This window comes from Lynx rufus, unplaced genomic scaffold (genome assembly GCF_022079265.1).
Source record: "Lynx rufus isolate CCGP_SWC_20201006 ecotype Redwood Valley unplaced genomic scaffold, mLynRuf1.p SCAF_48, whole genome shotgun sequence".
In the NCBI taxonomy this organism is placed as follows: Eukaryota; Metazoa; Chordata; class Mammalia; order Carnivora; family Felidae; genus Lynx; species Lynx rufus.
Window position 1 is genome coordinate 308,112 of NW_025814865.1, and position 111,031 is coordinate 419,142.

The following is a 111,031-nucleotide window of genomic DNA, read 5'->3' on the forward strand; positions in this document are numbered from 1 at the left end:
AGATCCAGCGTGAGTTCCTGCGAGTGTGTGTGGGCGTCTGTGGCACACTGGGCCTGAGATCCGTGGTGGTGCCGGCAGTGTGTGCGTGCATATGTTCGTGCAATTGCGTAGCCGTGTGTCTCTGTGTGTGCGGGAGTGTGTGTGTAGGCCGCTGGCGAGACAAGAGGAGACACAGGGGTCTCTGTGGATGAGGTGCTTATGTGGGACGGTCAGGTGCCACAATACAAGAGTGCAGTCCCTTCCCTCCTGAATCCTGATGGTAATCGCTGGGACGGTGCAACCGTTGCTCTGCCAGGGGGCTCAAGTCAGGTGCAAAAGGGAAATTGGTGCAAGGTCAAGACGGGGACCGAGGGGAGGAAAGCCTGTGCCCAGCGGCCAGTGGACCACTTGTGAGTGAGTGTGCTTGTGTGTGTGTTAGTGTGTGCCTATGTGAGTGAGTGAGTGAGTGAGTGTGTGTGTGTGTGTGTGTGTGTGTGTGTTGAGTTGCCCTGGTGGGCCTACAGTAGCAAATACGGAGGGGCTACAAGGTTGTGCCCAGACTTTGTGCACAGAGTAGCTAAAGAACCCAAGCTGTCAGGCTACGTTGTGTGCAGAGGGCGTAGGTAATTCGCTGGAGGGAGGCGTCCAGCAAGAATCTCTGCTCTAGGCGACGTGCCATGTGTTGTCACCAGTCAGCTCTTCCTCGGGGCTCTCCTCTCTGCTTCCTGTGCACCAGGCCCAGGGAAAGGGAGGAGCTTGGACCCTAGCCCTCAGGTGACTTGCGTCCCCCTGGAGTGCCGCAGCAGTGTGGTGTGTGGGGATCCGAGTGTGGATGGGCAGGTGAGCAGCCTGCCAGCTGCTCTCTTAGGGGACAGTTCGTTGCCTGCAACACCTCTCCCCGCCACACTAGATCACCACTGCCGCTGCAGCTGGGCTCGGGACATGTCAAGGTGTGTCCCAGAACTCTGTTCCCCTTGCACGTAAGTGGTGCCAGCATGAGCCTCTCAGCCCCTGTGCGGGCGTCCCTGATTAGCCTCAGGCTTTGTCGACTCCTGGCCTCATGTAACATGGGGAACTGGGTTCCTTTCTCAGTGTCTCAGCGGTTGCATGTCGACGGAGAATGCTGTGGGCATTGGAGTCAGGAATCCCGACCGTGCTCCCCCCGCCCCGCCCCAAACTGCAGCGGGCAGCACGTGGCCCACTGTGTGTGCGCTTTGGGGAGTCTAAAGCCTTACAGCCCACCCCCCATATTCTTCTCAGGTGGTGGAGGGTCAAGGGGGCCTACGGAGGAACACTGGTCCCAGTCTGCTGCCGGCTCTGCCCACAGGTGTGTGTGCCCAGCTCCCTGACGCTGAAGCTGCAAGCCTGAAGCCGCACTGCCCCCAAAGCCCCATCCCTAGCATTTGCGTGTGGGCCAGATGGATTGAAGTCCCAGTGACCCTGCGGGATCACAGCGGGTGGTCTCATCTGTGCCTGGCTACCCGCCTACCTGCCTTCCCCACAGCCCTTTGCCCCCTTACAGGGCTTTCGGTAAAGACGCGGCCACCGTCCGGCATGAGAGGAAAGGCTGGACAGTGTCCCAGTACCGCTGGTCATGTGTTGGCTGCTGCCAGCTGGACAGCATGGAGACCCCATGGCCCAGTGGAGGAAGTCCGACCTGTCCTACAAGGAATTGGGGACGACTGTAGGGATGCATCAGGTCCCATGGAGTAACCTAGCCCTGGCCTTATCTGCCTAGGGGGTGATCGGAGCGCCTTGGGGTCCCAGGCATGGCATGTGTGTCGGTGAGCTTCCTCCTGGATGGCGCTGCCGACACAGGGCTGGCTGGTCAGGGGCCGCATGTGAGGCCCGTTGGGGCCTGGCCTCTAGATCCGATACCGCTTATAGGTGTTGTTGAAAAGACAGAGCACGATACGATCGTCCCTTGGGTGTCGCTGCACCGGGGACCCTGTCGCTGTCCCAGGTTCCCACTACCAGGTCTCCCCGGGAGGTTGCCAGGCTCCTTTTGCAGGGACACGATGGCTTGTGAGGGCCCATGCCCCAGGGTCCGGTGCTCACTGCGGATGGCTTGGGGGCAGTGCGAGAGCTTTTGCTCCCATTCTTAGAGGAGATTGTGGTGGTCTTAAGGGACAAAGATGTGCCTGGGGAAGAGAAGGATGACCAGAGGAAGCATTGGAGGAGGAGGAGGACGAGGACGAGGAGGAGAAGGAGGATGAGGAGGAGTTGGAGGAAGAGGATTGGGAGGCGTTAGAGCAGGAGGAGAAGGAGTGAATGATTGGGTGCAGGAGAGGGAACAAGTGGAGGAGGAGGATGTCCAGGATGAGGAGGAGCACGAGCCAAAGGAGGAGGAGCAGCTGGGGGAGGAAGTTGAGGAGGACGAGAGTAGAGGGAAGAGGATGAGGAGAAAAGGTAGAGCCAGGGTTGGAATGGCGTGAGCAGAAGTGTAGGAGCAGAAGGAGGAAGAGACCGAGGAGGAAGAGGAGGAGCGGGAGGAGCTGGAGGAAGAGGATTGGGAGGGGTTAGAAGAAGAAGTGGAGGAGGAGGAGGGGGAGTGAATGACTGGGTACAGGAGAAGGACAAATGGAAGAGGATGATGTGCAGCACGAGGAAGAGGAGGATCACGAGCCAAAGGAGCAGGGGCAGCTGGAGGAGGGAGTTGAGGAGGACGAGAGCAGAGGGAAGAAGAGGAGGTCAAAAGTCAGAGGTAGGGCAGGAAGGGCAGTAGCAGGAGAGGACCTGGGGAAGGAGGAAGATGCCTAGGAGGAAGAGTTGGAGGAGGAGGTGGAGGATCAGATGGAGGAAGACGACAGGGAGGAGTTACAGGAGGAGGAGGAGGAAGAGTGAATGATGGGGTGCAGGCGAGGGAAGAAGTGGAGGAGGAGTAAGTCCAGGACGAGCAAGAGGAGGAGCACGAGTCAAAGAGCAGGAGCAGCTGGGGGAGGAAATTGAGGAGGACGTGAGCAGAGGGAGAAGAAGAGGAGGAGAAAAGGTAGAGCCAGGGCTGGAAGAGCAGTAGCTGAAGAGGGGGAGCAGAAGGGTGAAGAGGCCGAGGCTCAGACTTCCAATACTATGTTGAATAACAGTGGAGAGGGTGGACATTCCTGTCTCGTTCGTGACTTGAGCTGAGAGCTTTTGCTCACTGAGATGATAGTAACGTCGGGTCGTCCATACATGGCTTTATGATCTCGATGGGTGCTCCTTCCATCCCTGCTCTCTTGAGGGTTTTTACCAGGAAAGGATGCTGTATTTTGTCAAACACTCTGTCTGCATCGATTGAGAGGATCCTGTGGTTCTCGTCCTTTCTTTTATTGATGTGATGAATCCCGTTAATTGTTTCGTGGATGTTGAACCAGCCCTGCATCCCAGGTACAAATCCCACTGGGTCGTGGTGAATAACATTTTAATGTGTTGTTGGATCCGAGTGTCTCATATCTGGTTGAGGAGTTTTGCATCCATGTGCATCAGGGAAATTGGTCTATACTTCTCCTTTTTAGTGGGGTCTCTTTCTGGTTTTGGCATCAAGGTAACGCTGGCTTCATAGAAAGAGTTTGGAAGTTTTCCTTCCATTTCTATTTTGGGAACAGCTGCAAGAGAATAAGTGTTACCTCTTCCTGAAATGTTTGCTGGCACTCCCCTGGAAAGCCATCTGGCCCTGCAGTCTTCTTCCTTCGGCAGGTCTTTGATTAGCAGTTTGATTTCTTTACTGGCTATGGGTCTGTTCAAATTTGGCTCTTCTTCCTCTTTCAGCTTTGGTAGTGTGTATGTTTCTAGGAATTTGTCCATTTCTCCCACATTGCCCATTGTATTGGCAAATAATTGCTCCTAAAGTTCTCTTATTATTATTTTTTTTTATTTTTTAAATTTTTTTTTCAACGTTTATTTATTTTTGGGACAGAGAGAGACAGAGCATGAACAGGGGAGGGGCAGAGAGAGAGGGAGACACAGAATCAGAAACAGGCTCCAGGCTCTGAGCCATCAGCCCAGAGCCTGACGCGGGGCTCGAACTCACGCACCGCGAGATCGTGACCTGGCTGAAGTCGGACGCTTAACCGACTGCGCCACCCAGGCGCCCCAAGTTCTCTTATTATTGTTTGCCTTTCTGCTGTGTTTCTTGTGATCGCTCCTCTTTCATTCTTGAGTTTATTAATTTGGGCCCTTTCCTTTTCCTCTTTCACCAAACTGATGACTGGCTTATCAATTTTGTTAATTCCTTCAAAGAAGCAGCTTCTGGGCTCATTGATCTGTTCTCCTATTTTGGTTTGTTTGTTTGTTTGTTTGTTTGTTTGTTTGTTTGTTTGAGGTTGTGTGTGTTTTTGTTTTGTTTGACTTTTGGTTTCAATAGCATTAATTTCCGCTCTAATCATTGTTAATTCCTGTCTTCTGAATGTTTTCGGTTTCCTATGGTGTTCTTTTTACAGCCTCCTAAGGCGTCAGGTGAGGTTGTGTCTCTGAGATCTTTCTTTCTTCTTTAGGAAGACCTGACTTGCTAGATAGGTCCTCTTATTCCCGACTCTGGTGCGTCCCAGAGGTTTTGGGTTGTGGTGTTATCCCTGACTCGCATATACTTTTTCATTGACTCCCATATACTTTTTATATCCTCTTTAAGGATATAAAGGTGTTATCATTTCCATATACTTTCTAATTGACTTCCATATACTTTTCATGTCCTCTTTAAACCCCTGGTTAGCCCATTCATTCTTTAGTAGGCTGTCCTTCAGTCTCCCAGTATTTGTTACCTTTCCAAATTGTTTCTTGCAGTTGATTTCGAGTCTCGTCGTGTTGTGGTCTGAAAATATGCACGGTGTGACCTCGATCTCTTTGAACTTCCTTAGGGTTGACTTTTTTCCCCAGGATATGATCTGTAGAGGAGAATGTTCCATGAGCACTGGAGAAGAACGTATATTCTGCTGCTTTATTATGACATGTTCTGAAGATATCTGTGAAGCCCATCTTGTCCAGTGTGTCATTCAAAGCCCCCGTTTGCTTGTTGATTTTTTTGTTTAGATGATCTGTCTATTGCAGCGAGGGGGTGTTGAAGTCTCCTCCTATGATGGCATTACTAAGAATGAGGTTCCTTATGTTTGTGATTAATTGATTTGTGTATTTGGTTGCTCTCAAATACGCCACATAAATGTTTTCAATTGCTAGGTCTTCTTGGTGGATAGACCCCTTGATTATGACATCATGCCCTTGTGCATCACTTGACACAGTCTTTACATTAAAGTCTAGATTGTCTCATAGAAGTATGGCTGCTTTGGCTTTGTTTTGCTGACCGTTAGCATGACAGATGATTCTCCATCCTCTTATTTTCACTCTGAAGTTGTGTTTACAACTAAAGTGGGTCTCTTGTAAACAGCATATCGATGGAGCTTGTTCTCTCATCCATTCTGTTCCCCTATGTCTTTTGATTGGAGCATTGAGTCCACTGACATTTAAAGTGAGTACTGAAAGGGGCGCCTGGGTGGCGCAGTCGGTTAAGCGTCCGACTTCAGCCAGGTCACGATCTCGCGGTCCGTGAGTTCGAGCCCCGCGTCGGGCTCTGGGCTGATGGCTCAGAGCCTGGAGCCTGTTTCCGATTCTGTGTCTCCCTCTCTCTCTGCCCCTCCCCCGTTCATGCTCTGTCTCTCTCTGTCCAAAAAATAAATAAACGTTGAAAAAAAAATAAACTGAGTACTGAAATTTATGAATTTATGGCCATTATCTTCTTTGAAGAGGTGGAGAAAAAAAATCTATATATCTTTATATCTATATCTACATCTACATCTATATATCTATATATCTCTATATATCTAATTATATTTCTACCTATAAATATAAATAAATATAAATAAATAAAAATAGAATTATAAGTATACATATACATATACATATACATAGAGAGATGATAGATGATGATAGATAGATAGATAGATAGATAGATAGATAGATAGATAGATAGATAGATAGATAGATAATCATTTCTCCCCTCTGAGTGTCCCCCCTTAAAATTGCATGCAGGTGTGATTCAGTGGTCACAAACTCCTTTAAGTTTTGTTTGTCTGGGAACCTTTTTGTCTCTCCTAAGTTGAATGACAGCCTTGCTGGATAAAGAATTCTTGGCTGCGTAAGTTTCTAATTCAGCACTGTGAACAAATCCTACCCCCCCCCCCTTTCAGGCCTGCCAAGTTTCTCTGGGTAGGTCTGCTGCAAACCTGATCTATCTTCTCTTGTAGTTTAGGGACTTGTTTCCCCTTGCTGCCTTCATGATTCTCTTTGCCTGAGTACTTTGTGAGCTTGAATATGATATGCCTTGCTGCCTTGCTGAGGGTCAGTTTTTGTAGAATCTAATGGGGGTCCTCGGTGCTTCCTGGATTTCAATGGCTGTGTCTTTCCCCAGGTTAGCAAAATTTTCCACTATGATTTGCTCACATAACCCTGCTGCCCCTATTTCTCTCTCTTCCTCTTCGGGACCCCTGTGATTCTGATGTTGTTCCCTCTGCATGAGTCACTGATTTCTCTAATTGTTCAACCGTGCTCTTTTCCTTAATCTCCCTCGATTTTCCTGCTTCCATATTCTCCATCAGTTTGTCCTCCATATCGCTGATTCTCTGTTCTGTCTCCTCCATGCTTGACACCGCTGCATCCATCCGTCATTGCAGCTCAGTTATATCATTTTTAATTTCATTCTGGCCAGTTTTTACTTCATGGTTTCTCTACACAAAGGGACTCTAATCTACATTGGACCGCAGCTAGTGTTCTTATCATCGTGCTTCTAAATGCTGCTTCAGACATCTAAATGCTGCTTCAGACATCTTGCTTGTATCTGTGTTGGTTGAATCCCTGGCTCTCGTTGCTTCATGCTCTTTCTTTCTGGGTGAATTCCTTCCTTTTGTCATTTTGAAGGGAGAAAAGGAACTCATGAGGTAGAAAATTCAAATGAAATATTCAAATTATAAAATGTTAAAAGTAAAGAAATTAAAAACACACACGTAAAAAAGGGAATGAATGATGGTAGATTCTAGGCATGTTTCATCTGGGTGTTGAAAGGGTTTGACACGAGAGAAAAAAAGTGGGAGTGGAGAAAAATTTAGAAAATAACAAATATTACAAAGGGAAATGTTGCGAGAATTTGAAAAATCAAAACACTGAAATAGACTAGAAGGAGAATATGGGAGTAAAACAGAATTTGTGAATATAGACACGAAAGGAAAGAATAATGTAGAAGAATATTAAAGAAAATTGGTAAAATTTCCACCTGCCCAGTCTCCTTCGCCTCTCCGGGCACAGAAGCACCTCCCTTCCTGAGCCTCCTCGCTCTCCAAGTTCACTCCTCCATGCCACGTACCTGTTGAAGTCTGTGGTTCAGGATATGCAGATTGCTGTGCTAATCCTCCCGTCAGTTTCCTGGGTGGGTAGGATGGTTTAGTGTTGGTCTGGCTGTATTTCATGCACACGAGACACTTAAGAAACTTCCATGCTGTCTACCATCTTGGCTCCTCCCCAAAGAGGTGAGATCTGTAGCACCAGTTCTCCGATATGAGCTATCCCACAGGACAGTTGTGGTCGATGACAAAGCGGAAAAGGACATGCACCAAACAGGGAGGCCACCCTGGAGGGGGAGGCAGAGCACTGGCTCCAGACCCGGGAAGGGGAGGAAGGGGCTCAAATGCTGGAGCCACGCCCACTTCCCTTCCTGCTGATTGTTCCTGAACAGCAGCCAACTGTCTGGGTCTGGTCTGGAGATCCTTCTCCCCAAGGACCCACGGTCAAAGAGTTCAGTGCCCTGCCTCTGCCCCACCTCCACCACAGCCACCGCCACAGCCACAGCCCCAGCCACAGCCACAACTACTGCAGTGTCCGAAGGGCCACGGGGCCATGGGCGTGCTTCCCAAATGCTGGTGGGCTCCAGAAGGAGGCAGCAGGCATTTAAACACCTTGGGCCTCGACGCTCCACCTGCTGGGCCTAGTCTGGAGCCTCATGTCTCATGTTCCCACTCCGTGTGCTCTATGGCCCCAGCCTGAGGATGGGCTAGGGCCCCAAAGCGAATGAGTCGTGTTCCGGAAAACGCTGAGACTCCTGAGAATACCGGGCCTCCGTTCTGCTGGAAGAGGGCGTTCGAGAGTCCAGGAATCGTGGCAACACCCGTGTCTCAGTCCCAGACAATTTCACCCATTCATACGCATGCACACGCACACGCACAGGCACTGGCACACACACACACACACACACACACACACACACACACACACTCCCCCTCTGTGGCTATCTCTAGTCATGACTTACTCTCCTTCCTCTGCCTCCTTCCATGTCCCTCTGGTGTCTGTCTGTCTCTGAGTCCCTGTGATCATTTTCTTTAGGGAACGCTTTCTCCCTCCCCCACCTCCATCTCTCTTTCTCTGTCTCTGTCCTGTCCCTGGACAGTATCAGTGCATCTGGGTTTCCGTGTGCTGTGCATGTCCTTATGGACATAGTAGGCTGCTGATGGCACAGGGCTGCAAGGGAACACACAAAGGAACGCGTAAGTAACGGGGTCAGAGCACATCCAGACCTCCTAAGCCGTGACTGCCTCCAGGCAGCCCACACAAGCTGGGTATACATGTGAACTGTGAAAGGTCAGTCCCTTGGCCCTTGCCCTGTAGGTTGCAGCCAGCTGGGAGGTACTGACACCCAAGGGAGTCCCCAGTGTTTAGAGGGTGTGAAGAAAGGGCAGGAGCCGAGGAGGCTGGGAACCTAGTCGTGGCTGCTGTTTCTCCACATGCCAAGTCCCAATGCCATTGGTACTGTAAGGTTGGTATCAGTTGTGGCTCCCTTTCCTTGGCATCTCAATGCCAGCTTCCGTGACCCAATGGAAGTCCTGAATCTGCCCTAGTTTTCAGCCGGGTTTGGGCCCCAGGACAAATGCATGTGTTGTGTGAGGGGGGGAAGCAAGTGTGGGTCGTGGGGAGGCGCTAGCCTCGTGAGTGGGATGTGGCAGAGGGCATGAGTGAGTGCAGAGGTCCAGTAGAGTGTCTGTGAGTGTATTGTGGCTGGCGCCTGTGAGTACTTTTGCCTGAGACCTAGCGTTTGTGCTGGCAGCGCGTGCGTGTGTGTGTCCACGTGCCGCGTGGCCGTGCATCTTTGTGCCTGAGTGAGTGTGTGTAGGCCGTTGGCTAGCGAAGGAGAGAGACTGGGGGCTTTCCTGACTTGGTGGGTAAGGGGGAGGCTCAAGTGCCAAAGTCCAGCGAGTGCAGTCCCTTCGCTCCTGGGATCGACACGGAGCTAGCTGATCACCTTTCGTGACGGGAGGAAAGCCTGGACTTTGCCTGGGCCCGCTCGTCCTGTGTTGCCTTGGCCAGGGGCAAGCTGGGGTTGGGCCTTGCATGGCCCAGTGGAGGAGGACCAAAGTTCCCTGCGAGGAAGTGGGGATTAGTGGAGGGAGGCAGCAGATAGCCTGAGTAAGTCCGGTCCTGCTCCTGGACCGGCCTAGGGGGATCATCGCAAGGCCTTGTGTACCCAGCCAGGGTGTGGGTCTCGGTGAACATCCTCCCGGATGACCCTGCAGAGACAGGCCTGGCTGGTCTAGGGTCCCTTGCGAAGTTGGGGCCCGGCCCCTGGGCCCCAATATTGTGGTAGGTGTTGTTCAAACTGAAAGGCATTGCCTGCTTGTCCCAGGCAGTCCCTGCACCTGGGACCCACACTTGCTCCCACGTTCCTGCCACGGGGTCTTCCAGCGATGCATGGGCGTTTGACCGGCCCCATTTCTCTGGAGGGAGTGAGTTGCATAGGCCAGGTGCACCAGGGTCTGGGCCTGCTTTCCTGTCTTGCCCACCCCCTACATCCTCTGCTGAGGGCAGCTTGAGGGCTCACCACTGGACCTGTTCCTCTCCCTTTCGGGGTAAATGTTTGCCTCTCTGTCTGTCACAGTGGCCACCCCCTCTCAGCCCCCTACCACCTGTTCAGCCTCTCCCCATCCACCTGCGTTTCTATGCATTGCTGTCCCCTGAAGCTGTGGTGTGCTGCCTCGTATATCACAGCCACCCCGGAGCATTTCGGTACCCCCGTACGTCTCCTGACGTGGCCCAGCGAGTCTGGAGGAACCTCTTCTGTGTCACGGAAGCAACATGTTGGCCACAGGGCCCGGCACACCAATTTGGCAATCCTAGAAGCCCCCGCCTGCCTGGCAGCCTCCTGGTCCCATGAAGAGGGAGGGGAGCGCTGCATTCCACCAAAGGGAAAAGGCAGCGCATGAGTGTGGTGCCTGGCCAGGCAATGCATCTCGAGCCTCCAATCCTGCAGTGGCTCTGTGTGGGGTGTGTGTGTGTGTAGCTGCTGCTGTCTGAAGGAGACAGGCAGGGAGTCCACATCACCAGTGCCCTGACAGGGAGGGAGACCACATCATTGCCCTCACTTCACACCCTCTGCAGCTCATTGGTTCCCCAAAGTGGTAATGTGGCTTCGTGTAGACCCTGGGGCGTGTCCCTCACTTGCCTCCCAGAGCTACATCCCCCAGCCCCCTGACACCTTTCGGAGGCCCTTGAAATCATGCTGTCTGTGGCACAGGGGGACAGTGTTTGGAGTCAGCGCCCACGCTCATGGCAGCCTGCCGCCTAAGTGAGTGGTAAAGGAAATGGGACCAGGATGAACAGACATACGGCCAACGAAGGCCTGGGGAGGCTCCCTGTGAGAAGATGGCCAAGCACTGTGGGCGGAAGGGGACCGCTGTCCGTGAGACAGACACAAGCCCCAGGAGTCCCAGGGCCCATGGTCACGGGTCTTTCCTGTGCACTGCCACACACGGGAGGGATGGGCAGCCGATCATGAGGGGGGCGGTGTGTGCTTGCCAGTGTGTCACTTTGCAGGCAACGGGGACAAACGGCAAGAGCAGCGCGCATGCTCCGCAGCCTCCCCTAGTGTGGCGTCCTCCCCACGTCACACACCTCTTGTCACCGACCTACCCTAGCCGGTGCACTGCTAGACTGCTGTCATGACATACATGTCTTCTTGGAGCAAGGATGGACGTAGAGAGTATGCAAAGGAGGCTGAGCAGATGGAAAACCAGGGGGCACAGACAGCAGGCGCACAGCTGCAGTGCGTCTCGCGGACAGCCAAGGTGATCCGCTCAGTGGATTGGTCGGACTCGGGGCACAATGAACAAAGGTGGCGGTGTAAGTGGGAAAAGCGTGGAGGTCCCCCTTTACCCGTGTGTGTAGATAGCCGCGTGCCCAGCGCACCGTGGAATGCAAAGGTCGCTTTCGCGTGGCCAGAAGCCAAACAGGACACCCAGAGGGCACAGAGGGCCGGCTGCAAGTCCCCGGGAGGAGTTGCACTGCGTGGGGCCCAGAGCCTTCCCGCCTAGGCAACAGACGCGCCCCAGTTTCCGGGTGACCTAGGGGGCGGGACCGCCGAAGCCACGCACACCACCCTCCCTATGATTGGTCCTGAAGGCAGTGAAGCAGCCTGGGCGTGGCTTGGAGCTCCCTCAGCCTCAAAGCCGCAGGCGCACCCCTCTCACCACAAAGGCCTCTGAGGCAGCGGCAGCAGAGCGATAGCCACCGCCAAGGCATCCTGGGTACAGCACCGTGCGCATGCGCCCCGTCGACGTTTGGGCTCTGGGAGGAAGGGGGAGCGAGTTGCCAGCCATTGCCCTCCGGGCTCCCCCGACTGGGTCTGGGGAGGGGGGCCGTGCTCTCACCTCCCGCTTCGTCGTCGGTAGGAGCCACCGTTCGTGTCTCGGGCCGGGGCCGCATGTTGCGCGACTCGTGTTTTCGAAACACTGGGGATGCCCGGAGGCCCCATGCCGCCTTCGACCGGGAAGGGGGCGGTCGAGAGACGAGGGCCCATGGGGACACTGGGTCTCCGGCAGGGCCGGAGGTGGCGCAGGCCGAAGGCTTGCAGGCCACCAGCGAACAGCCTGTGCAGCAAGGCCAGGCCCGACCCGAGGGGCAGGTGGGCGGCCCCAGCGAGATATCCGTGCCGCTGGGGCATGACATAGTGGCGGTGGAGGCGCTGTGGGGCCTGGTGGAGCACGAGGTTGAGGTGGCGGCCGCGGAAGAGGACGCGCCTGGGGAAGAGGGGCATGACCAGAGGAAGAAGGGGGAGGAGGACGAGGAGCAGGAGCCGGGGAAGGAGAAGGTCCAGGTTCACGAGGAGGAGGACCTGAAGGACGAGGGGGAGCAGCAGGAACAGAAGAGCAGAAGGAGGAGGAGGAGGAGGAAGCGGGGGAGAGGCAGCAGGAGTAAAAGATTAGAAGGAGGAGGAGAAGCAGAAGCCCAAGCAGAAGGAGGAAGAGCGGAAGGAGGAGGAGTTGGCGGAAATGAAAGGGGAGGAGCAGGAGCACCAGGGTATCCAAGCGGGGGCGGGGGCGGCAGCGGGGGGGGGGGCGGCGGCGGCGGCGGCGGGGACCGGGGCCTGGATGGGGGCGGCGGGGGCGGGGGCGGCGGCGGCGGTGGGGGCGGCGGCGGCGGCAGCAGTGGCAGGGGAAGAGGACCAGGGGGAGGAGCAGGAGGAGGCAGGGAAGGCGTGGGAGCCATTAAAGGGAGAGCAGAATTGCAAACCGAGGAGGAAGAGGAGCAGGAGAAGGGAGCGCTGGAGGAGCAGCAGCAGGGCGAGGAGGAGGTGGAAGGAAAGGAGGACAAGGAGGAGCGGGAGGAGGAGGAACGGAAGCCGCGTGAGCAGGAAGGCCGATGGGTGGAAGAAGCCCTGGAGCTGCAGGTGAAGCAGGATAAGAAGGAGCAGTTCGAGACAGGCCTCCGTCCTTGCCCTTCCCCGCTGGAGGCTCTGGAGGCCCTTCAGATAGAGCTACAGCCCGTGAATAAACAAGCCAGCCGGGAGCACGCTCGACTCAAACTCAGGATGTGGCAGAGGCGGCGGCATCATCTGGAACGGAGAAGTGCCCTCATCCAGGGCATCCGTGGTTTCTGGGCCAAGGCTGTATCCTTCCTGCTGCTGGGGGAGGGTCCAGAGGGGGCTGGGCTTGCACAAGAGGAAGGAAAGGGAGGTGACATTTAGAGGAACCCGGGACAGGGACTGGAGCTAAGCCACGCTCCAGTGGCCGGGAAGGTGCAAACGTGATCCCATCCAGTGGTCCTGGCTCTGCAATGAGTGTGGGAGGAGGGCAGTGCTGGGGTGGTGGAGGCACGTGTGCTGTCCGTGGCACCTGGCACGGAAACAGCGCTGCGAGAGTGGGGAGTGGCGGTGGAGGTCCAGGCCAGGACGGGGAAATGACCGAGGGCTTCTTCCCACGCAAAGCCGCGTGGGGGCACGTGTCTGGGTCCCGCTAAGCCTCCTGCTGCGGGTTAGGCGATGCGAATGCCCTCCGGTCCGGTCGGCGCGAGACCGGATGTGTGCTGTGTGGCTGTGTGGAAGTAAGCGTCCTCAGTGTCCTCATGAGCACACAAGGCTAGGCGTGGATGCGGGCGTCTGGGCGTGCACAGCCTCCTGTGCGTGTGTAGCAGAGCCCTGCGGAATGCGGAGACCCCGTGGGCCTGGATGCAGCCCGTGGGGAGGGCGTGAGGCCCTGGGGGAGGACGCCAGTCCCTGGGGGAGGACGCCAGGATGCTGTCCACACTGGTCCTCTGGGTCGAGCTCTCTCATGCCCAGCACCTGAAGGCTCTTTGACCTGCAGCAGTTTGTGAACCACCCTCAGATGTCAGCCCTGATTAGCAAGCACGATGAAAGCATGCTTCGCCACATGACCAATCTGAAGGTGGGCCTGGGAGTGGGAGGCGGTGTGGGTGGGTGGCTGTGTGGGCAGGGGAGGTGGTGGGGAGAAGTGGTGTGTTCCTTCCTCAGGGGAGGGCGGGTCTCCTGGAACAAGATTTCACATTTCTGCCCCACATTTCTACCACGGCAGGTGGAGGAACACAAGTTTCCCAGGGAATGCCGGAAGATCCTGCTGTTTTTTGGCAAGAACCCCTACTTCCAGAATGAAGTCGTCACGAAGGAGTATGTCCTTGGCCTTGCTGGTAAGTGTCCACTGAATGCATGGGCGGCAGTGGGTGGAGGGTTGAATGTGATTAGTTCTCTGGCGCCTTCTCACATACTCGTCTTCCTGCAGGGTATAGGGCGTCTCATTCCAGTCCCATCCAGTGGTACCCAAGGTACAGACAGGAGGCCTACAGACGCAGGCATGACAACAGCAGCCTCAACTTCTTCAACTGGTTCTCTGACCACAGCGTTGCCGGCTCTAGCAGGATTGCTGAGGTGGGGCCCTGTAACGAGGAAGGGAGGTGATTTTCATGGGTTCCCCCACTGCGTGGGATAGCTACCTGAGGCCTGGCCTGTCTCCCCTACCAGATAATCATAGAGGATCTTTGGCGCAATCCCCTGCCGTATTTCAAGGTGGAGGAGGCCCCAGGAGAGAGCACTGAGAGGGAAAGAGGTGAGCAGCCAAGGGTGTGGGCACTGAAATGTGTGCCGTGGGGCCCATGGCACAATTCTCTTCTGCACGGAGGCACCGAGACTCACAGTGGCACAGGAGGTGACGCCAGGTCAAAAGGGCATCGGCCTGAGACAGGGAGTCTTAAGACGTAACGTGTCAAAGAGGCTTTGCCCCTTTGGGGAGGCTGAAGGTGGGCAGTGGGCTAGACAACAAGAATGAGCAGAGCGGGACATCCCAAGCTGGCTCATCAGATAGCACGGTGACAACTGTCATTCCAGGACCATGAGCCCCACCCTCAGGCCTCCTGCCACCAACTGACATGTTGTCTGGCTTCTGGAGCCACTTGTCAGCTTTGGCACAGCTTATCACACCCTCCCATTCTACCTTCCGTTTGGAAACATTCAAGCAACCTTAAACAGGGCCCAGATGAGACTCTCACCTGTCCTGTGTGTGTGTGTGTGTGTGTGTGTGTGTGTGTGTGTGTGTGTGTGTGTGTGTATCGATGTGGGTGTGGGTGTGTCTGTGTGCCTCTGTCTGTGTGTACCCGTATATCCCAGGGATATGCACGATCTTGAGAAGACTATGAAGGAGCATCGCACTTCACGGACCCCAGTGGAAACCCTTCCGATGCTCACCGATGGTCCACAAGATTCTCCTGCCCGTGAAAGAAGGACAAGGCTGGTGGTGACACGTGGCGCAGGGTTTTGAAGAAAGACATTGGAAGAAGTACATTTGAAGAATATACATTTGAAGAAATATAGAATGGGAGATACACAGCATGAAGTGTTTGTGTGTGTTTTCTGCTCAGGTACGCTCTGGGGCGTGTCCATGTATACATGCGGCTGTCCAGAGGTGTAAGTGTTCTGTGCCTGCACATTGCAGTTCCCAGGAAGGGCGGGACGTAGGACATTGTCCGTAGGGATGGGTCACACATTGGGATTGCGTGTGAGGTCAGTAAGATTGAACCAATGGGGAGTTGAGTGAGGGAGGACAGGGCACAAACCTGAGAGAAAGGCCAGCGCCCAGGTTCATATCTTTCCTGTGAAAATGAGGAAGTTCAAGGAAATGCAGAGGCCAGCACAGGCCAGGGATGTCCAATACTCAGGGTTTGGGGATGTCCATGATGGTGCCCCCAGAATCCCGCATGGTGACATCCTCAGTCATGTTGACTGAACCGCCACACAGGGAGGAATTCCCAGGGTTGAATACCCTCTGGTTTTCAGATGTCTACGAATGCAGACTGTCTCGTGGACAAGGTCAGGATCTCAGGAGCAGCCATACATATTTGAGGGATTGTGAGCAGGCTGTCGGATTGGTGGTGTCCAGGGGAGGGAACCGAGGGACCAGAGGGAGAGTGGGTGGGTAAGACCGATGAAGTTCTGCTTCAGGCAGAGTTGACAGGGAGAACGTACACACTGCAGAGGAAACAGCCCACTACAGTCTCACGCAACTCCAAAATCACAGCCAACTTTCCTGGTTCCACTTCCTGAAGCTGAGCCTCCCACCCACTGCTTCACTTACTCTCACATATTGACACACACACACACACACACACACACACACACACCCACAAGACTCCTGAAGGAGTCCTAGTACGGATGCCCTTGTGTGACCTTTGCTGTTTCTGAAATGACCTCAGGTTACGAATGGGGGGCCCAGATTGCAAGCCAACAGAGGGGAGGGTCGCGGGGAGGTGGAGCTCTTAAAGGCCACGGACACGCCATCCTCTCCCGTGTGCCCTCTGCCCTCTCATCGTCAGCCGTGATGAGTCGGGTGCTGCTCTTCCTCTGAGTCCACAGGCTTAAGCCGTGTGTCCAACACGCCATGTGAGACTTGTGAGAAGACTCCCAAGGGCAAACACCAGCAGGCGCTCAGAGAGGTCGCCTCGTCCCAGGCAGCCTGCGTTCCTTGGCCCGAGTGCCTGGACAAAGGCTGCCTCGGCCACATAGGGAACGATGGACTTGTGCAGCCTTAGCATTCTGTGCAGAGGTCCCGGGCAGGCCTGGGGCTTAGAAAGGACTGGGACGAGCCTCACCTGGGAAGAGGCGAGTGCTGGGGTACTCCTTACACAGCAGATGGCTGCTTGCCAGAGATGTCTGTGCTAGGGATGGGGCAAAGGCTCCACCGTGCTAGCAGGGCAATAGACAGAGTTCAGCCCTGTCCATCGCAGGCTCTTCTCTATCCCCAAGTTGCACGGCCCCCAGCACAGCGTGCCTGAGACTGACATCCCCACACTAATCTTCCCGTCTCCCAAGCTGCCCAAGCCCCCCAGGATCCCCACTGCACAGCTCTGCAGTACAAGAGCCTTCTCTGCAGTGGCTCTATTCCGGAGAAGGCGTTGGCAGTCCCAATGCATGGAGGCTTCTTGCCCCTACCAGTATGCAGACAACATGGTCAGCGGGGTGTCAGCACGCTGTGGAGTTGGGGATCTGTACGCCCAAGCCTTACCTCTTCCAGGGCGGAGGCTGTCGCACTCTCTAGAAGGGAAGGCAGGTCTTTCTCTCGCTGCTGTCTGCACACTGGCTGGAGAAGCACGTCTTCTCAGCTGCTTGATGTGTAAACGTCGGGGTACCCTGGAAAAGCTCCCTGTGCTGGCCCGTGTCTTTGGGTGTGAACATCCAAAGAAAGTATGGCCCATGATTCTGCAGTGGGAACACGGCCTCAGTGGTCACGGGGCGGGGCCCTTTGGGGCATCCTTCTGCACAAGCAGGCCGTTACTTGATAGGTCTTGCCCAGCAGGAACACTTTACGGGACAGGGGAACACAGGGTCCCCCACATGTTCATATCTGCCGCCAATACCTGCTGAGGGGCCAGGGTGACTTTTCCGCCCGGCCTGTCCCAAAGAGAAGGTACGGGCAAGGTGTGGGTGTGGAATGCGCTCACGGCCCCCAGAGCCGAACCCTCAAGTGTGGACACTTGTGTCCAGGGACCGTGGTCAGAGGCCTGGGTGCTCTGTGTCCGACGGATTACAGCCCTCATGCCGCACACCCTGCAGCCCCGGGTGTCCTCCCGTCGCCGCAGCACTCCCTGGGGAGCCCCAGGGTCCAGGAGCTGCTAAACCCCCTGCACAACTCTATGTGCTGCCTAGCGGCCTCTTCCACCACAACACCAGCGTGTGTGGGCTCCAGAGTGCTGTCCCTCGACAGGGGACACCCTCGGCAATTCAGGAGCCTTCTGACTTCCATGTCTCTGAACCACACGTGTCTCTCATTGGCCTGTCGGGATCGTCCTGTTGTTCTCTGTGTCCAGGAAATGTCTTGCCTTGCCTGTGCTCCTCTGTCTCCCTGAGTGAGCCCTGGCGTGTCTGGGTCCTTCCCTGGCTTTGCCTGTGCCAACGCCTCTCTGGTGATGCCTCCTTGCCTGGCCCAAGTGGGCACAGCTGTACCCGTGTAACCGCCTTCGTCTCTGCACACCTGTGTGTTGTGTCAGCTGCGCCTCTGCTGGCCTGTCTTGTCTTTGGTGTATGCTCCTGCGCTTGAGTGGGTTTCCCTCTGAATTCAACCCCTTTCTTCCACTGACAGATCCAATTGCTGTCCTGCTGTCAGGGGGAGGGGCTTCTGCGTGGTCTCTGATATGTTCCCGGAGCCAGAAATCCTTCCGTGCCCGTAGGACCTTCGTCAGAGGATTGGCCATGCACTCACTGCCAGCCAGGTAATGTCCCCGAACGCAGGTGCCTTGCTGTGAGCATTAAGTCGCGCCTCTATTTTCCGTCCTTCTGTTTCCAAACCCTTTGGACCCTCGGGGCTCAAACGTCACTGGCTTGCACGTTGCAGGTGCAGGCGTGAAGTGTGAAAAGCGGTCTAGCAACGTTTTCCCACTTACTCTTTTGCCATGTGGCATGTTCCTGGCTGGGAGAGACTTCCCCCTGCCAGCGTGTGTCTCGTTTCCGTGTGCCTCCTGTGTGTTCTGGTCCCTCATTGGTCCCTTACTTCCTACCTGGGAGTCTGATTCATGTTTGCGGGAACCGTGCAGACACCTTTGACTGCAGGGTACTGAGCTCAGCTTAGTCCACCAGGACTAGTGCGTGACTGAGGTACACAACGGGCAGTCACGGAGGTGCCCGTATCCTTCACGTGCAAGCGCCCCGTCCAGCCCCCTTCACCGGGACATTTCTCAGCAAACCCTCTATGTTTGTGGTGAGAGCACTTAGCTCTGAGAAACCTGACGAGGCGGTGAAGCGTTGCTTACGGCTGCCCTGTGCAAGTGAGATCTCCAGAACTCATGCACATGGCATGACCGCCTCTTCACACCCTAGGCCCGACACCTCCTCATCGCACCCTCCCCTGCTTAACACCACTCCACTCTCTGGTGGACTGCATGCCTTTAACTCCTTTTAGTCTCCTCAGGAGCCCATCAAGCAGGGGTCAGCACCACTGTGTTTCTGTCAGGCGTTGGCCTCTTTCAGGGAGCCCAGTGCTTTCTGCACTGATGCTCAATGCACCCGCTGAAGGGTGAGCCACACTAAGCCCGACGGCAGACCCTTTGGCCCTACGTTTCCCACATATGTGCCCGGTGGCAGAGGTGCACAAGGAGCCCGCCTGCATGCGTCTCCCGGGTCCTCCACAGGGTACAAAGTACCGCCCCAGGGGGCTGAGCCGCATCACATGGGCATAGCTCTGCTTGCACGTGTTAGCCTTTCATATCATACGGGCAGCCCAGACTCAGAAATCCAGCTACCTGCTTACAAGTATCCAGCCCTCGTGCCTGTGCAGACCCTCGGTGTCTGTACAGACATTTGAGTCACGGTCTCGTGACCCGTCAATACAGCTGGACGGTCTGTCCTTACCTTACAGCCTGGGATGCGGTTCTCACTCATTGTCCTCCCCTCGGGTGCGAGTTTCCTCCATCACTGTGGTGGAATGTAACCTTTATCACCATACGTTGGCTTGAAATTACTGGGCGGATCACCTGTCTGCGTCCGGGGATGCGAAGGAGACCTTGGCTCTTTTGCTCACGGTGCACCCTTTCTCTGTGATGAGTCGCTCTGGATGAGAAGCTTGCCAGAGGCGAGGGGCCTCAGAGTGGAGCACATTTCCTGGGCATCTGTGAGAACCTCGTTGGTTCCACTCGGAAAGCATTGACTTTCACGGATGTGCAGCCTCTGCTTTTCCCTGAATTTGCCGAGCTTGGGGACGTGATTTCTTCCCGCACGTGCTGTCCCTAGGTCTCTGCGGTCTCTTTCCGGCAGTCCCGTTTCCTGTCTGCTGCTGGTCAGTACAGGGCCTCCAGCAGCCCTGTGGGGATCGGGTCCTTGCTTTCCTCCCTGCGGTGGCCTCTTCCCCACCCAGAATGGCCTCACTGCAGCTTCCTTCTAGTTCAGGGATCGTTTCAGACTGCCCTTAAGGTCCAGGTGGGAACGGTGCCGTTTGTGCTGAGGGCTGACCACTGTACAGCATTCGTCTCTGTGGAAATTGCACAGGTGAACTTCACCAGGTGAATGTGCACACTGCAGTTGCCCTGTCGTCAGAGTCAGCCCACCTGTCTCCGCCTCGCCTGCCCCTGCTCTCCTTCCTCCTACCCTCCCCTTGCCTCCCCCTCCCTTGTCTTCTTCCTGTCCCTCCCTCCCACTTTCCTTCCAGCTCTCTTTGTCTTCGTCTCCCTCCTCTCCCTCACTAATGCCTCCCCCTGTCTCCGCCTGTCTTCCTTGTAATAGGTGCCCCTCTGTCTCTTCTTGTCTTGCTCCTCCTCCCTGTCTCTCCCGCCAGTCTCCCTGTGACTCTCCCTCTCCAGGCCGGTCTTCCCCCCCACTCGTCCTTCCTTCATCTGCTTGCATGTGTGTCTCTCTCTCTCCCTCTATATCTCTGTCTCCCTGCGTGTCTGTTTCTCGCTGTCTCTCTCAGTGGACATTCTGTGTCTGGGTGCACGCTTCTTCAGAATTCTCGTTGGCACCTGGGAAGCGTGGAGGGAACTCGTCTGCTTTCGTGTGTACTAGTGACAGCAGGCACGGGGCTTTCTCAGAGACAGACACAGACAAGTTTGTAATTCTCGGTGAGGGGCCCCTAAGCGCCCTGCTTGGAGTCGTCCTCCTTTTAGTGGAAGGTTAGATTTCCGGACCGGAGGAAACTGCTAAATCCTACTACCCCATCTCCCTGGTGCTCTGTACGGAGATCAGCAGGGCACCAGTGGCAGATGGGGCTCTGGGGGTTGTTGTTTGCTCTGAATTGCAGTGCAGTGAATTCTGCTGAGCTGCTTTCTTGCAAGGACACGGCCGTGGGGTATGTCTAGGGTGGGTGTCACTGGTTCTGGGTGGGCGCCCACCTTACCGCCGCCCTCAGCCTGATGGCCAAGGAGGAGAAACCGTGCGGACGGGCATGTGGCGCCGGTAGGCGCGACACCTAAGGACTTCTCCAGGCCTTGCCCCAGCTTCATGAAACAGGGGCAAGGGGACGGAGCAGACAGTGGCTCACGCTGCGGACGTTCCTGTGCTGAGTGCTCTGGTGCCCGTAGTGAGGCCTCTGGGGAAAGGGTGTACAAGCGAACACAGACTGTGTGACACCGGGGACCTCGCGAGTCAGGCCTGGAAGGTGACAGCGCTGAAGAGGACATGCGGCAAAACGGGGTCCACGCTGGCGGCTGGGCCCTTGCTCCAGAGCCCGGACCGGCCGCTGGCGTGCGCTAGCCGGCGGCCAACACCCTGCCCTGCTGTCGTGCAACTGATTGCTCCGCCAACCTGGCCAGCGGGCCTGACCTGCCCTGGAACCACTTCGCCCGCAGGCCGCATGCGCACACTCCTCACTGCCTCTGTCTAGGCCCCGCCTCCACGGCAGCCGCGGCCAATGCGGAGTCGTCAAATCCCAGAGCCTGTGCGCCTGCGCCCAACTTGGGCGGGCTGAGGCGGGAGGCAACAGGGAGCCAACCGCCTTGAGGGCAAGGCTCTCTCCACCTGCTGCCATTTCCCTGTCCTTGTCCTGAGGCTGCCCTAGCTACACTGGGGCCGGGGCCGAGCGTCATGGCCAGCGTGTCGCGGTCCGGAAAAAGCGGTGATTCCCGTCGACCCAGGGCCCTGATCGTCCTGGATGAGAAAGGTCGAGAGTCCCGGGCCCGTGGGAATGCAGGGGCGCTGGAGGGCGTGGGCTGGCCGCAGTCCCCAGGTTCAGGGGTGCAGGAAGCCCAGGCCGGGTGTGAGATACAGGGGGCAAGCCCAGCGGAGGAATTGGTGGTGATATTGGATGACGGAATGGTGGCGGCTGAGGTGGTGATCGGGGTGGAGGAAGAGGACGGGGAGGCGACCGAGGAAGAGGTGGCTGGAGAGGAGAATTCTGAGGGAGCCAAGCCAGAAGCAGAGGACATGCGCGAGCAGGAGGAGGTGGAGGAGGGGAGACAGCAGCTGGAGGAGATTCCGGAGCAAGAGGAGAAGCCCGAGGCAGATGCAGAGGCGGAGGAGGGGCCCCAGCTCTCACAGGAGCCGCAGCAGCAGGAGCCAGTGCTGTGTCCTGCCTCAGCCCAGGACCCGCTGGCAGCGCTGGAGCGTCTTCAGCTGGAGATCAGCGCTGGGAATGCCCAAGATTCCAGGGCCTTATGGCGGCTGAAGCGCAGGATTCTTCGGAGGCGGATTTCTTACCTGGATCAGAGAAGGGCCATCATCGAGCACATCCCTGGCTTCTGGGCCCAGGCGGTATCCTTCCTTGTGCTGGTGGGTGATGGCGGGGGTGTTGTGCAGGAGGGCTGGGCCCTGAGAGCAGGGTGCCTCAGGGCGATGGCCCCCAGGGAGGAGAGCTGGGCAGTGGTCCCTGGCCCTGGGTTGGTGCGGTCTGGGATCCAATGTAAGGCCTTGGACAGGGGCGGTTGTTGGGGATGGGGGGACTTGGGGACTTGGACCTGCTTCCTCTAGGTGTCCGCCAGCGTTGGCCTGCAGGCTGCTCTCACACGTTATTTGTGGACGTGAGGCATGTGTCCCCATGCTACCAGAGCTAGGGTAGCACAGAGCAGCCTTCACTCAGAGCAGATAAGGCAAGGAAACGTTTCGCTGCCAAATGGGAGAGTGACACAGGCCGCACACCCACCTTCACATTCACAGGCTGTGCACGTTTTCTAGCAGTTCCGTCAAAAGAGAGCATTTCAGACACACACTCATGGCCTTTAGTGGAACCATGCCACCCCCCTGATCCAGACAGGAGGACGACTCAGACCTACTCCGAGCGGGGTACAATCTGCCTCCACAGACCCACCCACCCACCCACACACACCCACACACACACACCCACACACACACACACACACACACACACACACACACACAGGACTCTCTCCTGGTATCTCCACCCCTGCTTCCCTCTCTGTCCTCAGGCTCCGGCTGGGTCCCACCCATGTCTTTCTCTCCTGGCTGGCTGTGTCACTGTGTCTACTTTCTTTTCCCTCCTCTGCCCTCCTTGTCCGTGCTTCTCGATCTCTTTCTCCCTCCCACACCCTCCGTTTGCATCGTTAGTGTGCAGTCGGTTTCTTGTAAGCCGTGTTATTCCTTCTGGACTCAGAAGGCCGGTGACAACATTGGTCTTCACGGGAATATGCCAAAACACCCAGCCGTGAGGAGGGGTCAGAGCACATGCCGACATCACAAGCTATGATGGGCTGCTGGCAACCCACACAGGTCAGGGATATGAAGGAACTGTGAGGAGTCCAGGCAGCGGAGTCTCTCCCTGCTGTGTGCAGACAGCGTGGGAGGTACAGGAAGCCAACGGACAGCGCAGTGTCGATGGGGTCTGATGCATTTGCAGAGGCTGAGGAGTGTGGGGGCTAGTGTTTCCTGGTCTTTCTGCACATGCCATGATCTAGTCCCTTGCTCTTAGCCTGGGAGGGTTGTGGTTGTGGGCCGTGTCTGATTCCACAGCATCTGAAGGCACAGCTCCTTGACCCAGCACAGATTCTGAATCACCCCCAGTTGTCGGCCTTGAACGGTGCCCAGGACAAAGACGTGCTCAGCTACGTGGTCAACTTAGAGGTCAGACCGGGGAGGCTGTGGCTGGGGGCCGTCCCGTCGGGTGTGGGATTTGGGCAGGAGAGGGTGAGGCAAAGGTGCTCACCCTCACAGCCAGGCAAGGAGGTCAGGACCCCGAGGGAGGACACTTGCCCTTCCTGTCCCGTTGCTCACGGCAGGTGGAGGAAGTGGGCCATCCCAAGTACCGCTGCAGAGTGATGTTTTTCTTTGGGGACAACCCGTACTTCTGGAACCCAGTGATCATTAAGGAGTATCAGCTTAGCTTTGCTGGTAGAGTGTGGGTCCCATGGTGGTGCTGGGCAGGGGGATGATGAGCATGAATCAGGGGCAGGAGGGAGGGGTGGGTGGAGAGGAGGCCGTCTGGTTGCTCCTCAAATCCTCTCTTCCTTTAGGCTACAGGGCAATTCGTTCCACTCCAGTCCAGTGGTTTTGGGATTATGAACGTGGAGCTCCCAGTCGCAGGCATGACCCCACCAGGCTTAACTTGTTGAATTGGCTGTGTGAGCATAGCTGCCCAGGGACGAACAGGTTTGCCGAGGTGGGGCCCCTGAGGCCTTCGTCAGCAGTGGGATGTGGGTGGCCCCCGGCCAGAGAGGAGAGTGGGCTATGCCCAATGTGGCGCCGGCCTGTGTCCCCTACCAGATCATCATCGAGGACCTGTGGCCCAATCCCCTGCAGTACTACCTGTGGGAGGAAGGGACCAGAGGACAATGACCTGACGTGCGCACGTGTCGGTGAGAACCCCAGTATGCAGTGTGTTGACACATGTGTTGTATGGGCAAGGAACGTGGGCCAGACATTGGCTTGGAAATGGAAGGTCCGCCGAGACTGGGACCCAGGTAGCATGGGGAGCGGGTGGGAGGATGACAAGGGACCTGCAGGGACTCAGCTGCAAACACACAGTGGGTCGATGCCTGCAAACCAAATGCAGTTGTGCTGTGGGCTGGGGCTTTGGAGGGCCACTCGGGAGGAGCAATGCTTCTCCACCACAGATGCTCCCCGTGGATGTCCGCCCTCTCCCGGGCTTCCCCCTGCTCCTTCAGTCTGGATTTGCCTGCCAGTCTTTGGGACTGGAGCTGCCGTGTCCCCAGGCGCCACTGTGGTGAGAATCTCGCACTTCCTTCCATGTGCCCCACCACGCCATGTCCTCCCGCAACCTGACAGCCATTCTTAGAACTAGCCCAAGGCCATTGGGGGCTGGAAAGGAATCCCTGGGTGACAAAGCAAGAGGGATCCCAAAAGGGCGAGGCAAAAGAGTGGCACCATCTGGGATGTATTTGAAAATATCCCATATCACTCTTGGTGTCTGTTGTGTGGGGGTGCGTGTGTGTGCATGTACGCGAATGTGTCTGCGTGTGCCCATATGCATCAGGGGCTCTGCATCTGTGTGGACGTGAAAGGCACAGAACTTCTATGTTTGCCCATCAGGAACAATGGAGGACGCGACCAGTGCTGGAAGAGATGGGTGGATGCGTCTCCTGTCTTCTACGAGCCCCGGAGACAATTGGGGAAGTGATCACATGTGGCAGCCTTGAAGAGTTGCCACGATGTTTATGCGGACACATACAGGAAGCTAAAAACCCTTCTGTTTCTGTGTGTGTGTGTGTGTGTGTGTGTGTGTGTGTGTGTGTGTCTGTGTGTGTGTGTGTGTGTGTCTGTGTGTCTGTGTGTGTGTGTGTGTGTGTGTGTGTGTGTGTGTGTGTGTGTGTGTGTGTTTATGGGGGACCCGAGGAGGGACGACGAGGACGGAACCTGAGTGTGACTGTCCTAGCCGCTGCCAGGGTGATTCTGTGTGTGCAGGAGAGGTGCAGTACCAGTGTGGGGCAGGTGTTGCCATGTGCACAGAGGCCTGCCTTCCTGGGCAGGCAGAGTCTGCAAGGAGGAGGAGGAAGAGACAGACCTGTTATGTGGAGACTTGTTGTATAGGCCAGAGCCGAAAGGCAGGGAAGGGGATTGCACAGCGGGAGCAAATTGGTCCATTGGGTCCTGGTACAGTGTGGCCAGGACTTGGGGAATTTCAGCCAGGACCCTTGCTCCCAGAGGGGTGTCGTCTCCTTGGTGAGAGAGAATCCAGTGAGCAACGCCTCCAGTGAGGATCAGAGCTAAGGCCCCGTGTCCCCGGAGAACTCAGGAGTAGGCAGGCTTCTCACAGTCGATGCCAGTATACCTTGCTGCTGCCTCCCACACCCGGGGTCCCTTTGACCCCGAGCCCTGTCCTGAGACAGTGGCTCAGGATGGGAGATGTGTGAGGGGAAGAGGCAGGTGTGGGTTGTGGGCAGCACAGAGGCTTATGAGTGGGATTTCATGGAGAGAGTACGCGCGAGGGCGGAGATCCAGCGTGAGTTCCTGCGAGTGTGTGTGGGCGTCTGTGGCACACTGGGCCTGAGATCCGTGGTGGTGCCGGCAGTGTGTGCGTGCATATGTTCGTGCAATTGCGTAGCCGTGTGTCTCTGTGTGTGCGGGAGTGTGTGTGTAGGCCGCTGGCGAGACAAGAGGAGACACAGGGGTCTCTGTGGATGAGGTGCTTATGTGGGACGGTCAGGTGCCACAATACAAGAGTGCAGTCCCTTCCCTCCTGAATCCTGATGGTAATCGCTGGGACGGTGCAACCGTTGCTCTGCCAGGGGGCTCAAGTCAGGTGCAAAAGGGAAATTGGTGCAAGGTCAAGACGGGGACCGAGGGGAGGAAAGCCTGTGCCCAGCGGCCAGTGGACCACTTGTGAGTGAGTGTGCTTGTGTGTGTGTTAGTGTGTGCCTATGTGAGTGAGTGAGTGAGTGAGTGTGTGTGTGTGTGTGTGTGTGTGTGTTGAGTTGCCCTGGTGGGCCTACAGTAGCAAATACGGAGGGGCTACAAGGTTGTGCCCAGACTTTGTGCACAGAGTAGCTAAAGAACCCAAGCTGTCAGGCTACGTTGTGTGCAGAGGGCGTAGGTAATTCGCTGGAGGGAGGCGTCCAGCAAGAATCTCTGCTCTAGGCGACGTGCCATGTGTTGTCACCAGTCAGCTCTTCCTCGGGGCTCTCCTCTCTGCTTCCTGTGCACCAGGCCCAGGGAAAGGGAGGAGCTTGGACCCTAGCCCTCAGGTGACTTGCGTCCCCCTGGAGTGCCGCAGCAGTGTGGTGTGTGGGGATCCGAGTGTGGATGGGCAGGTGAGCAGCCTGCCAGCTGCTCTCTTAGGGGACAGTTCGTTGCCTGCAACACCTCTCCCCGCCACACTAGATCACCACTGCCGCTGCAGCTGGGCTCGGGACATGTCAAGGTGTGTCCCAGAACTCTGTTCCCCTTGCACGTAAGTGGTGCCAGCATGAGCCTCTCAGCCCCTGTGCGGGCGTCCCTGATTAGCCTCAGGCTTTGTCGACTCCTGGCCTCATGTAACATGGGGAACTGGGTTCCTTTCTCAGTGTCTCAGCGGTTGCATGTCGACGGAGAATGCTGTGGGCATTGGAGTCAGGAATCCCGACCGTGCTCCCCCCGCCCCGCCCCAAACTGCAGCGGGCAGCACGTGGCCCACTGTGTGTGCGCTTTGGGGAGTCTAAAGCCTTACAGCCCACCCCCCATATTCTTCTCAGGTGGTGGAGGGTCAAGGGGGCCTACGGAGGAACACTGGTCCCAGTCTGCTGCCGGCTCTGCCCACAGGTGTGTGTGCCCAGCTCCCTGACGCTGAAGCTGCAAGCCTGAAGCCGCACTGCCCCCAAAGCCCCATCCCTAGCATTTGCGTGTGGGCCAGATGGATTGAAGTCCCAGTGACCCTGCGGGATCACAGCGGGTGGTCTCATCTGTGCCTGGCTACCCGCCTACCTGCCTTCCCCACAGCCCTTTGCCCCCTTACAGGGCTTTCGGTAAAGACGCGGCCACCGTCCGGCATGAGAGGAAAGGCTGGACAGTGTCCCAGTACCGCTGGTCATGTGTTGGCTGCTGCCAGCTGGACAGCATGGAGACCCCATGGCCCAGTGGAGGAAGTCCGACCTGTCCTACAAGGAATTGGGGACGACTGTAGGGATGCATCAGGTCCCATGGAGTAACCTAGCCCTGGCCTTATCTGCCTAGGGGGTGATCGGAGCGCCTTGGGGTCCCAGGCATGGCATGTGTGTCGGTGAGCTTCCTCCTGGATGGCGCTGCCGACACAGGGCTGGCTGGTCAGGGGCCGCATGTGAGGCCCGTTGGGGCCTGGCCTCTAGATCCGATACCGCTTATAGGTGTTGTTGAAAAGACAGAGCACGATACGATCGTCCCTTGGGTGTCGCTGCACCGGGGACCCTGTCGCTGTCCCAGGTTCCCACTACCAGGTCTCCCCGGGAGGTTGCCAGGCTCCTTTTGCAGGGACACGATGGCTTGTGAGGGCCCATGCCCCAGGGTCCGGTGCTCACTGCGGATGGCTTGGGGGCAGTGCGAGAGCTTTTGCTCCCATTCTTAGAGGAGATTGTGGTGGTCTTAAGGGACAAAGATGTGCCTGGGGAAGAGAAGGATGACCAGAGGAAGCATTGGAGGAGGAGGAGGACGAGGACGAGGAGGAGAAGGAGGATGAGGAGGAGTTGGAGGAAGAGGACTGGGAGGCGTTAGAGCAGGAGGAGAAGGAGTGAATGATTGGGTGCAGGAGAGGGAACAAGCGGAGGAGGAGGATGTCCAGGATGAGGAGGAGCACGAGCCAAAGGAGGAGGAGCAGCTGGGGGAGGAAGTTGAGGAGGACGAGAGTAGAGGGAAGAGGATGAGGAGAAAAGGTAGAGCCAGGGTTGGAATGGCGTGAGCAGAAGTGTAGGAGCAGAAGGAGGAAGAGACCGAGGAGGAAGAGGAGGAGCGGGAGGAGCTGGAGGAAGAGGATTGGGAGGGGTTAGAAGAAGAAGTGGAGGAGGAGGAGGGGGAGTGAATGACTGGGTACAGGAGAAGGACAAATGGAAGAGGATGATGTGCAGCACGAGGAAGAGGAGGATCACGAGCCAAAGGAGCAGGGGCAGCTGGAGGAGGGAGTTGAGGAGGACGAGAGCAGAGGGAAGAAGAGGAGGTCAAAAGTCAGAGGTAGGGCAGGAAGGGCAGTAGCAGGAGAGGACCTGGGGAAGGAGGAAGATGCCTAGGAGGAAGAGTTGGAGGAGGAGGTGGAGGATCAGATGGAGGAAGACGACTGGGAGGAGTTACAGGAGGAGGAGGAGGAAGAGTGAATGATGGGGTGCAGGCGAGGGAAGAAGTGGAGGAGGAGTAAGTCCAGGACGAGCAAGAGGAGGAGCACGAGTCAAAGAGCAGGAGCAGCTGGGGGAGGAAATTGAGGAGGACGTGAGCAGAGGGAGAAGAAGAGGAGGAGAAAAGGTAGAGCCAGGGCTGGAAGAGCAGTAGCTGAAGAGGGGGAGCAGAAGGGTGAAGAGGCCGAGGCTCAGACTTCCAATACTATGTTGAATAACAGTGGAGAGGGTGGACATTCCTGTCTCGTTCGTGACTTGAGCTGAGAGCTTTTGCTCACTGAGATGATAGTAACGTCGGGTCGTCCATACATGGCTTTATGATCTCGATGGGTGCTCCTTCCATCCCTGCTCTCTTGAGGGTTTTTACCAGGAAAGGATGCTGTATTTTGTCAAACACTCTGTCTGCATCGATTGAGAGGATCCTGTGGTTCTCGTCCTTTCTTTTATTGATGTGATGAATCCCGTTAATTGTTTCGTGGATGTTGAACCAGCCCTGCATCCCAGGTACAAATCCCACTGGGTCGTGGTGAATAACATTTTAATGTGTTGTTGGATCCGAGTGTCTCATATCTGGTTGAGGAGTTTTGCATCCATGTGCATCAGGGAAATTGGTCTATACTTCTCCTTTTTAGTGGGGTCTCTTTCTGGTTTTGGCATCAAGGTAACGCTGGCTTCATAGAAAGAGTTTGGAAGTTTTCCTTCCATTTCTATTTTGGGAACAGCTGCAAGAGAATAAGTGTTACCTCTTCCTGAAATGTTTGCTGGCACTCCCCTGGAAAGCCATCTGGCCCTGCAGTCTTCTTCCTTCGGCAGGTCTTTGATTAGCAGTTTGATTTCTTTACTGGCTATGGGTCTGTTCAAATTTGGCTCTTCTTCCTCTTTCAGCTTTGGTAGTGTGTATGTTTCTAGGAATTTGTCCATTTCTCCCACATTGCCCATTGTATTGGCAAATAATTGCTCCTGAAGTTCTCTTATTATTTTTTTTTTATTTTTTAAATTTTTTTTTCAACGTGTATTTATTTTTGGGACAGAGAGAGACAGAGCATGAACAGGGGAGGGGCAGAGAGAGAGGGAGACACAGAATCAGAAACAGGCTCCAGGCTCTGAGCCATCAGCCCAGAGCCTGACGCGGGGCTCGAACTCACGCACCGCGAGATCGTGACCTGGCTGAAGTCGGACGCTTAACCGACTGCGCCACCCAGGCGCCCCAAGTTCTCTTATTATTGTTTGCCTTTCTGCTGTGTTTCTTGTGATCGCTCCTCTTTCATTCTTGAGTTTATTAATTTGGGCCCTTTCCTTTTCCTCTTTCACCAAACTGATGACTGGCTTATCAATTTTGTTAATTCCTTCAAAGAAGCAGCTTCTGGGCTCATTGATCTGTTCTCCTATTTTGGTTTGTTTGTTTGTTTGTTTGTTTGTTTGTTTGTTTGAGGTTGTGTGTGTTTTTGTTTTGTTTGACTTTTGGTTTCAATAGCATTAATTTCCGCTCTAATCATTGTTAATTCCTGTCTTCTGAATGTTTTGGGTTTCCTATGGTGTTCTTTTTACAGCCTCCTAAGGCGTCAGGTGAGGTTGTGTCTCTGAGATCTTTCTTTCTTCTTTAGGAAGACCTGACTTGCTAGATAGGTCCTCTTATTCCCGACTCTGGTGCGTCCCAGAGGTTTTGGGTTGTGGTGTTATCCCTGACTCGCATATACTTTTTCATTGACTCCCATATACTTTTTATATCCTCTTTAAGGATATAAAGGTGTTATCATTTCCATATACTTTCTAATTGACTTCCGTATACTTTTCATGTCCTCTTTAAACCCCTGGTTAGCCCATTCATTCTTTAGTAGGCTGTCCTTCAGTCTCCCAGTATTTGTTACCTTTCCAAATTGTTTCTTGCAGTTGATTTCGAGTCTCGTCGTGTTGTGGTCTGAAAATATGCACGGTGTGACCTCGATCTCTTTGAACTTCCTTAGGGTTGACTTTTTTCCCCAGGATATGATCTGTAGAGGAGAATGTTCCATGAGCACTGGAGAAGAACGTATATTCTGCTGCTTTATTATGACATGTTCTGAAGATATCTGTGAAGCCCATCTTGTCCAGTGTGTCATTCAAAGCCCCCGTTTGCTTGTTGATTTTTTTGTTTAGATGATCTGTCTATTGCAGCGAGGGGGGTGTTGAAGTCTCCTCCTATGATGGCATTACTAAGAATGAGGTTCCTTATGTTTGTGATTAATTGATTTGTGTATTTGGTTGCTCTCAAATACGCCACATAAATGTTTTCAATTGCTAGGTCTTCTTGGTGGATAGACCCCTTGATTATGACATCATGCCCTTGTGCATCACTTGACACAGTCTTTACATTAAAGTCTAGATTGTCTCATAGAAGTATGGCTGCTTTGGCTTTGTTTTGCTGACCGTTAGCATGACAGATGATTCTCCATCCTCTTATTTTCACTCTGAAGTTGTGTTTACAACTAAAGTGGGTCTCTTGTAAACAGCATATCGATGGAGCTTGTTCTCTCATCCATTCTGTTCCCCTATGTCTTTTGATTGGAGCATTGAGTCCACTGACATTTAAAGTGAGTACTGAAAGGGGCGCCTGGGTGGCGCAGTCGGTTAAGCGTCCGACTTCAGCCAGGTCACGATCTCGCGGTCCGTGAGTTCGAGCCCCGCGTCGGGCTCTGGGCTGATGGCTCAGAGCCTGGAGCCTGTTTCTGATTCTGTGTCTCCCTCTCTCTCTGCCCCTCCCCCGTTCATGCTCTGTCTCTCTCTGTCCAAAAAATAAATAAACGTTGAAAAAAAAATAAACTGAGTACTGAAATTTATGAATTTATGGCCATTATCTTCTTTGAAGAGTTGGAGAAAAAAAATCTATATATCTTTATATCTATATCTACATCTACATCTATATATCTATATATCTCTATATATCTAATTATATTTCTACCTATAAATATAAATAAATATAAATAAATAAAAATAGAATTATAAGTATACTTATATATATACATATACATAGAGAGATGATAGATGATGATAGATAGATAGATAGATAGATAGATAGATAGATAGATAGATAGATAGATAGATAGATAGATAATCATTTCTCCCCTCTGAGTGTCCCCCCTTAAAATTGCATGCAGGTGTGATTCAGTGGTCACAAACTCCTTTAAGTTTTGTTTGTCTGGGAACCTTTTTGTCTCTCCTAAGTTGAATGACAGCCTTGCTGGATAAAGAATTCTTGGCTGCGTAAGTTTCTAATTCAGCACTGTGAACAAATCCTACCCCCCCCCCTTTCAGGCCTGCCAAGTTTCTCTGGGTAGGTCTGCTGCAAACCTGATCTATCTTCTCTTGTAGTTTAGGGACTTGTTTCCCCTTGCTGCCTTCATGATTCTCTTTGCCTGAGTACTTTGTGAGCTTGAATATGATATGCCTTGCTGCCTTGCTGAGGGTCAGTTTTTGTTGAATCTAATGGGGGTCCTCGGTGCTTCCTGGATTTCAATGGCTGTGTCTTTCCCCAGGTTAGCAAAATTTTCCACTATGATTTGCTCACATAACCCTGCTGCCCCTATTTCTCTCTCTTCCTCTTCGGGACCCCTGTGATTCTGATGTTGTTCCCTCTGCATGAGTCACTGATTTCTCTAATTGTTCAACCGTGCTCTTTTCCTTAATCTCCCTCGATTTTCCTGCTTCCATATTCTCCATCAGTTTGTCCTCCATATCGCTGATTCTCTGTTCTGTCTCCTCCATGCTTGACACCGCTGCATCCATCCGTCATTGCAGCTCAGTTATATCATTTTTAATTTCATTCTGGCCAGTTTTTACTTCATGGTTTCTCTGCACAAAGGGACTCTAATCTACATTGGACCGCAGCTAGTGTTCTTATCATCGTGGTTCTAAATGCTGCTTCAGACATCTAAATGCTGCTTCAGACATCTTGCTTGTATCTGTGTTGGTTGAATCCCTGGCTCTCGTTGCTTCATGCTCTTTCTTTCTGGGTGAATTCCTTCCTTTTGTCATTTTGAAGGGAGAAAAGGAACTCATGAGGTAGAAAATTCAAATGAAATATTCAAATTATAAAATGTTAAAAGTAAAGAAATTAAAAACACACACGTAAAAAAGGGAATGAATGATGGTAGATTCTAGGCATGTTTCATCTGGGTGTTGAAAGGGGTTTGACACGAGAGAAAAAAAGTGGGAGTGGAGAAAAATTTAGAAAATAACAAATATTACAAAGGGAAATGTTGCGAGAATTTGAAAAATCAAAACACTGAAATAGACTAGAAGGAGAATATGGGAGTAAAACAGAATTTGTGAATATAGACACGAAAGGAAAGAATAATGTAGAAGAATATTAAAGAAAATTGGTAAAATTTCCACCTGCCCAGTCTCCTTCGCCTCTCCGGGCACAGAAGCACCTCCCTTCCTGAGCCTCCTCGCTCTCCAAGTTCACTCCTCCATGCCACGTACCTGTTGAAGTCTGTGGTTCAGGATATGCAGATTGCTGTGCTAATCCTCCCGTCAGTTTCCTGGGTGGGTAGGATGGTTTAGTGTTGGTCTGGCTGTATTTCATGCACACGAGACACTTAAGAAACTTCCATGCTGTCTGCCATCTTGGCTCCTCCCCAAAGAGGTGAGATCTGTAGCACCAGTTCTCCGATATGAGCTATCCCACAGGACAGTTGTGGTCGATGACAAAGCGGAAAAGGACATGCACCAAACAGGGAGGCCACCCTGGAGGGGGAGGCAGAGCACTGGCTCCAGACCCGGGAAGGGGAGGAAGGGGCTCAAATGCTGGAGCCACGCCCACTTCCCTTCCTGCTGATTGTTCCTGAACAGCAGCCAACTGTCTGGGTCTGGTCTGGAGATCCTTCTCCCCAAGGACCCACGGTCAAAGAGTTCAGTGCCCTGCCTCTGCCCCACCTCCACCACAGCCACCGCCAGAGCCACAGCCCCAGCCACAGCCACAACTACTGCAGTGTCCGAAGGGCCACGGGGCCATGGGCGTGCTTCCCAAATGCTGGTGGGCTCCAGAAGGAGGCAGCAGGCATTTAAACACCTTGGGCCTCGACGCTCCACCTGCTGGGCCTAGTCTGGAGCCTCATGTCTCATGTTCCCACTCCGTGTGCTCTATGGCCCCAGCCTGAGGATGGGCTAGGGCCCCAAAGCGAATGAGTCGTGTTCCGGAAAACGCTGAGACTCCTGAGAATACCGGGCCTCCGTTCTGCTGGAAGAGGGCGTTCGAGAGTCCAGGAATCGTGGCAACACCCCTGTCTCAGTCCCAGACAATTTCACCCATTCATACGCATGCACACGCACACGCACAGGCACTGGCACACACACACACACACACACACACACACACACACACACACACACACACACTCCCCCTCTGTGGCTATCTATAGTCATGACTTACTCTCCTTCCTCTGCCTCCTTCCATGTCCCTCTGGTGTCTGTCTGTCTCTGAGTCCCTGTGATCATTTTCTTTAGGGAACGCTTTCTCCCTCCCCCACCTCCGTCTCTCTTTCTCTGTCTCTGTCCTGTCCCTGGACAGTATCAGTGCATCTGGGTTTCCGTGTGCTGTGCATGTCCTTATGGACATAGTAGGCTGCTGATGGCACAGGGCTGCAAGGGAACACACAAAGGAACGCGTAAGTAACGGGGTCAGAGCACATCCAGACCTCCTAAGCCGTGAGTGCCTCCAGGCAGCCCACACAAGCTGGGTATACATGTGAACTGTGAAAGGTCAGTCCCTTGGCCCTTGCCCTGTAGGTTGCAGCCAGCTGGGAGGTACTGACACCCAAGGGAGTCCCCAGTGTTTAGAGGGTGTGAAGAAAGGGCAGGAGCCGAGGAGGCTGGGAACCTAGTCGTGGCTGCTGTTTCTCCACATGCCATGTTCCAATGCCATTGGTACTGTAAGGTTGGTATCAGTTGTGGCTCCCTTTCCTTGGCATCTCAATGCCAGCTTCCGTGACCCAATGGAAGTCCTGAATCTGCCCTAGTTTTCAGCCGGGTTTGGGCCCCAGGACAAATGCATGTGTTGTGTGAGGGGGAGAAGCAAGTGTGGGTCGTGGGGAGGCGCTAGCCTCGTGAGTGGGATGTGGCAGAGGGCATGAGTGAGTGCAGAGGTCCAGTAGAGTGTCTGTGAGTGTATTGTGGCTGGCGCCTGTGAGTACTTTTGCCTGAGACCTAGCGTTTGTGCTGGCAGCGCGTGCGTGTGTGTGTCCACGTGCCGCGTGGCCGTGCATCTTTGTGCCCGAGTGAGTGTGTGTAGGCCGTTGGCTAGCGAAGGAGAGAGACTGGGGGCTTTCCTGACTTGGTGGGTAAGGGGGAGGCTCAAGTGCCAAAGTCCAGCGAGTGCAGTCCCTTCGCTCCTGGGATCGACACGGAGCTAGCTGATCACCTTTCGTGACGGGAGGAAAGCCTGGACTTTGCCTGGGCCCGCTCGTCCTGTGTTGCCTTGGCCAGGGGCAAGCTGGGGTTGGGCCTTGCATGGCCCAGTGGAGGAGGACCAAAGTTCCCTGCGAGGAAGTGGGGATTAGTGGAGGGAGGCAGCAGATAGCCTGAGTAAGTCCGGTCCTGCTCCTGGACCGGCCTAGGGGGATCATCGCAAGGCCTTGTGTACCCAGCCAGGGTGTGGGTCTCGGTGAACATCCTCCCGGATGACCCTGCAGAGACAGGCCTGGCTGGTCTAGGGTCCCTTGCGAAGTTGGGGCCCGGCCCCTGGGCCCCAATATTGTGGTAGGTGTTGTTCAAACTGAAAGGCATTGCCTGCTTGTCCCAGGCAGTCCCTGCACCTGGGACCCACACTTGCTCCCACGTTCCTGCCACGGGGTCTTCCAGCGATGCATGGGCGTTTGACCGGCCCCATTTCTCTGGAGGGAGTGAGTTGCATAGGCCAGGTGCACCAGGGTCTGGGCCTGCTTTCCTGTCTTGCCCACCCCCTACATCCTCTGCTGAGGGCAGCTTGAGGGCTCACCACTGGACCTGTTCCTCTCCCTTTCGGGGTAAATGTTTGCCTCTCTGTCTGTCACAGTGGCCACCCCCTCTCAGCCCCCTACCACCTGTTCAGCCTCTCCCCATCCACCTGCGTTTCTATGCATTGCTGTCCCCTGAAGCTGTGGTGTGCTGCCTCGTATATCACAGCCACCCCGGAGCATTTCGGTACCCCGTACGTCTCCTGACGTGGCCCAGCGAGTCTGGAGGAACCTCTTCTGTGTCACGGAAGCAACATGTTGGCCACAGGGCCCGGCACACCAATTTGGCAATCCTAGAAGCCCCCGCCTGCCTGGCAGCCTCCTGGTCCCATGAAGAGGGAGGGGAGCGCTGCATTCCACCAAAGGGAAAAGGCAGCGCATGAGTGTGGTGCCTGGCCAGGCAATGCATCTCGAGCCTCCAATCCTGCAGTGGCTCTGTGTGGGGTGTGTGTGTGTGTGTGTAGCTGCTGCTGTCTGAAGGAGACAGGCAGGGAGTCCACATCACCAGTGCCCTGACAGGGAGGGAGACCACATCATTGCCCTCACTTCACACCCTCTGCAGCTCATTGGTTCCCCAAAGTGGTAATGTGGCTTCGTGTAGACCCTGGGGCGTGTCCCTCACTTGCCTCCCAGAGCTACATCCCCCAGCCCCCTGACACCTTTCGGAGGCCCTTGAAATCATGCTGTCTGTGGCACAGGGGGACAGTGTTTGGAGTCAGCGCCCACGCTCATGGCAGCCTGCCGCCTAAGTGAGTGGTAAAGGAAATGGGACCAGGATGAACAGACATACGGCCAACGAAGGCCTGGGGAGGCTCCCTGTGAGAAGATGGCCAAGCACTGTGGGCGGAAGGGGACCGCTGTCCGTGAGACAGACACAAGCCCCAGGAGTCCCAGGGCCCATGGTCACGGGTCTTTCCTGTGCACTGCCACACACGGGAGGGATGGGCAGCCGATCATGAGGGGGGCGGTGTGTGCTTGCCAGTGTGTCACTTTGCAGGCAACGGGGACAAACGGCAAGAGCAGCGCGCATGCTACGCAGCCTCCCCTAGTGTGGCGTCCTCCCCACGTCACACACCTCTTGTCACCGACCTTCCCTAGCCGGTGCACTGCTAGACTGCTGTCATGACATACATGTCTTCTTGGAGCAAGGATGGACGTAGAGAGTATGCAAAGGAGGCTGAGCAGATGGAAAACCAGGGGGCACAGACAGCAGGCGCACAGCTGAAGTGCGTCTCGCGGACAGCCAAGGTGATCCGCTCAGTGGATTGGTCGGACTCGGGGCACAATGAACAAAGGTGGCGGTGTAAGTGGGAAAAGCGTGGAGGTCCCCCTTTACCCGTGTGTGTAGATAGCCGCGTGCCCAGCGCACCGTGGAATGCAAAGGTCGCTTTCGCGTGGCCAGAAGCCAAACAGGACACCCAGAGGGCACAGAGGGCCGGCTGCAAGCCCCCGGGAGGAGTTGCACTGCGTGGGGCCCAGAGCCTTCCCGCCTAGGCAACAGACGCGCCCCAGTTTCCGGGTGACCTAGGGGGCGGGACCGCCGAAGCCACGCACACCACCCTCCCTATGATTGGTCCTGAAGGCAGTGAAGCAGCCTGGGCGTGGCTTGGAGCTCCCTCAGCCTCAAAGCCGCAGGCGCACCCCTCTCACCACAAAGGCCTCCGAGGCAGGGGCAGCAGAGCGATAGCCACCGCCGAGGCATCCTGGGTACAGCACCGTGCGCATGCGCCCCGTCGACGTTTGGGCTCTGGGAGGAAGGGGGAGCGAGTTGCCAGCCATTGCCCTCCGGGCTCCCCCGACTGGGTCTGGGGAGGGGGGCCGTGCTCTCACCTCCCGCTTCGTCGTCGGTAGGAGCCACCGTTCGTGTCTCGGGCCGGGGCCGCATGTTGCGCGACTCGTGTTTCCGAAACACTGGGGATGCCCGGAGGCCCCATGCCGCCTTCGACCGGGAAGGGGGCGGTCGAGAGACGAGGGCCCATGGGGACACTGGGTCTCCGGCAGGGCCGGAGGTGGCGCAGGCCGAAGGCTTGCAGGCCACCAGCGAACAGCCTGTGCAGCAAGGCCAGGCCCGACCCGAGGGGCAGGTGGGCGGCCCCAGCGAGATATCCGTGCCGCTGGGGCATGACATAGTGGCGGTGGAGGCGCTGTGGGGCCTGGTGGAGCACGAGGTTGAGGTGGCGGCCGCGGAAGAGGACGCGCCTGGGGAAGAGGGGCATGACCAGAGGAAGAAGGGGGAGGAGGACGAGGAGCAGGAGCCGGGGAAGGAGAAGGTCCAGGTTCACGAGGAGGAGGACCTGAAGGACGAGGGGGAGCAGCAGGAACAGAAGAGCAGAAGGAGGAGGAGGAGGAGGAAGCGGGGGAGAGGCAGCAGGAGTAAAAGATTAGAAGGAGGAGGAGAAGCAGAAGCCCAAGCAGAAGGAGGAAGAGCGGAAGGAGGAGGAGTTGGCGGAAATGAAAGGGGAGGAGCAGGAGCACCAGGGTATCCAAGCGGGGGCGGGGGCGGCAGCGGGGGGGGCAGCGGCGGCGGCGGCGGGGACCTGGGCCGGGACGGGGGCGGCGGGGGCGGGGGCGGCGGCGGCAGCAGTGGCAGGGGAAGAGGACCAGGGGGAGGAGCAGGAGGAGGCAGGGAAGGCGTGGGAGCCATTAAAGGGAGAGCAGAATTGCAAACCGAGGAGGAAGAGGAGCAGGAGAAGGGAGCGCTGGAGGAGCAGCAGCAGGGCGAGGAGGAGGTGGAAGGAAAGGAGGACAAGGAGGAGCGGGAGGAGGAGGAACGGAAGCCGCGTGAGCAGGAAGGCCGATGGGTGGAAGAAGCCCTGGAGCTGCAGGTGAAGCAGGATAAGAAGGAGCAGTTCGAGACAGGCCTCCGTCCTTGCCCTTCCCCGCTGGAGGCTCTGGAGGCCCTTCAGATAGAGCTACAGCCCGTGAATAAACAAGCCAGCCGGGAGCACGCTCGACTCAAACTCAGGATGTGGCAGAGGCGGCGGCATCATCTGGAACGGAGAAGTGCCCTCATCCAGGGCATCCGTGGTTTCTGGGCCAAGGCTGTATCCTTCCTGCTGCTGGGGGAGGGTCCAGAGGGGGCTGGGCTTGCACAAGAGGAAGGAAAGGGAGGTGACATTTAGAGGAACCCGGGACAGGGACTGGAGCTAAGCCACGCTCCAGTGGCCGGGAAGGTGCAAACGTGATCCCATCCAGTGGTCCTGGCTCTGCAATGAGTGTGGGAGGAGGGCAGTGCTGGGGTGGTGGAGGCACGTGTGCTGTCCGTGGCACCTGGCACGGAAACAGCGCTGCGAGAGTGGGGAGTGGCGGTGGAGGTCCAGGCCAGGACGGGGAAATGACCGAGGGCTTCTTCCCACGCAAAGCCGCGTGGGGGCACGTGTCTGGGTCCCGCTAAGCCTCCTGCTGCGGGTTAGGCGATGCGAATGCCCTCCGGTCCGGTCGGCGCGAGACCGGATGTGTGCTGTGTGGCTGTGTGGAAGTAAGCGTCCTCAGTGTCCTCATGAGCACACAAGGCTAGGCGTGGATGCGGGCGTCTGGGCGTGCACAGCCTCCTGTGCGTGTGTAGCAGAGCCCTGCGGAATGCGGAGACCCCGTGGGCCTGGATGCAGCCCGTGGGGAGGGCGTGAGGCCCTGGGGGAGGACGCCAGTCCCTGGGGGAGGACGCCAGGATGCTGTCCACACTGGTTCTCTGGGTCGAGCTCTCTCATGCCCAGCACCTGAAGGCTCTTTGACCTGCAGCAGTTTGTGAACCACCCTCAGATGTCAGCCCTGATTAGCAAGCACGATGAAAGCATGCTTCGCCACATGACCAATCTGAAGGTGGGCCTGGGAGTGGGAGGCGGTGTGGGTGGGTGGCTGTGTGGGCAGGGGAGGTGGTGGGGAGAAGTGGTGTGTTCCTTCCTCAGGGGAGGGCGGGTCTCCTGGAACAAGATTTCACATTTCTGCCCCACATTTCTACCACGGCAGGTGGAGGAACACAAGTTTCCCAGGGAATGCCGGACGATCCTGCTGTTTTTTGGCAAGAACCCCTACTTCCAGAATGAAGTCGTCACGAAGGAGTATGTCCTTGGCCTTGCTGGTAAGTGTCCACTGAATGCATGGGCGGCAGTGGGTGGAGGGTTGAATGTGATTAGTTCTCTGGCGCCTTCTCACATACTCGTCTTCCTGCAGGGTATAGGGCGTCTCATTCCAGTCCCATCCAGTGGTACCCAAGGTACAGACAGGAGGCCTACAGACGCAGGCATGACAACAGCAGCCTCAACTTCTTCAACTGGTTCTCTGACCACAGCGTTGCCGGCTCTAGCAGGATTGCTGAGGTGGGGCCCTGTAACGAGGAAGGGAGGTGATTTTCATGGGTTCCCCCACTGCGTGGGATAGCTACCTGAGGCCTGGCCTGTCTCCCCTACCAGATAATCATAGAGGATCTTTGGCGCAATCCCCTGCCGTATTTCAAGGTGGAGGAGGCCCCAGGAGAGAGCACTGAGAGGGAAAGAGGTGAGCAGCCAAGGGTGTGGGCACTGAAATGTGTGCCGTGGGGCCCATGGCACAATTCTCTTCTGCACGGAGGCACCGAGACTCACAGTGGCACAGGAGGTGACGCCAGGTCAAAAGGGCATCGGCCTGAGACAGGGAGTCTTAAGACGTAACGTGTCAAAGAGGCTTTGCCCCTTTGGGGAGGCTGAAGGTGGGCAGTGGGCTAGACAACAAGAATGAGCAGAGCGGGACATCCCAAGCTGGCTCATCAGATAGCACGGTGACAACTGTCATTCCAGGACCATGAGCCCCACCCTCAGGCCTCCTGCCACCAACTGACATGTTGTCTGGCTTCTGGAGCCACTTGTCAGCTTTGGCACAGCTTATCACACCCTCCCATTCTACCTTCCGTTTGGAAACATTCAAGCAACCTTAAACAGGGCCCAGATGAGACTCTCACCTGTCCTGTGTGTGTGTGTGTGTGTGTGTGTGTGTGTGTGTGTGTGTGTATCGATGTGGGTGTGGGTGTGTCTGTGTGCCTCTGTCTGTGTGTACCCGTATATCCCAGGGATATGCACGATCTTGAGAAGACTATGAAGGAGCATCGCACTTCACGGACCCCAGTGGAAACCCTTCCGATGCTCACCGATGGTCCACAAGATTCTCCTGCCCGTGAAAGAAGGACAAGGCTGGTGGTGACACGTGGCACAGGGTTTTGAAGAAAGACATTGGAAGAAGTACATTTGAAGAATATACATTTGAAGAAATATAGAATGGGAGATACACAGCATGAAGTGTTTGTGTGTGTTTTCTGCTCAGGTACGCTCTGGGGCGTGTCCATGTATACATGCGGCTGTCCAGAGGTGTAAGTGTTCTGTGCCTGCACATTGCAGTTCCCAGGAAGGGCGGGACGTAGGACATTGTCCGTAGGGATGGGTCACACATTGGGATTGCGTGTGAGGTCAGTAAGATTGAACCAATGGGGAGTTGAGTGAGGGAGGACAGGGCACAAACCTGAGAGAAAGGCCAGCGCCCAGGTTCATATCTTTCCTGTGAAAATGAGGAAGTTCAAGGAAATGCAGAGGCCAGCACAGGCCAGGGATGTCCAATACTCAGGGTTTGGGGATGTCCATGATGGTGCCCCCAGAATCCCGCATGGTGACATCCTCAGTCATGTTGACTGAACCGCCACACAGGGAGGAATTCCCAGGGTTGAATACCCTCTGGTTTTCAGATGTCTACGAATGCAGACTGTCTCGTGGACAAGGTCAGGATCTCAGGAGCAGCCATACATATTTGAGGGATTGTGAGCAGGCTGTCGGATTGGTGGTGTCCAGGGGAGGGAACCGAGGGACCAGAGGGAGAGTGGGTGGGTAAGACCGATGAAGTTCTGCTTCAGGCAGAGTTGGCAGGGAGAACGTACACACTGCAGAGGAAACAGCCCACTACAGTCTCACGCAACTCCAAAATCACAGCCAACTTTCCTGGTTCCACTTCCTGAAGCTGAGCCTCCCACCCTCTGCTTCACTTACTCTCACATATTGACACACACACACACACACACACACACACCCACAAGACTCCTGAAGGAGTCCTAGTACGGATGCCCTTGTGTGACCTTTGCTGTTTCTGAAATGACCTCAGGTTACGACTGGGGGGCCCAGATTGCAAGCCAACAGAGGGGAGGGTCGCGGGGAGGTGGGGCTCTTAAAGGCCACGGACACGCCATCCTCTCCCTTGTGCCCGCTTCCCTCTCATCATCAGCCGTGATGAGTCTGGTGCTGCTCTTCCTCTGGGTCCACAGTCTTCTGCCGTGTGCCCAACACGCCATGTGAGACTTGTGAGAAGACTCCCAAGGGCAAACACCAGCAGGCGCTCAGAGAGGTCGCCTCGTCCCAGGCAGCCTGCGTTCCTTGGCCCGAGTGCCTGGACAAAGGCTGCCTCGGCCACATAGGGAACGATGGACTTGTGCAGCCTTAGCATTCTGTGCAGAGGTCCCGGGCAGGCCTGGAGCTTAGAAAGGACTGGGACGAGCCTCACCTGGGAAGAGGCGAGTGCTGGGGTACTCCTTACACAGCAGATGGCTGCTTGCCAGAGATGTCTGTGCTAGGGATGGGGCAAAGGCTCCACCGTGCTAGCAGGGCAATAGACAGAGTTCAGCCCTGTCCATCGCAGGCTCTTCTCTATCCCCAAGTTGCACGGCCCCCAGCACAGCGTGCCTGAGACTGACATCCCCACACTAATCTTCCCGTCTCCCAAGCTGCCCAAGCCCCCCAGGATCCCCACTGCACAGCTCTGCAGTACAAGAGCCTTCTCTGCAGTGGCTCTATTCCGGAGAAGGCGTTGGCAGTCCCAATGCATGGAGGCTTCTTGCCCCTACCAGTATGCAGACAACATGGTCAGCGGGGTGTCAGCACGCTGTGGAGTTGGGGATCTGTACGCCCAAGCCTTACCTCTTCCAGGGCGGAGGCTGTCGCACTCTCTAGAAGGGAAGGCAGGTCTTTCTCTCGCTGCTGTCTGCACACTGGCTGGAGAAGCACGTCTTCTCAGCTGCTTGATGTGTAAACGTCGGGGTACCCTGGAAAAGCTCCCTGTGCTGGCCCGTGTCTTTGGGTGTGAACATCCAAAGAAAGTATGGCCCATGATTCTGCAGTGGGAACACGGCCTCAGTGGTCACGGGGCCGGGCCCTTTGGGGCATCGTTCTGCACAAGCAGGCCGTTACTTGATAGGTCTTGCCCAACAGGAACACTTTACGGGACAGGGGAACACAGGGTCCCCCACACGTTCATATCTGCCGCCAATACCTGCTGAGGGGCCAGGGTGACTTTTCCGCCCGGCCTGTCCCAAAGAGAAGGTACGGGCAAGGTGTGGGTGTGGAATGCGCTCACGGCCCCCAGAGCCGAACCCTCAAGTGTGGACACTTGTGTCCAGGGACCGTGGTCAGAGGCCTGGGTGCTCTGTGTCCGACGGATTACAGCCCTCATGCCGCACACCCTGCAGCCCCGGGTGTCCTCCCGTCGCCGCAGCACTCCCTGGGGAGCCCCAGGGTCCAGGAGCTGCTAAACCCCCTGCACAACTCTATGTGCTGCCTAGCGGCCTCTTCCACCACAACACCAGCGTGTGTGGGCTCCAGAGTGCTGTCCCTCGACAGGGGACACCCTCGGCAATTCAGGAGCCTTCTGACTTCCATGTCTCTGAACCACACGTGTCTCTCATTGGCCTGTCGGGATCGTCCTGTTGTTCTCTGTGTCCAGGAAATGTCTTGCCTTGCCTGTGCTCCTCTGTCTCCCTGAGTGAGCCCTGGCGTGTCTGGGTCCTTCCCTGGCTTTGCCTGTGCCAACGCCTCTCTGGTGATGCCTCCTTGCCTGGCCCAAGTGGGCACAGCTGTACCCGTGTAACCGCCTTCGTCTCTGCACACCTGCGTGTTGTGTCAGCTGCGGCTCTGCTGGCCTGTCTTGTCTTTGGTGTATGCTCCTGCGCTTGAGTGGGTTTCCCTCTGAATTCAACCCCTTTCTTCCACTGACAGATCCAATTGCTGTCCTGCTGTCAGGGGGAGGGGCTTCTGCGTGGTCTCTGATATGTTCCCGGAGCCAGAAATCCTTCCGTGCCCGTAGGACCTTCGTCAGAGGATTGGCCATGCACTCACTGCCAGCCAGGTAATGTCCCCAAACGCAGCTGCCTTGCTGTGAGCATTAAGTCGCGCCTCTATTTTCCGTCCTTCTGTTTCCAAACCCTTTGGACCCTAGGGGCTCAAACGTCACTGGCTTGCACGTTGCAGGTGCAGGCGTGAAGTGTGAAAAGCGGTCTAGCAACGTTTTCCCACTTACTCTTTTGCCATGTGGCATGTTCCTGGCTGGGAGAGACTTCCCCCTGCCAGCGTGTGTCTCGTTTCCGTGTGCCTCCTGTGTGTTCTGGTCCCTCATTGGTCCCTTACTTCCTACCTGGGAGTCTGATTCATGTTTGTGGGAACCGTGCAGACACCTTTGACTGCAGGGTACTGAGCTCAGCTTAGTCCACCAGGACTAGTGCGTGACTGAGGTACACAACGGGCAGTCACGGAGGTGCCCGTATCCTTCACGTGCAAGCGCCCCGTCCAGCCCCCTTCACCGGGACATTTCTCAGCAAACCCTCTATGTTTGTGGTGAGAGCACTTAGCTCTGAGAAACCTGACGAGGCGGTGAAGCGTTGCTTACGGCTGCCCTGTGCAAGTGAGATCTCCAGAACTCATGCACATGGCATGACCGCCTCTTCACACCCTAGGCCCGACACCTCCTCATCGCACCCTCCCCTGCTTAACACCACTCCACTCTCTGGTGGACTGCATGCCTTTAACTCCTTTTAGTCTCCTCAGGAGCCCATCAAGCAGGGGTCAGCACCACTGTGTTTCTGTCAGGCGTTGGCCTCTTTCAGGGAGCCCAGTGCTTTCTGCACTGATGCTCAATGCACCCGCTGAAGGGTGAGCCACACTAAGCCCGACGGCGGACCCTTTGGCCCTACGTTTCCCACATATGTGCCCGGTGGCAGAGGTGCACAAGGAGCCCGCCTGCATGCGTCTCCCGGGTCCTCCACAGGGTACAAAGTACCGCCCCAGGGGGCTGAGCCGCATCACATGGGCATAGCTCTGCTTGCACGTGTTAGCCTTTCATATCATACGGGCAGCCCAGACTCAGAAATCCAGCTACCTGCTTACAAGTATCCAGCCCTCGTGCTTGTGCAGACCCTCGGTGTCTGTACAGACATTTGAGTCACGGTCTCGTGACCCGTCAATACAGCTGGACGGTCTGTCCTTACCTTACAGCCTGGGATGCGGTTCTCACTCATTGTCCTCCCCTCGGGTGCGAGTTTCCTCCATCACTGTGGTGGAATGTAACCTTTATCACCATACGTTGGCTTGAAATTACTGGGCGGATCACCTGTCTGCGTCCGGGGATGCGAAGGAGACCTTGGCTCTTTTGCTCACGGTGCACCCTTTCTCTGTGATGAGTCGCTCTGGATGAGAAGCTTGCCAGAGGCGAGGGGCCTCAGAGTGGAGCACATTTCCTGGGCATCTGTGAGAACCTCGTTGGTTCCACTCGGAAAGCATTGACTTTCACGGATGTGCAGCCTCTGCTTTTCCCTGCATTTGCCGAGCTTGGGGACGTGATTTCTTCCCGCACGTGCTGTCCCTAGGTCTCTGCGGTCTCTTTCCGGCAGTCCCGTTTCCTGTCTGCTGCTGGTCAGTACAGGGCCTCCAGCAGCCCTGTGGGGATCGGGTCCTTGCTTTCCTCCCTGCGGTGGCCTCTTCCCCACCCAGAATGGCCTCACTGCAGCTTCCTTCTAGTTCAGGGATCGTTTCAGACTGCCCTTAAGGTCCAGGTGGGAACGGTGCCGTTTGTGCTGAGGGCTGACCACTGTACAGCATTCGTCTCTGTGGAAATTGCACAGGTGAACTTCACCAGGTGAATGTGCACACTGCAGTTGCCCTGTCATCAGAGTCAGCCCACCTGTCTCCGCCTCGGCTGCCCCTGCTCTCCTTCCTCCTACCCTCCCCTTGCCTCCCCCTCCCTTGTCTTCTTCCTGTCCCTCCCTCCCACTTTCCTTCCAGCTCTCTTTGTCTTCGTCTCCCTCCTCTCCCTCACTAATGCCTCCCCCTGTCTCCGCCTGTCTTCCTTGTAATAGGTGCCCCTCTGTCTCTTCTTGTCTTGCTCCTCCTCCCTGTCTCTCCCGCCAGTCTCCCTGTGACTCTCCCTCTCCAGGCCGGTCTTCCCCCCCACTCGTCCTTCCTTCATCTGCTTGCATGTGTGTCTCTCTCTCTCCCTCTATATCTCTGTCTCCCTGCGTGTCTGTTTCTCGCTGTCTCTCTCAGTGGACATTCTGTGTCTGGGTGCACGCTTCTTCAGAATTCTCGTTGGCACCTGGGAAACGTGGAGGGAACTCGTCTGCTTTCGTGTGTACTAGTGACAGCAGGCATGGGGCTTTCTCAGAGACAGACACAGACAAGTTTGTAATTCTCGGTGAGGGGCCCCTAAGCGCCCTGCTTGGAGTCGTCCTCCTTTTAGTGGAAGGTTAGATTTCCGGACCGGAGGAAACTGCTAAATCCTACTACCCCATCTCCCTGGTGCTCTGTACGGAGATCAGCAGGGCACCAGTGGCAGATGGGGCTCTGGGGGTTGTTGTTTGCTCTGAATTGCAGTGCAGTGAATTCTGCTGAGCTGCTTTCTTGCAAGGACACGGCCGTGGGGTATGTCTAGGGTGGGTGTCACTGGTTCTGGGTGGGCGCCCACCTTACCGCCGCCCTCAGCCTGATGGCCAAGGAGGAGAAACCGTGCGGACGGGCATGTGGCGCCGGTAGGCGCGACACCTAAGGACTTCTCCAGGCCTTGCCCCAGCTTCATGAAACAGGGGCAAGGGGACGGAGCAGACAGTGGCTCACGCTGCGGACGTTCCTGTGCTGAGTGCTCTGGTGCCCGTAGTGAGGCCTCTGGGGAAAGGGTGTACAAGCGAACACAGACTGTGTGACACCGGGGACCTCGCGAGTCAGGCCTGGAAGGTGACAGCGCTGAAGAGGACATGCGGCAAAACGGGGTCCACGCTGGCGGCTGGGCCCTTGCTCCAGAGCCCGGACCGGCCGCTGGCGTGCGCTAGCCGGCGGCCAACACCCTGCCCTGCTGTCGTGCAACTGATTGCTCCGCCAACCTGGCCAGCGGGCCTGACCTGCCCTGGAACCACTTCGCCCGCAGGCCGCATGCGCACACTCCTCACTGCCTCTGTCTAGGCCCCGCCTCCACGGCAGCCGCGGCCAATGCGGAGTCGTCAAATCCCAGAGCCTGTGCGCCTGCGCCCAACTTGGGCGGGCTGAGGCGGGAGGCAACAGGGAGCCAACCGTCTTGAGGGCAAGGCTCTCTCCACCTGCTGCCATTTCCCTGTCCTTGTCCTGAGGCTGCCCTAGCTACACTGGGGCCGGGGCCGAGCGTCATGGCCAGCGTGTCGCGGTCCGGAAAAAGCGGTGATTCCCGTCGACCCAGGGCCCTGATCGTCCTGGATGAGAAAGGTCGAGAGTCCCGGGCCCGCGGGAATGCAGGGGCGCTGGAGGGCGTGGGCTGGCCGCAGTCCCCAGGTTCAGGGGTGCAGGAAGCCCAGGCCGGGTGTGAGATACAGGGGGCAAGCCCAGCGGAGGAATTGGTGGTGATATTGGATGACGGAATGGTGGCGGCTGAGGTGGTGATCGGGGTGGAGGAAGAGGACGGGGAGGCGACCGAGGAAGAGGTGGCTGGAGAGGAGAATTCTGAGGGAGCCAAGCCAGAAGCAGAGGACATGCGCGAGCAGGAGGAGGTGGAGGAGGGGAGACAGCAGCTGAAGGAGATTCCGGAGCAAGAGGAGAAGCCCGAGGCAGATGCAGAGGCGGAGGAGGGGCCCCAGCTCTCACAGGAGCCGCAGCAGCAGGAGCCAGTGCTGTGTCCTGCCTCAGCCCAGGACCCGCTGGCAGCGCTGGAGCGTCTTCAGCTGGAGATCAGCGCTGGGAATGCCCAAGATTCCAGGGCCTTATGGCGGCTGAAGCGCAGGATTCTTCGGAGGCGGATTTCTTACCTGGATCAGAGAAGGGCCATCATCGAGCACATCCCTGGCTTCTGGGCCCAGGCGGTATCCTTCCTTGTGCTGGTGGGTGATGGCGGGGGTGTTGTGCAGGAGGGCTGGGCCCTGAGAGCAGGGTGCCTCAGGGCGATGGCCCCCAGGGAGGAGAGCTGGGCAGTGGTCCCTGGCCCTGGGTTGGTGCGGTCTGGGATCCAATGTAAGGCCTTGGACAGGGGCGGTTGTTGGGGATGGGGGGACTTGGGGACTTGGACCTGCTTCCTCTAGGTGTCCGCCAGCGTTGGCCTGCAGGCTGCTCTCACACGTTATTTGTGGACGTGAGGCATGTGTCCCCATGCTACCAGAGCTAGGGTAGCACAGAGCAGCCTTCACTCAGAGCAGATAAGGCAAGGAAACGTTTCGCTGCCAAATGGGAGAGTGACACAGGCCGCACACCCACCTTCACATTCACAGGCTGTGCACGTTTTCTAGCAGTTCCGTCAAAAGAGAGCATTTCAGACACACACTCATGGCCTTTAGTGGAACCATGCCACCCCCCTGATCCAGACAGGAGGACGACTCAGACCTACTCCGAGCGGGGTACAATCTGCCTCCACAGACCCACCCACCCACCCACACACACCACACACACACACACACACACACACACACACACACACACACACACACACACACACAGGACTCTCTCCTGGTATCTCCACCCCTGCTTCCCTCTCTGTCCTCAGGCTCCGGCTGGGTCCCACCCATGTCTTTCTCTCCTGACTGGCTGTGTCACTGTGTCTACTTTCTTTTCCCTCCTCTGCCCTCCTTGTCCGTGCTTCTCGATCTCTTTCTCCCTCCCACACCCTCCGTTTGCATCGTTAGTGTGCAGTCGGTTTCTTGTAAGCCGTGTTATTCCTTCTGGACTCAGAAGGCCGGTGACAACATTGGTCTTCACGGGAATATGCCAAAACACCCAGCCGTGAGGAGGGGTCAGAGCACATGCCGACATCACAAGCTATGATGGGCTGCTGGCAACCCACACAGGTCAGGGATATGAAGGAACTGTGAGGAGTCCAGGCAGCGGAGTCTCTCCCTGCTGTGTGCAGACAGCGTGGGAGGTACAGGAAGCCAACGGACAGCGCAGTGTCGATGGGGTCTGATGCATTTGCAGAGGCTGAGGAGTGTGGGGGCTAGTGTTTCCTGGTCTTTCTGCACATGCCATGATCTAGTCCCTTGCTCTTAGCCTGGGAGGGTTGTGGTTGTGGGCCGTGTCTGATTCCACAGCATCTGAAGGCACAGCTCCTTGACCCAGCACAGATTCTGAATCACCCCCAGTTGTCGGCCTTGAACGGTGCCCAGGACAAAGACGTGCTCAGCTACGTGGTCAACTTAGAGGTCAGACCGGGGAGGCTGTGGCTGGGGGCCGTCCCGTCGGGTGTGGGATTTGGCAGGAGAGGGTGAGGCAAAGGTGCTCACCCTCACAGCCAGGCAAGGAGGTCAGGACCCCGAGGGAGGACACTTGCCCTTCCTGTCCCGTTGCTCACGGCAGGTGGAGGAAGTGGGCCATCCCAAGTACCGCTGCAGAGTGATGTTTTTCTTTGGGGACAACCCGTACTTCTGGAACCCAGTGATCATTAAGGAGTATCAGCTTAGCTTTGCTGGTAGAGTGTGGGTCCCATGGTGGTGCTGGGCAGGGGGATGATGAGCATGAATCAGGGGCAGGAGGGAGGGGTGGGTGGAGAGGAGGCCGTCTGGTTGCTCCTCAAATCCTCTCTTCCTTTAGGCTACAGGGCAATTCGTTCCACTCCAGTCCAGTGGTTTTGGGATTATGAACGTGGAGCTCCCAGTCGCAGGCATGACCCCACCAGGCTTAACTTGTTGAATTGGCTGTGTGAGCATAGCTGCCCAGGGACGAACAGGTTTGCCGAGGTGGGGCCCCTGAGGCCTTCGTCAGCAGTGGGATGTGGGTGGCCCCCGGCCAGAGAGGAGAGTGGGCTATGCCCAATGTGGCGCCGGCCTGTGTCCCCTACCAGATCATCATCGAGGACCTGTGGCCCAATCCCCTGCAGTACTACCTGTGGGAGGAAGGGACCAGAGGACAATGACCTGACGTGCGCACGTGTCGGTGAGAACCCCAGTATGCAGTGTGTTGACACATGTGTTGTATGGGCAAGGAACGTGGGCCAGACATTGGCTTGGAAATGGAAGGTCCGCCGAGACTGGGACCCAGGTAGCATGGGGAGCGGGTGGGAGGATGACAAGGGACCTGCAGGGACTCAGCTGCAAACACACAGTGGGTCGATGCCTGCAAACCAAATGCAGTTGTGCTGTGGGCTGGGGCTTTGGAGGGCCACTCGGGAGGAGCAATGCTTCTCCACCACAGATGCTCCCCGTGGATGTCCGCCCTCTCCCGGGCTTCCCCCTGCTCCTTCAGTCTGGATTTGCCTGCCAGTCTTTGGGACTGGAGCTGCCGTGTCCCCAGGCGCCACTGTGGTGAGAATCTCGCACTTCCTTCCATGTGCCCCACCACGCCATGTCCTCCCGCAACCTGACAGCCATTCTTAGAACTAGCCCAAGGCCATTGGGGGCTGGAAAGGAATCCCTGGGTGACAAAGCAAGAGGGATCCCAAAAGGGCGAGGCAAAAGAGTGGCACCATCTGGGATGTATTTGAAAATATCCCATATCACTCTTGGTGTCTGTTGTGTGGGGGTGCGTGTGTGTGCATGTACGCGAATGTGTCTGCGTGTGCCCATATGCATCAGGGGCTCTGCATCTGTGTGGACGTGAAAGGCACAGAACTTCTATGTTTGCCCATCAGGAACAATGGAGGACGCGACCAGTGCTGGAAGAGATGGGTGGATGCGTCTCCTGTCTTCTACGAGCCCCGGAGACAATTGGGGAAGTGATCACATGTGGCAGCCTTGAAGAGTTGCCACGATGTTTATGCGGACACATACAGGAAGCTAAAAACCCTTCTGTTTCTGTGTGTGTGTGTGTGTGTGTGTGTCTGTGTGTGTGTGTGTGTCTGTGTGTGTGTGTGTGTGTGTGTCTGTGTGTCTGTGTGTGTGTGTGTGTGTGTGTGTGTGTGTGTGTGTGTGTGTGTGTTTATGGGGGACCCGAGGAGGGACGACGAGGACGGAACCTGAGTGTGACTGTCCTAGCCGCTGCCAGGGTGATTCTGTGTGTGCAGGAGAGGTGCAGTACCAGTGTGGGGCAGGTGTTGCCATGTGCACAGAGGCCTGCCTTCCTGGGCAGGCAGAGTCTGCAAGGAGGAGGAGGAAGAGACAGACCTGTTATGTGGAGACTTGTTGTATAGGCCAGAGCCGAAAGGCAGGGAAGGGGATTGCACAGCGGGAGCAAATTGGTCCATTGGGTCCTGGTACAGTGTGGCCAGGACTTGGGGAATTTCAGCCAGGACCCTTGCTCCCAGAGGGGTGTCGTCTCCTTGGTGAGAGAGAATCCAGTGAGCAACGCCTCCAGTGAGGATCAGAGCTAAGGCCCCGTGTCCCCGGAGAACTCAGGAGTAGGCAGGCTTCTCACAGTCGATGCCAGTATACCTTGCTGCTGCCTCCCACACCCGGGGTCCCTTTGACCCCGAGCCCTGTCCTGAGACAGTGGCTCAGGATGGGAGATGTGTGAGGGGAAGAGGCAGGTGTGGGTTGTGGGCAGCACAGAGGCTTATGAGTGGGATTTCATGGAGAGAGTACGCGCGAGGGCGGAGATCCAGCGTGAGTTCCTGCGAGTGTGTGTGGGCGTCTGTGGCACACTGGGCCTGAGATCCGTGGTGGTGCCGGCAGTGTGTGCGTGCATATGTTCGTGCAATTGCGTAGCCGTGTGTCTCTGTGTGTGCGGGAGTGTGTGTGTAGGCCGCTGGCGAGACAAGAGGAGACACAGGGGTCTCTGTGGATGAGGTGCTTATGTGGGACGGTCAGGTGCCACAATACAAGAGTGCAGTCCCTTCCCTCCTGAATCCTGATGGTAATCGCTGGGACGGTGCAACCGTTGCTCTGCCAGGGGGCTCAAGTCAGGTGCAAAAGGGAAATTGGTGCAAGGTCAAGACGGGGACCGAGGGGAGGAAAGCCTGTGCCCAGCGGCCAGTGGACCACTTGTGAGTGAGTGTGCTTGTGTGTGTGTTAGTGTGTGCCTATGTGAGTGAGTGAGTGAGTGAGTGTGTGTGTGTGTGTGTGTGTGTGTGTTGAGTTGCCCTGGTGGGCCTACAGTAGCAAATACGGAGGGGCTACAAGGTTGTGCCCAGACTTTGTGCACAGAGTAGCTAAAGAACCCAAGCTGTCAGGCTACGTTGTGTGCAGAGGGCGTAGGTAATTCGCTGGAGGGAGGCGTCCAGCAAGAATCTCTGCTCTAGGCGACGTGCCATGTGTTGTCACCAGTCAGCTCTTCCTCGGGGCTCTCCTCTCTGCTTCCTGTGCACCAGGCCCAGGGAAAGGGAGGAGCTTGGACCCTAGCCCTCAGGTGACTTGCGTCCCCCTGGAGTGCCGCAGCAGTGTGGTGTGTGGGGATCCGAGTGTGGATGGGCAGGTGAGCAGCCTGCCAGCTGCTCTCTTAGGGGACAGTTCGTTGCCTGCAACACCTCTCCCCGCCACACTAGATCACCACTGCCGCTGCAGCTGGGCTCGGGACATGTCAAGGTGTGTCCCAGAACTCTGTTCCCCTTGCACGTAAGTGGTGCCAGCATGAGCCTCTCAGCCCCTGTGCGGGCGTCCCTGATTAGCCTCAGGCTTTGTCGACTCCTGGCCTCATGTAACATGGGGAACTGGGTTCCTTTCTCAGTGTCTCAGCGGTTGCATGTCGACGGAGAATGCTGTGGGCATTGGAGTCAGGAATCCCGACCGTGCTCCCCCCGCCCCGCCCCAAACTGCAGCGGGCAGCACGTGGCCCACTGTGTGTGCGCTTTGGGGAGTCTAAAGCCTTACAGCCCACCCCCCATATTCTTCTCAGGTGGTGGAGGGTCAAGGGGGCCTACGGAGGAACACTGGTCCCAGTCTGCTGCCGGCTCTGCCCACAGGTGTGTGTGCCCAGCTCCCTGACGCTGAAGCTGCAAGCCTGAAGCCGCACTGCCCCCAAAGCCCCATCCCTAGCATTTGCGTGTGGGCCAGATGGATTGAAGTCCCAGTGACCCTGCGGGATCACAGCGGGTGGTCTCATCTGTGCCTGGCTACCCGCCTACCTGCCTTCCCCACAGCCCTTTGCCCCCTTACAGGGCTTTCGGTAAAGACGCGGCCACCGTCCGGCATGAGAGGAAAGGCTGGACAGTGTCCCAGTACCGCTGGTCATGTGTTGGCTGCTGCCAGCTGGACAGCATGGAGACCCCATGGCCCAGTGGAGGAAGTCCGACCTGTCCTACAAGGAATTGGGGACGACTGTAGGGATGCATCAGGTCCCATGGAGTAACCTAGCCCTGGCCTTATCTGCCTAGGGGGTGATCGGAGCGCCTTGGGGTCCCAGGCATGGCATGTGTGTCGGTGAGCTTCCTCCTGGATGGCGCTGCCGACACAGGGCTGGCTGGTCAGGGGCCGCATGTGAGGCCCGTTGGGGCCTGGCCTCTAGATCCGATACCGCTTATAGGTGTTGTTGAAAAGACAGAGCACGATACGATCGTCCCTTGGGTGTCGCTGCACCGGGGACCCTGTCGCTGTCCCAGGTTCCCACTACCAGGTCTCCCCGGGAGGTTGCCAGGCTCCTTTTGCAGGGACACGATGGCTTGTGAGGGCCCATGCCCCAGGGTCCGGTGCTCACTGCGGATGGCTTGGGGGCAGTGCGAGAGCTTTTGCTCCCATTCTTAGAGGAGATTGTGGTGGTCTTAAGGGACAAAGATGTGCCTGGGGAAGAGAAGGATGACCAGAGGAAGCATTGGAGGAGGAGGAGGACGAGGACGAGGAGGAGAAGGAGGATGAGGAGGAGTTGGAGGAAGAGGACTGGGAGGCGTTAGAGCAGGAGGAGAAGGAGTGAATGATTGGGTGCAGGAGAGGGAACAAGCGGAGGAGGAGGATGTCCAGGATGAGGAGGAGCACGAGCCAAAGGAGGAGGAGCAGCTGGGGGAGGAAGTTGAGGAGGACGAGAGTAGAGGGAAGAGGATGAGGAGAAAAGGTAGAGCCAGGGTTGGAATGGCGTGAGCAGAAGTGTAGGAGCAGAAGGAGGAAGAGACCGAGGAGGAAGAGGAGGAGCGGGAGGAGCTGGAGGAAGAGGATTGGGAGGGGTTAGAAGAAGAAGTGGAGGAGGAGGAGGGGGAGTGAATGACTGGGTACAGGAGAAGGACAAATGGAAGAGGATGATGTGCAGCACGAGGAAGAGGAGGATCACGAGCCAAAGGAGCAGGGGCAGCTGGAGGAGGGAGTTGAGGAGGACGAGAGCAGAGGGAAGAAGAGGAGGTCAAAAGTCAGAGGTAGGGCAGGAAGGGCAGTAGCAGGAGAGGACCTGGGGAAGGAGGAAGATGCCTAGGAGGAAGAGTTGGAGGAGGAGGTGGAGGATCAGATGGAGGAAGACGACTGGGAGGAGTTACAGGAGGAGGAGGAGGAAGAGTGAATGATGGGGTGCAGGCGAGGGAAGAAGTGGAGGAGGAGTAAGTCCAGGACGAGCAAGAGGAGGAGCACGAGTCAAAGAGCAGGAGCAGCTGGGGGAGGAAATTGAGGAGGACGTGAGCAGAGGGAGAAGAAGAGGAGGAGAAAAGGTAGAGCCAGGGCTGGAAGAGCAGTAGCTGAAGAGGGGGAGCAGAAGGGTGAAGAGGCCGAGGCTCAGACTTCCAATACTATGTTGAATAACAGTGGAGAGGGTGGACATTCCTGTCTCGTTCGTGACTTGAGCTGAGAGCTTTTGCTCACTGAGATGATAGTAACGTCGGGTCGTCCATACATGGCTTTATGATCTCGATGGGTGCTCCTTCCATCCCTGCTCTCTTGAGGGTTTTTACCAGGAAAGGATGCTGTATTTTGTCAAACACTCTGTCTGCATCGATTGAGAGGATCCTGTGGTTCTCGTCCTTTCTTTTATTGATGTGATGAATCCCGTTAATTGTTTCGTGGATGTTGAACCAGCCCTGCATCCCAGGTACAAATCCCACTGGGTCGTGGTGAATAACATTTTAATGTGTTGTTGGATCCGAGTGTCTCATATCTGGTTGAGGAGTTTTGCATCCATGTGCATCAGGGAAATTGGTCTATACTTCTCCTTTTTAGTGGGGTCTCTTTCTGGTTTTGGCATCAAGGTAACGCTGGCTTCATAGAAAGAGTTTGGAAGTTTTCCTTCCATTTCTATTTTGGGAACAGCTGCAAGAGAATAAGTGTTACCTCTTCCTGAAATGTTTGCTGGCACTCCCCTGGAAAGCCATCTGGCCCTGCAGTCTTCTTCCTTCGGCAGGTCTTTGATTAGCAGTTTGATTTCTTTACTGGCTATGGGTCTGTTCAAATTTGGCTCTTCTTCCTCTTTCAGCTTTGGTAGTGTGTATGTTTCTAGGAATTTGTCCATTTCTCCCACATTGCCCATTGTATTGGCAAATAATTGCTCCTGAAGTTCTCTTATTATTTTTTTTTTATTTTTTAAATTTTTTTTTCAACGTGTATTTATTTTTGGGACAGAGAGAGACAGAGCATGAACAGGGGAGGGGCAGAGAGAGAGGGAGACACAGAATCAGAAACAGGCTCCAGGCTCTGAGCCATCAGCCCAGAGCCTGACGCGGGGCTCGAACTCACGCACCGCGAGATCGTGACCTGGCTGAAGTCGGACGCTTAACCGACTGCGCCACCCAGGCGCCCCAAGTTCTCTTATTATTGTTTGCCTTTCTGCTGTGTTTCTTGTGATCGCTCCTCTTTCATTCTTGAGTTTATTAATTTGGGCCCTTTCCTTTTCCTCTTTCACCAAACTGATGACTGGCTTATCAATTTTGTTAATTCCTTCAAAGAAGCAGCTTCTGGGCTCATTGATCTGTTCTCCTATTTTGGTTTGTTTGTTTGTTTGTTTGTTTGTTTGAGGTTGTGTGTGTTTTTGTTTTGTTTGACTTTTGGTTTCAATAGCATTAATTTCCGCTCTAATCATTGTTAATTCCTGTCTTCTGAATGTTTTGGGTTTCCTATGGTGTTCTTTTTACAGCCTCCTAAGGCGTCAGGTGAGGTTGTGTCTCTGAGATCTTTCTTTCTTCTTTAGGAAGACCTGACTTGCTAGATAGGTCCTCTTATTCCCGACTCTGGTGCGTCCCAGAGGTTTTGGGTTGTGGTGTTATCCCTGACTCGCATATACTTTTTCATTGACTCCCATATACTTTTTATATCCTCTTTAAGGATATAAAGGTGTTATCATTTCCATATACTTTCTAATTGACTTCCGTATACTTTTCATGTCCTCTTTAAACCCCTGGTTAGCCCATTCATTCTTTAGTAGGCTGTCCTTCAGTCTCCCAGTATTTGTTACCTTTCCAAATTGTTTCTTGCAGTTGATTTCGAGTCTCGTCGTGTTGTGGTCTGAAAATATGCACGGTGTGACCTCGATCTCTTTGAACTTCCTTAGGGTTGACTTTTTTCCCCAGGATATGATCTGTAGAGGAGAATGTTCCATGAGCACTGGAGAAGAACGTATATTCTGCTGCTTTATTATGACATGTTCTGAAGATATCTGTGAAGCCCATCTTGTCCAGTGTGTCATTCAAAGCCCCCGTTTGCTTGTTGATTTTTTTGTTTAGATGATCTGTCTATTGCAGCGAGGGGGGTGTTGAAGTCTCCTCCTATGATGGCATTACTAAGAATGAGGTTCCTTATGTTTGTGATTAATTGATTTGTGTATTTGGTTGCTCTCAAATACGCCACATAAATGTTTTCAATTGCTAGGTCTTCTTGGTGGATAGACCCCTTGATTATGACATCATGCCCTTGTGCATCACTTGACACAGTCTTTACATTAAAGTCTAGATTGTCTCATAGAAGTATGGCTGCTTTGGCTTTGTTTTGCTGACCGTTAGCATGACAGATGATTCTCCATCCTCTTATTTTCACTCTGAAGTTGTGTTTACAACTAAAGTGGGTCTCTTGTAAACAGCATATCGATGGAGCTTGTTCTCTCATCCATTCTGTTCCCCTATGTCTTTTGATTGGAGCATTGAGTCCACTGACATTTAAAGTGAGTACTGAAAGGGGCGCCTGGGTGGCGCAGTCGGTTAAGCGTCCGACTTCAGCCAGGTCACGATCTCGCGGTCCGTGAGTTCGAGCCCCGCGTCGGGCTCTGGGCTGATGGCTCAGAGCCTGGAGCCTGTTTCTGATTCTGTGTCTCCCTCTCTCTCTGCCCCTCCCCCGTTCATGCTCTGTCTCTCTCTGTCCAAAAAATAAATAAACGTTGAAAAAAAAATAAACTGAGTACTGAAATTTATGAATTTATGGCCATTATCTTCTTTGAAGAGTTGGAGAAAAAAAATCTATATATCTTTATATCTATATCTACATCTACATCTATATATCTATATATCTCTATATATCTAATTATATTTCTACCTATAAATATAAATAAATATAAATAAATAAAAATAGAATTATAAGTATACTTATACATATACATATACATAGAGAGATGATAGATGATGATAGATAGATAGATAGATAGATAGATAGATAGATAGATAGATAGATAGATAGATAGATAGATAATCATTTCTCCCCTCTGAGTGTCCCCCCTTAAAATTGCATGCAGGTGTGATTCAGTGGTCACAAACTCCTTTAAGTTTTGTTTGTCTGGGAACCTTTTTGTCTCTCCTAAGTTGAATGACAGCCTTGCTGGATAAAGAATTCTTGGCTGCGTAAGTTTCTAATTCAGCACTGTGAACAAATCCTACCCCCCCCCCCCTTTCAGGCCTGCCAAGTTTCTCTGGGTAGGTCTGCTGCAAACCTGATCTATCTTCTCTTGTAGTTTAGGGACTTGTTTCCCCTTGCTGCCTTCATGATTCTCTTTGCCTGAGTACTTTGTGAGCTTGAATATGATATGCCTTGCTGCCTTGCTGAGGGTCAGTTTTTGTTGAATCTAATGGGGGTCCTCGGTGCTTCCTGGATTTCAATGGCTGTGTCTTTCCCCAGGTTAGCAAAATTTTCCACTATGATTTGCTCACATAACCCTGCTGCCCCTATTTCTCTCTCTTCCTCTTCGGGACCCCTGTGATTCTGATGTTGTTCCCTCTGCATGAGTCACTGATTTCTCTAATTGTTCAACCGTGCTCTTTTCCTTAATCTCCCTCGATTTTCCTGCTTCCATATTCTCCATCAGTTTGTCCTCCATATCGCTGATTCTCTGTTCTGTCTCCTCCATGCTTGACACCGCTGCATCCATCCGTCATTGCAGCTCAGTTATATCATTTTTAATTTCATTCTGGCCAGTTTTTACTTCATGGTTTCTCTGCACAAAGGGACTCTAATCTACATTGGACCGCAGCTAGTGTTCTTATCATCGTGGTTCTAAATGCTGCTTCAGACATCTAAATGCTGCTTCAGACATCTTGCTTGTATCTGTGTTGGTTGAATCCCTGGCTCTCGTTGCTTCATGCTCTTTCTTTCTGGGTGAATTCCTTCCTTTTGTCATTTTGAAGGGAGAAAAGGAACTCATGAGGTAGAAAATTCAAATGAAATATTCAAATTATAAAATGTTAAAAGTAAAGAAATTAAAAACACACACGTAAAAAAGGGAATGAATGATGGTAGATTCTAGGCATGTTTCATCTGGGTGTTGAAAGGGGTTTGACACGAGAGAAAAAAAGTGGGAGTGGAGAAAAATTTAGAAAATAACAAATATTACAAAGGGAAATGTTGCGAGAATTTGAAAAATCAAAACACTGAAATAGACTAGAAGGAGAATATGGGAGTAAAACAGAATTTGTGAATATAGACACGAAAGGAAAGAATAATGTAGAAGAATATTAAAGAAAATTGGTAAAATTTCCACCTGCCCAGTCTCCTTCGCCTCTCCGGGCACAGAAGCACCTCCCTTCCTGAGCCTCCTCGCTCTCCAAGTTCACTCCTCCATGCCACGTACCTGTTGAAGTCTGTGGTTCAGGATATGCAGATTGCTGTGCTAATCCTCCCGTCAGTTTCCTGGGTGGGTAGGATGGTTTAGTGTTGGTCTGGCTGTATTTCATGCACACGAGACACTTAAGAAACTTCCATGCTGTCTGCCATCTTGGCTCCTCCCCAAAGAGGTGAGATCTGTAGCACCAGTTCTCCGATATGAGCTATCCCACAGGACAGTTGTGGTCGATGACAAAGCGGAAAAGGACATGCACCAAACAGGGAGGCCACCCTGGAGGGGGAGGCAGAGCACTGGCTCCAGACCCGGGAAGGGGAGGAAGGGGCTCAAATGCTGGAGCCACGCCCACTTCCCTTCCTGCTGATTGTTCCTGAACAGCAGCCAACTGTCTGGGTCTGGTCTGGAGATCCTTCTCCCCAAGGACCCACGGTCAAAGAGTTCAGTGCCCTGCCTCTGCCCCACCTCCACCACAGCCACCGCCAGAGCCACAGCCCCAGCCACAGCCACAACTACTGCAGTGTCCGAAGGGCCACGGGGCCATGGGCGTGCTTCCCAAATGCTGGTGGGCTCCAGAAGGAGGCAGCAGGCATTTAAACACCTTGGGCCTCGACGCTCCACCTGCTGGGCCTAGTCTGGAGCCTCATGTCTCATGTTCCCACTCCGTGTGCTCTATGGCCCCAGCCTGAGGATGGGCTAGGGCCCCAAAGCGAATGAGTCGTGTTCCGGAAAACGCTGAGACTCCTGAGAATACCGGGCCTCCGTTCTGCTGGAAGAGGGCGTTCGAGAGTCCAGGAATCGTGGCAACACCCCTGTCTCAGTCCCAGACAATTTCACCCATTCATACGCATGCACACGCACACGCACAGGCACTGGCACACACACACACACACACACACACACACACACACACACACTCCCCCTCTGTGGCTATCTATAGTCATGACTTACTCTCCTTCCTCTGCCTCCTTCCATGTCCCTCTGGTGTCTGTCTGTCTCTGAGTCCCTGTGATCATTTTCTTTAGGGAACGCTTTCTCCCTCCCCCACCTCCGTCTCTCTTTCTCTGTCTCTGTCCTGTCCCTGGACAGTATCAGTGCATCTGGGTTTCCGTGTGCTGTGCATGTCCTTATGGACATAGTAGGCTGCTGATGGCACAGGGCTGCAAGGGAACACACAAAGGAACGCGTAAGTAACGGGGTCAGAGCACATCCAGACCTCCTAAGCCGTGAGTGCCTCCAGGCAGCCCACACAAGCTGGGTATACATGTGAACTGTGAAAGGTCAGTCCCTTGGCCCTTGCCCTGTAGGTTGCAGCCAGCTGGGAGGTACTGACACCCAAGGGAGTCCCCAGTGTTTAGAGGGTGTGAAGAAAGGGCAGGAGCCGAGGAGGCTGGGAACCTAGTCGTGGCTGCTGTTTCTCCACATGCCATGTTCCAATGCCATTGGTACTGTAAGGTTGGTATCAGTTGTGGCTCCCTTTCCTTGGCATCTCAATGCCAGCTTCCGTGACCCAATGGAAGTCCTGAATCTGCCCTAGTTTTCAGCCGGGTTTGGGCCCCAGGACAAATGCATGTGTTGTGTGAGGGGGGGAAGCAAGTGTGGGTCGTGGGGAGGCGCTAGCCTCGTGAGTGGGATGTGGCAGAGGGCATGAGTGAGTGCAGAGGTCCAGTAGAGTGTCTGTGAGTGTATTGTGGCTGGCGCCTGTGAGTACTTTTGCCTGAGACCTAGCGTTTGTGCTGGCAGCGCGTGCGTGTGTGTGTCCACGTGCCGTGTGGCCGTGCATCTTTGTGCCCGAGTGAGTGTGTGTAGGCCGTTGGCTAGCGAAGGAGAGAGACTGGGGGCTTTCCTGACTTGGTGGGTAAGGGGGAGGCTCAAGTGCCAAAGTCCAGCGAGTGCAGTCCCTTCGCTCCTGGGATCGACACGGAGCTAGCTGATCACCTTTCGTGACGGGAGGAAAGCCTGGACTTTGCCTGGGCCCGCTCGTCCTGTGTTGCCTTGGCCAGGGGCAAGCTGGGGTTGGGCCTTGCATGGCCCAGTGGAGGAGGACCAAAGTTCCCTGCGAGGAAGTGGGGATTAGTGGAGGGAGGCAGCAGATAGCCTGAGTAAGTCCGGTCCTGCTCCTGGACCGGCCTAGGGGGATCATCGCAAGGCCTTGTGTACCCAGCCAGGGTGTGGGTCTCGGTGAACATCCTCCCGGATGACCCTGCAGAGACAGGCCTGGCTGGTCTAGGGTCCCTTGCGAAGTTGGGGCCCGGCCCCTGGGCCCCAATATTGTGGTAGGTGTTGTTCAAACTGAAAGGCATTGCCTGCTTGTCCCAGGCAGTCCCTGCACCTGGGACCCACACTTGCTCCCACGTTCCTGCCACGGGGTCTTCCAGCGATGCATGGGCGTTTGACCGGCCCCATTTCTCTGGAGGGAGTGAGTTGCATAGGCCAGGTGCACCAGGGTCTGGGCCTGCTTTCCTGTCTTGCCCACCCCCTACATCCTCTGCTGAGGGCAGCTTGAGGGCTCACCACTGGACCTGTTCCTCTCCCTTTCGGGGTAAATGTTTGCCTCTCTGTCTGTCACAGTGGCCACCCCCTCTCAGCCCCCTACCACCTGTTCAGCCTCTCCCCATCCACCTGCGTTTCTATGCATTGCTGTCCCCTGAAGCTGTGGTGTGCTGCCTCGTATATCACAGCCACCCCGGAGCATTTCGGTACCCCGTACGTCTCCTGACGTGGCCCAGCGAGTCTGGAGGAACCTCTTCTGTGTCACGGAAGCAACATGTTGGCCACAGGGCCCGGCACACCAATTTGGCAATCCTAGAAGGCCCCGCCTGCCTGGCAGCCTCCTGGTCCCATGAAGAGGGAGGGGAGCGCTGCATTCCACCAAAGGGAAAAGGCAGCGCATGAGTGTGGTGCCTGGCCAGGCAATGCATCTCGAGCCTCCAATCCTGCAGTGGCTCTGTGTGGGGTGTGTGTGTGTGTGTGTAGCTGCTGCTGTCTGAAGGAGACAGGCAGGGAGTCCACATCACCAGTGCCCTGACAGGGAGGGAGACCACATCATTGCCCTCACTTCACACCCTCTGCAGCTCATTGGTTCCCCAAAGTGGTAATGTGGCTTCGTGTAGACCCTGGGGCGTGTCCCTCACTTGCCTCCCAGAGCTACATCCCCCAGCCCCCTGACACCTTTCGGAGGCCCTTGAAATCATGCTGTCTGTGGCACAGGGGGACAGTGTTTGGAGTCAGCGCCCACGCTCATGGCAGCCTGCCGCCTAAGTGAGTGGTAAAGGAAATGGGACCAGGATGAACAGACATACGGCCAACGAAGGCCTGGGGAGGCTCCCTGTGAGAAGATGGCCAAGCACTGTGGGCGGAAGGGGACCGCTGTCCGTGAGACAGACACAAGCCCCAGGAGTCCCAGGGCCCATGGTCACGGGTCTTTCCTGTGCACTGCCACACACGGGAGGGATGGGCAGCCGATCATGAGGGGGGCGGTGTGTGCTTGCCAGTGTGTCACTTTGCAGGCAACGGGGACAAACGGCAAGAGCAGCGCGCATGCTACGCAGCCTCCCCTAGTGTGGCGTCCTCCCCACGTCACACACCTCTTGTCACCGACCTTCCCTAGCCGGTGCACTGCTAGACTGCTGTCATGACATACATGTCTTCTTGGAGCAAGGATGGACGTAGAGAGTATGCAAAGGAGGCTGAGCAGATGGAAAACCAGGGGGCACAGACAGCAGGCGCACAGCTGAAGTGCGTCTCGCGGACAGCCAAGGTGATCCGCTCAGTGGATTGGTCGGACTCGGGGCACAATGAACAAAGGTGGCGGTGTAAGTGGGAAAAGCGTGGAGGTCCCCCTTTACCCGTGTGTGTAGATAGCCGCGTGCCCAGCGCACCGTGGAATGCAAAGGTCGCTTTCGCGTGGCCAGAAGCCAAACAGGACACCCAGAGGGCACAGAGGGCCGGCTGCAAGCCCCCGGGAGGAGTTGCACTGCGTGGGGCCCAGAGCCTTCCCGCCTAGGCAACAGACGCGCCCCAGTTTCCGGGTGACCTAGGGGGCGGGACCGCCGAAGCCACGCACACCACCCTCCCTATGATTGGTCCTGAAGGCAGTGAAGCAGCCTGGGCGTGGCTTGGAGCTCCCTCAGCCTCAAAGCCGCAGGCGCACCCCTCTCACCACAAAGGCCTCCGAGGCAGGGGCAGCAGAGCGATAGCCACCGCCGAGGCATCCTGGGTACAGCACCGTGCGCATGCGCCCCGTCGACGTTTGGGCTCTGGGAGGAAGGGGGAGCGAGTTGCCAGCCATTGCCCTCCGGGCTCCCCCGACTGGGTCTGGGGAGGGGGGCCGTGCTCTCACCTCCCGCTTCGTCGTCGGTAGGAGCCACCGTTCGTGTCTCGGGCCGGGGCCGCATGATGCGCGACTCGTGTTTCCGAAACACTGGGGATGCCCGGAGGCCCCATGCCGCCTTCGACCGGGAAGGGGGCGGTCGAGAGACGAGGGCCCATGGGGACACTGGGTCTCCGGCAGGGCCGGAGGTGGCGCAGGCCGAAGGCTTGCAGGCCACCAGCGAACAGCCTGTGCAGCAAGGCCAGGCCCGACCCGAGGGGCAGGTGGGCGGCCCCAGCGAGATATCCGTGCCGCTGGGGCATGACATAGTGGCGGTGGAGGCGCTGTGGGGCCTGGTGGAGCACGAGGTTGAGGTGGCGGCCGCGGAAGAGGACGCGCCTGGGGAAGAGGGGCATGACCAGAGGAAGAAGGGGGAAGAGGACGAGGAGCAGGAGCCGGGGAAGGAGAAGGTCCAGGTTCACGAGGAGGAGGACCTGAAGGACGAGGGGGAGCAGCAGGAACAGAAGAGCAGAAGGAGGAGGAGGAGGAGGAAGCGGGGGAGAGGCAGCAGGAGTAAAAGATTAGAAGGAGGAGGAGAAGCAGAAGCCCAAGCAGAAGGAGGAAGAGCGGAAGGAGGAGGAGTTGGCGGAAATGAAAGGGGAGGAGCAGGAGCACCAGGGTATCCAAGCGGGGGCGGGGGCGGCAGCGGGGGGGGCGGCGGCGCCGGCGGCGGGGACCGGGGCCTGGACCGGGGCGGCGGGGGGCGGGGGGCGGCGGCGGCGGTGGGGGCGGCGGCGGCGGCAGCAGTGGCAGGGGAAGAGGACCAGGGGGAGGAGCAGGAGGAGGCAGGGAAGGCGTGGGAGCCATTAAAGGGAGAGCAGAATTGCAAACCGAGGAGGAAGAGGAGCAGGAGAAGGGAGCGCTGGAGGAGCAGCAGCAGGGCGAGGAGGAGGTGGAAGGAAAGGAGGACAAGGAGGAGCGGGAGGAGGAGGAACGGAAGCCGCGTGAGCAGGAAGGCCGATGGGTGGAAGAAGCCCTGGAGCTGCAGGTGAAGCAGGATAAGAAGGAGCAGTTCGAGACAGGCCTCCGTCCTTGCCCTTCCCCGCTGGAGGCTCTGGAGGCCCTTCAGATAGAGCTACAGCCCGTGAATAAACAAGCCAGCCGGGAGCACGCTCGACTCAAACTCAGGATGTGGCAGAGGCGGCGGCATCATCTGGAACGGAGAAGTGCCCTCATCCAGGGCATCCGTGGTTTCTGGGCCAAGGCTGTATCCTTCCTGCTGCTGGGGGAGGGTCCAGAGGGGACTGGGCTTGCACAAGAGGAAGGAAAGGGAGGTGACATTTAGAGGAACCCGGGACAGGGACTGGAGCTAAGCCACGCTCCAGTGGCCGGGAAGGTGCAAACGTGATCCCATCCAGTGGTCCTGGCTCTGCAATGAGTGTGGGAGGAGGGCAGTGCTGGGGTGGTGGAGGCACGTGTGCTGTCCGTGGCACCTGGCACGGAAACAGCGCTGCGAGAGTGGGGAGTGGCGGTGGAGGTCCAGGCCAGGACGGGGAAATGACCGAGGGCTTCTTCCCACGCAAAGCCGCGTGGGGGCACGTGTCTGGGTCCCGCTAAGCCTCCTGCTGCGGGTTAGGCGATGCGAATGCCCTCCGGTCCGGTCGGCGCGAGACCGGATGTGTGCTGTGTGGCTGTGTGGAAGTAAGCGTCCTCAGTGTCCTCATGAGCACACAAGGCTAGGCGTGGATGCGGGCGTCTGGGCGTGCACAGCCTCCTGTGCGTGTGTAGCAGAGCCCTGCGGAATGCGGAGACCCCGTGGGCCTGGATGCAGCCCGTGGGGAGGGCGTGAGGCCCTGGGGGAGGACGCCAGTCCCTGAGGGAGGACGCCAGGATGCTGTCCACACTGGTTCTCTGGGTCGAGCTCTCTCATGCCCAGCACCTGAAGGCTCTTTGACCTGCAGCAGTTTGTGAACCACCCTCAGATGTCAGCCCTGATTAGCAAGCACGATGAAAGCATGCTTCGCCACATGACCAATCTGAAGGTGGGCCTGGGAGTGGGAGGCGGTGTGGGTGGGTGGCTGTGTGGGCAGGGGAGGTGGTGGGGAGAAGTGGTGTGTTCCTTCCTCAGGGGAGGGCGGGTCTCCTGGAACAAGATTTCACATTTCTGCCCCACATTTCTACCACGGCAGGTGGAGGAACACAAGTTTCCCAGGGAATGCCGGACGATCCTGCTGTTTTTTGGCAAGAACCCCTACTTCCAGAATGAAGTCGTCACGAAGGAGTATGTCCTTGGCCTTGCTGGTAAGTGTCCACTGAATGCATGGGCGGCAGTGGGTGGAGGGTTGAATGTGATTAGTTCTCTGGCGCCTTCTCACATACTCGTCTTCCTGCAGGGTATAGGGCGTCTCATTCCAGTCCCATCCAGTGGTACCCAAGGTACAGACAGGAGGCCTACAGACGCAGGCATGACAACAGCAGCCTCAACTTCTTCAACTGGTTCTCTGACCACAGCGTTGCCGGCTCTAGCAGGATTGCTGAGGTGGGGCCCTGTAACGAGGAAGGGAGGTGATTTTCATGGGTTCCCCCACTGCGTGGGATAGCTACCTGAGGCCTGGCCTGTCTCCCCTACCAGATAATCATAGAGGATCTTTGGCGCAATCCCCTGCCGTATTTCAAGGTGGAGGAGGCCCCAGGAGAGAGCACTGAGAGGGAAAGAGGTGAGCAGCCAAGGGTGTGGGCACTGAAATGTGTGCCGTGGGGCCCATGGCACAATTCTCTTCTGCACGGAGGCACCGAGACTCACAGTGGCACAGGAGGTGACGCCAGGTCAAAAGGGCATCGGCCTGAGACAGGGAGTCTTAAGACGTAACGTGTCAAAGAGGCTTTGCCCCTTTGGGGAGGCTGAAGGTGGGCAGTGGGCTAGACAACAAGAATGAGCAGAGCGGGACATCCCAAGCTGGCTCATCAGATAGCACGGTGACAACTGTCATTCCAGGACCATGAGCCCCACCCTCAGGCCTCCTGCCACCAACTGACATGTTGTCTGGCTTCTGGAGCCACTTGTCAGCTTTGGCACAGCTTATCACACCCTCCCATTCTACCTTCCGTTTGGAAACATTCAAGCAACCTTAAACAGGGCCCAGATGAGACTCTCACCTGTCGTGTGTGTGTGTGTGTGTGTGTGTGTGTGTGTGTGTGTGTGTGTGTGTGTGTGTGTGTATCGATGTGGGTGTGGGTGTGTCTGTGTGCCTCTGTCTGTGTGTACCCGTATATCCCAGGGATATGCACGATCTTGAGAAGACTATGAAGGAGCATCGCACTTCACGGACCCCAGTGGAAACCCTTCCGATGCTCACCGATGGTCCACAAGATTCTCCTGCCCGTGAAAGAAGGACAAGGCTGGTGGTGACACGTGGCACAGGGTTTTGAAGAAAGACATTGGAAGAAGTACATTTGAAGAATATACATTTGAAGAAATATAGAATGGGAGATACACAGCATGAAGTGTTTGTGTGTGTTTTCTGCTCAGGTACGCTCTGGGGCGTGTCCATGTATACATGCGGCTGTCCAGAGGTGTAAGTGTTCTGTGCCTGCACATTGCAGTTCCCAGGAAGGGCGGGACGTAGGACATTGTCCGTAGGGATGGGTCACACATTGGGATTGCGTGTGAGGTCAGTAAGATTGAACCAATGGGGAGTTGAGTGAGGGAGGACAGGGCACAAACCTGAGAGAAAGGCCAGCGCCCAGGTTCATATCTTTCCTGTGAAAATGAGGAAGTTCAAGGAAATGCAGAGGCCAGCACAGGCCAGGGATGTCCAATACTCAGGGTTTGGGGATGTCCATGATGGTGCCCCCAGAATCCCGCATGGTGACATCCTCAGTCATGTTGACTGAACCGCCACACAGGGAGGAATTCCCAGGGTTGAATACCCTCTGGTTTTCAGATGTCTACGAATGCAGACTGTCTCGTGGACAAGGTCAGGATCTCAGGAGCAGCCATACATATTTGAGGGATTGTGAGCAGGCTGTCGGATTGGTGGTGTCCAGGGGAGGGAACCGAGGGACCAGAGGGAGAGTGGGTGGGTAAGACCGATGAAGTTCTGCTTCAGGCAGAGTTGACAGGGAGAACGTACACACTGCAGAGGAAACAGCCCACTACAGTCTCACGCAACTCCAAAATCACAGCCAACTTTCCTGGTTCCACTTCCTGAAGCTGAGCCTCCCACCCACTGCTTCACTTACTCTCACATATTGACACACACACACACACACACACACACACACACACCCACAAGACTCCTGAAGGAGTCCTAGTACGGATGCCCTTGTGTGACCTTTGCTGTTTCTGAAATGACCTCAGGTTACGAATGGGGGGCCCAGATTGCAAGCCAACAGAGGGGAGGGTCGCGGGGAGGTGGAGCTCTTAAAGGCCACGGACACGCCATCCTCTCCCGTGTGCCCTCTGCCCTCTCATCGTCAGCCGTGATGAGTCGGGTGCTGCTCTTCCTCTGAGTCCACAGGCTTAAGCCGTGTGTCCAACACGCCATGTGAGACTTGTGAGAAGACTCCCAAGGGCAAACACCAGCAGGCGCTCAGAGAGGTCGCCTCGTCCCAGGCAGCCTGCGTTCCTGGTGGACTAAGCTGAGCTCAGTACCCTGCAGTCAAAGGTGTCTGCACGGTTCCCGCAAACATGAATCAGACTCCCAGGTAGGAAGTAAGGGACCAATGAGGGACCAGAACACACAGGAGGCACACGGAAACGAGACACACGCTGGCAGGGGGAAGTCTCTCCCAGCCAGGAACATGCCACATGGCAAAAGAGTAAGTGGGAAAACGTTGCTAGACCGCTTTTCACACTTCACGCCTGCACCTGCAACGTGCAAGCCAGTGACGTTTGAGCCCCTAGGGTCCAAAGGGTTTGGAAACAGAAGGACGGAAAATAGAGGCGCGACTTAATGCTCACAGCAAGGCAGCTGCGTTTGGGGACATTACCTGGCTGGCAGTGAGTACATGGCCAATCCTCTGACGAAGGTCCTACGGGCACGGAAGGATTTCTGGCTCCGGGAACATATCAGAGACCACGCAGAAGCCCCTCCCCCTGACAGCAGGACAGCAATTGGATCTGTCAGTGGAAGAAAGGGGTTGAATTCAGAGGGAAACCCACTCAAGCGCAGGAGCATACACCAAAGACAAGACAGGCCAGCAGAGGCGCAGCTGACACAACACGCAGGTGTGCAGAGACGAAGGCGGTTACACGGGTACAGCTGTGCCCACTTGGGCCAGGCAAGGAGGCATCACCAGAGAGGCGTTGGCACAGGCAAAGCCAGGGAAGGACCCAGACACGCCAGGGCTCACTCAGGGAGACAGAGGAGCACAGGCAAGGCAAAACATTTCCCGGACACAGAGAACAACAGGACGATCCCGACAGGCCAATGAGAGACACGTGTGGTTCAGAGACATGGAAGTCAGAAGGCTCCTGAATTGCCGAGGGTGTCCCGTCGAGGGACAGCACTCTGGAGCCCACACACGCTGGTGTTGTGGTGGAAGAGGCCGCTAGGCAGCACATAGAGTTGTGCAGGGGGTTTAGCAGCTCCTGGACCCTGGGGCTCCCCAGGGAGTGCTGCGGCGACGGGAGGACACCCGGGGCTGCAGGGTGTGCGGCATGAGGGCTGTAATCCGTCGGACACAGAGCACCCAGGCCTCTGACCACGGTCCCTGGACACAAGTGTCCACACTTGAGGGTTCGGCTCTGGGGGCCGTGAGCGCATTCCACACCCACACCTTGCCCGTACCTTCTCTTTGGGACAGGCCGGGCGGAAAAGTCACCCTGGCCCCTCAGCAGGTATTGGCGGCAGATATGAACATGTGGGGGACCCTGTGTTCCCCTGTCCCGTAAAGTGTTCCTGCTGGGCAAGACCTATCAAGTAACGGCCTGCTTGTGCAGAACGATGCCCCAAAGGGCCCGGCCCCGTGACCACTGAGGCCGTGTTCCCACTGCAGAATCATGGGCCATACTTTCTTTGGATGTTCACACCCAAAGACACGGGCCAGCACAGGGAGCTTTTCCAGGGTACCCCGACGTTTACACATCAAGCAGCTGAGAAGACGTGCTTCTCCAGCCAGTGTGCAGACAGCAGCGAGAGAAAGACCTGCCTTCCCTTCTAGAGAGTGCGACAGCCTCCGCCCTGGAAGAGGTAAGGCTTGGGCGTACAGATCCCCAACTCCACAGCGTGCTGACACCCCGCTGACCATGTTGTCTGCATACTGGTAGGGGCAAGAAGCCTCCATGCATTGGGACTGCCAACGCCTTCTCCGGAATAGAGCCACTGCAGAGAAGGCTCTTGTACTGCAGAGCTGTGCAGTGGGGATCCTGGGGGGCTTGGGCAGCTTGGGAGACGGGAAGATTAGTGTGGGGATGTCAGTCTCAGGCACGCTGTGCTGGGGGCCGTGCAACTTGGGGATAGAGAAGAGCCTGCGATGGACAGGGCTGAACTCTGTCTATTGCCCTGCTAGCACGGTGGAGCCTTTGCCCCATCCCTAGCACAGACATCTCTGGCAAGCAGCCATCTGCTGTGTAAGGAGTACCCCAGCACTCGCCTCTTCCCAGGTGAGGCTCGTCCCAGTCCTTTCTAAGCTCCAGGCCTGCCCGGGACCTCTGCACAGAATGCTAAGGCTGCACAAGTCCATCGTTCCCTATGTGGCCGAGGCAGCCTTTGTCCAGGCACTCGGGCCAAGGAACGCAGGCTGCCTGGGACGAGGCGACCTCTCTGAGCGCCTGCTGGTGTTTGCCCTTGGGAGTCTTCTCACAAGTCTCACATGGCGTGTTGGACACACGGCAGAAGACTGTGGACCCAGAGGAAGAGCAGCACCAGACTCATCACGGCTGATGATGAGAGGGAAGCGGGCACACGGGAGAGGATGGCGTGTCCGTGGCCTTTAAGAGCCCCACCTCCCCGCGACCCTCCCCTCTGTTGGCTTGCAATCTGGGCCCCCCAGTCGTAACCTGAGGTCATTTCAGAAACAGCAAAGGTCACACAAGGGCATCCGTACTAGGACTCCTTCAGGAGTCTTGTGGGTGTGTGTGTGTGTGTGTGTGTGTGTCAATATGTGAGAGTAAGTGAAGCAGTGGGTGGGAGGCTCAGCTTCAGGAAGTGGAACCAGGAAAGTTGGCTGTGATTTTGGAGTTGCGTGAGACTGTAGTGGGCTGTTTCCTCTGCAGTGTGTACGTTCTCCCTGTCAACTCTGCCTGAAGCAGAACTTCATCGGTCTTACCCACCCACTCTCCCTCTGGTCCCTCGGTTCCCTCCCCTGGACACCACCAATCCGACAGCCTGCTCACAATCCCTCAAATATGTATGGCTGCTCCTGAGATCCTGACCTTGTCCACGAGACAGTCTGCATTCGTAGACATCTGAAAACCAGAGGGTATTCAACCCTGGGAATTCCTCCCTGTGTGGCGGTTCAGTCAACATGACTGAGGATGTCACCATGCGGGATTCTGGGGGCACCATCATGGACATCCCCAAACCCTGAGTATTGGACATCCCTGGCCTGTGCTGGCCTCTGCATTTCCTTGAACTTCCTCATTTTCACAGGAAAGATATGAACCTGGGCGCTGGCCTTTCTCTCAGGTTTGTGCCCTGTCCTCCCTCACTCAACTCCCCATTGGTTCAATCTTACTGACCTCACACGCAATCCCAATGTGTGACCCATCCCTACGGACAATGTCCTACGTCCCGCCCTTCCTGGGAACTGCAATGTGCAGGCACAGAACACTTACACCTCTGGACAGCCGCATGTATACATGGACACGCCCCAGAGCGTACCTGAGCAGAAAACACACACAAACACTTCATGCTGTGTATCTCCCATTCTATATTTCTTCAAATGTATATTCTTCAAATGTACTTCTTCCAATGTCTTTCTTCAAAACCCTGCGCCACGTGTCACCACCAGCCTTGTCCTTCTTTCACGGGCAGGAGAATCTTGTGGACCATCGGTGAGCATCGGAAGGGTTTCCACTGGGGTCCGTGAAGTGCGATGCTCCTTCATAGTCTTCTCAAGATCGTGCATATCCCTGGGATATACGGGTACACACAGACAGAGGCACACAGACACACCCACACCCACATCGATACACACACACACACACACACACACACACACACACACACACACACACAGGACAGGTGAGAGTCTCATCTGGGCCCTGTTTAAGGTTGCTTGAATGTTTCCAAACGGAAGGTAGAATGGGAGGGTGTGATAAGCTGTGCCAAAGCTGACAAGTGGCTCCAGAAGCCAGACAACATGTCAGTTGGTGGCAGGAGGCCTGAGGGTGGGGCTCATGGTCCTGGAATGACAGTTGTCACCGTGCTATCTGATGAGCCAGCTTGGGATGTCCCGCTCTGCTCATTCTTGTTGTCTAGCCCACTGCCCACCTTCAGCCTCCCCAAAGGGGCAAAGCCTCTTTGACACGTTACGTCTTAAGACTCCCTGTCTCAGGCCGATGCCCTTTTGACCTGGCGTCACCTCCTGTGCCACTGTGAGTCTCGGTGCCTCCGTGCAGAAGAGAATTGTGCCATGGGCCCCACGGCACACATTTCAGTGCCCACACCCTTGGCTGCTCACCTCTTTCCCTCTCAGTGCTCTCTCCTGGGGCTTCCTTCACCTTGAAATACGGCAGGGGATTGCGCCAAAGATCCTCTATGATTATCTGGTAGGGGAGACAGGCCAGGCCTCAGGTAGCTATCCCACGCAGTGGGGGAACCCATGAAAATCACCTCCCTTCCTCGTTACAGGGCCCCACCTCAGCAATCCTGCTAGAGCCGGCAACGCTGTGGTCAGAGAACCAGTTGAAGAAGTTGAGGCTGCTGTTGTCATGCCTGCGTCTGTAGGCCTCCTGTCTGTACCTTGGGTACCACTGGATGGGACTGGAATGAGACGCCCTATACCCTGCAGGAAGACGAGTATGTGAGAAGGCGCCAGAGAACTAATCACATTCAACCCTCCACCCACTGCCGCCCATGCATTCAGTGGACACTTACCAGCAAGGCCAAGGACATACTCCTTCGTGACGACTTCATTCTGGAAGTAGGGGTTCTTGCCAAAAAACAGCAGGATCGTCCGGCATTCCCTGGGAAACTTGTGTTCCTCCACCTGCCGTGGTAGAAATGTGGGGCAGAAATGTGAAATCTTGTTCCAGGAGACCCGCCCTCCCCTGAGGAAGGAACACACCACTTCTCCCCACCACCTCCCCTGCCCACACAGCCACCCACCCACACCGCCTCCCACTCCCAGGCCCACCTTCAGATTGGTCATGTGGCGAAGCATGCTTTCATCGTGCTTGCTAATCAGGGCTGACATCTGAGGGTGGTTCACAAACTGCTGCAGGTCAAAGAGCCTTCAGGTGCTGGGCATGAGAGAGCTCGACCCAGAGAACCAGTGTGGACAGCATCCTGGCGTCCTCCCCCAGGGACTGGCGTCCTCCCCCAGGGCCTCACGCCCTCCCCACGGGCTGCATCCAGGCCCACGGGGTCTCCGCATTCCGCAGGGCTCTGCTACACACGCACAGGAGGCTGTGCACGCCCAGACGCCCGCATCCACGCCTAGCCTTGTGTGCTCATGAGGACACTGAGGACGCTTACTTCCACACAGCCACACAGCACACATCCGGTCTCGCGCCGACCGGACCGGAGGGCATTCGCATCGCCTAACCCGCAGCAGGAGGCTTAGCGGGACCCAGACACGTGCCCCCACGCGGCTTTGCGTGGGAAGAAGCCCTCGGTCATTTCCCCGTCCTGGCCTGGACCTCCACCGCCACTCCCCACTCTCGCAGCGCTGTTTCCGTGCCAGGTGCCACGGACAGCACACGTGCCTCCACCACCCCAGCACTGCCCTCCTCCCACACTCATTGCAGAGCCAGGACCACTGGATGGGATCACGTTTGCACCTTCCCGGCCACTGGAGCGTGGCTTAGCTCCAGTCCCTGTCCCGGGTTCCTCTAAATGTCACCTCCCTTTCCTTCCTCTTGTGCAAGCCCAGCCCCCTCTGGACCCTCCCCCAGCAGCAGGAAGGATACAGCCTTGGCCCAGAAACCACGGATGCCCTGGATGAGGGCACTTCTCCGTTCCAGATGATGCCGCCGCCTCTGCCACATCCTGAGTTTGAGTCGAGCGTGCTCCCGGCTGGCTTGTTTATTCACGGGCTGTAGCTCTATCTGAAGGGCCTCCAGAGCCTCCAGCGGGGAAGGGCAAGGACGGAGGCCTGTCTCGAACTGCTCCTTCTTATCCTGCTTCACCTGCAGCTCCAGGGCTTCTTCCACCCATCGGCCTTCCTGCTCACGCGGCTTCCGTTCCTCCTCCTCCCGCTCCTCCTTGTCCTCCTTTCCTTCCACCTCCTCCTCGCCCTGCTGCTGCTCCTCCAGCGCTCCCTTCTCCTGCTCCTCTTCCTCCTCGGTTTGCAATTCTGCTCTCCCTTTAATGGCTCCCACGCCTTCCCTGCCTCCTCCTGCTCCTCCCCCTGGTCCTCTTCCCCTGCCACTGCTGCCGCCGCCGCCCCCGCCCCCGCCGCCCCCGTCCCGGCCCAGGTCCCCGCCGCCGCCGCCGCTGCCCCCCCCCGCTGCCGCCCCCCGCCCCCGCTTGGATACCCTGGTGCTCCTGCTCCTCCCCTTTCATTTCCGCCAACTCCTCCTCCTTCCGCTCTTCCTCCTTCTGCTTGGGCTTCTGCTTCTCCTCCTCCTTCTAATCTTTTACTCCTGCTGCCTCTCCCCCGCTTCCTCCTCCTCCTCCTCCTTCTGCTCTTCTGTTCCTGCTGCTCCCCCTCGTCCTTCAGGTCCTCCTCCTCGTGAACCTGGACCTTCTCCTTCCCCGGCTCCTGCTCCTCGTCCTCCTCCCCCTTCTTCCTCTGGTCATGCCCCTCTTCCCCAGGCGCGTCCTCTTCCGCGGCCGCCACCTCAACCTCGTGCTCCACCAGGCCCCACAGCGCCTCCACCGCCACTATGTCATGCCCCAGCGGCACGGATATCTCGCTGGGGCCGCCCACCTGCCCCTCGGGTCGGGCCTGGCCTTGCTGCACAGGCTGTTCGCTGGTGGCCTGCAAGCCTTCGGCCTGCGCCACCTCCGGCCCTGCCGGAGACCCAGTGTCCCCATGGGCCCTCGTCTCTCGACCGCCCCCTTCCCGGTCGAAGGCGGCATGGGGCCTCCGGGCATCCCCAGTGTTTCGGAAACACGAGTCGCGCAACATGCGGCCCCGGCCCGAGACACGAACGGTGGCTCCTACCGACGACGAAGCGGGAGGTGAGAGCACGGCCCCCCTCCCCAGACCCAGTCGGGGGAGCCCGGAGGGCAATGGCTGGCAACTCGCTCCCCCTTCCTCCCAGAGCCCAAACGTCGACGGGGCGCATGCGCACGGTGCTGTACCCAGGATGCCTTGGCGGTGGCTATCGCTCTGCTGCCGCTGCCTCAGAGGCCTTTGTGGTGAGAGGGGTGCGCCTGCGGCTTTGAGGCTGAGGGAGCTCCAAGCCACGCCCAGGCTGCTTCACTGCCTTCAGGACCAATCATAGGGAGGGTGGTGTGCGTGGCTTCGGCGGTCCCGCCCCCTAGGTCACCCGGAAACTGGGGCGCGTCTGTTGCCTAGGCGGGAAGGCTCTGGGCCCCACGCAGTGCAACTCCTCCCGGGGGCTTGCAGCCGGCCCTCTGTGCCCTCTGGGTGTCCTGTTTGGCTTCTGGCCACGCGAAAGCGACCTTTGCATTCCACGGTGCGCTGGGCACGCGGCTATCTACACACACGGGTAAAGGGGGACCTCCACGCTTTTCCCACTTACACCGCCACCTTTGTTCATTGTGCCCCGAGTCCGACCAATCCACTGAGCGGATCACCTTGGCTGTCCGCGAGACGCACTTCAGCTGTGCGCCTGCTGTCTGTGCCCCCTGGTTTTCCATCTGCTCAGCCTCCTTTGCATACTCTCTACGTCCATCCTTGCTCCAAGAAGACATGTATGTCATGACAGCAGTCTAGCAGTGCACCGGCTAGGGAAGGTCGGTGACAAGAGGTGTGTGACGTGGGGAGGACGCCACACTAGGGGAGGCTGCGTAGCATGCGCGCTGCTCTTGCCGTTTGTCCCCGTTGCCTGCAAAGTGACACACTGGCAAGCACACACCGCCCCCCTCATGATCGGCTGCCCATCCCTCCCGTGTGTGGCAGTGCACAGGAAAGACCCGTGACCATGGGCCCTGGGACTCCTGGGGCTTGTGTCTGTCTCACGGACAGCGGTCCCCTTCCGCCCACAGTGCTTGGCCATCTTCTCACAGGGAGCCTCCCCAGGCCTTCGTTGGCCGTATGTCTGTTCATCCTGGTCCCATTTCCTTTACCACTCACTTAGGCGGCAGGCTGCCATGAGCGTGGGCGCTGACTCCAAACACTGTCCCCCTGTGCCACAGACAGCATGATTTCAAGGGCCTCCGAAAGGTGTCAGGGGGCTGGGGGATGTAGCTCTGGGAGGCAAGTGAGGGACACGCCCCAGGGTCTACACGAAGCCACATTACCACTTTGGGGAACCAATGAGCTGCAGAGGGTGTGAAGTGAGGGCAATGATGTGGTCTCCCTCCCTGTCAGGGCACTGGTGATGTGGACTCCCTGCCTGTCTCCTTCAGACAGCAGCAGCTACACACACACACACACACCCCACACAGAGCCACTGCAGGATTGGAGGCTCGAGATGCATTGCCTGGCCAGGCACCACACTCATGCGCTGCCTTTTCCCTTTGGTGGAATGCAGCGCTCCCCTCCCTCTTCATGGGACCAGGAGGCTGCCAGGCAGGCGGGGGCTTCTAGGATTGCCAAATTGGTGTGCCGGGCCCTGTGGCCAACATGTTGCTTCCGTGACACAGAAGAGGTTCCTCCAGACTCGCTGGGCCACGTCAGGAGACGTACGGGGTACCGAAATGCTCCGGGGTGGCTGTGATATACGAGGCAGCACACCACAGCTTCAGGGGACAGCAATGCATAGAAACGCAGGTGGATGGGGAGAGGCTGAACAGGTGGTAGGGGGCTGAGAGGGGGTGGCCACTGTGACAGACAGAGAGGCAAACATTTACCCCGAAAGGGAGAGGAACAGGTCCAGTGGTGAGCCCTCAAGCTGCCCTCAGCAGAGGATGTAGGGGGTGGGCAAGACAGGAAAGCAGGCCCAGACCCTGGTGCACCTGGCCTATGCAACTCACTCCCTCCAGAGAAATGGGGCCGGTCAAACGCCCATGCATCGCTGGAAGACCCCGTGGCAGGAACGTGGGAGCAAGTGTGGGTCCCAGGTGCAGGGACTGCCTGGGACAAGCAGGCAATGCCTTTCAGTTTGAACAACACCTACCACAATATTGGGGCCCAGGGGCCGGGCCCCAACTTCGCAAGGGACCCTAGACCAGCCAGGCCTGTCTCTGCAGGGTCATCCGGGAGGATGTTCACCGAGACCCACACCCTGGCTGGGTACACAAGGCCTTGCGATGATCCCCCTAGGCCGGTCCAGGAGCAGGACCGGACTTACTCAGGCTATCTGCTGCCTCCCTCCACTAATCCCCACTTCCTCGCAGGGAACTTTGGTCCTCCTCCACTGGGCCATGCAAGGCCCAACCCCAGCTTGCCCCTGGCCAAGGCAACACAGGACGAGCGGGCCCAGGCAAAGTCCAGGCTTTCCTCCCGTCACGAAAGGTGATCAGCTAGCTCCGTGTCGATCCCAGGAGCGAAGGGACTGCACTCGCTGGACTTTGGCACTTGAGCCTCCCCCTTACCCACCAAGTCAGGAAAGCCCCCAGTCTCTCTCCTTCGCTAGCCAACGGCCTACACACACTCACTCGGGCACAAAGATGCACGGCCACGCGGCACGTGGACACACACACGCACGCGCTGCCAGCACAAACGCTAGGTCTCAGGCAAAAGTACTCACAGGCGCCAGCCACAATACACTCACAGACACTCTACTGGACCTCTGCACTCACTCATGCCCTCTGCCACATCCCACTCACGAGGCTAGCGCCTCCCCACGACCCACACTTGCTTCCCCCCCTCACACAACACATGCATTTGTCCTGGGGCCCAAACCCGGCTGAAAACTAGGGCAGATTCAGGACTTCCATTGGGTCACGGAAGCTGGCATTGAGATGCCAAGGAAAGGGAGCCACAACTGATACCAACCTTACAGTACCAATGGCATTGGAACATGGCATGTGGAGAAACAGCAGCCACGACTAGGTTCCCAGCCTCCTCGGCTCCTGCCCTTTCTTCACACCCTCTAAACACTGGGGACTCCCTTGGGTGTCAGTACCTCCCAGCTGGCTGCAACCTACAGGGCAAGGGCCAAGGGACTGACCTTTCACAGTTCACATGTATACCCAGCTTGTGTGGGCTGCCTGGAGGCACTCACGGCTTAGGAGGTCTGGATGTGCTCTGACCCCGTTACTTACGCGTTCCTTTGTGTGTTCCCTTGCAGCCCTGTGCCATCAGCAGCCTACTATGTCCATAAGGACATGCACAGCACACGGAAACCCAGATGCACTGATACTGTCCAGGGACAGGACAGAGACAGAGAAAGAGAGACGGAGGTGGGGGAGGGAGAAAGCGTTCCCTAAAGAAAATGATCACAGGGACTCAGAGACAGACAGACACCAGAGGGACATGGAAGGAGGCAGAGGAAGGAGAGTAAGTCATGACTATAGATAGCCACAGAGGGGGAGTGTGTGTGTGTGTGTGTGTGTGTGTGTGTGTGTGTGTGTGTGTGTGTGCCAGTGCCTGTGCGTGTGCGTGTGCATGCGTATGAATGGGTGAAATTGTCTGGGACTGAGACAGGGGTGTTGCCACGATTCCTGGACTCTCGAACGCCCTCTTCCAGCAGAACGGAGGCCCGGTATTCTCAGGAGTCTCAGCGTTTTCCGGAACACGACTCATTCGCTTTGGGGCCCTAGCCCATCCTCAGGCTGGGGCCATAGAGCACACGGAGTGGGAACATGAGACATGAGGCTCCAGACTAGGCCCAGCAGGTGGAGCGTCGAGGCCCAAGGTGTTTAAATGCCTGCTGCCTCCTTCTGGAGCCCACCAGCATTTGGGAAGCACGCCCATGGCCCCGTGGCCCTTCGGACACTGCAGTAGTTGTGGCTGTGGCTGGGGCTGTGGCTCTGGCGGTGGCTGTGGTGGAGGTGGGGCAGAGGCAGGGCACTGAACTCTTTGACCGTGGGTCCTTGGGGAGAAGGATCTCCAGACCAGACCCAGACAGTTGGCTGCTGTTCAGGAACAATCAGCAGGAAGGGAAGTGGGCGTGGCTCCAGCATTTGAGCCCCTTCCTCCCCTTCCCGGGTCTGGAGCCAGTGCTCTGCCTCCCCCTCCAGGGTGGCCTCCCTGTTTGGTGCATGTCCTTTTCCGCTTTGTCATCGACCACAACTGTCCTGTGGGATAGCTCATATCGGAGAACTGGTGCTACAGATCTCACCTCTTTGGGGAGGAGCCAAGATGGCAGACAGCATGGAAGTTTCTTAAGTGTCTCGTGTGCATGAAATACAGCCAGACCAACACTAAACCATCCTACCCACCCAGGAAACTGACGGGAGGATTAGCACAGCAATCTGCATATCCTGAACCACAGACTTCAACAGGTACGTGGCATGGAGGAGTGAACTTGGAGAGCGAGGAGGCTCAGGAAGGGAGGTGCTTCTGTGCCCGGAGAGGCGAAGGAGACTGGGCAGGTGGAAATTTTACCAATTTTCTTTAATATTCTTCTACATTATTCTTTCCTTTCGTGTCTATATTCACAAATTCTGTTTTACTCCCATATTCTCCTTCTAGTCTATTTCAGTGTTTTGATTTTTCAAATTCTCGCAACATTTCCCTTTGTAATATTTGTTATTTTCTAAATTTTTCTCCACTCCCACTTTTTTTCTCTCGTGTCAAACCCCTTTCAACACCCAGATGAAACATGCCTAGAATCTACCATCATTCATTCCCTTTTTTACGTGTGTGTTTTTAATTTCTTTACTTTTAACATTTTATAATTTGAATATTTCATTTGAATTTTCTACCTCATGAGTTCCTTTTCTCCCTTCAAAATGACAAAAGGAAGGAATTCACCCAGAAAGAAAGAGCATGAAGCAACGAGAGCCAGGGATTCAACCAACACAGATACAAGCAAGATGTCTGAAGCAGCATTTAGATGTCTGAAGCAGCATTTAGAACCACGATGATAAGAACACTAGCTGCGGTCCAATGTAGATTAGAGTCCCTTTGTGCAGAGAAACCATGAAGTAAAAACTGGCCAGAATGAAATTAACAATGATATAACTGAGCTGCAATGACGGATGGATGCAGCGGTGTCAAGCATGGAGGAGACAGAACAGAGAATCAGCGATATGGAGGACAAACTGATGGAGAATATGGAAGCAGGAAAATCGAGGGAGATTAAGGAAAAGAGCACGGTTGAACAATTAGAGAAATCAGTGACTCATGCAGAGGGAACAACATCAGAATCACAGGGGTCCCGAAGAGGAAGAGAGAGAAATAGGGGCAGCAGGGTTATGTGAGCAAATCATAGTGGAAAATTTTGCTAACCTGGGGAAAGACACAGCCATTGAAATCCAGGAAGCACCGAGGACCCCCATTAGATTCAACAAAAACTGACCCTCAGCAAGGCAGCAAGGCATATCATATTCAAGCTCACAAAGTACTCAGGCAAAGAGAATCATGAAGGCAGCAAGGGGAAACAAGTCCCTAAACTACAAGAGAAGATAGATCAGGTTTGCAGCAGACCTACCCAGAGAAACTTGGCAGGCCTGAAAGGGGGGGGGGGTAGGATTTGTTCACAGTGCTGAATTAGAAACTTACGCAGCCAAGAATTCTTTATCCAGCAAGGCTGTCATTCAACTTAGGAGAGAGAAAAAGGTTCCCAGACAAACAAAACTTAAAGGAGTTTGTGACCACTGAATCACACCTGCATGCAATTTTAAGGGGGGACACTCAGAGGGGAGAAATGATTATCTATCTATCTATCTATCTATCTATCTATCTATCTATCTATCTATCTATCTATCTATCATCATCTATCATCTCTCTATGTATATGTATATGTATATGTATACTTATAATTCTATTTATATTTATTTATATTTATTTATATTTATAGGTAGAAATATAATTAGATATATAGAGATATATAGATATATAGATGTAGATGTAGATATAGATATAAAGATATATAGATTTTTTTTCTCCAACTCTTCAAAGAAGATAATGGCCATAAATTCATAAATTTCAGTACTCAGTTTATTTTTTTTTCAACGTTTATTTATTTTTTGGACAGAGAGAGACAGAGCATGAACGGGGGAGGGGCAGAGAGAGAGGGAGACACAGAATCGGAAACAGGCTCCAGGCTCTGAGCCATCAGCCCAGAGCCCGATGCGGGGCTCGAACTCACGGACCGCGAGATCGTGACCTGGCTGAAGTCGGACGCTTAACCGACTGCGCCACCCAGGCGCCCCTTTCAGTACTCACTTTAAATGTCAGTGGACTCAATGCTCCAATCAAAAGACATAGGGGAACAGAATGGATGAGAGAACAAGCTCCATCGATATGCTGTTTACAAGAGACCCACTTTAGTTGTAAACACAACTTCAGAGTGAAAATAAGAGGATGGAGAATCATCTGTCATGCTAACGGTCAGCAAAACAAAGCCAAAGCAGCCATACTTCTATGAGACAATCTAGACTTTAATGTAAAGACTGTGTCAAGTGATGCACAAGGGCATGATGTCATAATCAAGGGGTCTATCCACCAAGAAGACCTAGCAATTGAAAACATTTATGTGGCGTATTTGAGAGCAACCAAATACACAAATCAATTAATCACAAACATAAGGAACCTCATTCTTAGTAATGCCATCATAGGAGGAGACTTCAACACCCCCCTCGCTGCAATAGACAGATCATCTAAACAAAAAAATCAACAAGCAAACGGGGGCTTTGAATGACACACTGGACAAGATGGGCTTCACAGATATCTTCAGAACATGTCATAATAAAGCAGCAGAATATACGTTCTTCTCCAGTGCTCATGGAACATTCTCCTCTACAGATCATATCCTGGGGAAAAAAGTCAACCCTAAGGAAGTTCAAAGAGATCGAGGTCACACCGTGCATATTTTCAGACCACAACACGACGAGACTCGAAATCAACTGCAAGAAACAATTTGGAAAGGTAACAAATACTGGGAGACTGAAGGACAGCCTACTAAAGAATGAATGGGCTAACCAGGGGTTTAAAGAGGACATGAAAAGTATACGGAAGTCAATTAGAAAGTATATGGAAATGATAACACCTTTATATCCTTAAAGAGGATATAAAAAGTATATGGGAGTCAATGAAAAAGTATATGCGAGTCAGGGATAACACCACAACCCAAAACCTCTGGGACGCACCAGAGTCGGGAATAAGAGGACCTATCTAGCAAGTCAGGTCTTCCTAAAGAAGAAAGAAAGATCTCAGAGACACAACCTCACCTGACGCCTTAGGAGGCTGTAAAAAGAACACCATAGGAAACCCAAAACATTCAGAAGACAGGAATTAACAATGATTAGAGCGGAAATTAATGCTATTGAAACCAAAAGTCAAACAAAACAAAAACACACACAACCTCAAACAAACAAACAAACAAACAAACAAACAAACAAACCAAAATAGGAGAACAGATCAATGAGCCCAGAAGCTGCTTCTTTGAAGGAATTAACAAAATTGATAAGCCAGTCATCAGTTTGGTGAAAGAGGAAAAGGAAAGGGCCCAAATTAATAAACTCAAGAATGAAAGAGGAGCGATCACAAGAAACACAGCAGAAAGGCAAACAATAATAAGAGAACTTGGGGCGCCTGGGTGGCGCAGTCGGTTAAGCGTCCGACTTCAGCCAGGTCACGATCTCGCGGTGCGTGAGTTCGAGCCCCGCGTCAGGCTCTGGGCTGATGGCTCAGAGCCTGGAGCCTGTTTCTGATTCTGTGTCTCCCTCTCTCTCTGCCCCTCCCCTGTTCATGCTCTGTCTCTCTCTGTCCCAAAAATAAATACACGTTGAAAAAAAAATTTAAAAAATAAAAAAAAAATAATAAGAGAACTTCAGGAGCAATTATTTGCCAATACAATGGGCAATGTGGGAGAAATGGACAAATTCCTAGAAACATACACACTACCAAAGCTGAAAGAGGAAGAAGAGCCAAATTTGAACAGACCCATAGCCAGTAAAGAAATCAAACTGCTAATCAAAGACCTGCCGAAGGAAGAAGACTGCAGGGCCAGATGGCTTTCCAGGGGAGTGCCAGCAAACATTTCAGGAAGAGGTAACACTTATTCTCTTGCAGCTGTTCCCAAAATAGAAATGGAAGGAAAACTTCCAAACTCTTTCTATGAAGCCAGCGTTACCTTGATGCCAAAACCAGAAAGAGACCCCACTAAAAAGGAGAAGTATAGACCAATTTCCCTGATGCACATGGATGCAAAACTCCTCAACCAGATATGAGACACTCGGATCCAACAACACATTAAAATGTTATTCACCACGACCCAGTGGGATTTGTACCTGGGATGCAGGGCTGGTTCAACATCCACGAAACAATTAACGGGATTCATCACATCAATAAAAGAAAGGACGAGAACCACAGGATCCTCTCAATCGATGCAGACAGAGTGTTTGACAAAATACAGCATCCTTTCCTGGTAAAAACCCTCAAGAGAGCAGGGATGGAAGGAGCACCCATCGAGATCATAAAGCCATGTATGGACGACCCGACGTTACTATCATCTCAGTGAGCAAAAGCTCTCAGCTCAAGTCACGAACGAGACAGGAATGTCCACCCTCTCCACTGTTATTCAACATAGTATTGGAAGTCTGAGCCTCGGCCTCTTCACCCTTCTGCTCCCCCTCTTCAGCTACTGCTCTTCCAGCCCTGGCTCTACCTTTTCTCCTCCTCTTCTTCTCCCTCTGCTCACGTCCTCCTCAATTTCCTCCCCCAGCTGCTCCTGCTCTTTGACTCGTGCTCCTCCTCTTGCTCGTCCTGGACTTACTCCTCCTCCACTTCTTCCCTCGCCTGCACCCCATCATTCACTCTTCCTCCTCCTCCTCCTGTAACTCCTCCCAGTCGTCTTCCTCCATCTGATCCTCCACCTCCTCCTCCAACTCTTCCTCCTAGGCATCTTCCTCCTTCCCCAGGTCCTCTCCTGCTACTGCCCTTCCTGCCCTACCTCTGACTTTTGACCTCCTCTTCTTCCCTCTGCTCTCGTCCTCCTCAACTCCCTCCTCCAGCTGCCCCTGCTCCTTTGGCTCGTGATCCTCCTCTTCCTCGTGCTGCACATCATCCTCTTCCATTTGTCCTTCTCCTGTACCCAGTCATTCACTCCCCCTCCTCCTCCTCCACTTCTTCTTCTAACCCCTCCCAATCCTCTTCCTCCAGCTCCTCCCGCTCCTCCTCTTCCTCCTCGGTCTCTTCCTCCTTCTGCTCCTACACTTCTGCTCACGCCATTCCAACCCTGGCTCTACCTTTTCTCCTCATCCTCTTCCCTCTACTCTCGTCCTCCTCAACTTCCTCCCCCAGCTGCTCCTCCTCCTTTGGCTCGTGCTCCTCCTCATCCTGGACATCCTCCTCCTCCGCTTGTTCCCTCTCCTGCACCCAATCATTCACTCCTTCTCCTCCTGCTCTAACGCCTCCCAGTCCTCTTCCTCCAACTCCTCCTCATCCTCCTTCTCCTCCTCGTCCTCGTCCTCCTCCTCCTCCAATGCTTCCTCTGGTCATCCTTCTCTTCCCCAGGCACATCTTTGTCCCTTAAGACCACCACAATCTCCTCTAAGAATGGGAGCAAAAGCTCTCGCACTGCCCCCAAGCCATCCGCAGTGAGCACCGGACCCTGGGGCATGGGCCCTCACAAGCCATCGTGTCCCTGCAAAAGGAGCCTGGCAACCTCCCGGGGAGACCTGGTAGTGGGAACCTGGGACAGCGACAGGGTCCCCGGTGCAGCGACACCCAAGGGACGATCGTATCGTGCTCTGTCTTTTCAACAACACCTATAAGCGGTATCGGATCTAGAGGCCAGGCCCCAACGGGCCTCACATGCGGCCCCTGACCAGCCAGCCCTGTGTCGGCAGCGCCATCCAGGAGGAAGCTCACCGACACACATGCCATGCCTGGGACCCCAAGGCGCTCCGATCACCCCCTAGGCAGATAAGGCCAGGGCTAGGTTACTCCATGGGACCTGATGCATCCCTACAGTCGTCCCCAATTCCTTGTAGGACAGGTCGGACTTCCTCCACTGGGCCATGGGGTCTCCATGCTGTCCAGCTGGCAGCAGCCAACACATGACCAGCGGTACTGGGACACTGTCCAGCCTTTCCTCTCATGCCGGACGGTGGCCGCGTCTTTACCGAAAGCCCTGTAAGGGGGCAAAGGGCTGTGGGGAAGGCAGGTAGGCGGGTAGCCAGGCACAGATGAGACCACCCGCTGTGATCCCGCAGGGTCACTGGGACTTCAATCCATCTGGCCCACACGCAAATGCTAGGGATGGGGCTTTGGGGGCAGTGCGGCTTCAGGCTTGCAGCTTCAGCGTCAGGGAGCTGGGCACACACACCTGTGGGCAGAGCCGGCAGCAGACTGGGACCAGTGTTCCTCCGTAGGCCCCCTTGACCCTCCACCACCTGAGAAGAATATGGGGGGTGGGCTGTAAGGCTTTAGACTCCCCAAAGCGCACACACAGTGGGCCACGTGCTGCCCGCTGCAGTTTGGGGCGGGGCGGGGGGAGCACGGTCGGGATTCCTGACTCCAATGCCCACAGCATTCTCCGTCGACATGCAACCGCTGAGACACTGAGAAAGGAACCCAGTTCCCCATGTTACATGAGGCCAGGAGTCGACAAAGCCTGAGGCTAATCAGGGACGCCCGCACAGGGGCTGAGAGGCTCATGCTGGCACCACTTACGTGCAAGGGGAACAGAGTTCTGGGACACACCTTGACATGTCCCGAGCCCAGCTGCAGCGGCAGTGGTGATCTAGTGTGGCGGGGAGAGGTGTTGCAGGCAACGAACTGTCCCCTAAGAGAGCAGCTGGCAGGCTGCTCACCTGCCCATCCACACTCGGATCCCCACACACCACACTGCTGCGGCACTCCAGGGGGACGCAAGTCACCTGAGGGCTAGGGTCCAAGCTCCTCCCTTTCCCTGGGCCTGGTGCACAGGAAGCAGAGAGGAGAGCCCCGAGGAAGAGCTGACTGGTGACAACACATGGCACGTCGCCTAGAGCAGAGATTCTTGCTGGACGCCTCCCTCCAGCGAATTACCTACGCCCTCTGCACACAACGTAGCCTGACAGCTTGGGTTCTTTAGCTACTCTGTGCACAAAGTCTGGGCACAACCTTGTAGCCCCTCCGTATTTGCTACTGTAGGCCCACCAGGGCAACTCAACACACACACACACACACACACACACACTCACTCACTCACTCACTCACATAGGCACACACTAACACACACACAAGCACACTCACTCACAAGTGGTCCACTGGCCGCTGGGCACAGGCTTTCCTCCCCTCGGTCCCCGTCTTGACCTTGCACCAATTTCCCTTTTGCACCTGACTTGAGCCCCCTGGCAGAGCAACGGTTGCACCGTCCCAGCGATTACCATCAGGATTCAGGAGGGAAGGGACTGCACTCTTGTATTGTGGCACCTGACCGTCCCACATAAGCACCTCATCCACAGAGACCCCTGTGTCTCCTCTTGTCTCGCCAGCGGCCTACACACACACTCCCGCACACACAGAGACACACGGCTACGCAATTGCACGAACATATGCACGCACACACTGCCGGCACCACCACGGATCTCAGGCCCAGTGTGCCACAGACGCCCACACACACTCGCAGGAACTCACGCTGGATCTCCGCCCTCGCGCGTACTCTCTCCATGAAATCCCACTCATAAGCCTCTGTGCTGCCCACAACCCACACCTGCCTCTTCCCCTCACACATCTCCCATCCTGAGCCACTGTCTCAGGACAGGGCTCGGGGTCAAAGGGACCCCGGGTGTGGGAGGCAGCAGCAAGGTATACTGGCATCGACTGTGAGAAGCCTGCCTACTCCTGAGTTCTCCGGGGACACGGGGCCTTAGCTCTGATCCTCACTGGAGGCGTTGCTCACTGGATTCTCTCTCACCAAGGAGACGACACCCCTCTGGGAGCAAGGGTCCTGGCTGAAATTCCCCAAGTCCTGGCCACACTGTACCAGGACCCAATGGACCAATTTGCTCCCGCTGTGCAATCCCCTTCCCTGCCTTTCGGCTCTGGCCTATACAACAAGTCTCCACATAACAGGTCTGTCTCTTCCTCCTCCTCCTTGCAGACTCTGCCTGCCCAGGAAGGCAGGCCTCTGTGCACATGGCAACACCTGCCCCACACTGGTACTGCACCTCTCCTGCACACACAGAATCACCCTGGCAGCGGCTAGGACAGTCACACTCAGGTTCCGTCCTCGTCGTCCCTCCTCGGGTCCCCCATAAACACACACACACACACACACACACACACACACACACACACACACAGACACACAGACACACAGACAAACACACACAGACACACACACACACACACACACACACAGAAACAGAAGGGTTTTTAGCTTCCTGTATGTGTCCGCATAAACATCGTGGCAACTCTTCAAGGCTGCCACATGTGATCACTTCCCCAATTGTCTCCGGGGCTCGTAGAAGACAGGAGACGCATCCACCCATCTCTTCCAGCACTGGTCGCGTCCTCCATTGTTCCTGATGGGCAAACATAGAAGTTCTGTGCCTTTCACGTCCACACAGATGCAGAGCCCCTGATGCATATGGGCACACGCAGACACATTCGCGTACATGCACACACACGCACCCCCACACAACAGACACCAAGAGTGATATGGGATATTTTCAAATACATCCCAGATGGTGCCACTCTTTTGCCTCGCCCTTTTGGGATCCCTCTTGCTTTGTCACCCAGGGATTCCTTTCCAGCCCCCAATGGCCTTGGGCTAGTTCTAAGAATGGCTGTCAGGTTGCGGGAGGACATGGCGTGGTGGGGCACATGGAAGGAAGTGCGAGATTCTCACCACAGTGGCGCCTGGGGACACGGCAGCTCCAGTCCCAAAGACTGGCAGGCAAATCCAGACTGAAGGAGCAGGGGGAAGCCCGGGAGAGGGCGGACATCCACGGGGAGCATCTGTGGTGGAGAAGCATTGCTCCTCCCGAGTGGCCCTCCAAAGCCCCAGCCCACAGCACAACTGCATTTGGTTTGCAGGCATCGACCCACTGTGTGTTTGCAGCTGAGTCCCTGCAGGTCCCTTGTCATCCTCCCACCCGCTCCCCATGCTACCTGGGTCCCAGTCTCGGCGGACCTTCCATTTCCAAGCCAATGTCTGGCCCACGTTCCTTGCCCATACAACACATGTGTCAACACACTGCATACTGGGGTTCTCACCGACACGTGCGCACGTCAGGTCATTGTCCTCTGGTCCCTTCCTCCCACAGGTAGTACTGCAGGGGATTGGGCCACAGGTCCTCGATGATGATCTGGTAGGGGACACAGGCCGGCGCCACATTGGGCATAGCCCACTCTCCTCTCTGGCCGGGGGCCACCCACATCCCACTGCTGACGAAGGCCTCAGGGGCCCCACCTCGGCAAACCTGTTCGTCCCTGGGCAGCTATGCTCACACAGCCAATTCAACAAGTTAAGCCTGGTGGGGTCATGCCTGCGACTGGGAGCTCCACGTTCATAATCCCAAAACCACTGGACTGGAGTGGAACGAATTGCCCTGTAGCCTAAAGGAAGAGAGGATTTGAGGAGCAACCAGACGGCCTCCTCTCCACCCACCCCTCCCTCCTGCCCCTGATTCATGCTCATCATCCCCCTGCCCAGCACCACCATGGGACCCACACTCTACCAGCAAAGCTAAGCTGATACTCCTTAATGATCACTGGGTTCCAGAAGTACGGGTTGTCCCCAAAGAAAAACATCACTCTGCAGCGGTACTTGGGATGGCCCACTTCCTCCACCTGCCGTGAGCAACGGGACAGGAAGGGCAAGTGTCCTCCCTCGGGGTCCTGACCTCCTTGCCTGGCTGTGAGGGTGAGCACCTTTGCCTCACCCTCTCCTGCCCAAATCCCACACCCGACGGGACGGCCCCCAGCCACAGCCTCCCCGGTCTGACCTCTAAGTTGACCACGTAGCTGAGCACGTCTTTGTCCTGGGCACCGTTCAAGGCCGACAACTGGGGGTGATTCAGAATCTGTGCTGGGTCAAGGAGCTGTGCCTTCAGATGCTGTGGAATCAGACACGGCCCACAACCACAACCCTCCCAGGCTAAGAGCAAGGGACTAGATCATGGCATGTGCAGAAAGACCAGGAAACACTAGCCCCCACACTCCTCAGCCTCTGCAAATGCATCAGACCCCATCGACACTGCGCTGTCCGTTGGCTTCCTGTACCTCCCACGCTGTCTGCACACAGCAGGGAGAGACTCCGCTGCCTGGACTCCTCACAGTTCCTTCATATCCCTGACCTGTGTGGGTTGCCAGCAGCCCATCATAGCTTGTGATGTCGGCATGTGCTCTGACCCCTCCTCACGGCTGGGTGTTTTGGCATATTCCCGTGAAGACCAATGTTGTCACCGGCCTTCTGAGTCCAGAAGGAATAACACGGCTTACAAGAAACCGACTGCACACTAACGATGCAAACGGAGGGTGTGGGAGGGAGAAAGAGATCGAGAAGCACGGACAAGGAGGGCAGAGGAGGGAAAAGAAAGTAGACACAGTGACACAGCCAGCCAGGAGAGAAAGACATGGGTGGGACCCAGCCGGAGCCTGAGGACAGAGAGGGAAGCAGGGGTGGAGATACCAGGAGAGAGTCCTGTGTGTGTGTGTGTGTGTGTGTGTGTGTGTGTGTGTGTGTGGGTGTGTGTGTGTGGGTGTGTGTGGGTGGGTGGGTGGGTCTGTGGAGGCAGATTGTACCCCGCTCGGAGTAGGTCTGAGTCGTCCTCCTGTCTGGATCAGGGGGGTGGCATGGTTCCACTAAAGGCCATGAGTGTGTGTCTGAAATGCTCTCTTTTGACGGAACTGCTAGAAAACGTGCACAGCCTGTGAATGTGAAGGTGGGTGTGCGGCCTGTGTCACTCTCCCATTTGGCAGCGAAACGTTTCCTTGCCTTATCTGCTCTGAGTGAAGGCTGCTCTGTGCTACCCTAGCTCTGGTAGCATGGGGACACATGCCTCACGTCCACAAATAACGTGTGAGAGCAGCCTGCAGGCCAACGCTGGCGGACACCTAGAGGAAGCAGGTCCAAGTCCCCAAGTCCCCCCATCCCCAACAACCGCCCCTGTCCAAGGCCTTACATTGGATCCCAGACCGCACCAACCCAGGGCCAGGGACCACTGCCCAGCTCTCCTCCCTGGGGGCCATCGCCCTGAGGCACCCTGCTCTCAGGGCCCAGCCCTCCTGCACAACACCCCCGCCATCACCCACCAGCACAAGGAAGGATACCGCCTGGGCCCAGAAGCCAGGGATGTGCTCGATGATGGCCCTTCTCTGATCCAGGTAAGAAATCCGCCTCCGAAGAATCCTGCGCTTCAGCCGCCATAAGGCCCTGGAATCTTGGGCATTCCCAGCGCTGATCTCCAGCTGAAGACGCTCCAGCGCTGCCAGCGGGTCCTGGGCTGAGGCAGGACACAGCACTGGCTCCTGCTGCTGCGGCTCCTGTGAGAGCTGGGGCCCCTCCTCCGCCTCTGCATCTGCCTCGGGCTTCTCCTCTTGCTCCGGAATCTCCTTCAGCTGCTGTCTCCCCTCCTCCACCTCCTCCTGCTCGCGCATGTCCTCTGCTTCTGGCTTGGCTCCCTCAGAATTCTCCTCTCCAGCCACCTCTTCCTCGGTCGCCTCCCCGTCCTCTTCCTCCACCCCGATCACCACCTCAGCCGCCACCATTCCGTCATCCAATATCACCACCAATTCCTCCGCTGGGCTTGCCCCCTGTATCTCACACCCGGCCTGGGCTTCCTGCACCCCTGAACCTGGGGACTGCGGCCAGCCCACGCCCTCCAGCGCCCCTGCATTCCCGCGGGCCCGGGACTCTCGACCTTTCTCATCCAGGACGATCAGGGCCCTGGGTCGACGGGAATCACCGCTTTTTCCGGACCGCGACACGCTGGCCATGACGCTCGGCCCCGGCCCCAGTGTAGCTAGGGCAGCCTCAGGACAAGGACAGGGAAATGGCAGCAGGTGGAGAGAGCCTTGCCCTCAAGACGGTTGGCTCCCTGTTGCCTCCCGCCTCAGCCCGCCCAAGTTGGGCGCAGGCGCACAGGCTCTGGGATTTGACGACTCCGCATTGGCCGCGGCTGCCGTGGAGGCGGGGCCTAGACAGAGGCAGTGAGGAGTGTGCGCATGCGGCCTGCGGGCGAAGTGGTTCCAGGGCAGGTCAGGCCCGCTGGCCAGGTTGGCGGAGCAATCAGTTGCACGACAGCAGGGCAGGGTGTTGGCCGCCGGCTAGCGCACGCCAGCGGCCGGTCCGGGCTCTGGAGCAAGGGCCCAGCCGCCAGCGTGGACCCCGTTTTGCCGCATGTCCTCTTCAGCGCTGTCACCTTCCAGGCCTGACTCACGAGGTCCCCGGTGTCACACAGTCTGTGTTCGCTTGTACACCCTTTCCCCAGAGGCCTCACTACGGGCACCAGAGCACTCAGCACAGGAACGTCCGCAGCGTGAGCCACTGTCTGCTCCGTCCCCTTGCCCCTGTTTCATGAAGCTGGGGCAAGGCCTGGAGAAGTCCTTAGGTGTCGCGCCTACCGGCGCCACATGCCCGTCCGCACGGTTTCTCCTCCTTGGCCATCAGGCTGAGGGCGGCGGTAAGGTGGGCGCCCACCCAGAACCAGTGACACCCACCCTAGACATACCCCACGGCCGTGTCCTTGCAAGAAAGCAGCTCAGCAGAATTCACTGCACTGCAATTCAGAGCAAACAACAACCCCCAGAGCCCCATCTGCCACTGGTGCCCTGCTGATCTCCGTACAGAGCACCAGGGAGATGGGGTAGTAGGATTTAGCAGTTTCCTCCGGTCCGGAAATCTAACCTTCCACTAAAAGGAGGACGACTCCAAGCAGGGCGCTTAGGGGCCCCTCACCGAGAATTACAAACTTGTCTGTGTCTGTCTCTGAGAAAGCCCCGTGCCTGCTGTCACTAGTACACACGAAAGCAGACGAGTTCCCTCCACGTTTCCCAGGTGCCAACGAGAATTCTGAAGAAGCGTGCACCCAGACACAGAATGTCCACTGAGAGAGACAGCGAGAAACAGACACGCAGGGAGACAGAGATATAGAGGGAGAGAGAGAGACACACATGCAAGCAGATGAAGGAAGGACGAGTGGGGGGGAAGACCGGCCTGGAGAGGGAGAGTCACAGGGAGACTGGCGGGAGAGACAGGGAGGAGGAGCAAGACAAGAAGAGACAGAGGGGCACCTATTACAAGGAAGACAGGCGGAGACAGGGGGAGGCATTAGTGAGGGAGAGGAGGGAGACGAAGACAAAGAGAGCTGGAAGGAAAGTGGGAGGGAGGGACAGGAAGAAGACAAGGGAGGGGGAGGCAAGGGGAGGGTAGGAGGAAGGAGAGCAGGGGCAGGCGAGGCGGAGACAGGTGGGCTGACTCTGATGACAGGGCAACTGCAGTGTGCACATTCACCTGGTGAAGTTCACCTGTGCAATTTCCACAGAGACGAATGCTGTACAGTGGTCAGCCCTCAGCACAAACGGCACCGTTCCCACCTGGACCTTAAGGGCAGTCTGAAACGATCCCTGAACTAGAAGGAAGCTGCAGTGAGGCCATTCTGGGTGAGGAAGAGGCCACCGCAGGGAGGAAAGCAAGGACCCGATCCCCACAGGGCTGCTGGAGGCCCTGTACTGACCAGCAGCAGACAGGAAACGGGACTGCCGGAAAGAGACCGCAGAGACCTAGGGACAGCACGTGCGGGAAGAAATCACGTCCCCAAGCTCGGCAAATGCAGGGAAAAGCAGAGGCTGCACATCCGTGAAAGTCAATGCTTTCCGAGTGGAACCAACGAGGTTCTCACAGATGCCCAGGAAATGTGCTCCACTCTGAGGCCCCTCGCCTCTGGCAAGCTTCTCATCCAGAGCGACTCATCACAGAGAAAGGGTGCACCGTGAGCAAAAGAGCCAAGGTCTCCTTCGCATCCCCGGACGCAGACAGGTGATCCGCCCAGTAATTTCAAGCCAACGTATGGTGATAAAGGTTACATTCCACCACAGTGATGGAGGAAACTCGCACCCGAGGGGAGGACAATGAGTGAGAACCGCATCCCAGGCTGTAAGGTAAGGACAGACCGTCCAGCTGTATTGACGGGTCACGAGACCGTGACTCAAATGTCTGTACAGACACCGAGGGTCTGCACAAGCACGAGGGCTGGATACTTGTAAGCAGGTAGCTGGATTTCTGAGTCTGGGCTGCCCGTATGATATGAAAGGCTAACACGTGCAAGCAGAGCTATGCCCATGTGATGCGGCTCAGCCCCCTGGGGCGGTACTTTGTACCCTGTGGAGGACCCGGGAGACGCATGCAGGCGGGCTCCTTGTGCACCTCTGCCACCGGGCACATATGTGGGAAACGTAGGGCCAAAGGGTCCGCCGTCGGGCTTAGTGTGGCTCACCCTTCAGCGGGTGCATTGAGCATCAGTGCAGAAAGCACTGGGCTCCCTGAAAGAGGCCAACGCCTGACAGAAACACAGTGGTGCTGACCCCTGCTTGATGGGCTCCTGAGGAGACTAAAAGGAGTTAAAGGCATGCAGTCCACCAGAGAGTGGAGTGGTGTTAAGCAGGGGAGGGTGCGATGAGGAGGTGTCGGGCCTAGGGTGTGAAGAGGCGGTCATGCCATGTGCATGAGTTCTGGAGATCTCACTTGCACAGGGCAGCCGTAAGCAACGCTTCACCGCCTCGTCAGGTTTCTCAGAGCTAAGTGCTCTCACCACAAACATAGAGGGTTTGCTGAGAAATGTCCCGGTGAAGGGGGCTGGACGGGGCGCTTGCACGTGAAGGATACGGGCACCTCCGTGACTGCCCGTTGTGTACCTCAGTCACGCACTAGTCCTGGTGGACTAAGCTGAGCTCAGTACCCTGCAGTCAAAGGTGTCTGCACGGTTCCCACAAACATGAATCAGACTCCCAGGTAGGAAGTAAGGGACCAATGAGGGACCAGAACACACAGGAGGCACACGGAAACGAGACACACGCTGGCAGGGGGAAGTCTCTCCCAGCCAGGAACATGCCACATGGCAAAAGAGTAAGTGGGAAAACGTTGCTAGACCGCTTTTCACACTTCACGCCTGCACCTGCAACGTGCAAGCCAGTGACGTTTGAGCCCCTAGGGTCCAAAGGGTTTGGAAACAGAAGGACGGAAAATAGAGGCGCGACTTAATGCTCACAGCAAGGCAGCTGCGTTTGGGGACATTACCTGGCTGGCAGTGAGTGCATGGCCAATCCTCTGACGAAGGTCCTACGGGCACGGAAGGATTTCTGGCTCCGGGAACATATCAGAGACCACGCAGAAGCCCCTCCCCCTGACAGCAGGACAGCAATTGGATCTGTCAGTGGAAGAAAGGGGTTGAATTCAGAGGGAAACCCACTCAAGCGCAGAAGCATACACCAAAGACAAGACAGGCCAGCAGAGCCGCAGCTGACACAACACGCAGGTGTGCAGAGACGAAGGCGGTTACACGGGTACAGCTGTGCCCACTTGGGCCAGGCAAGGAGGCATCACCAGAGAGGCGTTGGCACAGGCAAAGCCAGGGAAGGACCCAGACACGCCAGGGCTCACTCAGGGAGACAGAGGAGCACAGGCAAGGCAAGACATTTCCTGGACACAGAGAACAACAGGACGATCCCGACAGGCCAATGAGAGACACGTGTGGTTCAGAGACATGGAAGTCAGAAGGCTCCTGAATTGCCGAGGGTGTCCCGTCGAGGGACAGCACTCTGGAGCCCACACACGCTGGTGTTGTGGTGGAAGAGGCCGCTAGGCAGCACATAGAGTTGTGCAGGGGGTTTAGCAGCTCCTGGACCCTGGGGCTCCCCAGGGAGTGCTGCGGCGACGGGAGGACACCCGGGGCTGCAGGGTGTGCGGCATGAGGGCTGTAATCCGTCGGACACAGAGCACCCAGGCCTCTGACCACGGTCCCTGGACACAAGTGTCCACACTTGAGGGTTCGGCTCTGGGGGCCGTGAGCGCATTCCACACCCACACCTTGCCCGTACCTTCTCTTTGGGACAGGCCGGGCGGAAAAGTCACCCTGGCCCCTCAGCAGGTATTGGCGGCAGATATGAACATGTGGGGGACCCTGTGTTCCCCTGTCCCGTAAAGTGTTCCTGCTGGGCAAGACCTATCAAGTAACGGCCTGCTTGTGCAGAACGATGCCCCAAAGGGCCCGGCCCCGTGACCACTGAGGCCGTGTTCCCACTGCAGAATCATGGGCCATACTTTCTTTGGATGTTCACACCCAAAGACACGGGCCAGCACAGGGAGCTTTTCCAGGGTACCCCGACGTTTACACATCAAGCAGCTGAGAAGACGTGCTTCTCCAGCCAGTGTGCAGACAGCAGCGAGAGAAAGACCTGCCTTCCCTTCTAGAGAGTGCGACAGCCTCCGCCCTGGAAGAGGTAAGGCTTGGGCGTACAGATCCCCAACTCCACAGCGTGCTGACACCCCGCTGACCATGTTGTCTGCATACTGGTAGGGGCAAGAAGCCTCCATGCATTGGGACTGCCAACGCCTTCTCCGGAATAGAGCCACTGCAGAGAAGGCTCTTGTACTGCAGAGCTGTGCAGTGGGGATCCTGGGGGGCTTGGGCAGCTTGGGAGACGGGAAGATTAGTGTGGGGATGTCAGTCTCAGGCACGCTGTGCTGGGGGCCGTGCAACTTGGGGATAGAGAAGAGCCTGCGATGGACAGGGCTGAACTCTGTCTATTGCCCTGCTAGCACGGTGGAGCCTTTGCCCCATCCCTAGCACAGACATCTCTGGCAAGCAGCCATCTGCTGTGTAAGGAGTACCCCAGCACTCGCCTCTTCCCAGGTGAGGCTCGTCCCAGTCCTTTCTAAGCTCCAGGCCTGCCCGGGACCTCTGCACAGAATGCTAAGGCTGCACAAGTCCATCGTTCCCTATGTGGCCGAGGCAGCCTTTGTCCAGGCACTCGGGCCAAGGAACGCAGGCTGCCTGGGACGAGGCGACCTCTCTGAGCGCCTGCTGGTGTTTGCCCTTGGGAGTCTTCTCACAAGTCTCACATGGCGTGTTGGACACACGGCAGAAGACTGTGGACCCAGAGGAAGAGCAGCACCAGACTCATCACGGCTGATGATGAGAGGGAAGCGGGCACACGGGAGAGGATGGCGTGTCCGTGGCCTTTAAGAGCCCCACCTCCCCGCGACCCTCCCCTCTGTTGGCTTGCAATCTGGGCCCCCCAGTCGTAACCTGAGGTCATTTCAGAAACAGCAAAGGTCACACAAGGGCATCCGTACTAGGACTCCTTCAGGAGTCTTGTGTGTGTGTGTGTGTGTGTGTGTGTGTGTGTCAATATGTGAGAGTAAGTGAAGCAGAGGGTGGGAGGCTCAGCTTCAGGAAGTGGAACCAGGAAAGTTGGCTGTGATTTTGGAGTTGCGTGAGACTGTAGTGGGCTGTTTCCTCTGCAGTGTGTACGTTCTCCCTGTCAACTCTGCCTGAAGCAGAACTTCATCGGTCTTACCCTCCCACTCTCCCTCTGGTCCCTCGGTTCCCTCCCCTGGACACCACCAATCCGACAGCCTGCTCACAATCCCTCAAATATGTATGGCTGCTCCTGAGATCCTGACCTTGTCCACGAGACAGTCTGCATTCGTAGACATCTGAAAACCAGAGGGTATTCAACCCTGGGAATTCCTCCCTGTGTGGCGGTTCAGTCAACATGACTGAGGATGTCACCATGCGGGATTCTGGGGGCACCATCATGGACATCCCCAAACCCTGAGTATTGGACATCCCTGGCCTGTGCTGGCCTCTGCATTTCCTTGAACTTCCTCATTTTCACAGGAAAGATATGAACCTGGGCGCTGGCCTTTCTCTCAGGTTTGTGCCCTGTCCTCCCTCACTCAACTCCCCATTGGTTCAATCTTACTGACCTCACACGCAATCCCAATGTGTGACCCATCCCTACGGACAATGTCCTACGTCCCGCCCTTCCTGGGAACTGCAATGTGCAGGCACAGAACACTTACACCTCTGGACAGCCGCATGTATACATGGACACGCCCCAGAGCGTACCTGAGCAGAAAACACACACAAACACTTCATGCTGTGTATCTCCCATTCTATATTTCTTCAAATGTATATTCTTCAAATGTACTTCTTCCAATGTCTTTCTTCAAAACCCTGCGCCACGTGTCACCACCAGCCTTGTCCTTCTTTCACGGGCAGGAGAATCTTGTGGACCATCGGTGAGCATCGGAAGGGTTTCCACTGGGGTCCGTGAAGTGCGATGCTCCTTCATAGTCTTCTCAAGATCGTGCATATCCCTGGGATATACGGGTACACACAGACAGAGGCACACAGACACACCCACACCCACATCGATACACACACACACACACACACACACACACACACACACACACACACACACAGGACAGGTGAGAGTCTCATCTGGGCCCTGTTTAAGGTTGCTTGAATGTTTCCAAACGGAAGGTAGAATGGGAGGGTGTGATAAGCTGTGCCAAAGCTGACAAGTGGCTCCAGAAGCCAGACAACATGTCAGTTGGTGGCAGGAGGCCTGAGGGTGGGGCTCATGGTCCTGGAATGACAGTTGTCACCGTGCTATCTGATGAGCCAGCTTGGGATGTCCCGCTCTGCTCATTCTTGTTGTCTAGCCCACTGCCCACCTTCAGCCTCCCCAAAGGGGCAAAGCCTCTTTGACACGTTACGTCTTAAGACTCCCTGTCTCAGGCCGATGCCCTTTTGACCTGGCGTCACCTCCTGTGCCACTGTGAGTCTCGGTGCCTCCGTGCAGAAGAGAATTGTGCCATGGGCCCCACGGCACACATTTCAGTGCCCACACCCTTGGCTGCTCACCTCTTTCCCTCTCAGTGCTCTCTCCTGGGGCTTCCTTCACCTTGAAATACGGCAGGGGATTGCGCCAAAGATCCTCTATGATTATCTGGTAGGGGAGACAGGCCAGGCCTCAGGTAGCTATCCCACGCAGTGGGGGAACCCATGAAAATCACCTCCCTTCCTCGTTACAGGGCCCCACCTCAGCAATCCTGCTAGAGCCGGCAACGCTGTGGTCAGAGAACCAGTTGAAGAAGTTGAGGCTGCTGTTGTCATGCCTGCGTCTGTAGGCCTCCTGTCTGTACCTTGGGTACCACTGGATGGGACTGGAATGAGACGCCCTATACCCTGCAGGAAGACGAGTATGTGAGAAGGCGCCAGAGAACTAATCACATTCAACCCTCCACCCACTGCCGCCCATGCATTCAGTGGACACTTACCAGCAAGGCCAAGGACATACTCCTTCGTGACGACTTCATTCTGGAAGTAGGGGTTCTTGCCAAAAAACAGCAGGATCGTCCGGCATTCCCTGGGAAACTTGTGTTCCTCCACCTGCCGTGGTAGAAATGTGGGGCAGAAATGTGAAATCTTGTTCCAGGAGACCCGCCCTCCCCTGAGGAAGGAACACACCACTTCTCCCCACCACCTCCCCTGCCCACACAGCCACCCACCCACACCGCCTCCCACTCCCAGGCCCACCTTCAGATTGGTCATGTGGCGAAGCATGCTTTCATCGTGCTTGCTAATCAGGGCTGACATCTGAGGGTGGTTCACAAACTGCTGCAGGTCAAAGAGCCTTCAGGTGCTGGGCATGAGAGAGCTCGACCCAGAGAACCAGTGTGGACAGCATCCTGGCGTCCTCCCCCAGGGACTGGCGTCCTCCCCCAGGGCCTCACGCCCTCCCCACGGGCTGCATCCAGGCCCACGGGGTCTCCGCATTCCGCAGGGCTCTGCTACACACGCACAGGAGGCTGTGCACGCCCAGACGCCCGCATCCACGCCTAGCCTTGTGTGCTCATGAGGACACTGAGGACGCTTACTTCCACACAGCCACACAGCACACATCCGGTCTCGCGCCGACCGGACCGGAGGGCATTCGCATCGCCTAACCCGCAGCAGGAGGCTTAGCGGGACCCAGACACGTGCCCCCACGCGGCTTTGCGTGGGAAGAAGCCCTCGGTCATTTCCCCGTCCTGGCCTGGACCTCCACCGCCACTCCCCACTCTCGCAGCGCTGTTTCCGTGCCAGGTGCCACGGACAGCACACGTGCCTCCACCACCCCAGCACTGCCCTCCTCCCACACTCATTGCAGAGCCAGGACCACTGGATGGGATCACGTTTGCACCTTCCCGGCCACTGGAGCGTGGCTTAGCTCCAGTCCCTGTCCCGGGTTCCTCTAAATGTCACCTCCCTTTCCTTCCTCTTGTGCAAGCCCAGCCCCCTCTGGACCCTCCCCCAGCAGCAGGAAGGATACAGCCTTGGCCCAGAAACCACGGATGCCCTGGATGAGGGCACTTCTCCGTTCCAGATGATGCCGCCGCCTCTGCCACATCCTGAGTTTGAGTCGAGCGTGCTCCCGGCTGGCTTGTTTATTCACGGGCTGTAGCTCTATCTGAAGGGCCTCCAGAGCCTCCAGCGGGGAAGGGCAAGGACGGAGGCCTGTCTCGAACTGCTCCTTCTTATCCTGCTTCACCTGCAGCTCCAGGGCTTCTTCCACCCATCGGCCTTCCTGCTCACGCGGCTTCCGTTCCTCCTCCTCCCGCTCCTCCTTGTCCTCCTTTCCTTCCACCTCCTCCTCGCCCTGCTGCTGCTCCTCCAGCGCTCCCTTCTCCTGCTCCTCTTCCTCCTCGGTTTGCAATTCTGCTCTCCCTTTAATGGCTCCCACGCCTTCCCTGCCTCCTCCTGCTCCTCCCCCTGGTCCTCTTCCCCTGCCACTGCTGCCGCCGCCGCCGCCCCCCGCCGCCACCGCCCCCGCCGCCGCCGCCGCCCCCGCCCCCGCCGCCCCCGTCCCGGCCCCGGTCCCCGCCGCCGCCGCCGCCGCCCCCCCCGCTGCCGCCCCCGCCCCCGCTTGGATACCCTGGTGCTCCTGCTCCTCCCCTTTCATTTCCGCCAACTCCTCCTCCTTCCGCTCTTCCTCCTTCTGCTTGGGCTTCTGCTTCTCCTCCTCCTTCTAATCTTTTACTCCTGCTGCCTCTCCCCCGCTTCCTCCTCCTCCTCCTCCTTCTGCTCTTCTGTTCCTGCTGCTCCCCCTCGTCCTTCAGGTCCTCCTCCTCGTGAACCTGGACCTTCTCCTTCCCCGGCTCCTGCTCCTCGTCCTCCTCCCCCTTCTTCCTCTGGTCATGCCCCTCTTCCCCAGGCGCGTCCTCTTCCGCGGCCGCCACCTCAACCTCGTGCTCCACCAGGCCCCACAGCGCCTCCACCGCCACTATGTCATGCCCCAGCGGCACGGATATCTCGCTGGGGCCGCCCACCTGCCCCTCGGGTCGGGCCTGGCCTTGCTGCACAGGCTGTTCGCTGGTGGCCTGCAAGCCTTCGGCCTGCGCCACCTCCGGCCCTGCCGGAGACCCAGTGTCCCCATGGGCCCTCGTCTCTCGACCGCCCCCTTCCCGGTCGAAGGCGGCATGGGGCCTCCGGGCATCCCCAGTGTTTCGGAAACACGAGTCGCGCAACATGCGGCCCCGGCCCGAGACACGAACGGTGGCTCCTACCGACGACGAAGCGGGAGGTGAGAGCACGGCCCCCCTCCCCAGACCCAGTCGGGGGAGCCCGGAGGGCAATGGCTGGCAACTCGCTCCCCCTTCCTCCCAGAGCCCAAACGTCGACGGGGCGCATGCGCACGGTGCTGTACCCAGGATGCCTTGGCGGTGGCTATCGCTCTGCTGCCGCTGCCTCAGAGGCCTTTGTGGTGAGAGGGGTGCGCCTGCGGCTTTGAGGCTGAGGGAGCTCCAAGCCACGCCCAGGCTGCTTCACTGCCTTCAGGACCAATCATAGGGAGGGTGGTGTGCGTGGCTTCGGCGGTCCCGCCCCCTAGGTCACCCGGAAACTGGGGCGCGTCTGTTGCCTAGGCGGGAAGGCTCTGGGCCCCACGCAGTGCAACTCCTCCCGGGGGCTTGCAGCCGGCCCTCTGTGCCCTCTGGGTGTCCTGTTTGGCTTCTGGCCACGCGAAAGCGACCTTTGCATTCCACGGTGCGCTGGGCACGCGGCTATCTACACACACGGGTAAAGGGGGACCTCCACGCTTTTCCCACTTACACCGCCACCTTTGTTCATTGTGCCCCGAGTCCGACCAATCCACTGAGCGGATCACCTTGGCTGTCCGCGAGACGCACTTCAGCTGTGCGCCTGCTGTCTGTGCCCCCTGGTTTTCCATCTGCTCAGCCTCCTTTGCATACTCTCTACGTCCATCCTTGCTCCAAGAAGACATGTATGTCATGACAGCAGTCTAGCAGTGCACCGGCTAGGGAAGGTCGGTGACAAGAGGTGTGTGACGTGGGGAGGACGCCACACTAGGGGAGGCTGCGTAGCATGCGCGCTGCTCTTGCCGTTTGTCCCCGTTGCCTGCAAAGTGACACACTGGCAAGCACACACCGCCCCCCTCATGATCGGCTGCCCATCCCTCCCGTGTGTGGCAGTGCACAGGAAAGACCCGTGACCATGGGCCCTGGGACTCCTGGGGCTTGTGTCTGTCTCACGGACAGCGGTCCCCTTCCGCCCACAGTGCTTGGCCATCTTCTCACAGGGAGCCTCCCCAGGCCTTCGTTGGCCGTATGTCTGTTCATCCTGGTCCCATTTCCTTTACCACTCACTTAGGCGGCAGGCTGCCATGAGCGTGGGCGCTGACTCCAAACACTGTCCCCCTGTGCCACAGACAGCATGATTTCAAGGGCCTCCGAAAGGTGTCAGGGGGCTGGGGGATGTAGCTCTGGGAGGCAAGTGAGGGACACGCCCCAGGGTCTACACGAAGCCACATTACCACTTTGGGGAACCAATGAGCTGCAGAGGGTGTGAAGTGAGGGCAATGATGTGGTCTCCCTCCCTGTCAGGGCACTGGTGATGTGGACTCCCTGCCTGTCTCCTTCAGACAGCAGCAGCTACACACACACACACACACCCCACACAGAGCCACTGCAGGATTGGAGGCTCGAGATGCATTGCCTGGCCAGGCACCACACTCATGCGCTGCCTTTTCCCTTTGGTGGAATGCAGCGCTCCCCTCCCTCTTCATGGGACCAGGAGGCTGCCAGGCAGGCGGGGCCTTCTAGGATTGCCAAATTGGTGTGCCGGGCCCTGTGGCCAACATGTTGCTTCCGTGACACAGAAGAGGTTCCTCCAGACTCGCTGGGCCACGTCAGGAGACGTACGGGGTACCGAAATGCTCCGGGGTGGCTGTGATATACGAGGCAGCACACCACAGCTTCAGGGGACAGCAATGCATAGAAACGCAGGTGGATGGGGAGAGGCTGAACAGGTGGTAGGGGGCTGAGAGGGGGTGGCCACTGTGACAGACAGAGAGGCAAACATTTACCCCGAAAGGGAGAGGAACAGGTCCAGTGGTGAGCCCTCAAGCTGCCCTCAGCAGAGGATGTAGGGGGTGGGCAAGACAGGAAAGCAGGCCCAGACCCTGGTGCACCTGGCCTATGCAACTCACTCCCTCCAGAGAAATGGGGCCGGTCAAACGCCCATGCATCGCTGGAAGACCCCGTGGCAGGAACGTGGGAGCAAGTGTGGGTCCCAGGTGCAGGGACTGCCTGGGACAAGCAGGCAATGCCTTTCAGTTTGAACAACACCTACCACAATATTGGGGCCCAGGGGCCGGGCCCCAACTTCGCAAGGGACCCTAGACCAGCCAGGCCTGTCTCTGCAGGGTCATCCGGGAGGATGTTCACCGAGACCCACACCCTGGCTGGGTACACAAGGCCTTGCGATGATCCCCCTAGGCCGGTCCAGGAGCAGGACCGGACTTACTCAGGCTATCTGCTGCCTCCCTCCACTAATCCCCACTTCCTCGCAGGGAACTTTGGTCCTCCTCCACTGGGCCATGCAAGGCCCAACCCCAGCTTGCCCCTGGCCAAGGCAACACAGGACGAGCGGGCCCAGGCAAAGTCCAGGCTTTCCTCCCGTCACGAAAGGTGATCAGCTAGCTCCGTGTCGATCCCAGGAGCGAAGGGACTGCACTCGCTGGACTTTGGCACTTGAGCCTCCCCCTTACCCACCAAGTCAGGAAAGCCCCCAGTCTCTCTCCTTCGCTAGCCAACGGCCTACACACACTCACTCGGGCACAAAGATGCACGGCCACGCGGCACGTGGACACACACACGCACGCGCTGCCAGCACAAACGCTAGGTCTCAGGCAAAAGTACTCACAGGCGCCAGCCACAATACACTCACAGACACTCTACTGGACCTCTGCACTCACTCATGCCCTCTGCCACATCCCACTCACGAGGCTAGCGCCTCCCCACGACCCACACTTGCTTCCCCCCCTCACACAACACATGCATTTGTCCTGGGGCCCAAACCCGGCTGAAAACTAGGGCAGATTCAGGACTTCCATTGGGTCACGGAAGCTGGCATTGAGATGCCAAGGAAAGGGAGCCACAACTGATACCAACCTTACAGTACCAATGGCATTGGAACATGGCATGTGGAGAAACAGCAGCCACGACTAGGTTCCCAGCCTCCTCGGCTCCTGCCCTTTCTTCACACCCTCTAAACACTGGGGACTCCCTTGGGTGTCAGTACCTCCCAGCTGGCTGCAACCTACAGGGCAAGGGCCAAGGGACTGACCTTTCACAGTTCACATGTATACCCAGCTTGTGTGGGCTGCCTGGAGGCACTCACGGCTTAGGAGGTCTGGATGTGCTCTGACCCCGTTACTTACGCGTTCCTTTGTGTGTTCCCTTGCAGCCCTGTGCCATCAGCAGCCTACTATGTCCATAAGGACATGCACAGCACACGGAAACCCAGATGCACTGATACTGTCCAGGGACAGGACAGAGACAGAGAAAGAGAGACGGAGGTGGGGGAGGGAGAAAGCGTTCCCTAAAGAAAATGATCACAGGGACTCAGAGACAGACAGACACCAGAGGGACATGGAAGGAGGCAGAGGAAGGAGAGTAAGTCATGACTATAGATAGCCACAGAGGGGGAGTGTGTGTGTGTGTGTGTGTGTGTGTGTGTGTGCCAGTGCCTGTGCGTGTGCGTGTGCATGCGTATGAATGGGTGAAATTGTCTGGGACTGAGACAGGGGTGTTGCCACGATTCCTGGACTCTCGAACGCCCTCTTCCAGCAGAACGGAGGCCCGGTATTCTCAGGAGTCTCAGCGTTTTCCGGAACACGACTCATTCGCTTTGGGGCCCTAGCCCATCCTCAGGCTGGGGCCATAGAGCACACGGAGTGGGAACATGAGACATGAGGCTCCAGACTAGGCCCAGCAGGTGGAGCGTCGAGGCCCAAGGTGTTTAAATGCCTGCTGCCTCCTTCTGGAGCCCACCAGCATTTGGGAAGCACGCCCATGGCCCCGTGGCCCTTCGGACACTGCAGTAGTTGTGGCTGTGGCTGGGGCTGTGGCTCTGGCGGTGGCTGTGGTGGAGGTGGGGCAGAGGCAGGGCACTGAACTCTTTGACCGTGGGTCCTTGGGGAGAAGGATCTCCAGACCAGACCCAGACAGTTGGCTGCTGTTCAGGAACAATCAGCAGGAAGGGAAGTGGGCGTGGCTCCAGCATTTGAGCCCCTTCCTCCCCTTCCCGGGTCTGGAGCCAGTGCTCTGCCTCCCCCTCCAGGGTGGCCTCCCTGTTTGGTGCATGTCCTTTTCCGCTTTGTCATCGACCACAACTGTCCTGTGGGATAGCTCATATCGGAGAACTGGTGCTACAGATCTCACCTCTTTGGGGAGGAGCCAAGATGGCAGACAGCATGGAAGTTTCTTAAGTGTCTCGTGTGCATGAAATACAGCCAGACCAACACTAAACCATCCTACCCACCCAGGAAACTGACGGGAGGATTAGCACAGCAATCTGCATATCCTGAACCACAGACTTCAACAGGTACGTGGCATGGAGGAGTGAACTTGGAGAGCGAGGAGGCTCAGGAAGGGAGGTGCTTCTGTGCCCGGAGAGGCGAAGGAGACTGGGCAGGTGGAAATTTTACCAATTTTCTTTAATATTCTTCTACATTATTCTTTCCTTTCGTGTCTATATTCACAAATTCTGTTTTACTCCCATATTCTCCTTCTAGTCTATTTCAGTGTTTTGATTTTTCAAATTCTCGCAACATTTCCCTTTGTAATATTTGTTATTTTCTAAATTTTTCTCCACTCCCACTTTTTTTCTCTCGTGTCAAACCCCTTTCAACACCCAGATGAAACATGCCTAGAATCTACCATCATTCATTCCCTTTTTTACGTGTGTGTTTTTAATTTCTTTACTTTTAACATTTTATAATTTGAATATTTCATTTGAATTTTCTACCTCATGAGTTCCTTTTCTCCCTTCAAAATGACAAAAGGAAGGAATTCACCCAGAAAGAAAGAGCATGAAGCAACGAGAGCCAGGGATTCAACCAACACAGATACAAGCAAGATGTCTGAAGCAGCATTTAGATGTCTGAAGCAGCATTTAGAAGCACGATGATAAGAACACTAGCTGCGGTCCAATGTAGATTAGAGTCCCTTTGTGCAGAGAAACCATGAAGTAAAAACTGGCCAGAATGAAATTAACAATGATATAACTGAGCTGCAATGACGGATGGATGCAGCGGTGTCAAGCATGGAGGAGACAGAACAGAGAATCAGCGATATGGAGGACAAACTGATGGAGAATATGGAAGCAGGAAAATCGAGGGAGATTAAGGAAAAGAGCACGGTTGAACAATTAGAGAAATCAGTGACTCATGCAGAGGGAACAACATCAGAATCACAGGGGTCCCGAAGAGGAAGAGAGAGAAATAGGGGCAGCAGGGTTATGTGAGCAAATCATAGTGGAAAATTTTGCTAACCTGGGGAAAGACACAGCCATTGAAATCCAGGAAGCACCGAGGACCCCCATTAGATTCAACAAAAACTGACCCTCAGCAAGGCAGCAAGGCATATCATATTCAAGCTCACAAAGTACTCAGGCAAAGAGAATCATGAAGGCAGCAAGGGGAAACAAGTCCCTAAACTACAAGAGAAGATAGATCAGGTTTGCAGCAGACCTACCCAGAGAAACTTGGCAGGCCTGAAAGGGGGGGGGGGTAGGATTTGTTCACAGTGCTGAATTAGAAACTTACGCAGCCAAGAATTCTTTATCCAGCAAGGCTGTCATTCAACTTAGGAGAGAGAAAAAGGTTCCCAGACAAACAAAACTTAAAGGAGTTTGTGACCACTGAATCACACCTGCATGCAATTTTAAGGGGGGACACTCAGAGGGGAGAAATGATTATCTATCTATCTATCTATCTATCTATCTATCTATCTATCTATCTATCTATCATCATCTATCATCTCTCTATGTATATGTATATGTATATGTATACTTATAATTCTATTTTTATTTATTTATATTTATTTATATTTATAGGTAGAAATATAATTAGATATATAGAGATATATAGATATATAGATGTAGATGTAGATATAGATATAAAGATATATAGATTTTTTTTCTCCAACTCTTCAAAGAAGATAATGGCCATAAATTCATAAATTTCAGTACTCAGTTTATTTTTTTTTCAACGTTTATTTATTTTTTGGACAGAGAGAGACAGAGCATGAACGGGGGAGGGGCAGAGAGAGAGGGAGACACAGAATCGGAAACAGGCTCCAGGCTCTGAGCCATCAGCCCAGAGCCCGATGCGGGGCTCGAACTCACGGACCGCGAGATCGTGACCTGGCTGAAGTCGGACGCTTAACCGACTGCGCCACCCAGGCGCCCCTTTCAGTACTCACTTTAAATGTCAGTGGACTCAATGCTCCAATCAAAAGACATAGGGGAACAGAATGGATGAGAGAACAAGCTCCATCGATATGCTGTTTACAAGAGACCCACTTTAGTTGTAAACACAACTTCAGAGTGAAAATAAGAGGATGGAGAATCATCTGTCATGCTAACGGTCAGCAAAACAAAGCCAAAGCAGCCATACTTCTATGAGACAATCTAGACTTTAATGTAAAGACTGTGTCAAGTGATGCACAAGGGCATGATGTCATAATCAAGGGGTCTATCCACCAAGAAGACCTAGCAATTGAAAACATTTATGTGGCGTATTTGAGAGCAACCAAATACACAAATCAATTAATCACAAACATAAGGAACCTCATTCTTAGTAATGCCATCATAGGAGGAGACTTCAACACCCCCCTCGCTGCAATAGACAGATCATCTAAACAAAAAAATCAACAAGCAAACGGGGGCTTTGAATGACACACTGGACAAGATGGGCTTCACAGATATCTTCAGAACATGTCATAATAAAGCAGCAGAATATACGTTCTTCTCCAGTGCTCATGGAACATTCTCCTCTACAGATCATATCCTGGGGAAAAAAGTCAACCCTAAGGAAGTTCAAAGAGATCGAGGTCACACCGTGCATATTTTCAGACCACAACACGACGAGACTCGAAATCAACTGCAAGAAACAATTTGGAAAGGTAACAAATACTGGGAGACTGAAGGACAGCCTACTAAAGAATGAATGGGCTAACCAGGGTCTTAAAGAGGACATGAAAAGTATATGGAAGTCAATTAGAAAGTATATGGAAATGATAACACCTTTATATCCTTAAAGAGGATATGAAAAGTATATGGGAGTCAATGAAAAAGTATATGCGAGTCAGGGATAACACCACAACCCAAAACCTCTGGGACGCACCAGAGTCGGGAATAAGAGGACCTATCTAGCAAGTCAGGTCTTCCTAAAGAAGAAAGAAAGATCTCAGAGACACAACCTCACCTGACGCCTTAGGAGGCTGTAAAAAGAACACCATAGGAAACCCAAAACATTCAGAAGACAGGAATTAACAATGATTAGAGCGGAAATTAATGCTATTGAAACCAAAAGTCAAACAAAACAAAAACACACACAACCTCAAACAAACAAACAAACAAACAAACAAACCAAAATAGGAGAACAGATCAATGAGCCCAGAAGCTGCTTCTTTGAAGGAATTAACAAAATTGATAAGCCAGTCATCAGTTTGGTGAAAGAGGAAAAGGAAAGGGCCCAAATTAATAAACTCAAGAATGAAAGAGGAGCGATCACAAGAAACACAGCAGAAAGGCAAACAATAATAAGAGAACTTGGGGCGCCTGGGTGGCGCAGTCGGTTAAGCGTCCGACTTCAGCCAGGTCACGATCTCGCGGTGCGTGAGTTCGAGCCCCGCGTCAGGCTCTGGGCTGATGGCTCAGAGCCTGGAGCCTGTTTCTGATTCTGTGTCTCCCTCTCTCTCTGCCCCTCCCCTGTTCATGCTCTGTCTCTCTCTGTCCCAAAAATAAATACACGTTGAAAAAAAAATTTAAAAAATAAAAAAAAAATAATAAGAGAACTTCAGGAGCAATTATTTGCCAATACAATGGGCAATGTGGGAGAAATGGACAAATTCCTAGAAACATACACACTACCAAAGCTGAAAGAGGAAGAAGAGCCAAATTTGAACAGACCCATAGCCAGTAAAGAAATCAAACTGCTAATCAAAGACCTGCCGAAGGAAGAAGACTGCAGGGCCAGATGGCTTTCCAGGGGAGTGCCAGCAAACATTTCAGGAAGAGGTAACACTTATTCTCTTGCAGCTGTTCCCAAAATAGAAATGGAAGGAAAACTTCCAAACTCTTTCTATGAAGCCAGCGTTACCTTGATGCCAAAACCAGAAAGAGACCCCACTAAAAAGGAGAAGTATAGACCAATTTCCCTGATGCACATGGATGCAAAACTCCTCAACCAGATATGAGACACTCGGATCCAACAACACATTAAAATGTTATTCACCACGACCCAGTGGGATTTGTACCTGGGATGCAGGGCTGGTTCAACATCCACGAAACAATTAACGGGATTCATCACATCAATAAAAGAAAGGACGAGAACCACAGGATCCTCTCAATCGATGCAGACAGAGTGTTTGACAAAATACAGCATCCTTTCCTGGTAAAAACCCTCAAGAGAGCAGGGATGGAAGGAGCACCCATCGAGATCATAAAGCCATGTATGGACGACCCGACGTTACTATCATCTCAGTGAGCAAAAGCTCTCAGCTCAAGTCACGAACGAGACAGGAATGTCCACCCTCTCCACTGTTATTCAACATAGTATTGGAAGTCTGAGCCTCGGCCTCTTCACCCTTCTGCTCCCCCTCTTCAGCTACTGCTCTTCCAGCCCTGGCTCTACCTTTTCTCCTCCTCTTCTTCTCCCTCTGCTCACGTCCTCCTCAATTTCCTCCCCCAGCTGCTCCTGCTCTTTGACTCGTGCTCCTCCTCTTGCTCGTCCTGGACTTACTCCTCCTCCACTTCTTCCCTCGCCTGCACCCCATCATTCACTCTTCCTCCTCCTCCTCCTGTAACTCCTCCCAGTCGTCTTCCTCCATCTGATCCTCCACCTCCTCCTCCAACTCTTCCTCCTAGGCATCTTCCTCCTTCCCCAGGTCCTCTCCTGCTACTGCCCTTCCTGCCCTACCTCTGACTTTTGACCTCCTCTTCTTCCCTCTGCTCTCGTCCTCCTCAACTCCCTCCTCCAGCTGCCCCTGCTCCTTTGGCTCGTGATCCTCCTCTTCCTCGTGCTGCACATCATCCTCTTCCATTTGTCCTTCTCCTGTACCCAGTCATTCACTCCCCCTCCTCCTCCTCCACTTCTTCTTCTAACCCCTCCCAATCCTCTTCCTCCAGCTCCTCCCGCTCCTCCTCTTCCTCCTCGGTCTCTTCCTCCTTCTGCTCCTACACTTCTGCTCACGCCATTCCAACCCTGGCTCTACCTTTTCTCCTCATCCTCTTCCCTCTACTCTCGTCCTCCTCAACTTCCTCCCCCAGCTGCTCCTCCTCCTTTGGCTCGTGCTCCTCCTCATCCTGGACATCCTCCTCCTCCGCTTGTTCCCTCTCCTGCACCCAATCATTCACTCCTTCTCCTCCTGCTCTAACGCCTCCCAGTCCTCTTCCTCCAACTCCTCCTCATCCTCCTTCTCCTCCTCGTCCTCGTCCTCCTCCTCCTCCAATGCTTCCTCTGGTCATCCTTCTCTTCCCCAGGCACATCTTTGTCCCTTAAGACCACCACAATCTCCTCTAAGAATGGGAGCAAAAGCTCTCGCACTGCCCCCAAGCCATCCGCAGTGAGCACCGGACCCTGGGGCATGGGCCCTCACAAGCCATCGTGTCCCTGCAAAAGGAGCCTGGCAACCTCCCGGGGAGACCTGGTAGTGGGAACCTGGGACAGCGACAGGGTCCCCGGTGCAGCGACACCCAAGGGACGATCGTATCGTGCTCTGTCTTTTCAACAACACCTATAAGCGGTATCGGATCTAGAGGCCAGGCCCCAACGGGCCTCACATGCGGCCCCTGACCAGCCAGCCCTGTGTCGGCAGCGCCATCCAGGAGGAAGCTCACCGACACACATGCCATGCCTGGGACCCCAAGGCGCTCCGATCACCCCCTAGGCAGATAAGGCCAGGGCTAGGTTACTCCATGGGACCTGATGCATCCCTACAGTCGTCCCCAATTCCTTGTAGGACAGGTCGGACTTCCTCCACTGGGCCATGGGGTCTCCATGCTGTCCAGCTGGCAGCAGCCAACACATGACCAGCGGTACTGGGACACTGTCCAGCCTTTCCTCTCATGCCGGACGGTGGCCGCGTCTTTACCGAAAGCCCTGTAAGGGGGCAAAGGGCTGTGGGGAAGGCAGGTAGGCGGGTAGCCAGGCACAGATGAGACCACCCGCTGTGATCCCGCAGGGTCACTGGGACTTCAATCCATCTGGCCCACACGCAAATGCTAGGGATGGGGCTTTGGGGGCAGTGCGGCTTCAGGCTTGCAGCTTCAGCGTCAGGGAGCTGGGCACACACACCTGTGGGCAGAGCCGGCAGCAGACTGGGACCAGTGTTCCTCCGTAGGCCCCCTTGACCCTCCACCACCTGAGAAGAATATGGGGGGTGGGCTGTAAGGCTTTAGACTCCCCAAAGCGCACACACAGTGGGCCACGTGCTGCCCGCTGCAGTTTGGGGCGGGGCGGGGGGAGCACGGTCGGGATTCCTGACTCCAATGCCCACAGCATTCTCCGTCGACATGCAACCGCTGAGACACTGAGAAAGGAACCCAGTTCCCCATGTTACATGAGGCCAGGAGTCGACAAAGCCTGAGGCTAATCAGGGACGCCCGCACAGGGGCTGAGAGGCTCATGCTGGCACCACTTACGTGCAAGGGGAACAGAGTTCTGGGACACACCTTGACATGTCCCGAGCCCAGCTGCAGCGGCAGTGGTGATCTAGTGTGGCGGGGAGAGGTGTTGCAGGCAACGAACTGTCCCCTAAGAGAGCAGCTGGCAGGCTGCTCACCTGCCCATCCACACTCGGATCCCCACACACCACACTGCTGCGGCACTCCAGGGGGACGCAAGTCACCTGAGGGCTAGGGTCCAAGCTCCTCCCTTTCCCTGGGCCTGGTGCACAGGAAGCAGAGAGGAGAGCCCCGAGGAAGAGCTGACTGGTGACAACACATGGCACGTCGCCTAGAGCAGAGATTCTTGCTGGACGCCTCCCTCCAGCGAATTACCTACGCCCTCTGCACACAACGTAGCCTGACAGCTTGGGTTCTTTAGCTACTCTGTGCACAAAGTCTGGGCACAACCTTGTAGCCCCTCCGTATTTGCTACTGTAGGCCCACCAGGGCAACTCAACACACACACACACACACACACACACACTCACTCACTCACTCACTCACATAGGCACACACTAACACACACACAAGCACACTCACTCACAAGTGGTCCACTGGCCGCTGGGCACAGGCTTTCCTCCCCTCGGTCCCCGTCTTGACCTTGCACCAATTTCCCTTTTGCACCTGACTTGAGCCCCCTGGCAGAGCAACGGTTGCACCGTCCCAGCGATTACCATCAGGATTCAGGAGGGAAGGGACTGCACTCTTGTATTGTGGCACCTGACCGTCCCACATAAGCACCTCATCCACAGAGACCCCTGT

General features: G+C 55.8%; 8 protein-coding genes across 8 annotated transcripts; 5 read left to right on the top strand and 3 right to left on the bottom strand.

Moving 5' to 3' along the window:
- The first annotated feature begins 2,559 nt into the window (after positions 1–2,559).
- On the top strand, positions 2,560–14,986 carry LOC124525788 (testis-specific Y-encoded protein 2-like). Its single transcript, XM_047098371.1, has 9 exons — positions 2,560–2,683; positions 10,499–10,549; positions 11,652–11,974; positions 12,422–12,868; positions 13,566–13,643; positions 13,791–13,902; positions 13,995–14,140; positions 14,234–14,318; positions 14,876–14,986. The coding sequence occupies exons 1-9, from the start codon at positions 2,560–2,562 to the stop codon at positions 14,902–14,904; spliced, it is 1,395 nt and encodes a 464-aa protein (XP_046954327.1). The 3' UTR covers positions 14,905–14,986.
- A 6,282-nt stretch (positions 14,987–21,268) lies between these two features.
- Positions 21,269–23,968, top strand: LOC124525776 (testis-specific Y-encoded protein 1-like). The gene is made up of 5 exons (XM_047098359.1): positions 21,269–21,934; positions 23,180–23,257; positions 23,413–23,524; positions 23,647–23,792; positions 23,897–23,968. Exons 1-5 carry the CDS (start codon positions 21,269–21,271, stop codon positions 23,966–23,968), a joined length of 1,074 nt encoding a protein of 357 aa, XP_046954315.1.
- Positions 23,969–28,140: 4,172 nt separating this feature from the next.
- Positions 28,141–40,463, top strand: LOC124525790 (testis-specific Y-encoded protein 2-like). Its single transcript, XM_047098372.1, has 9 exons — positions 28,141–28,264; positions 36,092–36,142; positions 37,245–37,567; positions 37,991–38,437; positions 39,135–39,212; positions 39,360–39,471; positions 39,564–39,709; positions 39,803–39,887; positions 40,435–40,463. Exons 1-9 carry the CDS (start codon positions 28,141–28,143, stop codon positions 40,461–40,463), a joined length of 1,395 nt encoding a protein of 464 aa, XP_046954328.1.
- A 6,358-nt stretch (positions 40,464–46,821) lies between these two features.
- LOC124525781 (testis-specific Y-encoded protein 1-like) lies at positions 46,822–49,523 on the top strand. Its single transcript, XM_047098363.1, has 5 exons — positions 46,822–47,487; positions 48,736–48,813; positions 48,968–49,079; positions 49,202–49,347; positions 49,452–49,523. The coding sequence occupies exons 1-5, from the start codon at positions 46,822–46,824 to the stop codon at positions 49,521–49,523; spliced, it is 1,074 nt and encodes a 357-aa protein (XP_046954319.1).
- Positions 49,524–53,695: 4,172 nt separating this feature from the next.
- LOC124525791 (testis-specific Y-encoded protein 2-like) lies at positions 53,696–66,039 on the top strand. Its single transcript, XM_047098373.1, has 9 exons — positions 53,696–53,819; positions 61,631–61,681; positions 62,784–63,208; positions 63,553–63,999; positions 64,697–64,774; positions 64,922–65,033; positions 65,126–65,271; positions 65,365–65,449; positions 66,011–66,039. Exons 1-9 carry the CDS (start codon positions 53,696–53,698, stop codon positions 66,037–66,039), a joined length of 1,497 nt encoding a protein of 498 aa, XP_046954329.1.
- Positions 66,040–70,698: 4,659 nt separating this feature from the next.
- On the bottom strand, positions 70,699–83,104 carry LOC124525792 (testis-specific Y-encoded protein 2-like). The gene is made up of 9 exons (XM_047098374.1): positions 82,981–83,104; positions 75,108–75,158; positions 73,683–74,005; positions 72,811–73,257; positions 72,036–72,113; positions 71,777–71,888; positions 71,539–71,684; positions 71,361–71,445; positions 70,699–70,809 (listed from the first exon to the last, which is right to left on the bottom strand). Exons 1-9 carry the CDS (start codon positions 83,102–83,104, stop codon positions 70,781–70,783), a joined length of 1,395 nt encoding a protein of 464 aa, XP_046954330.1. The 3' UTR covers positions 70,699–70,780.
- Positions 83,105–87,256: 4,152 nt separating this feature from the next.
- LOC124525780 (testis-specific Y-encoded protein 1-like) lies at positions 87,257–89,960 on the bottom strand. The gene is made up of 5 exons (XM_047098362.1): positions 89,295–89,960; positions 87,968–88,045; positions 87,701–87,812; positions 87,433–87,578; positions 87,257–87,328 (listed from the first exon to the last, which is right to left on the bottom strand). The coding sequence occupies exons 1-5, from the start codon at positions 89,958–89,960 to the stop codon at positions 87,257–87,259; spliced, it is 1,074 nt and encodes a 357-aa protein (XP_046954318.1).
- A 6,274-nt stretch (positions 89,961–96,234) lies between these two features.
- LOC124525793 (testis-specific Y-encoded protein 2-like) lies at positions 96,235–108,645 on the bottom strand. Its single transcript, XM_047098375.1, has 9 exons — positions 108,522–108,645; positions 100,681–100,731; positions 99,256–99,578; positions 98,349–98,795; positions 97,574–97,651; positions 97,315–97,426; positions 97,077–97,222; positions 96,899–96,983; positions 96,235–96,345 (listed from the first exon to the last, which is right to left on the bottom strand). Exons 1-9 carry the CDS (start codon positions 108,643–108,645, stop codon positions 96,317–96,319), a joined length of 1,395 nt encoding a protein of 464 aa, XP_046954331.1. The 3' UTR covers positions 96,235–96,316.
- Between the last annotated feature and the right edge of the window lie 2,386 nt (positions 108,646–111,031).

What these genes read in the sequence shown, in the direction of transcription:
- LOC124525788 (XM_047098371.1), top strand. Translation starts at nt 2,560, where the DNA reads ATGGAAGAGGATGATGTGCAGCACGAGGAAGAGGAGGATCACGAGCCA. An exon ending in GAGGAGGTCAAAAGTCAGAG is followed by an intron (nt 2,684 to 10,498) that starts GTAGGGCAGGAA and finishes TCTGTGGCACAG; the next exon opens with GGGGACAGTGTTTGGAGTCA. An exon ending in TGGTGGAGCACGAGGTTGAG is followed by an intron (nt 11,975 to 12,421) that starts GTGGCGGCCGCG and finishes GGCAGGGGAAGA; the next exon opens with GGACCAGGGGGAGGAGCAGG.
- LOC124525776 (XM_047098359.1), top strand. Translation starts at nt 21,269, where the DNA reads ATGGCCAGCGTGTCGCGGTCCGGAAAAAGCGGTGATTCCCGTCGACCC. An exon ending in CTGGCTTCTGGGCCCAGGCG is followed by an intron (nt 21,935 to 23,179) that starts GTATCCTTCCTT and finishes GACCCAGCACAG; the next exon opens with ATTCTGAATCACCCCCAGTT. An exon ending in GGACGAACAGGTTTGCCGAG is followed by an intron (nt 23,793 to 23,896) that starts GTGGGGCCCCTG and finishes GTCCCCTACCAG; the next exon opens with ATCATCATCGAGGACCTGTG.
- LOC124525790 (XM_047098372.1), top strand. Translation starts at nt 28,141, where the DNA reads ATGGAAGAGGATGATGTGCAGCACGAGGAAGAGGAGGATCACGAGCCA. An exon ending in GTATGTCCTTGGCCTTGCTG is followed by an intron (nt 39,472 to 39,563) that starts GTAAGTGTCCAC and finishes GTCTTCCTGCAG; the next exon opens with GGTATAGGGCGTCTCATTCC. An exon ending in GAGCACTGAGAGGGAAAGAG is followed by an intron (nt 39,888 to 40,434) that starts GTGAGCAGCCAA and finishes CGTATATCCCAG; the next exon opens with GGATATGCACGATCTTGAGA.
- LOC124525781 (XM_047098363.1), top strand. Translation starts at nt 46,822, where the DNA reads ATGGCCAGCGTGTCGCGGTCCGGAAAAAGCGGTGATTCCCGTCGACCC. An exon ending in GTATCAGCTTAGCTTTGCTG is followed by an intron (nt 49,080 to 49,201) that starts GTAGAGTGTGGG and finishes CTCTTCCTTTAG; the next exon opens with GCTACAGGGCAATTCGTTCC. An exon ending in GGACGAACAGGTTTGCCGAG is followed by an intron (nt 49,348 to 49,451) that starts GTGGGGCCCCTG and finishes GTCCCCTACCAG; the next exon opens with ATCATCATCGAGGACCTGTG.
- LOC124525791 (XM_047098373.1), top strand. Translation starts at nt 53,696, where the DNA reads ATGGAAGAGGATGATGTGCAGCACGAGGAAGAGGAGGATCACGAGCCA. An exon ending in GCCACATGACCAATCTGAAG is followed by an intron (nt 64,775 to 64,921) that starts GTGGGCCTGGGA and finishes CTACCACGGCAG; the next exon opens with GTGGAGGAACACAAGTTTCC. An exon ending in GAGCACTGAGAGGGAAAGAG is followed by an intron (nt 65,450 to 66,010) that starts GTGAGCAGCCAA and finishes CGTATATCCCAG; the next exon opens with GGATATGCACGATCTTGAGA.
- LOC124525792 (XM_047098374.1), bottom strand. Translation starts at nt 83,104, where the DNA reads ATGGAAGAGGATGATGTGCAGCACGAGGAAGAGGAGGATCACGAGCCA. An exon ending in CATGGCAGCCTGCCGCCTAA is followed by an intron (nt 74,006 to 75,107) that starts GTGAGTGGTAAA and finishes CGTCGTCGGTAG; the next exon opens with GAGCCACCGTTCGTGTCTCG. An exon ending in GTATGTCCTTGGCCTTGCTG is followed by an intron (nt 71,685 to 71,776) that starts GTAAGTGTCCAC and finishes GTCTTCCTGCAG; the next exon opens with GGTATAGGGCGTCTCATTCC.
- LOC124525780 (XM_047098362.1), bottom strand. Translation starts at nt 89,960, where the DNA reads ATGGCCAGCGTGTCGCGGTCCGGAAAAAGCGGTGATTCCCGTCGACCC. An exon ending in GTATCAGCTTAGCTTTGCTG is followed by an intron (nt 87,579 to 87,700) that starts GTAGAGTGTGGG and finishes CTCTTCCTTTAG; the next exon opens with GCTACAGGGCAATTCGTTCC. An exon ending in GGACGAACAGGTTTGCCGAG is followed by an intron (nt 87,329 to 87,432) that starts GTGGGGCCCCTG and finishes GTCCCCTACCAG; the next exon opens with ATCATCATCGAGGACCTGTG.
- LOC124525793 (XM_047098375.1), bottom strand. Translation starts at nt 108,645, where the DNA reads ATGGAAGAGGATGATGTGCAGCACGAGGAAGAGGAGGATCACGAGCCA. An exon ending in GCCACATGACCAATCTGAAG is followed by an intron (nt 97,427 to 97,573) that starts GTGGGCCTGGGA and finishes CTACCACGGCAG; the next exon opens with GTGGAGGAACACAAGTTTCC. An exon ending in GCTCTAGCAGGATTGCTGAG is followed by an intron (nt 96,984 to 97,076) that starts GTGGGGCCCTGT and finishes CTCCCCTACCAG; the next exon opens with ATAATCATAGAGGATCTTTG.